The 138965-nt window shown below is 49.2% G+C and overlaps 5 protein-coding genes, 4 long non-coding RNA genes and 1 other non-coding gene across 24 annotated transcripts in view; 7 read left to right on the top strand and 3 right to left on the bottom strand.

Moving 5' to 3' along the window:
- Positions 1-6626, top strand: part of LOC110741176 — a 9365-nt gene extending 2739 nt beyond the window's left edge. Inside the window, exons 1-2 of the long non-coding RNA XR_002516949.2 lie at positions 1-3044; positions 5942-6626. The exon at positions 1-3044 is cut by the window's left edge and continues 2739 nt beyond it. This is a non-coding gene — a long non-coding RNA (uncharacterized LOC110741176). The remainder of the gene's footprint in view (positions 3045-5941) is intronic.
- Positions 6627-24561: 17935 nt separating this feature from the next.
- SLAMF9 (SLAM family member 9) lies at positions 24562-34715 on the top strand. Of its 3 annotated transcripts, none has more exons than XM_017955360.3 (4): positions 24562-25317; positions 32574-32915; positions 33670-33942; positions 34341-34715. In XM_017955360.3, exons 1-4 carry the CDS (start codon positions 25236-25238, stop codon positions 34544-34546), a joined length of 903 nt encoding a protein of 300 aa, XP_017810849.2. In that variant the 5' UTR covers positions 24562-25235; the 3' UTR covers positions 34547-34715.
- Positions 34716-40735: 6020 nt separating this feature from the next.
- Positions 40736-59808, top strand: IGSF9 (immunoglobulin superfamily member 9). 4 transcript variants are annotated; one of them, XM_009184561.3, is made up of 22 exons: positions 40736-41289; positions 43242-43473; positions 43719-43907; positions 49012-49164; positions 49948-50108; positions 50346-50463; positions 52032-52173; positions 52280-52425; positions 52520-52662; positions 54205-54345; positions 54722-54799; positions 54934-55050; positions 55259-55409; positions 55601-55724; positions 55992-56167; positions 56419-56669; positions 56861-56945; positions 57038-57214; positions 57477-57519; positions 57850-58710; positions 58972-59099; positions 59334-59808. In XM_009184561.3, exons 2-22 carry the CDS (start codon positions 43416-43418, stop codon positions 59513-59515), a joined length of 3624 nt encoding a protein of 1207 aa, XP_009182825.1. In that variant the 5' UTR covers positions 40736-41289; positions 43242-43415; the 3' UTR covers positions 59516-59808. The 4 variants fall into 4 exon arrangements, with proteins under 4 accessions (XP_009182825.1, XP_009182795.1, XP_003892943.1 ...); XM_009184531.3 differs by having other exon boundaries at positions 56789-56945; XM_003892894.4 differs by lacking the exon at positions 54722-54799.
- Positions 59809-61287: 1479 nt separating this feature from the next.
- Positions 61288-68698, top strand: TAGLN2 (transgelin 2). 6 transcript variants are annotated; one of them, XM_003892902.5, is made up of 5 exons: positions 61288-61414; positions 66293-66489; positions 66985-67159; positions 67444-67546; positions 67879-68698. In XM_003892902.5, the coding sequence occupies exons 2-5, from the start codon at positions 66310-66312 to the stop codon at positions 68018-68020; spliced, it is 600 nt and encodes a 199-aa protein (XP_003892951.1). In that variant the 5' UTR covers positions 61288-61414; positions 66293-66309; the 3' UTR covers positions 68021-68698. The 6 variants fall into 6 exon arrangements, with proteins under 6 accessions (XP_003892951.1, XP_031510249.1, XP_009182874.1 ...); XM_009184610.4 differs by lacking the exon at positions 61288-61414 and adding an exon at positions 62409-62426; XM_031654399.1 differs by lacking the exon at positions 61288-61414 and adding an exon at positions 63146-63450.
- On the bottom strand, positions 61461-63003 carry LOC103877115. Its single transcript, XR_636688.4, has 2 exons — positions 62932-63003; positions 61461-61710 (listed from the first exon to the last, which is right to left on the bottom strand). It is a non-coding gene; the product is annotated as an uncharacterized LOC103877115 (long non-coding RNA).
- A 12196-nt stretch (positions 68699-80894) lies between the features above and the next one.
- Positions 80895-86635, bottom strand: LOC108581909. The gene is made up of 2 exons (XR_002516945.1): positions 86110-86635; positions 80895-81415 (listed from the first exon to the last, which is right to left on the bottom strand). It is a non-coding gene; the product is annotated as an uncharacterized LOC108581909 (long non-coding RNA).
- A 66-nt stretch (positions 86636-86701) lies between these two features.
- Positions 86702-115260, top strand: CFAP45 (cilia and flagella associated protein 45). Of its 5 annotated transcripts, none has more exons than XM_021925601.1 (13): positions 86702-86803; positions 93348-93473; positions 96036-96178; positions 98134-98278; positions 98615-98785; positions 99157-99351; positions 99936-100114; positions 102089-102218; positions 106590-106736; positions 109798-109911; positions 110512-110705; positions 114450-114674; positions 115054-115260. In XM_021925601.1, the coding sequence occupies exons 1-13, from the start codon at positions 86801-86803 to the stop codon at positions 115130-115132; spliced, it is 1851 nt and encodes a 616-aa protein (XP_021781293.1). In that variant the 5' UTR covers positions 86702-86800; the 3' UTR covers positions 115133-115260. The 5 variants fall into 5 exon arrangements, with proteins under 5 accessions (XP_021781293.1, XP_003892945.2, XP_021781299.1 ...); XM_021925607.2 differs by lacking the exon at positions 86702-86803 and adding an exon at positions 87996-88126; XM_021925609.1 differs by lacking the exon at positions 86702-86803 and adding an exon at positions 88334-88533.
- Positions 93909-94765, bottom strand: LOC103877078. Its single transcript, XR_636640.4, has 2 exons — positions 94651-94765; positions 93909-94296 (listed from the first exon to the last, which is right to left on the bottom strand). It is a non-coding gene; the product is annotated as an uncharacterized LOC103877078 (long non-coding RNA).
- Positions 115261-123813: 8553 nt separating the features above from the next.
- Positions 123814-133311, top strand: VSIG8 (V-set and immunoglobulin domain containing 8). The gene is made up of 12 exons (XM_031666569.1): positions 123814-124019; positions 124491-124537; positions 126086-126159; positions 126250-126309; positions 126507-126539; positions 127668-127706; positions 128664-128888; positions 129334-129535; positions 129659-129880; positions 130967-131086; positions 131528-131726; positions 132621-133311. The coding sequence occupies exons 1-12, from the start codon at positions 123814-123816 to the stop codon at positions 132892-132894; spliced, it is 1701 nt and encodes a 566-aa protein (XP_031522429.1). The 3' UTR covers positions 132895-133311.
- A 2331-nt stretch (positions 133312-135642) lies between these two features.
- Positions 135643-135709, top strand: LOC116272384. Its single transcript, XR_004181090.1, has one exon. It is a non-coding gene; the product is annotated as a small nucleolar RNA SNORD64 (small nucleolar RNA).
- Positions 135710-138965: the final 3256 nt, after the last annotated feature.

Genomic DNA, 138965 nt, shown 5'->3' with positions numbered 1-138965 from the left:
ATTATACAATATTTATCCTTTTGTGTCTGGCTTTTTCACTTAGCATTAGGTCCTGAAGGTCCATCCATGTTGTACCATTTATCAGAATTTCCTTCCCTTTTAAGGCTGAATAATATTCAATTGTATGCATATACCACATCCTGTTTATCCATCTGTCAAAGGACACTGTGTTGTGTCTACCTTTTGGCTATTTTGAATAATACTGCTATGAACATGGGTGTACAAATATCTGTCTGTGTCTCTGATTTCAATTCTCCTGGGTATATACTCAATAATGAAATTGCGGGATCATATGGTAATTCTATTTTTAATTAGAAACACAGTTTTTAGTGGACATTGTGAAGACGATCAAGAGGTAGAGGCCGAGAGCCTGTGAAATGCACATCACCCAGCCTAGAGGCCTCTTAGGTAGAAATTGCACACTTGTCCCTGAGGGCAGCACCTGTTCTGCCTCTGCTGCATCTTCAGGTCTACAAAGTGAAAAATGGGCTGAGCCCACATCTCCTTTACTTCCAGGCACTGGGTGGTGAGCTCTACTCTCAAGAATAATGGCAGTGGCCAAAGTCCCTTTCAGTCTCCATAGACCCGGGCCTGTGGCTGAGATACCTGAGTAAGATTGTGGAGCCCTTGAAGCTTGCCTAGCTTTGTTACTGTTGCCATCCTTTGTCATCAGTATCACTGCAGTGATTGGCAGTGGAGCCTTTCATAAGGAAGCAGACCATGTGAGTGGTCTTTAGGGACTATCAGGAGAAGGGAGTTGGGAGTTTTCTTCTGGTTTAGAGCCACTCTTAGAGAGTGAATGGGCAGGGCCAGAGAAGGAAGGAAAGAAAGCAAGCTCAGTTCCTGATGGCTCCTGAGGCTCAACAGCTATAAATCCTGTGCATGGTCACCAGACAGAGTTAAATTTCCTATTCCAAAGAGGCACCCAAATGGTAGAAGTTCAAGCACCATGGCAAACTGTTGGGTAAACATTTCGGAGCAGATGGTAGGGATTAAAGGAATAGCCACCACGTGGAGTGTACAGGTGCCCACTGAGGCACTGTGTGGGGGCATGGTGCTCTGAACTCATCGGACATTTAAAAGAGAAAGGAGCGATTACTTCCTTCTGTCCTGGTGCAGGGGCCTGTGTTGTCTCTGAGGCCAACTGAATTCACTCTCTTGGTTTAGTTGTACCTGTCAGTCCAGAATTAACCGTGTGTTCAGGGATGTTCCCCAGTCAGCATTGTAGCAATTCAGAGCCCAGCGAGCAGATGAGTGACAGGGGTGACTATAAAGAAGTCAGTGTGTGACACCACTTTCCCTAAATGTGTAGGGCTTGCTTCTAGACTGTTCTATTCAGCAACGGGTCAGAGACTCAAAAGAGCACTGTCTGATAGAAATATAATGTGAACCACATACAGAATTTTAAAGTTTCTAGTAGCCACACTAAAAAAAAAAAGCAGGTGAAATTTAATTTTAATAATATATTTTATTTAATTGGATGTGTTAAAAATGTTATTTCAACAAATAATTAATATTAAGATTACTGAGCTATTTCACATTCTTTGTTTTGTACTCAGTATCTGAAATTTTGGTGTGTATTTTATATGTACAGCATACTTCAATTCGGAAAAGCCACACCTGTGTCAAATGGTCACATGTGGCTTGTGGCTACCATATTGGACAGTGCAGCTCTAAGAGATCCAAGGGTATAATAGCAAGCATTTACTGAACAATTACTATTACACGTATTGGATCATTTAATAACAAGCAATACACCAAGGCAGCTGCTATTTACTGAAGAATACAAGTGTATTCCTTGGTTTGTGGCCCTTTCCTCTGTCTTTAGGAAGCCAAAGCATAGTGTCTTCTGTCTCCAACTCTGCTTTCCTCTCTGCTTCTGTCATCATGGGGCTGCATCCTGCTTTTCTCTTAGTAGGACTCTTGTGATTACATCAAGCCTACTCTGATAATCCAGGATAATCTCCCAATCTCAAGATCTTTAATCACATCTACAAAGTCTCTTTTGCCATATAATAAAACATGGACAGGTTCCAGGGATTAGAATGTGGACATCTTGGGGGGCCATTATGCAGCTTGCACAGAGGGTGACTTTGTTTTTACAAGCACGTAAGGAAAACTCTGAGCTGAGACTGCAGTTTCTCTACCTCCTCCTTACATCATCTGTGTAACTTGGCTCCTGCTGCTCTAGAAGAGACCATCTCCCCTGCTCCATCATATCTGCAGCCCTGGCTGCTGCAGGGAGAGGCACTGCCTTTCTTCTCTGGGAGTTTTTCGTTCTTCTCCCACCCTGGCCCTTTGCTGCCATGCAGGACTCTGCTGGGAGTGATGTGGGTCTCTTTCCCTGAGAGAGCTGAAGATCTGCAAGGAGACCTTCTCCCTGCCTTTTGCTTTGCATTTTGAAGGGAGGGAGGAGACTAGCCAGAGCCATTGACCAGGGGAAGCACCCTTATCCTCTTAGAAGGGACCTTAGAGATCATCTAACCCCTCCACCCCATCCCTATCCTGTCACGAGGATTAATTGCTCTCTAAGTGCCTTGGCCCACGTTGACTTTCAACCTAAGCTTGACCTTGCAAGCAAGTTGTTTCCTTCCTAACAACAGTATTTCAAGTGAATTCATTAAAGCCTTTTAGTTGCAAGTAATAGAAACTAATTTAAATTAACTCAAGCGAAGAAAAAAAAATCCAAGGAATGGTCAGAAATCCACTTCTTGGGGGAATTTGATCTCTTGCTTTTCTTGGCAACTTAAGGACCCTTTTCCTAGGAAAGGGGGATTTTCCCTGTCCCCCTCTGACTTCCAGCACATAATCAGTGATTGTGACTCCAGTCCAGGGCCACTGAATACCCACCTATCATATATGTTGCATTCCACCCAACAGATGAAGAGGCACAGGTGGATGCCACTTCCATCTCTGGTGAACTGATGGAAGTACTGTGATGAACCCTCCACAGTAGAAGAAAAGAAAAAGGATGGAAGACACATATTGCTAATTGGCCTTAAACCTCCTCTGATGGGAACAGGAGGCAGAAGCTGGTCATGAGGGTGAGTTGATAAGAGAGGAGCCTAGCCAGGGTGCTAATGAATGGCCAAGATATTGGGATATAAGCTAGAAACTCTAATGTCATTATGTTTCTTTTTATTTTTCTTTTCTTTTTTTTTTGAGACGGAGTCTCACTCTGTCGCCAGGCTGGAGTGCAGTGGTGCAATCTCAGCTCACTGCAACCTCCACCTCCAGGGTTCAAGCGATTCTCCTGCCTCAGCCTCCCAAGTAGTTGGGGCTACAGGCACTTGCCACCATACCCGGCTAATTTTTGTATTTTCAGTAGAGACGTAGTTTTACCATGTTGTTCAGGATGGTCTCCATCTCTTGACCTCGTGATCCGCCCGCCTCGGCTTCCCAGAGTGCTGGGATTACAGGTGTGAGCCACCGCGCCCGGCCATGTTGTTATGTTTCATACACATGTGTGTGTATGCATAAGTACACATATAGACACACTTAACATTACACGATGTACATGCTAGTGTTGGAGATACAAAAATGACTTTATGCTTACCCTAAAGGGTTCCCTAAAAGACAAAGAATTGTGGGACAGTTTGATAAATGTCGTAAGAGATATTAGTAAGTGCTAAAAATAGCACAAAGAGAGGCATGATTTCCTCTGCTTGGGTGTGTCCAGGAAACCTTTACTGAGAAGGGAACATTTGCATGGATCTTAATAGGAATTCAAAGATCACTGGAAGAAGTGTGTGTGTGAGTGAGTGAAGGTGTGGCAGGAAGGGGTGATGGGAATGGAGAAAGATGTTCCAAAAAGGAGAAGTCATATGGCCACAGGCCTTGATGTGAAGTGGCACTGACATTTAGAAGAGTGTAGATAGTTCCATGTGGCTGTCAAGACGGGGCCTTGGGTAGGGAATAAGAGAGTGGACAGTTGAGCACAGGCTGAGTCTGGAGAGACATAAGCTTCTAATTTATCTTGTAAGTAAACAGACATCTTGGAAAGAATGGAAGCAGAGTGTGACAAGATGAGATCTGGACTTTAGAAGGAGGAGGACTCTAACAGTGTGGAGGATGAATTGAAGGAAGGACAACTAGGGGCAGCCAGATCTGTTAAGAGAAGGAGAGGCCAAGACAAGATTAGACCTGCAGAGGTGTCATGGGAAACACCACACCTGTGAAGGATGACGAGCTGGCAGCAGGAGTGGTCAGGAGGGACTTCAAACTGCAGTGCCGGTCAGACACCTGGGAAAGGAGAGCAGACTTGGAAGAGGATGATCCTCAAACTGCGGTGCAGCTCCAGGATGTCCCTGCCAGGCTTAGTGTCCCAGAATACAGCTCACTTCTTAGCAAGGCCTCACATCAGGCACAGTGGCCAGTTTCTAGCCCTGTTTCTGGCACTCTCTGTGCTCAGTCATTGGCCGGGAGCAGCCTGGGGCAGTGTGAACACCCAGCACATCCAAAATACAGCAGCAGGAGGCTGGAGGCTTCTTGCACCAGGTTCTCTTTAAGGGAGACCTGAGCACACTCCCTGCCAGCACAGAGATGCCTGCAGCAGCACAGTCTGCCCTAAGGCAGTCACGGAAGAATGGAAAGCAGATGGGAAAGAGGACCTAGCCTTGTTTGCCAGCACCCCCTGGTCTGGGAAGGCTGTTTCCCTTCTGGCTTGTGAGGTTGCTGCCCTTGCTCCTTTCTTGGTTGGGGCCAGAAGTTGTCCTCCGCTCTTTTTGAGGACATCACAGGCTTGGCAGATGCAGGAGTCAGCTCAGGCTACTGTAACACATGGCACAGACCAGGTGGCTTAAACAACAGAAATTAATTTCCTCATATATCTGGAGGCTGGAAGTCTAAACTCAAAGGTCAGCAGGATTGGTTTCTTCCGAGGCCTCCCTCCTTGGCTTGGAGACGGCTGTCTTCTCTTTGTGTCTCCACACAGTCTTCCCTCTATGTGCATCTGTGTCCTGGTTTCCTTTTCTTAAAAGAACACCAATCAGAATGGATTCGGGCCCACCCTAATGGCCTTATTTTAAATTGATTACCCCTTAAAATACCCTGTCTCCAAATATAATCACATTCCCAGATATGGGGGTCGGGGCTGCAACATAGGAATTTTGGGGGCACGATTCAGCCCATCACAGAAGGTAAGAGATGTGCTGCCTCCACTGCTCTCTCACACATGGAGAGCACTGGTCCCTTAGTGTAGGCAGGCTTCTCCTTCCTGTGAGTTCTGCTTCCACTGTGTGACACAAAGAAAGTCAGGTGGGTCCAAGAGACGCCAACATGCAGAGCGTGATGGAAGAGAGCGTGGAAAGCATTAGAGAGTGAACAGTAGGAAGGCTGGGCATGGTGGCTCACGCCTGTGATTCCAGCACTTTGGGAGGCTGAGGCGGGTGGATCATCTGAGGTTGGGAGTTCGAGACCAGCCTGACCAACATGGAGAAACCCCATCTCTACTAAAAATATAAAATTAGCCTGGTGTGGTGGCACATGCCTGTAATCCCAGCTACTCAGGAGGCTGAGGCAGGAGAATCACTTGAACCCGGGAGGCAGAGGTTGCGGTGAGCTGAGATCGCACCACTGCACTCCAGGCTGGGCAACAAGGTTGAAACTCCATCTCAAAATATAAAAAACAAACAAACAAAAAGTAGAGTGAACAGTAAGCATTAAGTAGGGCTGAACTCTGACATGAGGTGAAATTAAACCCGCTTTAGCCCTTGCTCCTCAGGGATCTCTGTTGCCCATCAGTGGAGGAAGTGGGTGGGCACTTGGGCAGGGAGGTTGGGTACCTTTCTACCACCAGTCACTTTCAGCCATGAGGTAAAGGAACGAAAGGTACACGGCTGGTGGAGGGCATCAGGGGATGTGGTGGAGGGGAAGAGGCTGGGAAGAGGGTTCTCAGGAGGATGGGCACCGAGCCAGATGAGAAGGCGAGTCCCCCCGACAGGAGCAGGTCCAAGGGCACAGTCCACCGTGGGGAGGTGCCTGCAGCCCAGAAGCCCCTCCTGGGAGTGTGTTCAGAATCATCGTTCTGTCGACTGGAGAGGGATGAACCCTCCACAGTAGAAGAAAAGGAAAAAGATGGAAGACACACGTTGCTGATTGGCCTTAAACTTCCTTTGCCTTGGTTTTGCTCAGAGCATCCCAATCTTCTCCCCCACCCTAATTTTCCTCGAACCCCCCGCTCCGATTCTGTGCTCCATCCAGACCTGACCACCCAAAGTTTCCTAAAACATCCTGTGATTTTCAGTCTCTGAGCCAGTTCCTTCATGTACAGTTAATTAATTTATGGCTGTCTCCAAATCCCTTCTCAATGCTATTGGTGAGACCTCCAACAGGATGGGCCATCTCCCTTCTTTGAACTCTCACAGCAACCTGACACTTTGCTTTGTGCCTCCATACATGTTTTGTCCTGCATGGCTAGACTGTCTGGGGACAGAACTGTTTTATGCAACTCTGTGGCCTCAGTTTTACTTAGCCACAGTGCCTTACATATAGTGGAATTGAATACATCTTGAGTTGAATTAAAGTAAAAAAAAAAAGATTGCCTTACATTATTTTCTCTAGGTCATTCATGGTAAAGAGTCCTATGAAGATCTCTTCCAGTCAATAAAATATTTTTTTGTCTATCATACTTTGACTTTTAACTATTGCCTTTTGAAGCTCAGATTGATTTAAAGCACTTGGCTTAGATGCTAAAGCTTGCACATTTGCCAACATGAGCTCATAGTTTCATCTAAGCCTGCTTACCTAAGGAGATTTACATTCTTTTTCTGAACATTTATAAACATCTTAGACCAGTTTCTAAACAGAGATATGATGTGATTTCTTCTTATTTTCCTACCAGTGTTTGCATATTAAAAGAACTTGGGGAATATAGTGGCAACCAAACAGACATCAGCAGAATTTCATGTGTGTTGGGGTGGTGTCCTAGAGAGAGGTGATTGAGAAGGGCTTTCCCAAAACAACTCAAACCGTACCACCTAGGTAGCCCTATGCTCCTCCTGCTTTGTAGCCATTATTATAACCTTTCCTTACCTACACCAATTTTGCAAGGTTTTCTGCTCATGCTAAGTGATCCATACATTCAGAAAACTGAACATCACCAAATAGAAGTTAAAATGAAACAATGCCCACAGCGTTGATGAGACACATTTAATAACATACGAAGCTAATTTAGTGCCTCATAAAGAATAAGGATAAATGGATCCCTATGCCCTCAGGCCAAAAACAATCTTTATTTTCACATAGTCGAATTAAGTATTTCTGGGGCCAGCGTAGGGGAAAGATGGTATGGAATGGGAGAATCCCTCTTTCCTGCAAGAGGAGAAAGCCAGGGACTGCTCTGTCTATATTTTTACAAGGAAATTCTTCCTTCGTTTCTAGTAACCAAACTCAGAAGCACTGATGTTGGGCTGGAACAAGGACTTTCTAGTGGGGAGGGCAGCTGGGCTGCATAGATTTGAGGTTCCATTTTTGAGGTTCACCTTGCCTTGGGGTCTGTCCTTGGTTACCACCACTGATGTCTACCGTGCTGGACTTTGGAGAACTTTGCTTCCACTTCAACACACTTTGGTACCTTCAGTCAAGTTTTTATTAAAGACTAGGGAAAACAAAAGGGAAATTTAAATAAGAAAAGAGTGCCAGGAATCTGTCTTATAAGATACAATTTATGCATCCTCATCTGTCTCCCTTCTTAGTTGCTGGCCTGTCTGGATGCCATCTTAGCATCTGTGACCCAGGTGGCTACATTTGTCCATCTACCTACCTTAAGGTAGAGCCAGGTCCTGGAGAGATTAGGAAATCTTCCTATGTGCCTAAGATTCACCTCATCAGATCTGGAGTCCTGTCTAAAGAGCCACCTTTTGCCTAACAACACCAAAGTCAAGGTCTCCTTTATGAAGTTCCCCACCCCTGCCCCCTCTCCCACCCCTAAGTCTTGTCCTGCCTGCTGCTTCTTGGAGGAAGAGGTGGTTGTCACTGAGGTCTCACCTGGCCCTTTTGTCTTGTTCCTTCTGAAGTGGGGAGGGTATGACATGGGCTTACTCTGTGGAGACCCTAAAGCCAGGATGGCCAGGACGCAGCGCAGAAATGTTCCTGTGGAACTTAATAGGAACTATGACCTGGTGAGGTGGGGCAGTGGTGGGGGCTGGCGGTTTTCAAATCTATGTAGGAAGAGGGAGGACGAAAGGCCACAGATCCTTCTGTACACACCAGTCCCACTTCTAACCACTCTTTCTGTCAGAAGGTCCTTATTATCCAGTCTCACCCCCTCCCTTTTCCCCATGGCAGGTCCCTGTGATGGAAAGTTTGGCGAGCCTTTGATCTCATGTTCCTGCATGTCTCCATGAGTACACCTGTGTTCATGTCCCATTCTGACCACTCGGGCTGTTTGGACATGTCTGTCTGAGGGGACAGCTGTCTGGCTGAGGTGTAGATGGCTGGCTCCATCTTCCTGAGCTCTGGTTTCTGTGCCTGTCTGCACAGGGCTGTGCTCTGGATCTAGGCGAGAAAACCTCAGGGTCCTTTCCCTTCCCAGTTCCTGGTGGCAAACATCTATGCCTGGTCACCTTCCACTTTTCTTTGGTCATTTTCTTCCATTTACACAAGGCTTCTCTACCAAGTGAAGTCCTAGCCCTACCAGCAGTAGCTGAAGGATGCTGTCACTGGCCCTATAGGGAGCTAATCCTGCAGGGACATGACTAATCTTTTCTATAACTGGGGAGATGGTGTGGGAGGAGGGTAAAAAAGAGACAAGAATCAACTTCTAGCAGAAAACTCTTCTTTTTCTCCCGAAGTAAAGACTACATCTGCTAACCTCACGTCTTCCAGTACTACCTGGGAACTCAGACTGGGAACAAGGACGTCAGCTCAGCCATTCTTTGTCTCTCTCTCTCTAATCTTCTGCCTTCAACAAAAATGCAGGACTAGAGAAAGCAAAAAGGAAACGTAGAAAAGAGTGCCAGGAATCTGTCTTCTAAGATACGGTTTATCCTTCCTCATCTGCCTTTCTTCTTAATTCCTGACCTGTCTGGATGTCATCTTAGCATCTGTGACCCAGGTGGCTACACTTGTCCATCTACCTACCTTAAGGTAGAGCCAGGCTCTGGTGAGATTAGGAAATCTTACCGGTCACATTGTTCAACTTTTCACCTACTCTTCCCCTAGCTACAATCTCCTTTCTCTTTCTTTTCTCTTTTCTTTTCCCTCCCTCCCTTCCTTCCTTCCTTCCTTCCTTCCTTCCTTCCTTCCTTCCTTCCTTCCTTCCTTCCTTCCTTCCTTCCTTTTCTTTCTTTCTTTCTTTCGAGATGGGGGTCTCAATATGTTGCCCAGGCTGGACTCAAACTCCTGGGCTCAAGGAATCCGAGTAGTTAGGACTACAGCTGTGCACTACTGTGCTGGGCTCTGGATTCTTGATACTGTCTTCTACTCTTTACCTCCTCCCACCATCCCCACTGTATACTGAGAAACCCAGTTCCTTAGAATCTTCAGTTTCAAGGAATGGATCCATTCTCAGGTAACCTCAAGAAAGAGAGGTTTATTAAAAGCTATATGGGGAAATAAAGAAGATTGGAATATTTTATTTAATCTAGCATTTTAATTGAAACATATATATGAATATGGTAAAAACATTAAATTTTTTAAAAAAGAACAAAGCAGCGCATTGTAAAAATTGTTTCTAACTCACCCCAACCCATGAGTTGGTTACCCAGTCTTCCCTTACATTCTAAACATTTTATATGCATATGCAAGCATACATATGTGTGTGAATATGTATGCGTGTTTCTTTTTATATACAAATGGAGGTGCACTGTACACATGGTTTCACACGTTGCTTTTAGTGTTTTCACTAACACTTTATCTTGGGCTCATTCCATATAGGTATTTATGGATCTACCTTGTTCTTTCTCATGGCTACATTATATTTCATTATATGGCTGGACCGTAATTTATTTCACAAATTCCTTATTAATAAACATCTTAGTTGTTTTTAACCCTTGTGCTATTTTAAGCCATATATATTATATAGATATTCTTTATATATAAAAAGCAAAAGGGTAAAACAACTTACACACACACACACACACACACACACACACTACAATCTATACTCCTTCCTTGAGTTCTGGAGTGCTCCATCCACACAGCTGGCTTCAAGCACCACCAAATGTAAATGACTCCCAAGTCTCTATCTCCAGCCCAGAACGGACCCTGAAGTTACATATAGGCTCTGAACTGAGGGATATCTCCACCTGGCCATGCCAAAAACATCTCATTTGAAGATGGACACATTTTAACTTACATTTTCCTACAGATCAGTGTCTTGTCCTCAATTTCCTATTATCCTGAATTCCTCCCTCTCCTTTGCCCCTCGCCCCCCATCAAATCTTCAAGTCTGTATCATCAAGTCTTATAGATCCTACCTCCTTAATGTCACTCGGATCTATGCCCTCCTTTCCATCTCACTGCCATTGTTTCAGCTGACACCTCTCTCTCGCCCAGGCAATTGCAATAGGCTCACTGTCTTTTTCTCACCCCGTTCTGATCATTCTTTACTTGGCAGCCATCAGATCTCGAATGCAAGTTTGATTCAATTACTCCCAATTTCAAATCCCTCCTTTCCTTTCCAACTGCTCTGGTATAGTTTGAGTTCATCTGATTACTACCTCCCCAGGCTTACTTCTTAGCATACCCTCTTCACAGTCTATCTCTCCACGCATGCCACACTCCACCAGTTCCCAGACTACTCCTGGCTGTGTCCTTGCTCACGTGGCTACATCTTGAAACAGCCTCTTCCTACATCTCCCTTATACTGAATACTTATCTTTCAAGATGAAGGTCAAGGCGACCTCACCTCTTTGGGTGTCCTCCCCAGGTAGAACTAAGCAGTTTCTCTCTCTGCCCCCTCTGTCACACTTGTAACACTTTGTCTCTTTTCTTGCCTTCTACACTGTGAACCAGCATATTACACACACACACACACACACACACACACACAGACACTGAAGGCCTGGCATGTAGAGGTGCTCAATAAATGATTGATGAATGAATAAGTCAATGAATGAATAACAAATAAATTCTGCTTCTCTGCCTTCCATTGAATCGGTACCTTTGTTAAAGAGATGAGAACTGACATACATCTGAGTATTGAGACTCCCAGGGAGTTATCTATGTTACTGCTTGGGGAAGGAGTTCAGACCACACTTGGAAACCCAAGTGCTCTGTGGTTGGTGGTAATAGAGAAACCAGGTTTGAGCACCCGGGCCTGTGCTCAGGGACCTTGTGAGACTCATAAGTTCCAGGAGTGATAGAAGGTGCCTATAGTCCAGGAAGAGGCTGATTACACCTGTGTTCTTCTTGCTCATGATGGGAATGAGAAGGGAACTCTTCCATGAATCCCATTTCTGCATCTTTTGTCATGATCCTCAGGCCTGACTCTCAGCCATGGCTTTTGGCTCTTGAGGCTACCTGACCTGTGGGAGATTCCACACCTGGGGAGAGACCCTTGTCCTGCCCAGTCAGGGCAGAGAACTTAAGTTCAGGATGAGAACAGAGGGCCCTGCATAGTTGGGGTGGAAACTGAAACCCCTGCTGGGGATTGGTATTGGTGTGGGGCATCAATGGAGTCCGGACCTCTGGGAGCCTTTAAGGAGGAAGGTAGGAGCGAGCCAGATCAGGCTCCTTCAATCCCTGGATTCTCACAGGTCTGGACCTGGAGCTGTCACTGGAGGTGGGGACTGTTGAGTCAACCTAGACTGAGGCAGCATGTGAAGTGTGAAGAAATTGGAATTTGTTCAGGAGGAATAAGATAGCTATATAATTGGGATGATTCCAACTGGAACCAAACATGTCGATGGGGAGGAAAACCCAACATATGGTAGGATCAGGGAGAGAGAAAAAGGGAGAAGAAAAGGGAAAGGATAGAGGCACATGGGAAGAGAAAAGGAAGGAAAGAAGAAGGAAAGGGAGGAGAGGGAGGAAAGGAAGTCCAGGTCCTGCCCTTCTCTGTTCAGCATGAAGGACTGGAGACAGTGGCACTGCACTGGTGCCATCCAAGGGCCTCCATCCCCAGCAGAGGCCTTAGACTGGGGGACAGAGGGAGAGAAGTGACCGATGGGACCTGCAGCTCCAGGGCTGCCCTGTTCCTTTGTCTTGCAACCTGTCTATACCTCCAAGCCTGGCCAAATCTTGTGTTTGAAGGAGATGCCCTGACTCTGCAATGTCAGGGGTGGAAGAATACACCACTGTCTCAGGTGAAGTTCTACAGAGATGGAAAATTCCCTCATTTCTCTAAGGAAAAACCAGATTCTGTCCATGGGAGCAGCAACAGTGCAGAGCTGTGGCCAGTACAGCTGCACTGGGCAGGTGATGTATATTCCACAGATATTCACACTAACTTCAGAGACTGCCATGGTTCAAGTCCGAGGTGAGTCACCAGCTTGGGAGTTTGTGGGGCAGGAGGTGCCTCTCAGGGGTCCCATCTCTAGAGGTCAGTAGCTCTCTGGACAGGACCCCTGTCTCTGGCTGACCTTCATGCTGGGCCAATGTGTGGGGCCCCGAAGTTTCCCAAGATGTTGTCTCAATACCCCCCTCTCCCCACCGTGGGGCACATATGGAGCCAGGGGAAGGAGTGGGGAGATTCCTGGAACGGGGACACTGGGAAGAGCCTGGATCAGTCCAGGTTCACCCTTCCCCTCTGTGGACTAGAGGACCTCAAAGGACCCCTCTGCCTCTGACTTCCAAGATTCCAGAAGGGTCTGGCTGTGTGGGAGTCACTTTCAGAGCTTGTGGGTAAGGACAAGAGGACAGGTCCTGGGGATCAAGCTGCCTCCCATCGGCATCCCCAGGCTGCAGCCCGGGATGAGTAGAAGCTCAGGCCTCAGCCTTCTGGGGCTTCATCATCCGGGACTCACCTCCTGATCCTTGGGCCTGCATCTCCCCAGAGCTGTTCCCACCTCCTGTGCTGAGTGCCGCCCCCTCTCCTGAGCCCCGAGAAGGTAGCCTGGTGACCCTGAGATGTCAGGCAAAGCTGCACCCCCTGAGGTCAGCCTCAAGGCTCCTCTTCTCTTTCCACAAGGATGGCCATACCTTGCAGGACAGGGGCCCTCACCCAGAACTCTGCATCCCAGGAGTCGAAGAGGGATACTCTGGACTTTACTGGTGTGAGATGGCCCCCGAGGGTGGCCAGGTCCAGAAGCAGAGCCCCCAGCTGGAGGTCAGAGTGCAGGGTAAATGTGTGAGGGAGTGGCGACGCCCCCAAGGGTCTGGGCATCAGGCAGTGGGACCTCCTGGGAGGAGAGGAGTTGTGGGAAGGGTCCCCAGAAGAGGAAGGAGCCAGGGTCCTGGGTGGTCAGGCTGAGCTTCCCACCCCATGTGCGTCCCAGCTCCTGTGTCCCGTCCTGTGCTCACCCTGCACCACGGGTCTGCTGACCCTGCTGTGGGAGACATGGTGCAGCTCCTCTGTGAGGCCCAGAGGGGCTCCCCTCCAATCCTGTACTTGTTCTACCTCAATGGAGAGATCTTGGGGATCTCTCCTGGGAATCACTCGGCTCCCCATGGTGGAGCTCTTTCCCCCTTGTTTCCAGTGAAGTCAGAGCAGGATGCTGGGATCCCGTCCTGCAAGGCTGAGAACAGCATCTCCAGAGAGAGGAGTGAGCCCAAAAGCTCTCCCTTGTTGATGCATCTTGTCTTCTAACTGGGCTCTGAGCCCCGGGGCCTAGGATAATGGTTCAGTCATCACTGCACCTTCAGCAGCCTGGCATGGAGTGAGGGGAGCTTGGAGGAGGCAAATGTGTGGAGGGAGAGGAATCTCAAGCGTTAGGAAAACAAGGGCAACAGGGCCCAAGCAGTGAGATGTGTCTCCTTTTCACAACCACAGAAGTTGTGGATCCTTCCAGAGAACTGGTTTCCTGTGGTCTCAACAATGCTGAGCCTTCTAGCTCTTGGCCTAAGACACAGGCAACTTTCCTGCAGTGAGGGTGTAGGGTGTGTGTGAGGGGTGGGGCGGGGGCCAGACCTAGAGGCACATATAGGGCATGAACAGAGAAGTGGAAGGAGCTAGAGTCCCGTGTGCATGTGGGCCTGGGAGGCCTGCAGGAGCCCAGAATCCTCAGCTTGGCCCTCATGACTCTCCAAGCCCTCTAGGCACCCTCCCCCCAGAGTTGTCTGTTGGGGTGAGCCATTGACATGGGTCTGTGTGCTGTTCTGCAGAGGGAGCTCCGTGGCCTTACAGACAAGTTTTTTTTTTTTTTGGTGGTGGTGGGAGGGGGGCAATCACAGGCCTCTGAGTTCCCCAGGACTCCTCAGAGTGCCAGGGGAGAAACAATAGCTGTTTTGTCCAGGTGCAGCCTGAAGATTCATGAAAGTCACTCTAAGGGCCTGGGTGTCAACTGTGACGCTGACCCTGTGTCCTTCCCAAATGGTCCTGCAAAGCTGCCAGGACTCCCACTTTCTACTGCACGTCCTAATCTTCTATGCCTGGGAATCTTACCCAATAAATAGAGGTGACAAAATGAGTCCAAGTCAGCCTCAATCTGCGTCAGCATCTCTGCACCTTCCTTGGTCTCAGAAGACACTATGTGATATCTCTCCTCACCTCACTCAGAGTTGGGTGGCACCCTTAAACCCCTTCTTCAACCCAGGGTACCAACTCATAAAGGGGCTCAATGGTTATGAGGACAGAGGGTCCCTGCTGGAATCCTTCACCCTGGACTTCTCCCCGAGGGATCTTGTTCTCCAGCAGTCATTGTCAGTGCAGGGCAGGATTGAGGAGTCTGGCCATCCTGGACTGATTTGGTTTGATTGGTTGGTTTGTTCCTTCCTTCCTTCTCGTTGCCTTGTTCTAAAGATGAATTTTCGTTGCCTAGCGAAGAATCAGCCTTTCCCAAAGACAGGTCTAGCGTTTGCCCTCCACTATGAGGTGCGATCTCTAGGCCCTGGAATGCCATGCCTGATAAAAGTGTCTTTGTTTGTCTAGGGGCCTTGGCCATCAGACAGTTCAACAGTGTGATTTATGATGAGGGATTTATGCCAAGTACTATCATTTCTACCTCCAGAGGGACTGGAGACCAAAGGTGTCAGCTTGACCTTTGGAAGGGCCAGTGACTGACAGTCAGCCATGTGGGCAGCGTGTGATTTAGTCCTAGTAAAAACTCTGAGGCTTGGGCGAGATTTCCTGGTTGGAAATATTGTGTGTGTATTGTTACACACTGATGCCAGAAGAGTACCCTGTCCTAACCCCATGGGAAAGGACATACTTAGTACTTCCCTGGACTCTGTGCGCTTCTTTCCTAGGCTGAGTTTAATATGTGTCCTTTCCCTACAATAAGACATAACCATGAATATAACAGCTTTCATTGTATTCTGTGACTATTTCTAGCAAATTACTAAAACTGAGGGTAGTTTTTGGAACTCCTTGAACTTTCAGGTGGTATCAGAAGTGAGGGCAGTCCTGTGTAGATTGTATTCTTTCTGACTGTATACTTGGCTAAACTCTCATGCACGTCTTAGAAAATGTACACACTGTCGCAAGATAAAATGCTAGTTAGGAAGATGAGGTTAGAAGAAAGTAGGGTAGGAAAATAAGTTGCAGCAAGGAACAAGCTCAGTATCCAAACTATGCTTGAGTGTTCTATCCATGACTATGGGAGGGCTACAAATGCAGCTTTCTGCTTTCCAGCAGCAACTCCAAGAGGACAGTAAAATCTACTGTAAAATCACAGGGCTGCTCAGAGAGATGGCCCTGCTGTTCCTACCACTGGGAGGCATTTTTTTCTCAAGAAAACACTGTGCGATGATAATGAACAGCATCTTTAGCCTTATCTTTTCCATAGCCCCACTGAATATTCCTGCTTTATAACACTCTTTGACACAGACCATGGCCATTGATTGCAACAAAGCATTTCAGGGGAGCAAGTCTGCACCGTCCCCATAGGAGGTGGCTTGGGTTTTATCTTTCTTTTTTTTTCTTTTTCTTTTTTTTTTCTGAGATGGAATCTCGCTCTGTCGCCCAGGCTGGAGTGCAGTGGTACAATCTTGGCTCCCGGCAAGCTCCGCCTCCTGGGTTCACGCCATTCTTCTGCCTCAGCCTCCTGAGTAGCTGGGACTACAGACACCCGCCACTATGCCTGGCTAATTTTTTGTATTTTTAGTAGACACGGGGTTTCACTGGGTTAGCCAGGATGGTCTCGATCTCCTGACCTCGTGATCCATCTGCCTCGGCCTCCCAAAGTGCTAGGATTACAGGCATGAGCCACCGCGCCTGGCCAGGTTTTATCTTTCTAATAATTCAGCTAAACCTGGGTTAGTGATTCTCAATGGAGGCAGAAAGCCCAATTTTGAGGACCTCTGCCAGAGTGAGCTATGATTACATTTAGGAGCATATGGCATGCTTTTGTGGTTTTAAGGCTATACAAAAAGGTGATAAACAGTATTTAATTAATTAATTAATTAATTAATTTATTTATTGAGAAGTGTCTTGCTCTGTCACCCATATTGGAGTGCAGAGGTGCTATCACGGCTCACTGCAGTCTCCACTCCCCCTTCACCCCTGGGCTCAAGCAATCCTCCCACCTCAGCCTCCTGAGTAGCTGGGACTACAGAAGTGCACCACTGCACCACCATGCCCAGCTAACTTTGTATTTTTGGTAGAGACGGTGTTTTGCCATGTTACCCAGGTGAGTCTTGAACTCCTGGGCTCAAGTGATCTGCCTGCCTCGGGCTCCCAAAGTTCTGGGATTACAGGCATGAGCCACCGCGCCCGGCTAATAAACACTATTTTAAAGGATTTTGAGTGGGGTGTGGGAGTGTGTTTTTAAGGAAAATATTCCTCTCCCCGTCCAGGAAATATTTTCATAAGCCCAATATGTAACTAGGTGAAAATCCAGGTATTCTAGTTGAAATGGAGATGAAAGTCCAGGAATTACACCTGGCAATGCTGCCCCATTGTTTTGCCCATCTGCAATCCCCGAGCAGAGGTGCTCCCTAGAACCCTTAAGGTTCCAAGGCATTGCCCTGGGATTTAAGCAAAGTGCTGAGATGGGATACTCCCTCCAGCTTCTACAAGAATAGTTGTTTTTGTTTTTTTTTTTTTAATCATATTGAGTTTCTTGTAATATTTCCATTGAGGAAAGGTTGCATGGATTTTTTTATTTTTAAGTTCAGCAGCCACTGTTCTAGAGGAAGGACTTAGCTGCATAGCCTTTGGGTAATACCTCATCAGGTGAGCTTGGGAAAGTAAAGAGTTAGGGACTATACCCCTTACCCCTTCTCCATCCCCCTGTGCTATCCACAGTCAGCAAAATTGGCTATCCCTAGTGCTAGAAATTGTCCATCATAGAAAACTTCTCTCCACCTCTTCTTCCTCCATCCAGAGAGCAGTTGTAGTGGTTGCTTCTTAACCCTCCACTTCTCCTTCTGTTTCCCATTTCCTCTTCTAGTAGTTTGAGGGGGAATCCCCAAGCCCTTCCCTACCTCTTCTTCTTCTTTCTTTTTTTTTTTTCTTTTTTTTGAGATGGAGTCTCACTTTGTCACTCAGGCTGGAGTCCAGTGGTACGATCTCAGCTCACTGCAACCTCTGCCTCCTGGGTTCAAGTGATTCTCCTGCCTCAGCCTCCCGAGTACAGGTGCCTGCCACCACATCCGGCTGATTTTTGTTTTTTTTTAGTAGAAACGAGGTTTCACCATGTTGGCCAGGCTGGTCTCGAACTCCTGACCTCAGGTGATCCACCTGCCTTGGCCTCCCAAAGTATTGAGGTTACAGGCGTGAGCCACCGTGCCCGGCCCTTCCCTACTTCTTAACCATTTCCATAGGCTAGAAGAAAATGTCTCCATTGTTGGTGTGCTGCTACCAGGCTTCTTTCCTCTCAGACATAGGAAATCCTGCCTCATAATCCAATGACTCAAACTCTGAGCCACCTTCAATGTTCCAAGGTCAGAATCCCAGACAGTCCGTCTCTCCCCTACAAAGAAGGATTTGACCAAGAGAGAAGAGTACCATGGGTGCCACAAAACCATTGTAAGTGGCAAGGTATTTGGGGAACTTGACAGGGAAGAGAGAAGATTTTGCATGTGATAATGGAAAATATTTAATGGGAAGGAGAGGAGTGAGTAACCCTGAGAAAAGGGAAAATGAGATTGCCTTCTGAGTCTCAAAGTGCTAAGTAAACACTTGGTACATCAGAGATGAGGCATGCATATTATCCCTAAAGAATTACAAAAATGAGATGGGGTGGTGTGAACAGCTCTCAAAAGAGTAAGTATAAGAGAATGTACCTCAACACAATAAAATCCATCTATGACAAGCCCACAGCTAATATTATACTCAATGGAGAAAAGTTGAAAGCTTTTCTTCAAATATCAGAAACGCAACAAGGATGTCCACTTTCACTACTCCTTTTCAATGTAGTTCTCGAAGTCCTAGCCAGAGCAATTATTCAAGAGAGAGAAATAAAAGCCATCTTAATAGGAAAGGAAGAAGTGAAATTGTCTTCATTTGCTGATGAAATGATCTTATATATATTTAAAAAACCCTAAAAATCAAAAACCCTTAGAACTGATTTAAAAAATTCCATAAAGTTGCAGGATACAAAATCAACATACACAAATTAGTAGCATTTCTGTATGCTAATAACAGGCTATCCAAAAAGAAAATTAAGAATGATCCCATTTACAATAGCAACAAAAGATAAAATAAAATAGTGAGATGTAAATTTAACTAAGGAGGTGAAAGACTTATATACTGAAAACTAGAAAACACTAATGAAAGAAATGGATGAAAACACACATAAACGGCAAAATATTCCATGTTCATGGATTGGAAAAGTTAATACTGTTATAATGTTCATATTAACCCCAAACAATCTACAGATTCAATGCAATCTCTATAAAATTCCAGTGTCATTCTAAACAGAAATAGAAAAAAAATCCTTAAATTCGTAGGGAATGACAAAAACCACAAATGGCCAAAGCAATTTTGAGCAAAAATAATAAAGCTGGAGACATCACACGACCTGACTGTAAAGTATATTATAAGGCAGTTGTAATCAAAACAACATAGTAGTGGCATAAAAACAGATCCACCAACCAATGGAACAGAAATAAACCAATGCATTTATAGTTGACTGATTTTTGACAAAGGTTCCAAAAGCCTACAATGAGGAAAGGACAATCTATTCAATAAATGGTGCAGGAAAACTGGTTATCCACATGCAGAAGAATGAAATTAGATCTTTATCTTACAGCATGCATAAAAATCAACTCAAGGGAGGGATAGCATTAGGAGAAATAACTAATGTAAATGGCAAGTTGATGGGTGCAGCAAACCAACATGGCACATGTATACCTATGTAACAAACCTGCACATTGTGCACATGTACCCTAGAACTTAAAGTATAATAATAATAATAATAATAATAATAATAATAAAAACCCCTCAAAATGGGAAAGACTTTAATGTAAGACTTGGCACTGTAAAACTACTAGAAGAAAGCATAAGGGGAAACCCTCATTACATTGGTCTGGACAAGAATTCTTTGGATTTGACTCTGACAGCTCAGGTAACAAAAGCAAAAATAAACAAATGAGATTGCATAAAACTAAACAGTTTATGCATAGCAAAACAAAAACAACAAAATGAAGAGACCCACAGAATGGGAAAAATATTTTCAAACTATACATCTGATAAGGAGTTAAAATCCAAAATATATAAGGAATCCAAACAACTCATTAGCAAGAAAACAAGTAACTTGATTAAAAAATGGGCAAATGACTTGAACAGATATTTCTCAAAGGAAGACATACAAATGGCTAACAGGTTCATTAAAAAATGCTCAGCATCACTAATCACTAAGTAAATGCAAATTAAAACCACAATGAGGTATCACCTCACACCTGTTAGACTGGCTTTTATCACAATGATAAAAGATAACATGTGTTGTTAAAGACACAGAAAAAAGGGAACACTTGTACACTGTTAGTAAGAATGTAAATTAGTACGGCCGTTATGGAAAACAGTATGGAGGTTCCTCAAAAAACTAAAAATGTAACTTCCATATGATCCAACTATCCCACTTCTGAGAATATATCCAAAGGAATTAAAATGACTGTGTTGAGGGGTATCCCTTTAACATGAACTCCCATGTTTATTGTAGCATTATGTACAATAGCTAAGATGTGGACTCAATCTAAATGTCCATCAGTGTATAAACAGATAAAGAAAATGAGGTGTATACACACAATGGAATACTAATCAGCCTTTAAAAAGAATGAAATTCTGTCATTTTGGACAACACAAATGACTCTAGAGGATACTATGCTAAGTGAAATAAGCCAGGCACAGAAAGATAAATACTACATGATCTCATTTAGATGTGGAATATAACAAAAGTTGAATTCCTAGAAGAATAATGGTTCCCAGAGGCAGTGGGCAGAGGAGGTGTGAAGGAATGGGGAATTACTGGTCCGAGGGTACAAAGTTTCAGCTAAATAAGAAGAATAAGTTTTGAGATCTACTGCACAGCAGGATGACTGTAATCAATAATAATATGTTGTATATTTCAAAATAACTAAGAGAGTAATTTCAAATATATCACCACAAAAATGTCAAGGAAGTGAAGTGATGGATATGTTAACTAGCTTGATTTAATCACTGAATTGTAGACATATATCAAAACATCACATTGTACTACATAAATGTAATATAATTATGATTTGTTAATTAAGCATAATTTATATCTTTTTAAAAAGAAACATTGTAATGTGGGGGCAAGGAAAGTGAATAGCTCTGGAAAAGGAGGAAATGAGATTGCCTTCTGAGTTCCAAAATATTAGGACAATACTTAGTGGATCAAAGATGAGGTATGCAAATTATCCCGAACGAACTAAATAATCAAACGAAGGTATGTACCTTATTAGAAAAATGAGATGGGTGGTGTGGACACATTGCAAAAGGAGAGTCACAGAAGTACACACCCTGACAGTGCCTATTCAAGTTCTGTCTAGGGACCCTGTCAGCCAGACGCAGTATCCAGGCAACCTCACAGAAGGAGCCTCACTGGAGATGGACATCATAGATTGTCATCAGAGTGTTGAATCTTAGCTCATCTCCTTTCCTCTAGCACCATGTTCCCTAGGCAGCCTTCTGTTGACAACTCCCCATACTGACTGTGTACAGGGAGGGAATGTCAGGGTGATGGAACAACAACTGGCCTATTTGATCAGAACACTCTGACCAAAGAAGGCTGCTTGTCCCTATCCCTTGGTGTTCCTTTATCCTGCCTTGTTTTTCCTCACGGTACTTTATCGCCTGATGTTACAGATCTGTTTGTTGTGTGTTGCTTACCCTCCCCCAACCTTGACTCTGACGATAATGTAAGCTTCAAGTTTTCCTGTTCACTGCTGTGTCCCACACCTAGAACACTGCCTGGCATTTAATTGAAGCTTGATAATAATTGTAGGATGAATGGCTAATTTTATATGTCAGTTTGATGACATCTCTGACAAAATGAGGCAGCATTCCAGATTCTGATCAACTCTGGGACATCGATGAGTTAGAGTTTGAGCCTGTATTGTGAAAAGTGCTGAACTGACTAAGAAAAATGGCATCATGGGCAGACTTGTCTGGGTGGCCCATGGCTTCCCTCAAGCCACTCCCCTCTGTTTCCTTTGTGCTGTCTTCGTGTGCCTCCAGTCTCAAATACAAATTAATAACAGCAAAGGAATACAAATACAAATCACTGATGACATCAGCAATAATAATAACACTGAGGGCTCTCTATATGCCAGGCATAGTTTTGTTACTTCTCAAATTAGTTTAATCAAGTAAAATCCTGCCAACAAGACACCAGGAGTTTTGGCCCCAGGTTTGCCGTTAAACTGTGACCTTGAGGAAGTCTCTCCACCGCTCCGAACCTCTGGTTTTTGTTTGTTGTTTGTTTGCTTTTTAGTTTTTAATTTGTGAAATAAAGCGTTGAACAAGATCCATAGATTCTAAACTTTTTTCTTTTAGCAACAGCACCCTATTTTCAAACAAGTTCTTCATCAGAACTCCCTACGTGAAAAGATAAAAAGCACCCTGTCTGTGGTTGAAGCTCCCTGGCCTTGCACCTGCTTCCCTGCGGCAATCCTTGAGACAGCTCCTCAGAAAGCCCAGGAGAACAGATTAAAAGCTCCCGGAGCCCCTCTCATGTTCTCCAAAGGCCAGACCAAGAATGAAGCAGAGCGTTGTTTCATGGCTCTACTCAGGGGGAAAGAAACCCTTTGTGATTGGAAACAAGATATCACTGGCTGGGGAACTTCCTCTCTGCTCCAACAGAACAGAAGAGTAGGTGAAGTGTAGGGATTCCCAAACTTTAGCTTAGAGTAGCATCACCCGGGGACCTTGATAAGCAGGTGGATTCACAGGCCACACTCTGCTTTCCCCCATCGTGACTCAGTGAGTCCGAATCAGCGTTTTTGTTTGTTTTTTGAGACAGAATCTTGCACCGTCACCCAGGCTGGAGTGCAGTGGTGCGATCTCTGCTCACTGCAACCTCTGCCTCCTGGGTTTGAGTGATTCTCCTGCCTCAGCCTCGCGAGTAGCTGGGATTACGGGCACTTGCCACCATGCCCGGCTAATTTTTTGTATATTTAGTAGAGACAGGGTTTCACTATGTTGGCCAGGTTGGTCTTGAACTCCTGACCTCGTGATCTGCCCTCCTTGGCCTCCCAAAGTGCTGGGATTACAGGCGTGAGCCACCACGCCTGGCCTGAGTAAGCATTTTAACTAGCTCTCAGCTTGATTGTGATGCAGGTGGTATGAAACCTACATCTTGAGAGCAATAAGCATCAGGGAGTCACAGGACATGCAATTGAGAAGAACAGGAGCCTAGTCCATTTTAGGAAAGAAGGGCAGACATATTGTACTTAAGAGGTAAGTTGAGGGAAGGGTATGTGTGTGCATGAACCAATCTGAGATATGTGAAGCCTGAGAGACAAGGAATGGGTTGCCCTTGCAGTGTGGTTAAGGGGATCAGCCTGGCGTGTTCCATCTCTGCATATGTAACAGGCTGATCTGGGGAAAGGGCAGCTGGCATGGAAAACACCAAGCTGGGTTGTACCTCCCAACAGCAATGCTTGCAGTCTCTTTAGACTATGGGCTGATTGGTGCCGCCAGCTAACATTCTTGAATAAAACCTATTCACGTGTCTTATGTTAGAGACTTCCTGTGTATTCTCTTCAATAATCACAGACCCTGGCCAATTACCAAGGGGCCCCAGGTCTTCCTAATGCCAAAGCCCACTGTCTTTATGCTTAACCAACCTTCAGTAATAACCATGACTCACATTCATTGAGCCCTTACCATGAGCCAACTCCACACCGAACGCTTTCTGCCATTAGTTCATCCGATTTTCACAACCACCCTGTAAAGCGAGTATTGTGAGTATCCCATCCTGCAGACAAAGGAACCCAAGTAGTTTGGTTCCAGAGGCATGTTCTTCCACACTGCCCACCCACCATCTCCTTCTAAATCTTTAGGGCAATTTGTTGACTGAAAAAGGTAAGGGCAACCTTGAACTCTTAAAGTTTAGCTGTTTTGGTGTGATTCCTTTAGTAAGATTTTGCTTCTGCTCTAGGGTAACCATAACTTATCTTCCAAACTAGAGCACTTTCTGAGAGTGAAAGGGGGCACTATTAATAATTAGGGCAGGATAACAGGCTTACATGAGGACCTTCTTAAGAAACCTTAACGCACAGTTACGTCACCTGCTTCAAACTGTGTCCATTCTCTTGAAATGCCTGCCTTTCACGTAAACCTTCAGTTTTAGCAGATAACTTTGACTCCATTTCAGAGAAAATCAAAACCACTGTGCAGGCCTTCCCTTAACTGCTTGTCACATACGAACCTATCTGCATCTCTGCCCATTTTCTTCTCATTATAGCCGAGGCCCATCTTGTAATCCAAGGTCAGTTCCTTTCCCTGGGCTCTGAATCTCAGCTCCCTCCTGTCTTCTGGGTGTGTGTGGGGTGGTGTGGGGTCAGGGAGAGGCCTTGCTCCATTATCATCACCTTTTCCCCAAATCTTCAACCCCTCCCCCTACTGGTTCTGCTCGTCAGCATTTAAATATGTTCAAATCTCCACTGCCTGCCTCAGCCTTCCAAAGTACTGGGATTATAGGCGTGAGCCACTGCGCCCAGCCAAAGGTAAACTTCTTGAGTGCATAACTTATAAACTCAGCAGGTCTATACACCCCCGGTGAGCTGCCTGCAGTCCATCTTTGTAGCCTCATTTCCACGCTTAAAACGAAATCATTGGCAATAAAACTATCCCTGTACCCCATGTTTTCCCTTTGCCTCCCATCCTCTATTTCCCCTTGCCGTCAAAGGTAAATTTTCTTTTTTTTTGAGATGGAGTCTTGCTCCGTCACCCAGTCTGGGGTACAGTGACGCTATCTTGGCTCACTGCAACCTCTACCTCCTGGGTTCAAGCAATTCTCCTGCCTCAGCCTCCCAAGTACCTGGGATTACAGGCATGCGCCACCACGCTCGGCTAATTTTTGTATTCTTAGTAGAGACAGGGGTTTCACCATGTTGGCTGGGCTGGTCTCGAACTCTTGACCTCGTGATCTGTCCACCTTGGCCTCCCAAAGTGCTGGGATTATAGGCGTGAGCCGCCGCGCCTGGCCAAAGTAAACTTCTTGAGTGCATAACTTATAAACTGAGCAGGTCTATACACCCCCAGTGAGCTGCCTGCATCCATCTTTGTAGCCTCATCTCCACTCTTCTCTGCTTCTCTTCTCCGCCCTGCCTGTGTGGGCTTCTCTCTGTGCTTCAGTGTGCCCAGCTGTGTCCCCCACCCCAAGGATCCTGCACAGGCTGCTCCCTCTGCGAGGAACATTCTTTTCTCCTCTGTTTCACAATGACTCCTTTGGGTGCACTTCAACACTTTGCAGACTCTTACAGTTCTCTCCATCCACCTTCATGGTTCAATTGAATAATCACCTTTTAAACACTGACACTTAAAAAAGAAAAAGAAAAGAAAGGAAAAAGAAACCATATATCAAGTGCACAGGCCAGCCTCAGAACAGAAGGATAGAAGACACATGCAGATCTCAACACGTGTTGCCTCGGGTGGGAGGTGATTTATTTGGAACTTACTTGTTAATGGCTCCTCCAGTACCATGGCTCTGCCCTGTGGGTCCCCAGCTTTCCAGATCCAAAGAGAAGCTGAGGAGAAAGTTTGAGCAAAGGTTTGGCCTTTTATTATGTTTTCTCCATTCTCTCCACCACAGCAGGACCAGCTTTTCACTGCAACCTCTTTCCCAAGGCTGTTACATCAGAATTGGGGTGAGTGTCTGATTTCTCATGGGCTTAATTGCTCCCAAAGATCCAGGAAGAAGAGAGAGTCTAAACATTGCTGGTGCAACTACTTTATTATATGTAATAATGTCATAGTTTGGTCTCTCTCCAAAGCACACCCTTAGATAAAAACTTGGGTGGAGGAAGTCTTTCTGAGAGATAATCCAAGAAGAAAGAATGAGGAAAATGCGACAAGGAAGGGAGGAAAGCCAAAAAAAAAAAAAAAAAAAGGTGTGTTAATAGTTGATTACTGTTGTGGACAACTGGGACCCAATCCCTCTGAGGAACCAGGAAGAACACGCCTCAGAATTGCTCGTGGAATAGGGCAGGGAGGCTGGAACATTTATCCACATTTACCCATCAACGTGACACTCCCTTAGCTGGACCCACCAAACCTGCATACTTCCCAGTTGCTGGGTTGGGTGGCCTTCTACTGTCATATGGAAAGCCTGGAAGCAGCCAGGGGCGGTGACTCATGTCTGTAATCCCAGCACTTTGGGAGGCTGAGGCGAGTGGATCACGAGGTCAGGAATTCAAGACCAGCCTGGCCAACATGGTGAAACTCCATCTCTACAAAAATATAAAAATTGGCCAGGTGTAGTGGCACGTGCCTGTAATCCCAGCTACTCAGGAGGCTGAGGTGGAAGAATCGCTTGAACCCGGAAGGTGGAGGTTGCAGTGAACCGAGATGGTGCCACTGTACTGAAGCCTTGGCAACAGATCGACTCTGTCTCAAAAAAAAAAAAAAAAAAAAGATAATCAGAGAAAGCCTGGAAGCAGAAAAACAGACTGCCCAGATGCAAACTTCATGGGGCACTCCATCATGAAACTGTCCACACAGCAGTGTAGAAGTCAGGTGGGTAAACAGGTTGTGCTACAGGGAACCCTAAGTGTCTGCTACAAGCAAGATGTTAGAATGGATCTCTTCCTGCCTTAGTTATGCTGACAGTGTGATGGATATCAGGAGATCAAAGGCAATGTGAGGGAGATCTGCCCTTGAGGAATATACAATGGGAGTTGAGAATTGGTGTCACTGCCTTTGGAACCCCCTCATGTATGGATGGAGGGCTGAGAAAGGGAGATAGAGAAAGAGACTTCTTTGGAAAGAACTTTACTGTGAGTCCACACCTCTTCCCCAAGGTATACTGTGATGTTACCTCTGACCACAAGCCAAGTAAAGGAGACTTCAAGGGGAGGGCTTAGGGAGCTTTGGAATGCGGCCCTGCAGGTGAGAGTCAGAGGCCACAGGCACCTATGACAAGTCTGGGAGAGTTAAAACTGGTAATGCGCTCCCACCAGGGAGCCAGGAGTATGGTGCCATGTTGTAGATCCTAGGATCTGTCGGGCCAAGGAATGTTTGTGATGGGTAGCTAAGGGCCACCCATGAGACACAGCCTGCTTGATTGTCCTGGGTGCTATACGATAGGGGCATTTGGACAGGCCTCTGGGGAGGAGGAGATGAGATGTGTGGCCAGATGTCCAGGGGCTGAGGAAGGAGTTGCAAAGGACCACCCAGAATAGAGAGGCATTCACCCTGGTCAGGGGTAAGAGAGAGGGAACCAGCAAAAGTTAACCAGCAAAACTGCCCTTAACAGAAAATAGTTCATCTTTGAGGCCCACAGAGTGCAAAGCCACTCAGCGAGGTAAGAAGTGTTTTAACACCTCCCCACCCTCCCCATCCTCTTGGAGTGGGGAAACTTGAGTGGGGGGAGGATAGTTGAGGGGGAGCACTGGTGAGGAGAACAGACTGGGAGAGGCAAGCTGAGCATAGTAGAGAGCAGAGACTGCTCCCTCCCCAGCTGCCGGCCTCTAGCCTGGAAGACCTAAGCCAGGATAAGGGAGATTATTTGATAATAAGGTAAGTTTGGAATTTTGCATATTACATGGGACAGGAAGTACTCATTTCTAAACCGAGACCAGTACTCATTTCTGGACTGAGACCTCAGCCAGCGTTCTCATCTGAGGCAGAGAAGACTACCCCACCGAATAAGACTAAAAGAGCAATGAGAGAAAAAAAATTGAAGTTCTATTTGAATCACAATCCATGAGCAAGAATGAAAATTACACTTGGCCAGGCACTGTGGCTCACACCTATAATCGCAGCACTTTGGGTAGCTGAGGTGGGAGGATCCATCCCTTGAGGCCAGGAGACCAGCCCGGGCAACATAGCCACATCCCATCTCTACAAAAAAAAAAAAAAAGACATTAAAAAACTTAGCTGGGTATGGTGGTTACCTATAGTCCCAGCTAGCTGGGAGGCTGAGATGGGAAGATCACTTGGGCCCAGGAGGTTGAGGCTGCAGTGAGCCATGATTGCACCACTGCACTCCAGCCTGGGTGACAGAGTAAGACCCTGTCACTTAAAAAAAAAAAGGTAAAGAGATGAAAATTAGACTTGACAATCATGCTCTCAGAACTGACTTTCTCTGCACTGGACTTGGAGAGCTCAGTGGGGTGGAAATTATTTCCCTCTCCTCAGTAGGCATCATGGACTGTTTATGCCTACTTATGATGACAGGTTTAATAAATCTGAACAGTTACCTTCTGGCTATCAGCATACTCACTGTAGCAGCCTCGGCTCCCCCTTCAAGAGTAAATACAGTTTTGGCTGCAAGAAGTGCAGTTAACCGACAGGCTCTAGCTGCAGCACCTCTGGGATCTACGCTCTTCCTGGCAGCCCCAGCCCTTGGCTGTGTACAGCAAGGGTCCTGGCACCAGGACATTCTTGCACAGCTAGAGTCCCAGTGCCTGGACATGCCTGCCCACCACGAGCCTTCTCTAACGGGCAGTCAGTGCCAGAGCTCCCTGCTAAGTCAGCTGAGACTGTGAGACATGCATCAACGTCTGAAGCCCTTCTGGCTCCACTCTGCTTACTTCACCATTTATCTTTTCCAGGCCTTTCCCCACATCAAAACTCTTTTGCTCCATCGGGCGCGGTGGCTCACGCCTATAACCCCAGCACTTTGGGAGGCTGAGGCGGGTGGACTATGAGGTCAGGAGATAGAGACCCTCCTGGCTAACACGGTGAAGCCCCGTCTCTACTAAAAATGCAAATAATTAGCCGGGCGTGGTGCTGGGCGCCTGTAGTCCCAGCTACTTGGGAGGCTGAGGCAGGAGAATGGCCTGAACCCGGGAGGCAGAGCTTGCAGTGAGCTGAGATGGTGCCACTGCACGCTAGCCTGGGCGACAGAGCGAGACTCCGTCTCAAAAAACAAACAAACAAAACAAACAAACAAAAACCTCTTTTGCTCCGAACTCCAGCTTCTGCTTCGCAGAGAATCTAACTGATATTCTCATCCTTTAAGCTTTGAGCATTATACTCATGACCCTGTTTTCTTTTCTTTCCTTGCTTTTATTTTTATTTCTATTTTTTAATTCACAAAAATTTATACCTATTTATGGTGTACAACATGTTGTTTTAAAATATGAATACATTGTGAAATGGCTAAATCGAGCTAATTAACATAAGTGTTGTCTTACACCACTATCTTTTTTTGTGGTGAGAACACTGAAAATCTACTCTCTTAGCAATTTTTTTTTAGACGGAGTCTCTCTCTGTCACCAGGCTGGAGTGCGGTGGTGCGATCTCGGCTCACTGCACCCTCCGCCTCCCGGGTTCAAGTAATTATCCTGCCTCAGCCTCCCCAGTAGCTGGGACTACAGGTGCATGCCACCACGCCCAGTTAATTTTGGTATTTTTAGTAGGAGCAGGGTTTCACCATGTTGGCCAGGATGGTGTCGATCTCTTGACCTCGTGATCTGCCTGCCTTGGCCTCCCAAAGTGTGGGGATTACAGGTGTGAGCCACCGCACCTGGCCTGTCTTAGCAGTTTTTAAGAATACGATACATTGCTATTAACTATAGTCACCATATGGTATAATAGATCTCTTGAACTTATTCCTCTTATCTGATTGACTTTTGAAATCTTTCGACCAACATTTCTCCAATCCCCACCCCGCCACAGCTTCTAATGGTAACCACCATTCTACTTTCTACTTGTAGTTCAACTTTTTTATAGATTCCACATGTAAGTGAACTTATGTGGTATTTGTCTTTCTGTGTCTGGCTTATTTCACTAAACATAATGTCCTCCAGTTTCATCCATGTTGTAAATAGTAGCATTTCCTTCTTTTTGTTGTTGTTTTGTTTGTTTGGGTTTTGTTTTGCTCCCTCTCAAAACAAACACCCCCTACTCAGGTTTCCTCACTCCAGGAGGATGGGGAGGTGTCAAAACTCTTCTTACCTAGCTGAGTGGCTTTGCATTCTGTGGGCCTGGAGGATGGCTAGGATGCACTAAGGGCAGTTTTGCTGGTCAAGTTTCACTGGTTCCCTCTCTCTTATCCCTGGCTGGGAATGGAGGCATCTCTATTCTGGGTGGTCTCTGCTGGAGTACAGTGGCATGATCATAACTCACTGCACCCTCAAACTCCCGGGCTCAACAATCCTCCCACCTCAGCCTCAAAAATAGCAAGGACTACAGGCATGCATCACCATGCCCTGATAATGTTTAAAAAAATTTTTGTAGACGTGGGATCTTTCTGTGTTGCCTAGGCTGGTCTAAAATTCCTGGCCTCAAGGAATCTTCCTGCCCTCGCCTCCCAAAGCACTAGGATTATAGGCATGAGCCCCCTTGCCCAGCCTCCTTCTTTGTTTAAGGATGGATGGTATTCCATTGTGTATATATCTACAATTTCTTTACACATTCATCCATTGATAGACAGGTTGATTCCATATGTTGGCTGTAGTGAACAGTGCTGCAATAAGTGTGGAGTGCAGATACCTCATTAACATACTGATTTCATTTCCTTTGGATATAAACCCAATAGTGGGATTGCTGGATCTAATTTTATTTGTTAAACAGGTGTATTACATAAAAAGTTTTATACTCAGACTGAAATCTGGTTCACCTTTAAGAAAAAATTATAATCCCTCAGGTTTTATACTCATAAATTGAACTTCATGAACTACTCACTTCATTATCTTCTTCACTAAGCAGATTCTACCAATCTTTGAAAAACTGAGGTCTCATCTTAAATATCTCTCCTCGATAGCTTTTCCCCAGCCCTCCTGACTCCAACTTTGCCAAATCTCCTTGTTATAGACTCTTTCAATTATTCATTTGATAAGACTCATCAAACTTGTAGTTACTTGTCCAGTGTCAATTGTTAGCATATGAGCTCCACGAAGTCACAATCTAAAATTGTTGGTCACTGTTAATTTCCCAGCACTTAAGACAGTGTATGGACCATAGAAGCTACTCAATAGACATTTAACAGATTTCTGACTTTGCTAACCTAAAATTATGAAATGTTGGCACAAGACCAAAACTGAATACATCTTCCTCTATTGATCCCTTGGTCTTGAGACACCACTCTTACTTCCTCATCACAGCACGGACTCATAAAATTGATTATTAGAAGAAACTTAAAGATTATCCAGCCTGAGATGCCAGAGATGTTGCAGATAATCCAAGCAAGTGATTGTCCTCTTAGCTTGAATACTAGGACAGAAGCTGCTTTCTAAGGCAACCCATTGCATTCAGAACAGCTTTGACTGTCAGGAAGCTCTTTAGTAACCTGATCCTCTGCAGTCTCTTCCTGAATCTGATTTCATGTAGGTTTGATCAACATCGTATTCTCACAAAATAATTTAAAGTCTTTTCATAATATAACAACATAGATGAACTCTCTGTCCAAACTACTTGTTTTTTTCTTTTCCTTTTTTTTGTTTTTGAGACAGAGTCTTGCTCTGTCACCCAGGCTGGAGTGCAGTGGCACAATCTCAGCTCACTGCAACCTCTGCCTCCTGGGTTCAAATGATTCTTTTGCCTCAGCCTCCTGAGTAGCTGGAATACAGGCACACACCACCATGCCCAGCTAATTTTTGTATTTTTAGTAGAGACGGGGTTTCATCATGTTGGCCAGGCTGGTCTCAAACTCCTGACCTCAGGCGATCTGACTGCCTCAGCCTCCCAAAGTGCTACGATTACAAATGTGAGCCACTGTGCCCAGCCAAACTGCTTTCTTAAAGAGGATCGAATCAAATGTTTTTCCACTGCTAATAGCCTCTCAGGTGGGAACATAACTAGCTTTAAATAAAAAGGCTTCATCAGTCATCCATTGTAAAGCTATCAATTGAGTGTAGACACATATCTAATATGGGGCCAGCAATAGTGGAAATATTGTGTGGAAATATTGTAGTGGAAATATTCCACTACAAATAGTGGAAATATCTAATATGGGGCCAGCAATAGTGGAAATAGAGGAAATGAAAGATGAAATCTGTCTGGGGAGATATAGATGTTTATAAGACCAAATGATCACAGCAACATAGGAACTACCCAGAGAGAGCTAGGGCAGAGTATTCTGGGAGCCAAATAACAGGATAGGGAATGTTCTAAGAGTTCAGGGCATGCAGTGAGTTCAGGGCATGCAGTATGTGTGGATACCCGCGGCGTGTAGGAAGTCTTGAAAGACTTCATTTAGGAAGTGGGATTTGGGCTGAGTTTGGTGGATGGCATCATGAGTCAGTGAGTAAACTGTCTTGACAATCAGGATCTGAGAGAGAACTAAGAGAGCCACGATAGGTAGGGAGGGGCTTAGTGAGGACAGAGGAAGTCAGAGGGCTGTAGTCAGGGGAAAAATCATTTCCCTTTTCTCAGGACCATTAGTCAGGCTCTCTGTCTCTAGGAGCCTCCTAATGCAGTCTTCTGCACAGTCCTGGGGACTGACCGACTGAGTTACACCTCTGGGGCTGCTGACATGTGTGCCTTTACTTGGCTGCTCCTTCTCTTGCTGCTCCAGGAGGGTGAGTGAGGCTGCCAGCTCCTGCCCAGGAATGTCCCCTTCCACCTCTGTTCTCCTGCCCCTCTGGGTCTGGGCCAGCAAGACCCTTCCTTAGGGGTTGAATGTGTCGGCTCTTCCTTAGTTATAAGGAACAGAGTGTGTGGCTTCAGGGCAGGACCGAGAGACACCTGGGGATATGGAAGAAAGAGCAATCTCAAGACGGCAAAAGAGAAGGTAAAACTTGGAGGGTGAAGGGACAGATGGAAGCAAACTCCTGTTAGGTGCTTAACTCAGGGACAAGGCGAATCTAGAGCCAGAAGCAGCAGCTGGAGAACAGGATTTCGTGTGAGAGTCATAGAAGCTGCCCAGCTGAGATTACGCTACAACTCCACTGCCAGGTTCAGCAGCCCAGAGACACCAGCTGGGCCGTTTGCTTCTCTTTTCTTCCTGTATATGCAGCCAAAGGAGACTCTGGAGATGGTGTGGATCCCGAGGAAGTGGTTGCGGTCCTTCACGAGTCCATCAGCCTCCCCCTGGAAATACCGCCGAAGGAAGAGGTTGAGAATATCATCTGGTCCTCCCACAAAAGTCTTGCCACTGTGGTGCCAGGGAAAGAGGGACATCCAGCTACCATCATGGTGATCAATCCACACTACCAGGGCCGAGTGAGCTTCCTGGACCCCAGCTATTCCCTGCATATCAGCAATCTGAGCTGGGAGGATTCAGGGCTTTACCAAGCTCAAGTCAACCTGAGAACATCCCAGACCTCTACCATGCAGCAGTACAATCTACGTGTCTACCGTGAGTTTAGGCTGGGAACCATAAAGCTGCTTTTTGGGGGGCTCTTCTGAGCTTCTCACACCATGGAGTCTCAGGACTCGGGGTTATAGTTTGAGGTTAGAACTAGAGGCAGACTGTCCTCAATCTAGATACTGGGTTTGAGTGTGCCCAATCCACCTGTTGTATCTGAACCGCAGCAACAGGTGGAGTGACGTGGAGCAAGGAGGCTGTCCGATGCAGTGGCAGGGATCAGGGGCTTCATGTACAGACCCTGTAGAGGGCTTTTCTCTTCCAATGAAATTGTATCCTGGGGATGAACACCACCTACATTCTTGAGCCTTTTATTTCCCTGTGTGATGAGGGCTACTAATGAGTATCTTCTCTCTGCTTGAACCCAAATTTCTTCTTAGTGCCTGTCACACTGCATCTACCTTGAAGCTTGAAGAGACACTGATTAAAATGAGGGTGATAATATTTTATGTGATCAAGGAGACAGAATGGGGTTTGGAGGAAGATAGAGTACAAAAGTAAGAGAGAGAAGACATAAAGGGGAGGTGGAAGATGCCAAAGGCAGCTCTGTCTACCTTGACAGTTGCCTTGGGGACCTTGGAACCACAGGTTTTTACAGTGGTTGGGTTTGTTTGTTGTTGCCTATTTGTTGTTTAGATGAAGGGGCTGTCAAGGGGTCGCATTAGTACCCCAGGTTTGAGGAGCTTAGGAAAACACACCCAACCCCTGATTATTTAGAGGGTCTTTGTGTTTCCCCTTCATCTAGGACGGCTGTCAGAGCCCCAAATCACTGTGAACTTTGAGATCTCTGGGGAAGGTGCCTGCAATATGTCCCTGGTGTGCTCTGTGGAGAAGGCAGGCATGGACGTGACCTACAGCTGGCTCTCCTCGGGGGATAGCGCTTATACATCCCATGAAGGCCCTGTCCTCAGCACATCCTGGAGGCCAGAGGACAATGCCCTCTCCTACACCTGCAGAGCCAGCAACCCCGTCAGCAATGTCAGTTCTCACCCCATCCCTGCGGGGTCCTTCTGTGCAGGTACCAGAACCCCTGAGACACCCACTGAGCTCATGAAAGACAGTGCCTAGAGGCACCATCTCCCTCCCCGAGCTCTTCCCAAGAGAGCCCAGCGAACCCAGAAGCTAACCCCCTCCCATGGAGGCTTGACAGCTGGATTGGAGAGGAGACCCTCCCTTTTTCTAGTGCCCCCAACTTCCAAAGGCCTTTTCTTTTCTCTTGCTTGGCTTCAGAATGATTCCTAGATCTCAGTTCCTGAGCTTCTGTGCATAGAATATATTTCCAGAGACACTTGCAAGGGGACATCAACTGACTGTGAACCTGAGACCCCTGCATGGAATTTGGGTAGGAGTCTGCCCCCTAACGTTAACCCCAGCCCTACCTCTGATGGGCCCCTTTCCTTCCTTCTTCCATCCCAGATCCTAACTATGCTTCTGAGAAGCCTTCAACAGCCTTCTGCCTCCTGGCCAAGGGATTGCTCGTCCTCTTGCTCTTGGTAATTCTGGCCACGGTGCTCTGGGTCATCCGAGTCCAGAAAAGACGCGAAATGCCAAGGATGAAGAAACTCAAGAGAAACAGAATGAAATTGAGGAAGAAGGCAAAGCCTGCCTCCAGCCCTGCCTGACTGCTCCTTGGGAACCCCAGTCCTGAGCTTGGTTTCTTCCCAGCACCCAGAGAATCCTTCCTCAGCTCTCTTCTTTCCAGGGGAAGGAGGTGCTCAGGGGTGGGTATCCAGAGAGCCATACTTCTGAGGGAAGACTGGCTGGCAATAAAGTCAAATTAAGTGACCACAACTCTGCAGGAGCTGTATTGGGTCCTTCTGTCCTCACTGGGTGGCTCTGGCAAAACCCACTCTGCTGTCTTTCCCCCAACTCCCAGTGCCTTCCCCCAAGTCCACGTGCTTTTTCAGGCCCTCCTTTGGGGAGAGAAGTGGGTCTAAAAGGCCCCTCACAGGGAAGTTTTGGTATGCTGTCACTCACCACCTATCCCATTTTCCACCAACATGCTTGCCATTTATGCATTAAATAAGAAAAGTAAGAGATTTCTTTGAACCTAACTGAACCTGTGACTTGAGAATTTCAGGCATTTTGAATCCTGCATAAAAGCGGCTTTATTCCTGTTAAGATTCTTCTGCTCCCTTACCCTACTCTCATCCTGGCGACACATTTGCTTAACAACTCCATCTATCCCAGATTGGTCTAGAAGCTGTCCTAAACAGGGAGGTAGGAAGGACCTTGTTCAGACCTACCCAGGGTGTGAGTTGAGCCCACAACCTCTCCATCATTTCCCTGATGCCAGTTGCTCTGGGCCTCTGGCGCCTACCCCATAGGGATGCTGGATTATTAGTGAGATCGTGGAACCTTGACTTCTGCTTGTGATTAGTATTACTGTCCTGCCTGTGTCCCTGCCTATAGATCTCCATGTCTTAGGCCTTCTCTTTGGAGTCTTGTCCTGGGTTAATGCCCACCCCCCACTCCCTGGCAAAGGCCCTTAAGTTTATGTTCTTGCTGTTTCCCTAGACCAATGATCAGCCTCCCAGGCCTAATGTGTCCCTGCCCAAGTCTCCATTATTCCCTCCAAATCAGATCTTGTGGATATTACTTATGCAGCTGCCATGGGGCAGAGGGTTAGGGGGGAGCGGGGACTGGGGAGAGAATTAGAAAACACCCAATTGACAGGAGAGGTGTACTCAGTGGGTGAAGTGCAGGAAGTGATGAAGGCTGTGATGTATGGCGGGGAGCCTAGGTGACATTTTGGAGCTCTGAGCTTTGATCTGCCACTTGCCTCTGGCCTGTGACCCTGTGTTCAGCAAACTTCCATTGAGCCACAGCCCCTTTCTCCAAGAGGTGCACACTGGAAGAGAGAAGCAGGCAGAGAGGCAGCTTGGAGCTCCCACAGAGACAGAGTTAGGCAAGTGCCTTGGTGCCACAGAGACGGGGTGGGTTGGGGGCCCTGGGGAGTTTCAGAAGAGGCATCTGAAGGGTGGGGAGAGGACTGCGTGGCAGGAGGCATGCCTGACATTGCTGTGGGTCTCTTCCTCTTTGTTTTTGAGGGGGAGGATGCTGATCTCCAAAGTGTCTTCCAAAAAAGGAACAAGAAGTCTGTGCAGGGGTCAGTGGAATACATTCAACTGGGCAACCAATGAGACCAAGGATACCTTCCTTTTAGGAAAGTAGGACACATGGGCTGGCACAAGACCACCCAGGAGGAGGGCCTTGAGAGTGGCATGGGGCAGGGCCGGAAGCCAAGAGTAGGGGTCTCCCTAGGTATTTGTGCAGGAGATGGAGCCCCTTGGGGCTTGGGAAGGAGGTAGTAAGGTTGGGAAACCAGCCCCAAGAGCTCTTAGTGCTGGTAAACTGGTCCCCTCTACTTTCTGAGGGCCTGAGCCCTTGTCCCTCTGGAAGGCAGTCCCTGCTTGAGGCTGGTTCTCTGGGCATCCCTTAGGCCCTGAGCAGTCTTGCTTCCAAAAAAGGCCGGCAGCCCCCAATCCCTTCGATTCCTTTTATATCTTCCCTAGGAGGCACCGCTGCAGGGCTGGGGACTGACTGGAAAGGCTACTTTGAGTCCATCTTGCACACAAAGGGGCAGCTCATTTCTCATATCATTGCAGGGCTGAATTAATAGAAAGTAAACAAAAGGATGAATAAATAAAGGAATGAACGTATGACAGGCCCAGGGATTTCCCTGGAAGTTGGCAAAGTTCCTTCTTCTCACAGCCAATCTCTGAGCAGAGAAGGGTTGAGGCCTCAAAAGAGGCCGAGCTTCTGGAAGAGGAAGGATGTGATCTTAAAGAAAGTTGAATATAAACTCAGAGAGGCACAGGCCTCTACCTCTGCAATATGCCAGGAACTTGGCAAGCACTGGGGAGGCAGAAGAGACACCTCTGCCTTCAAGGAATGTTTTGTGGAGTGTGTATAATAACAAGGTGGGAAAAGGGCTAGGGGGAAGGTGAGGGCATGGTGGGAAGAGTCAGGGAAGGCGTCCTGGAGGGAACAGATCAACAGAAATTTGACCTGTGATCAGCAGTAAGTCTGGGGAAAGGCGAAAAGGGCATTCTAGCCAGACAGAAGCTAAGTGTTAAGACACTGATATGTGAAAGAGCACAGTAGTTCTAAGGCCTGCAAAGCCATGCACACTGCGATAAAGGGATAGGTGAGAAACCAGGCTGGAAAGGTAAGCAGGGCCTTTCTGAAGGGGGTATTCAAAGACAAACAGGACAATATCCACACCCTTGTGGGGCTTAGTGTTTCACTGGGGCAGAAGACAGGCACACAAAAAGTTAAATGACAATACATGAGAAACCACACTTCTTTACTGATCTGGTAATAAGACTGCTGCTTACAGGCATGTGGTCAACAGAGTCCCTGGAATTGACAACGTTTTCTTTCTTTTTTAACTCAGACATAATTTAATATATACCTGATTCACAACATCCATATTATTGATTACTCAAGATACCCTTTCCATTCTAGAATATGGGATAGTTATGTGGTGCTTAATTGGTACAAGCAATGTTAACACATCAAATGTGGTCACTACTAAAAGTCCACGTGTTCCACCTTTCAGGGTCCATTTGATATCAAGTAATTCTCTGCTTATCTAAAGACCATGAGAAACTTGCTGATTGGGAACACCTGTGCTTAACGGTGCCAAGCAGACATCTCTGAGGTCACACCATACCCTTTGCGCAGGGCTGTGGAGCAGCTCAGGTCCTTTCTTCCCAAGGCCTGCTGAAATATCAGGTATACACCAGGAAGACAGAAGCAATAGGAGAGATAGATACAGATATAGAAATATGAGATGGGATTTATTAGGGGAATTGGCTTACATGATGGTGGAGGCCAAGTCCTAGGACATGCACACTGAAGGCCCTGGGATGGCAAAAGTGTGACTCAGTCCAAGTCCAAAAGCCTCACAGCCAGGGAGGCCGGTGGTATAAACTCACAGTCCCAAGTCTGGAGAGCCTGGAGTTTTGATGTTCAAAAGCAAGAGGAGGAGAATACCCCAGCTCTGAGAGAGAGAGAGAGAGAGAGAGAGAGGAAGAAGAAAGAAGAAGAACAAGAAGGAAAAGGAGGAGGAGGAGGAGAAGAAGAAGAAGGAGGAGGAGGAGGAGGAGGAGAGAAGAAGAAGAAGGAGGGAGGAGGAAGAAGAAGGAAGAAGGAGGAGGAGGAAGAAGAAGGAAGAAGGAGAAGGAGAAGGAGAAGAGGAAGAGGAGGAGGAGGAGGAAGAAGAGGAGGAGGAGGGAGGAGGAGGAGGAGGAGGAGGAAGAAGAAGAAGAAGAAGAAGAAGAAGAAGAAGAAGAAGAAGAAGGAGGGAGGGAGGAGGAGGAGGAGGAGGAGGAGGGAGGAGGAAGAAGAAGAAGAAAGAAGAAGAAGAAGAAGAAGAAGAAGGCAGCAGTGAAAGGGCGTGGGCGGGCGGTGGTCAGCGGTGGCGTCCGCGGCAGCAGAAGAGGAGGGAAAAAGGAAAGAAGAAAGAAGAAAGAAGGAGAAGGAGAAAAAGGAGGAAGAGGAAGAGGAAGAGGAGGAGGAGGAGGAGGAGGAGAGGGAGAGAGATAATATTTTCTGATGTCCTTGTCAGCAATTTGAAAACATGGGGGCTGGCCGGGCACGGTGGCTCACGCCTGTGATCCCAGCACTTTGGGAGGCCGAGGCAGGTGGATCACGAGGTCAGGAGATCGAGACCATCCTGGCTAACACGGTGAAACCCCGTCTCTACTAAAAACACAAAAAAATGCCAGGCGAGGTGGCGGGTGCCTGTAGTCCCAGCTACTCAGGAGGCTGAGGCAGGAGAATGGCGTAAATCCGGGAGGCGGAGCTTGCAGTGAGCTGAGATCCAGCCACTGCACTCCAGCCTGGGCAACAGAGCAGACTCCGTCTCAAAAAAAAAAAGAAAAAAAAAAAAAGAAAAAAAGAAAAAAAAGAAAAAGAAAATTTGGGGGCTGCCTGATACTTAGGTTAGGTGGAATCCTCGTTGGTTGAATATGCTTTCCCAGAGAGTAATGACTATGAATGAAGGACAACCTAGAGGAGAATCTTTTGTTTTGAACCTTAGGGACTATTTTTTAAATCAGTTTTCACTCCTGGCACAGTGAGGGAACAAGTTATAGGACTAGGTTCCTTTTCTTACCAAAAAATCTCCAATATATATATAAATCAGAAAAAAAATGGCAATAACAATAAAACTCACAAAATAAGTTTCCAGGAAAGAAAAGGCCATATCATAAACTTTTAAAACTTGAAAACCATTTTAAATGTCATTTAACAAAAAGTTATTTTAAAGTCCAAAGGAGATTAGTTTATCCTCAAGAAACCACTGGAGACAGCAGTTCAGATCAGAGGTGTGGCCAATTCTAACACGGGGGAGGGAGATCCTTCCCAATGATTGGTAAGGATCCAAAGACTAAAAAACACTTGACTCCGCCGGGTGCAGTGGCTCACACCTGTAATCCCAGCACTCTGGGAGGGCCGAGGCGGGTGGATCACGAGGTCAGGTGTTCAATACCAGCCTGGCCAAGATGGTGAAACCCCATCTCTACTAAAAATACAGAAATTAGCCAGGCAAGGTGGCGGGTGCCTGTAATCACATCTACTTGGGAGGCTGAAGCAGGAGAATCGCTTGAACCCGGGAGGTGGAGGTTGCAGTGAGCTGAGATCGTGCCACTGCACTCCTGAGGTGTGAGTTTTTGAGGCAGAGCGAGACTCTGCCTCAAAAACAAACAAACAAACAAAACCACTTCGCTCTTTGACCATTTCTTCTAGCCTTGCTTCCATGCTGCATTCGTTAACATGTTTCCATTATAGTTTTATCAATAGATCAGTGTATTACATTGAAAAGCATTGTTGAAAAGCTGCTACTTTGGGAGTATTTGTGGGAGGGATGGTGGAAGAGACTGGCCCACTGCTCCTGCCTCTTCCATCTCAGTCACCCAAAAGCACTAAAACCTTTACACCTGGAAGAACTGTCCAGCAGGCAGAGCTTACTAAGGATAGAATGGGTACCACAGTAGTGCTGAGCTTCCTGGACTAGGATGTAATCAGATAGGGGCTTGGATGACTACATGGAGAAATGATGTGCCAGGGATTCTGGGGCCAAGCAGTGCTTAGGCCCATCCCGGAGGGTCTCTCATGATGTTACAGCAATGATTCTGTGAGTCTGATGCATGGTGCACCCGGTTTGAGTCTCAGTACTTCAGATTGGGATGAGATCAGCATGTTACTTTCAAGGAAGGCTTCCAAGGGAGCCAACTGAATGGCAAGGACCTGGACAGGCAATGATTGCTTAAACCAACCCTGCATCCCTACAGCATCACCAAGCTGAGGAGGTGGACTCTCTGAGGGGCAAGATATGCAAGATATCTTTGTGTCTGAGGGTGATGTCTCCTAGGGAGTGGGTTTGATGAAGTTTGGGTTGGGTCTCAATCCAGCTCTGCCATATCTTAGATGGGAAAGCCTGGGCCAAGTTACTTCAGCTCCCTGAGCCTCAGTTTTCTTATTAGTCAACGGGAGCTCTACTTACTTCGCAGGGTTTCTGTGAAGTTTACACAGGAGTTATAAAGCATCTAGTCCAGGATCTGGCACCCTGCAGTGGTCCAGTAAGTGATCTTTTATTTCATTCCTCCCTTTCAATCTCCTGTGTCAGGATATCTGTCGTTTCTCCCCTCTGGGCCTGTTTCTCTGGGTCGTTGGTGCCGGAGCTGCCTCGGGAGCTGACTTGGCAACCCCACGCTCAGAGCAGACTTCCCCAGCTGCACACGGTGGGAGGCGCCTGGGCAAGATTTGGGAGCTCGCCAATGCAGACAGGTATTTCCAGTCCTGCTAGAGAAGCAATGGGTGGAGGTGGAAATGGGGATGGGGGAGGAGATCGGATGAGCCCGGAACCTGGGTGGATCCCCTGGGAGGAGGGCGGGGAGTCATGCTCCCCGCCTGGTGCTCCTGCCCCCAGGCTCAGATTTCAACCCTTGCTGCCGCCTCTGTGGCGCGCCCGTTCAGGGAGCAGAGAGGGTCGCCGAAAGAAGGACGGCAAGGGGCCAGCTCCCGCAGCCCTGGAGCGCTGGCCGGAGCCGGCGGCCCCTGTTGCTGGCGGCGGGAAGCGACCCACCGGCCTTTCCACGCTTGGCTGTGCAGAGGTCCACGAGGGGGCGACCTGAGCCCACGTGCCGCCGAACCCTTCCCTCCTGAAACTACAACTCCCAGGCCGCTCAGGGGTCCCGCCCGCCTCAACGCGCCTCTGGCGGCTCCAATTGGCCGCCGCGGGAGGGGGATTGGCGGTCTCCAGGGCGACGCGAGGCGCTCGGGGCATCCGAGGCGGGGAGGCGGGTCCGCCCCCTATTGTGTAGCGGCGAGAGTGGAGCAGAGCGGTGCGGAGCAGGTGAGGGAGGGGGCGTACTGGGGGTATAGAAGTGGGGGTGCTGGCGGGGGCATGGAGAGTAGTGCGAAGTTATGGGGGACAGGAGAAAGCGGGGAGTTCTAGAGAGAAGTGGAATTCGTTGGGGGAGCAGAACTAGGGGAGTTCTGGGGAGTGAAGTGGAATTCTTGGCGGGTGGGTGGGGGTTCCCGGAGAACTGCAGGAGTTCTGGAGGCAATGTGGGGGAGTTCTTGGTGGGTTCTAAGAGAAAGGAGGAGTTCCAGGGGACCGTAGAATGCGAGGGAGAAAGGAATTGTTGGGGGTGGGGTATCAGAATTGTATTGTGAGCTGAGGCAGGAGAATCCCAGGGAGGAGAATTCTCGGCAGCAGAAGATGGGGAGAAGTGGCTGGGGGGCGGGGAGACCAGAAGGGAGTTCCTTGTAGCGCAGGGGGCCTGCTGCAATTGGAGATCTGGTGCGAGAAGCTGGAATTGTGGGGGGACTGTGCATAGTAGCGATAACTGGAAAGGGAATAATGGGAGGATGAGGGAGTGGTGTGTGAGGAGACTAGAAGGGTGAGGAAATAGTGGAGGCCGGGGAAGTTGGAAAGATATTAGGAGACTCAGAGGAATTCTAGGGATACCTAGTTACTCGGGGTCTTGGAAAACAGCCAGGAGAGAACTAGGGGGTTCCTATATACTTGGAAAAAGGTTTTTCAGGGAAGTATGGGAGAGCTGCCTGGAGGCAGTGGGAAACAGGGGGCTTTGTTGCTAGTGAATTGCCAGAAGTTAGACGGTACAGGATCATTATGTAGAGGAAAGGATCAGACTCTGTGGAGGATGTCTTATAGTCTATCCTGAACTTTGTGGCCAAGGGTGGGTTGGAGGCCTCAGAGCAGAGTCCACTTGGCTGCGCCGGGCCCTGGCATGGACCCTCTGGCTCTCTGAGACTGCCCTAGGATCTGTGGGGCTGTCAGGAGCTCCTACCCTCCATGCCCCAGGGCTCATTTTGTACACTTCAGGGACTCACAGGCTTTTTTTTGGACCATGCCTGGGGTTGGGGAAGAGAGAGCCTGACAAACCTCGCCACCCTGAAGATATTGGAGGGGAGTGAGTGGGAGGGATTTGGGTGAGGTCCTTCGGTGGTGGTGCCTGGCAGTGGGAGGGCTGCTTGGCAGTATCATGAGGAAGTTGTGCCAGCTGCCAGCCCCAGGACCTGTCCAGACCTGGAGGATGCTGCCTGGGCCCCCCATACCGGCAGGTGGGGGAGGCAGCTCCTCCTCTCCCAAGTGCCTCACTCATTGCCAAAGCAGTGTAGGGAGACTGAATGGAGAAAGGCCTTGGGTCCCCAGCTTCCAGAGTTTTTCATAGAAGCCGGGGAAATAGGACAAGGGATTGTATGGGGGTGTCCTGGGGACCACTTTCTGAGGGTTAAGGGCCCTGGATTTGCCCTTGACTGGTTCTCTGCCTCTGAACAGAGATCCTCAGGGCCCTTATTTGTCACAGTGAGGTGAAGGTGACAGCACTGGTTCCATCTTGCTGCTATACGTTGTAAGCATCAAGAGTAAGGAAAGAAGCAAGAGAACGCTGGGCCATGAAAGTCTTGATCTACCATACTTCCTTCAAAAATCTTTTTCCAAGTATATAAGGAACCCCAGTTCTCTTCTGGCTTAGTTTTTCAAGACTCAGAAAGCAGGCGTCCCCAGAATCCTTCCGCATTTCCTAAGACCTTCCCAGCTCTCCCAACCTCCCCTATTTCCTCACCTTTCTGGTCTCTGCATTCAGCACTCACCATTCTCCCAGTACTCCTACTCCTGCTCTTACTCCTCAGGGCTTCAAGATTCCCCCCTTCCCCCTACCCCCCACTTACTTACGCTCCTCCCTCCTTTTTCTTCCCAGTGCCTTTCTCTAATGGTGGGGTTTCTTCTGGGCTCCAGTATTGGCCAACTCTGCATGTTGCCTTGCACTTTGCATTTAGATCTGGTGGTTCTCCGGAGAGCAGCTTCCTCGGGTGTTACATGAGCCAAGCCCTCACTGTACAGATGAGTGAGAGCTGAAACCTGTTCCTTGAGCTGATCAGAAGGACATCCCTTGGCCCCTCCATCTGGGCCCCTGTGGATAGGAGGGGCTGGGCGAGCAGGCCAGCTGGGCTATGGTGTGGTGCCTCGGCCTGGCCGTCCTCAGCCTGGTTATCAGCCAGGGGGCTGACGGTAAGCTCGACTCCTGGGCTCAAGAACACCCTGTTAGCCTTGGGGTGGGTATGGGGGTGTTCCTCAAGGGTTCCTCTTTGAGCATGTGAGGGCAGGGGAGGAATAGGGCTGGTTCTGGAGAAGCTGAACTGGGGGTTTCTCCAGTCACCCAAAGTCCTAAGGTGCCTACAGAGATACTGATGGCACCTCCCCTCCCAGCACTGACCGTGGCCCCCCGTTGTGCCCTCATGCCACCCATCATGCAGGTCGAGGGAAGCCTGAGGTGGTATCGGTGGTGGGCCGGGCTGGGGAGAGTGTGGTGCTGGGCTGTGACCTGCTGCCCCCGGCCGGCCGGCCCCCCCTGCATGTCATCGAGTGGCTGCGCTTTGGATTCCTGCTTCCCATCTTCATCCAGTTCGGCCTCTACTCTCCCAGAATTGACCCTGATTACGTGGGTAAGAGTTCTCCTCAGGTGGGAGGTAGGCAGGTATCAGCAAGAAAGGTGGACTGGGTAGAGTTGGGCAAGGCCTCCTGTGAACTGCTCTGTCCCTGCCCTGATCTCATCTCCAGCCCTGCTGCCTTAACTCTGCTTAACAAGCATGGTTGTGCTCCCAAGCAGTGTTAATTCATTGAAAGATTCATTCATTTACACACACACACACACTCACACTCACTATTATAGCTGTGCTATTTAGGACTCCACGTGGTCTGTTCCAGAGGAGATCCTGTAGCCCTATTCCAAGTATCCATTCTAATTTTGTAACTGCTTTTTCTAGATCTCATCATGAAACCTCCCAGACTTCATCCTGATCTGTAGTCTCCCCATTTGGCCCTACCTTGGTCCTGGCTCTACTACCTGCTCACTCCTCTGCCCTCTCCCCCTTCCCCATCACCTTAAATGCTAGCTCAGGGATTCAAGTCTTCTAGGGAATGGGCTGATGGGGCAGCAGGATGGGTGCGGCTGTGACCTCTCTGCTTTTCCAGGGGCACTCAGCCTGCTCCTGAGTAGAGAAGCACAGGTGTACGGAGAGGGTGGCTGGGGAGGGCCCAGGTTCCCCAAAGGTCAGTGACTGAATGGGGCTGGCCTGGGTTGCTGCTTTAGGTGGCACCTGTTGGGACTTAAAATCGTGTGTAGCCTCCCTGGGCGCCTTCTGCTGCACCCCAGCTGGCTCCCTAGAATGGCTACAATGGCTCTGCTTCCTCCTAATCCGGATGGAGCCTTAATCTAAGCGGTTTAGTGCCAGGTCTCAGAGGGCAGTGTGCAGGAGGCCCTGAGGACGGGTCTGGGCTAGGGCTGAGAGAGAGTCTTGTTGCCTCCTCTTCAGAGAGGGGAGACCCAGGAAAGGCCACCTGGGAGGATTTTGATGGGGAGACCCCCACCTTTTCCCTCTTTAGTTTGAATCTTGAGGGAAACCCTGGGATTGGCTGAGCCTTGCCACAGGGCGGGCTGAGCGGAGAGGGGAGGAAGTGCAGGCAGGTGATGCAGAAGGGAAGTTTATTTTCAAACTGGGGGCAGTTATTGGCAAACAGCCTGGTGGGAGTGTATGTGTCTACACAAGCCCTGTGGGAATGGATGAAAGCGGGCCCCAATTAGCACCAGTGGAGAAAAAACGGCTGTACCCACCAGCCCTCCCTCCCTGCCTCCGCCTGCCCGGGCCTGGGAGGGGTCTTGGGCTGCCGGGCTGAGGCTGGACAGATTCAAAATGTTGCCTGACTGAGGGCAAGGCAAGGGGAGGCGGAAGAGAGAGGGGCTTTTCCTGGGACTCCACCAGGGAGACTTGAAGCTCTTCCTTCTCTCCAGCTTGTGTCCTGCCTTGAGGTCCCTCAGGCCTGAAGCCACTGGATGGTTAGCAACTTTGTCTACCTGTGGGTCTTCCTTCTGTCTGTGCTGTTGCTTGAGTTGCAGGGGCTGTGAGCAGTAGCCTCTGGGACTTACTCTCTACTCCTATCCTTTGTTCACACCCCTACCTCAGTCTGGAGCTCTTGGTCGGGCCCTCTGGCCGAGGGAGTTGAGACCTGAGGGAGACCCCTGAGCCCACTAACCCTTTTACTGCCTCACAGTGTGGAAGGGGCCTCTCAGCCTTTGTGTAGGGGACTCAGAACTGCAGTTGCTAAGCAACAGAAGGTAGAGGTTGCTAAGGACAATGCTCTTCTGTCATAAACCCTCTGGGCAGTGAAGGGGAGATGGGCCAGGGACTGTTGTGGGGCTGGTGGTCTAGAATGTGTGCGGAACCCTGACAGAGACTGTTGGAGGATTAGGGACCACACAGAAGGGAAGGTTTCCCATCTTTGAGGACTCTAGAAGCATCTAGCAGAGGGGACTGGATTTATCAACGAGTGCCATGGAGTGAAAGCAATACAAAACAAGCTAGGACTAAAGAGTAGGATTCAGTTAGCTGCCGTGTGTAAAGTGTCCCGGCCTGTGCCCGTACAGTGCCTATGTGGTGTGAACCCATGACCAGGCCTCCGGAAGGAAGGTTAGGCTTAGTCGACACCAGCTTTCCTAAGGTGGATCTTAGACCAACTCACCAAAATGGCGGGATGGACTTTTGTGCTGTATTTCTTGGGATTTTCAAGATGCCCCACATAGCAGAAGGGACGTGCATTTTTTTCTCTGCCCTGAGTTGTTTGATAAAAATCAGTGACCTCATTCTCCACTTAGAACTCCCCTGCTTGCTCTAGTCACCTCCCCTCACCACCTTTTATTCTTAACCCTCTGCCCAGTCACAGCTTCCCAGAAGCCTTCCTTACTCCTCTTGCTTCATAGTGCAATGTCTGGGTGCAGTTAGCACCATTTTTTGAACTTCTTTGTGAATGTGTGGACATGAACTTGCCCATTTAGGTGACTGTGGGTTCCCTGCCTTCTGAGAGCTCAAGAGAGCAGAGACTGTGTCTCCTGTTTTCTTCACACTCCTGCATACGGGAAGATCTGAAGTCAACAGGCTTTAGCCCTGCAGGTGGAGGGAGGCCTCCAGGAGGTGGGCCCAGGACTCAAGAGGACTCAGGGCTGCCCTGCCGGAGATCTTCCTGTTCTTCTGTAACACTACAGGTCTAGCAGTCCAACTGTCAGAAAAGCTAGGACACGCAGTATGCTTCTTTGGATATTCTCAGTAACATTTGCACTGTTACCCATTGGCTACCAGCATCTCCCAAGTGAGAATATACCGATTACACCCAGTGCCCTGAACAGCACTTTGTCCTAACACCCGTGTCCATGGAAAGCATGCTGCGTCTGGAGAAAGAAGCCTGGCTTTGTCACTTACTAGCCATGTGATTTTGGAAAGAAACTTAACATTTTAATTCCTTAAGCTACAATAGAATTCTTGGGAGGATTAAATATGGTGACAACGCCTAATATTACATGGCCCGTATTCCACACTCAATCTTCCTTCCCTCTTCTTCCTTCTTTGTGGAGCTAGAAGATCACAATAATGAAAAGTGTCATGTGGGACATAGAAGAGGTTGCAGTCTGGGGTCTGCAGGGTTCAGCAGCCAGGCAGATTAGCCTTCTTGAGGAATCCTGACAGTAGGTAGAAGGGTATGATTATGTTAAATATTTACCCGCTAGGCCTAGTCTTATCTCCCGGGTGGGGATTTCAACACCTAGCCCTTTAAGCAGGTCCACCCATCCTAGAGAATCCACACCCTGGAACTCATTCTAAGTACAAAAAGACTGTTGCCTAAGATCACAAAGCCTGCCTCAACTTGATCCTTCTTTTCTCTTCTTTCTGAAATAGATCACTCTAGAGGTAGAATGGAAGCAAATTGCAGGGGCTGAGCACATTCACAGCTTCGGAATTTCTAGTATTAGGAAGAGCTGGGGTGGACGCTATGCAAAGGGACTTGGAGCAATATTTGCATACAACATAAGATTAAGAAAATGCAGCCAGGCACAGTGACTCACAGCTTAATCCCAGCACTTTGGGAGGCTGAGGCAGGAGGATCCCTTAAGGCCAAGAGTTTGAAACTAGCCTGGGCAACATAGCAAGACCCCTGTCTTCAAAAGTTAAACAATTAGCCAGGCATGGTGACACTTGCCTGTAAACAAGCTACTTGAGAGGCTGAGGCAGAAGGATCACTTGAGCCCAGGAGTTCGAGGCTGCAGTGAGCTACAATCAAACCACTGCCCTCCAGCCTGGGCAACAGAGTGAGACCCTGTCTCTAAAAAAAAAAAAAGAAAGTTCCATTTGTTCACAGCGGAGGTCAAGGTGGGGATGAGCAATGTGATGTAGAGGGGAGGAGGCTGGAGGCAGGGAGACCTGCAAGTAGGCTGTTGGAGAAACCCAGGTGAGACACGCCACACGTGTAAAGGTGAGGACAGCAGAGAAGGGGAAATGTTTAGGAGGTAGGATTTGAAAAACCTAATGAGCAAGTAGTCATGGGAGGTAACTGAGGAATCTAGGAGATGCCAGGTTCCTGATAAGGTAACTTGGTGTGTGGTGGTGCTGTTCACTGATGCAGGGAGAGAAAAGGAAGATGATGTGTGATCAGTTTAGGGCCAGGGCCAGGACTTGAGTGCAGCTTTCTGATTTCTAGACCTCATTTATTTGTTCAACAACTTTTATTTGAGCATCCAGTGATACCAGGCACCAAGCTACATGCCTTCCCTACGTTATTTCTCTCCTCCACCCCACCTTAATTTTGTTTCTCTTCTTTTTACAGATGAGGTAAGAGAGGTTAAGTAACTTGCCCAAAAGAGTACACAGTCGAGCTGGACTCATGCCTAGGTCTATCTGGCTCCCAAGTGTGTGCCTGTATCACGAGGCTACACTGCCAGGGACCCATGAAGCCGTTTGGGGTGCACAATTGCATCCAGGGAGGGTGCTGAGGGCTTGGGTAGGCACCCTCGGTCTGAGCCTGGCAGTGTGGTGTGGATGCTGACTAAGAGCGGGGTTGAGGTGTCTGGTTGTGCTGTGGTTGTGTGGCTTTGTGGAACTGTATGTGGTCAGCCTGCTGGGGCCTGAGTGCCCCGGGGCATGGAAAGGATGGGGCGAGGAGGCTGCTGACTTTGCTGCTTGCTGGGCTGGACTCTGGCCACCCTAAGGCGCTTAGGCTGCTGATAATAGCCCTGAGGGATTAGGGGCTTTGGCAGGCGGGGTCTGGGTTCCCCTGCTAGGGCCTCAAACACTGCTGAGGTTTTCAGGGAAACAATGCTCTATCAGGAGTACTCCCAGGAGCTCACACCTTCCCCTACAAAAAAAGCCCAGATCCTGTAAGAGTCCAGAGGAGACTACGTGCTGGCTCTTCACCTCCTTCCCCAACAGTCCTGGACGCCGAGTGCAGTTCAGGGGGAAGGTTTTGTCCACCTGCTCTCCCCTTGGTTTCTCTTTGTGTAGACAGGGTCCCAGCTGTTGAACGGCAAGAGCGGTCAGAGGGGCTGAATGGAGGGACCTGTCCTGAATGACCCCAACCCCATCTGCATCTCTGTGGACCTCACACTCTCAGAGTAATTGGGAGAGACTGAGCCTGTTCTGACCTCTAAGAATTACCAGTGTGACCAGGGGATTGGGGCTTCCATGGGGTTCCTTCAGCACCCTTGATTCAGGGCTCCTCCCCCAGGACGAGTCCGGCTGCAGAAGGGGGCCTCTCTCCAGATTGAGGGTCTCCGGGTGGAAGACCAGGGCTGGTACGAGTGCCGCGTGTTCTTCCTGGACCAGCACATCCCTGAAGACGATTTTGCTAACGGCTCCTGGGTGCATCTGACAGTCAATTGTATGAGGCTGCGGGGCAGGTGGTGGAGAAGGACAGGGAGGAGGAGGATGGGGACCTCTGGCTGGTGGGAGAAAGGGGAAGAGAGAGTTCTATTTCTATCCCACAAACAACTCCGATGCCCCACCCTTCCTAAGAGTCCTTGTTTGCTCACTTAGTAGTTGCATCTCACCCCTCCCCCATACTCCTGCCCTTTTCAGTTCTTCAAATATAAATCCAATCAGTCTTCTAGGCTCTGTGTCAGGAACTCCCTCTTTCTCTTCCCTCCTGCTTCCCTGGCCAGGGAAGTGGGTGGGAGAGAGGGGGCTCTTGGGCCCTGAGTGAAACACAGCTTACATACACATAGCACTTTGTGTTTTCAAAATACCTTTTCACCCAGGCCCTTATTATTTCTGTCTCACTCCTAAGTAGGAAGGAGGTCATAATCATTCCCACTGCATAGGTGAGGCTGGGTCATGCCACTGATTAGTGGCAGAGCAGAGTCTAGGACCCAGCCCTCCTCACTCCCAGAACAGTGCTCCTCCCGAGGGGACGTGGCTCTCCCCGCCGGCTCTGGACATCTAGCCTGGGTTCAACCCCAGGCCAGTGTGTGGGGGTGGGTTGATAGAATCCTCACTTGGCCCGGGTGCAGCAGACAGGGTGGCCCCGGGCTGAGCATTCCTTTGAGGCGGGGCTGGTGGGTGGGCAGGGCAGCAGGCTGGAGCCCTGAGTCATCTCCCTGGCCCTCAGACACTGCTCTTTGCGCTGACAGCCCCTCTGGGGCCCCGATGCCTGTCTCCCTTGCAGCGCCCCCTCAATTCCAGGAGACACCTCCTGCTGTGTTGGAAGTGCAGGAACTGGAGCCTGTGACCCTGCGTTGTGTGGCCCGTGGCAGCCCCCTGCCTCGTGTGACGTGGAAGCTCCGAGGAAAGGACCTTGGCCAGGGCCAAGGCCAGGGCCAGGTGCAAGTGAGTCCTGGGGATGGATAGAATGAGCCATATAGAGTGTGAAGGGACGGTGGGGGCCTGGCAGTGGGGCCAGAGGACAGAGGAGGCAAAGGCCAGGCTGGAAGATGGGCCAGGAGAGGGGGTTGGCATTGTTTGCCCCGAGCCTGGGGTGCTGCCTCCCTCTGCTGGCCAGCCTCAGAAGTGCAGGATCTGAGGCTGGCAGGGGAAAGGACTCTTCCTCACCCACTCCTTCCCTAGGTGCAGAACGGGACACTGCGGATCCGCCGGGTAGAGCGAGGCAGCTCTGGGGTCTACACCTGCCAAGCCTCCAGCACTGAGGGCAGCGCCACCCACGCCACCCAGCTGCTAGTGCTAGGTGCTCTCTGGCGGGAGGGCTGGGCTCCAGGGTTACCTATGCAAGGGGGCTGTGACCTATGGCTGAATTGGTTCACAGCAAGATAGGAAGATCTGTGCCTGACGGCAGGGCCCGTGGAAGCTGAGGGGGCTCCCAATGCAGGCTGTCGCTCTGAAACCAGCACCTTAATTTTAAAAGGCTCGGTAAGCAGACAAAGTGATCTTAGTGCCTAGTAGTGTGTTATAGTGGAAAGGACATGGGTGCTTGTGTTAGGCTGTGAATCGGCTAACTCCTTGAGTCTCAGTTTCTTCATCTTTATAGAGAGACTCATGTCTACCTCTCAGGTCTGTTACAAGAATTTACTTAGGTCCAGCTGAGCCCAGTCACAGGCACATGGAATTCCTGGCCAAGATCCTTCCTTTAGAAGGGAAACTGAGAAGTAGAAGGCCTGGACTGTGCCTTCATAGAGCCTATTATCTTTGTGGGGAAGTGGGACTAATTGGGGAAACAGGGAAGTGTTGCTGTCCGTGGTACTGTAAGAAAGGCAGTGCCGGGTAATGGTTAAAGTGTCGTCTGTGGCATAAGGAAGCCTAATGGGAATGTTGCCCCTCCTGCTGTCCTTGGGCAATCACCTCACAATCTCTCTGCCTCTGAGCCTTCATTTCTTCATCCATAAAATGGAGACAATTCCCACCGCCAAGCTTTTGGTCAGGATTAAATGAGGTCGTGCAGGTAAAGTGCTTAGCACTCAGTGTCCCGCATGCAGTCAGTGCTCTGTTGTGTCAGCTCGCATCATGACCTCTTCTTACTGACTGCTCATGCGGTACCGGCCCAGAGAGGGGAAGAAGTAGTGGAACTGTAGTAGCAGAGGTGCTTTTGCAGGAGGTATGTGGTGTGGCCAGGCCCTTGGGAGGGACATTCCAGACCGGGGGTGCAGGGAGCAAAGGCATGGAGATGGGGGACAGTCAGCTGCCCACACTGACCTGAAAGAGTTCATGAGGGCTGACATGGAAAGATGGCTGGCCAGGCAGGGAGGGTTTGGATCTCAGGGGTCCACACGGCTGGGTTTGAGCTTAGTGTAGTAGGAGCCAGGTGCTGTTGCACGTTCCTGAGCAGAAGTGTTCTGTGGCTCAAGGGGCTGTTTCTCTATGAATGGCGATTAGAGTGGCAGCCACAGGGGAGCCTGGAGTCAGGGGCTGCTGCAGCATCTTGAGGTGAGGTATTGGGCACCTGGGTTAGGGTCAGAGACAGAGAAGTAATTCAAGAGGTGACAAGTAGGGATACAAATGGTAAATGAGCAGAGTTAAACTGACTCCCCCAAACACACACACCATTCCTAGGCAGTGGAACCGCATGAATGGGGTTGCTCTTGATGGAACAGAGAGAATTTGGAAAGAGGAATGGGTCTCAGGGAGAGGATGAATTCTTGTTACATACAGGGGGAAGCTTCTGTTTCCGTTCCCCAAAGCCCGGTAACAACGAGCCCTAGGATTCCAGAGGGCAGAGCTGGGAAGGATTGCAGAGGTGACCTCAGGGTTCTGGGAAGACTGTGGGCTGAGGCCACCTTCCTCCCCTTGTGCACCCCACAGGACCCCCAGTCATCGTGGTGCCCCCCAAGAACTGCACAGTCAATGCTTCCCAGGATGTTTCCTTGGCCTGCCACGCTGAGGCATACCCTGCTAATCTCACCTACAGCTGGTTCCAGGACAACACCAATGTCTTCCACATTAGGTGGGGTCACCCTCATTAGGAGGGTGGAGGTGGGGAATTCACAGTCTCTGAAGAGCCACTTGGCTGGGCAAGGCCTGGACCCCTCCTCACACATGCCACATTGCAGCCGCCTGCAGTCCCGGGTGCGGATTCTGGTGGACGGGAGCCTGCGGCTGCAGGCCACCCAGCCTGATGATGCCGGCTGCTACACCTGTGTGCCCAGCAATGGCCTCCTGCATCCACCCTCAGCCTCTGCCTACCTCACTGTGCTCTGTAAGCTCCTGACCCCAGCTTCTCCCACAGCCTGCTCCCTTCCCCTGGGCCAGGCCAAGCCCCTCTCCCCCAACTTGCCACTACTTTCCCCCAGACCCAGCCCAGGTGACAGCTATGCCTCCTGAGACGCCCCTGCCCATAGGCATGCCGGGGGTGATCCGCTGCCCGGTTCGTGCCAACCCCCCACTGCTCTTTGTCAGCTGGACCAAGGATGGAAAGGCCCTGCAGCTGGACAAGGTACAGGCTTGGGGCAGTACAGCTTGGTGTTATTCTGCTCAGGACAGCAGGGTGGAGTTAGCTCAGTTTAATTCAATTCTGTGACTGGGGACACATCTTTTGTGAATTTAATTTGTGTTATGAGACATTTTGCATAGGAGACTACTTAAAACCCCTGAGGAAAAACTTCCATGGTTTAAGGTGGTGGTTTTGTGTCTTCTTTGGGGAAAGAAGAGAGATGATCTCTGGGGAAAATGATGGCAAAGAGTCAAGAAGCAGAACTGAAGGTTCTTTCGTGTGATGATTGGGGAATTGTGTGTCCCGGGGAACACACACTTCTTACCAGGTGCTGTGTGGGATACTGGGTTGGGGGCAGGGGCAAGGAGGCATCCATCCTTCAAGTGGGCACTGCCTGGGCAGAGGACAGCAACACAGTCTGGAAGGCCATGGATGGAGCTCATGCCTTTCTTTTAGGGTGGTTGAGGCTAGACCAGCAACAGATTCTGGGACTCTGGTGATGGGCCTCAAAGAGGAGACAGTCATTCCCTTGCAGAAACCAGGGTCAAGAGGCAGGAAGTAGTATAGTGCGTTTATGGAATCATGTGTTATGGAATCATGGATCATCCAATTGGGTGGAAGCTGGAGTGCCTGTAGGGACATGAACGGTGCAGAGAAAGCTGGAAAGACAGGTTGGCATCAAAAGGCAGAACTGTGAATGCCAGGTTACCATTGCCTCATTCCAAGGCAATTGGGATCTTTTGTCTGCAGAGACTATACATTTTTTGAGGCCTAGTATTGCCATCTTTTCATCGTAGTGTACCTGGGGCTTCTACAACAATAGTACTCAGTATATCTTTGTTGACTGTTTAAGAAAAAAGTCTGCAGGCAGTTGGAGCTGCTGGAGTTTGTTGAGCATTGGTGTGATAGCATCAGAGCTGTGATCAGGGATTGAGCTTATCCAGTGGAATGTAGCAGGAGATACTGGACATAGGAAGAGGGGTTCTGAAGCTGCTGAAATGGCCAGGTGAGAGTTGTGGAGTCTGATTTAGAGAGGACGACATGAAGATGAATGGGCTCATGCCCCGACAAAAGGGACCTCTCAGGATGACTGGCTTAGGATTTCGCTGGGGGAGTGAGGGAACGTGCGGAGGCAGACTTCAGCAAGGAGGACGGTGGGCCCTTTAATAGAGAAATAGGAGCTGGTGTGGGGTGGAAGACGTTGAACTTCGTTGTGGAGTGCTGGGAAGGGAGCCAGGTGAAGTCCCAGCAGGCAGGAAGCCCCATGTAGCCCAACTCCAGGGGTGGCCATTCACAGTGTGTTTTCTGTGAGTGTTACCCCCTGGAGTTGTGCAGTCACAGCCTCACACTATTGGGAGGGGTCCCTCTGTAGGCAGGAGAGAAAGGAAGCGCTGGAAGTCGGAGAGGGGTCAGGCCTAGACATGGAGCTGCTGGAGTCCTCTGCATAGCTGTGGGTTTCTCGTCCTGCCCCCTCTCTTGTACTGCCATCCCGGGCTTGTCTCTGCTGAGCTCCTCTCTCTAGCTGTCATCTCCTCTTCCTTCCAGTTCCCTGGCTGGTCCCAGGGCACAGAAGGCTCATTGATCATCGCCCTGGGGAACGAGGATGCCCTGGGAGAATACTCCTGCACCCCCTACAACAGTCTTGGTACAGCCGGGCCCTCCCCTGTGACCCGCGTGCTGCTCAAGGTTAGGCCGGGGGTGGGCGAGGGCCTGTGGTGACAGTGAGTCAGATGGCTGGAGATGGCGCTAAGGCCAGGCTGATGGGGGTGGGGCGGGGCAGACACATGGGGAGGGGTTTCCAAGTCTGTTTCCCATGGTGGCCACGGCAGCAGCTGCCTGATGCCATCCCAGAGGTTTCTGCAGAGGTGGTGCTTGGGAGGTGGGACATCAGTCACACACATCCAAAAGTAAGATATCCTGTCCACCCCAACTCTCACTAACCTTGACCGTGCTGCCTCCCTCTCTGGGGCTTTGGGAGGAAGAATGTTCTGCAGAAGTTTGTACATCACTGAGAGTCCTGCCTAAGCCTGCCAGCCCTTACTATGCCACCATTTCCCTCCAGCCCCTACCCACTGGGGAACAGACACAGAGCCACAGAAGAATTGAGAGATGGAGAGAGAATGAGGTGGAGACAGGCTTGGTGAGTGTTTAGCTAGGGGGAGTGAGAGAGAGTGAGGTGAGACATGGCATGACAGGAACACAGAGAGGGGGAGTAGCCAACCTTAGATGGTGATGTAAGAGAGGGCCCCTCCCAATGCCAGACCTGGCTTGCAGGCTCCCCCGGCTTTTATAGAGCGGCCCAAGGAAGAATATTTCCAAGAAGTAGGGCGGGAGCTGCTCATCCCCTGCTCCGCCCAAGGGGACCCTCCTCCTGTTGTCTCTTGGGCCAAGGTAAGGCTCCTGAGCCCGCTCTGCCTGTACCCGTGCCCACTTCACCCCTGCCTCTTGTGCCCCAGCCATTTTGTGGGAGGGAGGGTATGGGAAGGAGAGGGGTGTCAGAGGCAGGGTGGGGAGGAACTGGAGCTGCCTGGAGAGATGAGGGGCGCCCTTGGTGAGGGGTGGCTGCGTGTGTCCTCAGGGCTCACCAGTGGTTCTGTAGGTGGGCCGGGGGCTGCAAGGCCAGGCCCAGGTGGACAGCAACAGCAGTCTCATCCTGCGACCATTGACCAAGGAGGCCCACGGGCACTGGGAATGCAGTGCCAGCAATGCTGTGGCCCGAGTGGCTGCCTCCACCAACGTCTACGTGCTGGGTTAGTGGCTGGAGAGATGGCCAGGGGCTGGGAGAAATTACATGGGAATCGTTTTTGGAGGCCCAGAAAGGGGATCATGGGTGTGGGACCCCTGGGATGATGATGGGTGAAGGGCACTGGCCTTGGGGCCCCTGCTACTCTTTACACTCCCTCAGGCCCTGACCACCATTCCTCCATTCCCCCCTGCCCAGGCACTAGCCCTCATGTTGTCACCAATGTGTCCGTGGTGCCTTTGCCTAAGGGTGCCAATGTCTCCTGGGAGCCTGGCTTTGATGGTGGCTATCTGCAGAGATTCAGTGTCTGGTACACGCCACTGTGAGTGACCTGCTCCTGCCATTTCTCTGCGCCAATCTTGCCTCCTTTCCTCTCCTCCTTGAACCTATCTGGCCTTCTGCCCTGTCTTCTGTCCCTCTGTCCTTCACCAGTCCTGGCTCTGCTTCCCTGTTTCCAGATTCTGAGTTCAGGGCCAAGGTCCTGAGACCTTGGATGGTTGAGCAGAGAGGAGTTGGTTAGATCTCTGGACCCCAGATCTTCTGGTCTACCTAGCTAACGAGGTACCCCCCGTGTCCTCATGTCTCCCAGGGCCAAGCGTCCTGACCGAATGCACCATGACTGGGTGTCCTTGGCAGTGCCTGTGGGGGCTGCTCACCTCCTAGTGCCAGGGCTGCAGCCCCACACCCAGTACCAGTTCAGCGTGCTGGCTCAGAACAAGCTGGGGAGTGGTCCCTTCAGCGAAATCGTCTTGTCTGCTCCTGAAGGTGAGAGGCTTGTAGTCCCAGAACAGCAGAGACAAGGATGGGGAAGGGCTGCTAGGAAAGTTAGGATATGGGAGGTTCTGGGTGGGAAGGGGCAGAGGTGCTGGCCAGCTTAGGGTCCAGAGGGGTGTGTGGAAGATGATTTGAGCTTGTCTTCAGGGGCTCTGGGAGAAGAGTTGGGCACTGGGGTCGTGGAAGGCCAGGGGAGGGGCGCTGGGAATCCTTGCTCTGACCTGCCTTTCTGTCCCCTGCAGGGCTTCCTACCACGCCAGCTGCACCCAGGCTTCCTCCAACAGAGATATCCCCTCCCCTGTCCCCTCCACGGGGTCTGGTGGCAGTGAGGACACCCCGGGGGGTACTCCTGCATTGGGATCCCCCAGAGCTGGTCCCTAAGAGACTGGATGGCTACGTCTTGGAAGGACGGCAAGGCTCCCAGGGCTGGGAGGTGCTGGACCCAGCTGTGGCAGGCACAGAAACAGAGCTGCTGGTACCAGGCCTCATCAAGGTATGTGCGAGAGGCAATACAGGGAGCAGCCTCCTCCATTCCCCAAACCCTATCTTCTCATCTTGATTTGAGCTCTTCATCTCCGCATCCTACCTCACCCTTCCGTCCCACCTGCACAGTCTTTCCGCGCACCGCTGGGATGGGCGGTGCTGGGCCCTGACCTCCCTCCTGGCACTCCATCCCCATCGCAGGATGTTCTCTATGAGTTCCGCCTCGTGGCCTTCGCAGGCAGCTACGTCAGCGACCCCAGCAACACGGCCAACGTCTCCACTTCTGGTGAGCACCTGGCGTGAGGGAGGAGCCCCAGGGCTTGCGGGTAGTGGGGGGGCTCCGAGTCCACTGACCCTCCCTCGTGGCCCCCTGCCTAGGTCTGGAGGTCTACCCTTCGCGCACGCAGCTGCCGGGTCTCCTGCCCCAGCCTGTGTTGGCCGGCGTGGTGGGGGGGGTCTGCTTCCTAGGCGTGGCCGTCCTCGTGAGCATTCTGGCCGCCTGCCTCATGAACCGGCGCAGGGCTGCCCGCCGCCGCCGCAAGCGCCTCCGCCAAGGTAAGCCCCTCCACCCTCAGCCCTCCTCCTGCGCACTTGGGCCTAGCGCACCGAAAGGCCCCGCCCCTCCTTAAGCCCCTCCTACCTGGGGGGAAATCCTCGCTCCTGTGTGATCCAGGTGCATTCTCTTAGTCCTGCATCTGGTCCTGCCTACGCTTTTCCCACCCGGATGGGGTTGGGCGTCTGGTGTTGGGTGAGAGAGTCTGCGCCTGGAGGGCCTGGTTTTTTGCCTGTGTCACCTATTATTCTCGTGCCCTTCCAGATCCACCTCTTATCTTCTCTCCGACCGGGACATCAGCTGCACCGTAAGTGCCTCCACCTCCTTGGCTTTCTTCTGCTTTTCCATTGTACATGCCAGTATCCTCTGCTTCCTTTTTTGCATCTTTACTAGGGGGATGTTAGGGGTGGGAGAGGAACAAAAGTGGGAGAGGGTAAGAAGGGGTGTGCAGTGGCCCCAGCCTGAGGCCGGTCCAGTATGGCCTGTGCCTTCCCTCCACCCCTTCCACCTTGTTGGTCCTTTCCTCGCTTGTTCTCCCTAGCTCTGCTCTGTTCACCAAACCTCTCAAGGCCTGACGCTGGCTCCTGGGAGGGGGACCTGCCCCTACCACAGACCCTGATCTCCTGTCCTTCCCCAGCTCTGCTCTGGGCTCAGGCAGTCCTGACAGCGTGGCGAAGCTGAAGCTCCAGGGTTCCCCAGTTCCCAGCCTGCGCCAAAGTCTGCTCTGGGGGGATCCTGCCGGAACTCCCAGCCCCCACCCAGATCCTCCGCCTAGCCGGGGACCCTTACCCCTGGAGCCCATTTGCCGGGGCCCAGATGGGCGCTTTGTGATGGGGCCCACTGTGGCGGCCCCCCAGGAAAGGTCAGGCCCGGAGCAGGCAGAACCTCGGACTCCAGCCCAGTGTCTCGCCCGGTCCTTTGACTGTAGCAGCAGCAGCCCCAGTGGGGCACCCCAGCCCCTCTGCATTGAAGACATCAGCCCTGTGGCGCCCCCTCCAGCAGCTCCACCCAGTCCCTTGCCAGGTCCTGGACCCCTACTCCAGTACCTGAGCCTGCCCTTCTTCCGAGAGATGAATGTGGATGGGGACTGGCCCCCTCTTGAGGAGCCCAGCCCTGCTGCACCCCCAGATTACATGGATACCCGGCGCTGCCCCACCTCATCTTTCCTTCGTCCTCCAGACACCCCTCCTGTGTCCCCCAGGGAATCAATTCCTGGGGCTGTGGTAGGGGCTGGGGCCACTGCAGAACCCCCTTACACAGCCCTGGCTGACTGGACACTGAGGGAGCGGCTGCTGCCAGGCCTTCTCCCTGCTGCCCCTCGAGGCAGCCTCACCAGCCAGAGCAGCGGGCGAGGCAGCGCTTCGTTCCTGCGGCCCCCCTCCACAGCCCCCTCTGCTGGAGGCAGCTACCTCAGCCCTGCTCCAGGAGACACCAGCAGCTGGGCCAGTGGCCCTGAGAGATGGCCCCGAAGGGAGCATGTGGTGACAGTCAGCAAGAGGTGAGAGCAGTCCCTGCCCATCCCTACCTCTGCCTCAGTCCTGCCACAGACCTCACCCCTCTCCCAATACCCTGCGCCTTCTCTGCTCCACTCCCACCCTGGGAATGGGAAACCTTGTCTCCTTTTAGAAACTTTTGCTGAGGTCCAGGGATTTTTCAGGGGAAACCCATGGCCTAATGTGAGTTTGTGATCCCTGAATTCAGACTTTTCTGAACAGCTTCTATTCCTCCACCCACACCATATGTTTGTCTTTTTTTATAGGAGGAACACATCTGTGGACGAGAACTATGAGTGGGACTCAGAATTCCCTGGGGACGTGGAATTGCTGGAGACGTTGCACCTGGGCTTGGCCAGCTCCCGGCTCAGACCTGAAGCTGAGCCAGAGCTAGGTGTGTGAGCCCCAGGGAAAGGCAGGCATCTCGGCCATGCTGTCCCACATCCCCCCTGCCACCTTAGGACCCATCTATTCCCAGTCAGACCCTGCCTCCCAGGCTCCTCTGCTCTAGACTGTGCCTTGCCCCCTTGGGCCATCTGTACTGGAAGGGCCTAACGAGCTTCACATCTGAACTCTTCACTCAGTGAACCTCAGGGCTTCTTCTCATTGTCCTGCCCGCCTCTTGCAGGTGTGAAGACTCCAGAGGAGGGCTGCCTCCTGAACACTGCCCATGTTACTGGCCCTGAGGCCCGCTGTGCTGCCCTTCGGGAGGAATTCCTGGCCTTCCGCCGCCGCCGAGATGCTACTAGGGCTCGGCTACCAGCCTATCGACAGCCAGTCCCTCACCCAGAACAGGCCACTCTGCTGTGAACACCCCTAATGTGAGGCTGGGAAAAGGCATATGGACCTGCAAAGGAGGCCCCCAACCAGACAGACCTAGCTTCAACCTAGGACACTGCCCCTGCCTGCCCCTTTGGTGCCCAGACCCTGATAGTGGATAGTGGTCCTGGGTCACCTTGGTATGGAATGTATGTGCTGACCCCCTAGGTGAGTCTGGGGATTGGAACAGGGATCTTAGGTCTGCCCCCCCCCCCCCCCGTGTGTGTGTGTGTGTGTGTGTGTGTGTGTGAAGTTTTTTACAGGTGAATAAAGTTTGAAAGATGTTTCTGTGTGTTGTCAGTCTTTGAGAGAGTGCCAGGAGAATCCCTGGACCCTTAAAGAAGAGGAGAATCTTATTGAATGAATGGAGGTGCATTCAGCATTCATTCAAGAAGCATTTATTGAGTGCTTACTGAGGCCAGCTACTAAAGGCCAGCCATTGAAGTAGATACTGAGAAAATAAGGTTCTTGAAGACATGCCTTTGCCCTTGAGTTCTTTCTAGTCAGTGAGGCAGACAAGTAAAGAAATAGTTGCCATATGATGTGATAAGTTCTGTGATAAAGCTATGTGTTGGTTATTGTGGTAGCACAAAGGAAGATGTTGCATTCAAGGCCACAAACATTTAGTGAATGCTAATATCGTGTTCCGGGGCAAATGCCACATATTGGAGGGGAGTCCTCAGGACCCTCACAGATGGTGGTAATAATAATAGTAGTATTCACTATGTGCCAGGCACTGCTCTAAGCCCTATAGGTGGACTGTGTAGTTCTCTACAATTCTAGGAATTAGGTAGTACTATTAGCTCTGTTTTATAGACCAGGGAACTGAAGCATAGAATGCTTTAGTAATGTGCACAACAGTCACACAGCAGGTAAAGGTGGGGAGCCAGTCAAGGAAGGGAAACTATCCTAGGCAGAGGAATAGCCTTTGTAAAGGCACAGAAGAGTGAGAACGCTTGACAATCAGTGGGACTGGAATATAGGGCTGTGTAGGACTTGGGGAGGGAACAGAGAATAGAAAGGTGGGACGGGACTGGATATTGACATCCTGGAATCTCAGGTTCAAGGGAGGACTCTAACATGTGTGAAGAACTCCACCCAGGGTGACTCTGTTCAACTGAAGCCTGAAAGGGTGGGGGGCTTTCTCTCTATCCCTGAACTGTGCCATCCTCCACCCTCAGAGACAAAAGAACCCTGGCCAGCCTCCTCCCGCTGAGGGCTCCCTCTGTGATCCCTCCAGGATTTAGGAAGAGATACCAGGTCATAGAAAAGGAGATGAAAGGCAGGGAGAAGTCAGATCTGAACCCTGGGTCCCAACACCGAACACGCCCCTAGGGCCCTGGGCAAAGAGTGACCTCACTGTTAGTCCCTGCCCAGGCTTGAAGTAAGAGATGAGCAAGATCACGTGGGGGTGCTGTCCCGGCCTGTAAGTCCCAGTCCTGTCACACACTAGTCAGCTGGGGTCGGGGAAAGGCCTTCCTGTGCCTCCATTTACCTTGCCAGCCTCTAAACTAGGAGGCTTCTTCCCACCTAAACACGCCCACAGTCTTCAGCTAACTTTCTAGGCAGCAAGTTTCCAACTGCGGCACAACTCTACGGGCTCCCGGTGGAGGCTGAGGTTCTCACGGGTGGAGACCACTGCAGCTGCCTTCGTAGGTCCAGACTCCCCGAACCTTTAACCCTTGCTCTGGTCAACTGAACCTCTGTCTCAAGCAATCCTCCCGCCTTCTGCGCTGCGGCGCCTTTAAACCTTCTTGGCCCTTGCCCCGCCCCGGGTCCGCCCCGTCTGAGGCGGGACCCTCCTGAAAACCCCCGGCTGGGCAGGGCGCACCACTTGCAGCTGCAGCCCTTGCCTTGAGTGAGTGCGCCGCTCCCCAGCCCGCTTGAACGGTGAGCAGGTCGCAGGGACGGGGGTCGGAGGGATGTGCGTGGTCTGTAGAAACCAAGAAGCCAGCGCTTTTGACTTGTTCCAGCGAGCTCGGGGATCAAGGGCTGGCACCAGGCAAGGGTCCGGTGACTACTTTACCCCGCCCCGTGCTGTCAGATCCTGTCCCCAAGCCCTGACCCGACATTGTTGGACGATGAGGTCAGGCGAGGTTAGTCCATGCATAGACAGGGCGTCCGTCCGTCCGGAGCACGGACTCAGGGACTGAGCTCCACCCGCGGGCTCCATCGCCGAGTCCTCACTGGGGCGAGGGGAAAAAAGGGCGTCGGACATTAGCTGGCTGGCCCCGAGTGACCCCGGGTCGTGGCGCCGGCCCTGGGCCAGCTCGTACTCCTGGGCTTTCCCGCGCGACCCTTCACTTCCTGGTTCCAGGAGCACGTGTGGGCACTGCGTGCCCTCTGAGTCCCCGAGGCCGCTCTTTTCATTCCTGTTCCTGCTAGCTTGCTATTCTGGGGACTCGAGGTCACGAGCTGGGGCTAGAGGACTCCGCATGGGTCGCACAGTGACCTTCTGTGAAGCTCCAGTCATCTCTATGACGGTCCCCCGACCTCGGGGGTCTGGGTGCTGCAGCCCTGACTGCGCCCCGGGGTGCCCTGTCTGTGTGAGGTTGTGGGGGTGGTGGTGGCTGCTTTTACCCCATCCCGAGCGCCGCTGCCCCCACCGGGTGCCCCCTGCTGCTGGGAAACCCGGTGGTGGCCGCGGGCGGGCGGGCGGGCTGCCCAGACCACTGCGTCACCCCAGCGGCGGGAGGGCGGTGGGTGACTCATCTGCTCTAACGGCCCAGGGTGTGGTCGTGGGGGTGGGGGGGGGGGCGGCGGCTGGGAGGCTGGACCTGCAGGACCGGAAGTGGACTGCCGCCTCCCCCACCCCCGCGCCCTGGGCCTCTTGGGGCTACCTGGAGCCGGTGTCTTGGGAGTTCTGTGAGCAGTTGGTATCTGTGGGGCAGAGAGAAACGGGGTGAGAGTGGGGATGGAGTGTGGGATCCGATGTAGAAGACCTGCGGCTGGGACGGGGGTCCCCCAGTGTTCTCTTTGACTCCAAAGCACCAGACAGCGATAGCTCTCTATCTCCAGCCCCCTCCCAGTTTCTCCTCCCTACTGCAAGGGGCAGACCTAAAACTGCAGAGGAGGCCAAGGCAGGGCGGGTCCAGTAGGACCCTACCATTCCAGAACCAACAAATAGGTTTTGTCCAACCGCAACTCCCTCCCTCACCCCAAGGCCTCTGCCCCTGACCCCCACCCCGGGATTGGCCCCAATCCTTTCTTCATTCCATCACTTCTCCCTCCAGAATTTTCAGCTGTGGGTTCTCTAGCTCAGAACACTTTCCCTTCCCAGGGAATTTCTTCTCCTGAACGACTACTTCCTGAGTCCGCTTCTTCACCCCAACACGGGTAATTTCCTATCTTCCCCCCACATGCTGTTCATCCCCACTATAGCTGCCTCCTGGAGGAATCCCTTGCACCTGGTTACACCCGAGCACTGCTGGGACGATCCCACTTCTCCCGTGCTCACAGCCTCCTCACCTCAAAGTCTGTGTTGAGAGGGTGTTTCTGCCGGGAGCCCCCACCCAGCCTCCAACACTGTTTGGTATACAGAAGCCATGGCAACGGCCCCCACCTCATCCCCTCCTCCCACGCAAGCTTTGGAGCTTCCTGTTTGTGTAGCCTCAGCTTTCTCTTCTGCTCCTGACTCTCGGTGGTGAGGGGCTGCCCTACGGTGGTTCCCTTAATTGTGGGCCGCCCCCCATCCTTGCTGCTGCTTGTGGCACCTCGCTCTGTCAGCTGGTGCCCTCATTGTGCTGCTCTTTGAGAACAGTCCCTGCCCCAAATCTGAGTTGGGAAGTTCTCCTGTGTCCCATCTGCCCGGTGGATGGAGAGTCCCTTTGTCTTCCCAGTTAAACACCCTAGCCAAGAACCCTGAAGTCCTCCCCGCCCCCACCCATGTCCGCCTTTTCTTTGGCTTTGGCTTTGGCTTTGGTGAGGTAAGCTTCCAGCCTAGGGTCTGGGTGGGGCCGAGTGCCTGGCGTGGCCCCTCCCGTTTCCCGCCTATTGTATGTAACTCCAGGGTGAGGGTGAGCGTAGTTCTCACAGCTGGAGTAGCGCTAGGGTTTAGGTTGCTCGCTGCCAGCCTATCCCCCAGGTTGTTCAGCTATCACTTTCCTTTGGGGTCCCCAGCTCTGGGGGTCCCCCACACCTGTCTTCCACCTGGGCATATCTCTTCTCACCCTGGTAGGCAACTTGCTTACTGTTTTCTTTATGGGAGGGCAGGGGCAGGTCCCCTGGGTGTCCCTAGGGTGGGCCTTCCCAGCTCCAGCAGCCGCAGCCCATCAGCTCCTGCCTGCCTGTGGGGTTGGGGAGGGGAAACAGCTGCTGGCCAGGCCTGGCCTGGTTGGAACTGCCCCTTCTCAGGACTCCGCCCTATGGCTCTGGCACCTCAGAGCTTGAGGGCAATGGCCCCAGAGTGGAGCAGATACACTGCAGCTGGAGGCTGCTACCCTGTCAGCTGTGTCCAGGCCCCAGAGTTGGGCGGTGGAGGGGGTTCCTCAGCATCCACTTTCCACCCAGTGGTGGGTCTGGGAGGCCAAGTTTGTCCTGCCTTGGGGGTTGGGGGGCACTGGAAGGGTCTGGCTTCAGGCCATTCTCTCTGCTCTTAACCCCAGTGTCTAGGTTAATCATTCTCCTGCCTTTTCTTTACCTGTGCCATGGTGATCCCCGGGCCTCAGGGAGAGGTTCCAGGAGAGAGGTCTGGAACTGGGCTGTGGAAAGGGGGCTTACTGGTGGTACTAGCTCTTAGCCCCTTCCTCCTCCTGCCTGTCTTCCAGCCATTCCCCTGTGCATCAGAGGTTAGAGGTTTCTGTGGCGGAGTGGCCGCTGGGGAGGGCGGGAATGCTTGTCTTGCTTTCTCCTCAGAACTCAGCCACTCCACCCCTCCTGCCTTCCCCCAGCTGATGGTGTGTGTGCCTGGTGCTGTGGGTCCGGGCCCAGACTGACATTTATCTGGCCCAGCTTTCGGGCTGGGGGAAGTGGAGGGGGCGGGTTGCTCTTAATGAGGTTTAAAAATAACTGATTTAGGGGAGGATCTGCCGGAAATGGGCAGCTTGATAAGCAGCCATGTTGGAGTCAGGACGGGAGGGACTGGCCTGAGACACAGCCTCTGCAGCTAAGAGGGGTTGAGGGTTTGAGGCAGGCTGGTCCCCTTGTCTTTCGCAGAGTCCTGAGGCCCACTGAGCGGGAGTGGTGGGATTGTTTAACCTGGATGTGTGGGAGAGGGGGAGCCAGAGTGACTCCATCCCTGAAGGCCAACCTGGCCTGGAGCCAGATGTGGTTAGAAGGGGTGGCTCTCTTTCCTCCCCTTGAACACAGATGCCTGCCCTGGGGGTCCCCTTTCGTGAGCAGCCTGACAGCTAGCTCTGTTTCGGAGAAGAGAGAAAAGCCAAACCAGGGTGGGGGTGGGACAGAAAATGGGGACCGTTCTCGGTTCTTGGCTCCCCTTGGCATCCGTAGCATGCCCGGGTCTTGCTCAGCCTCTGAGTGTCAGACCCAGGTGGTGACTGTTGGTTGGGAACACACTGCCACAGTGAGGTTGGCCAACTCAGGCCATTGGTCGGGAAACCACCCAGTTCTTGCTAATCAAGGTCCTCCAAGGAAGTTAAAGAAACCCACCTGTGTATTTCCCCGTCTTGCCTTCTCTTCCCAGGTTTCCCCAAAAATATCACCCAGAGCTCCTGTATTAGTTTCCTATTTCTGCTGTAACAAATTGCTACAAGCTTAGTGATTTAAAGCAACACAAATACAGCATCTTACAGTTCTACAGACTTCAACAGGGGTCTCACTGGCTAAAATGCAGGTGTTGGCAGGGCTGTGTTCCTTCTGGGGGTCTTGGGGCGAATCCATTTCCTTCCCTTTTCTGGCTTCTGGAGGCCACCTGCATTGCTTGGTTCATGGCCCTGTGTGACTCCAACTTCTGCTTCCATTTTTTGTTGTTGTTACTTCTCCCACTCTGACTCACCTGTCTCCCACTTTCAGTTAGTAAGGACCCTTGTGATTACACTGGGCTCATCTGGATGATCCAGGATAATCTCTCCATCTCGAGATCTTAGTCACATCCACGAAGTCCCTTTTTGTCATACGAGGTAACAGATCCACAGGTTCTGGGAATTACGACATGGACAACTTTTGGGGGGCTATGGTTCTGCCTATCATAGCTCCTAGAAGGGAAAGTAGAATTTGTTTTTATTGTCTGGTTTCTCGTAGGAAATTCATTTTGCTTGCTGAAATCCCTAAGGACCTATTCAGGCCTATCTCTTCCAGAAAGCCTTCCTGGGCGGCTTCTGCCCATCTGCTTCTTGTAGCTGCTACAACATGTGATCTGAACTGTGCACTTCAGTATTTGTGTACAATCTTTACCTGTTCATATGTACTCACTGTGTCTCCCTGATGGCACTGTGGGCACTTGAGGACCAAGGGCTTCTATCTCTTTCACAATCCCTAGCACAAATAGTAGGTGCTCAGTTAAAATCCAGTGGTTTGCACCAACCTAGATGGTTTAAAAAAAAAAAAAAAAGGCAAAGAAAACCCAGAGGTTGAGGGAGGGTAGATCCAGCCAGTTTTCCAAGCTGTTCCACATTCCTCCTCCTCTCCCCAAATCATTCTCTTTCCCAGGGCTATAAAGAGCAGGGTTGCGTTTGTTAACAGTTCTGGGCCTCATCCTTGGGGCTCACCCTGGGGGGAAATGGTGTGTATCCCTGCAGGCAGAATTCCTGAATTCCCCACTCTTCAGGCTGCAAGGTGTTGACCAAAGGCCTGGGTGTGTCCTCTCTCTAGCACCACCACGCACTGGAATGGCTAACAGGGGACCTGCATATGGCCTGAGCCGGGAGGTGCAGCAGAAGATTGAGAAACAGTATGATGCAGATCTGGAGCAGATCCTGATCCAGTGGATCACCACCCAGTGCCGAAAGGATGTGGGCCGGCCCCAGCCTGGACGCGAGAACTTCCAGAACTGGCTCAAGGATGGCACGGTGAGAGCCGGGCCCCACTGGCTTGGAAGTGCAGGGAGAGCAGGACTAGGTCCAGTGGACTGGGGATTGTTTAACCTGAAGAGGGGAAGACTGAGGGCACACATGTCCCAGCCTCTTCCTCAGCCTGAAGATCTTTGTCAAGGATGTGAGAGGGCCCATGCTTCCCTCCCTTCCCGTGGAGTGGAGGGTAAGGGTGAATGTGTCTCCTAGGCAGTGGAAGGCTGAGGTGACACTGAGGAAGAAAATATCTCTAAGGAAAGAACTGTGGGAGGGTGTATTAGCAAGGAAAGACTAAACACTGGCTTTTCACTCTGGGCTCGGAGGCAGGAGGCTGGCAAGAAGGACTGTGAGGCTTACTCTAGTGAAAGAGTCCAAGCTGTCTTCGGGCAAGACACGAGACTCTCTGGTTCATTGTCTCTGGTTCTGAGCGTGGTGCATGCTAAGCTGCCATAGGTAGGCGTATTCTCACCTTTCCACCTCTGCTGTCTCATCCAGGTGCTATGTGAGCTCATTAATGCACTGTACCCCGAGGGGCAGGCCCCGGTAAAGAAGATCCAGGCCTCCACCATGGCCTTCAAGCAGATGGAGCAGATCTCTCAGTTCCTGCAAGCAGCTGAGCGCTATGGCATTAACACCACTGACATCTTCCAAACTGTGGACCTCTGGGAAGGTGGGACAGGGCCAGGGGCTGGTTCCTGTCATCCAGGAGGCCAGAGATTGGGCTGGGCCCTCTTGACCGGGGAGAAGGGACTATTTTCTGGCTCCCTGAAGAGAAAGAGGGGTGTGTTTGTGTTCCATGGAACACTTGGTCATATTGGGGGCTGGATTGGAGAAGGGTATGGAAATGAAGAGTAAAAGTGATTAGGAAGCCAGGCCTGCTGACTTAGCAATAGAGGTGGAATCCTGGCATCTAGAACACTGTGGAGGCTGACATATTCCCATTCTCCTTCCCAGGAAAGAACATGGCCTGTGTGCAGCGGACGCTGATGAATCTGGGTGGGCTGGCAGTAGCGCGGGATGATGGACTCTTCTCTGGGGATCCCAATTGGTTCCCTAAGTAAGTATTGCTGGGACAGCTGCAGGGTCCAGCAGGTGCATCGTTTCTGCCCACTCCTGTCCCTGGGAAATAACTAATCTCAGTAGCAGCTGGCCCTTTACAAAGCACTTTCAGAAAATTCCTCATCTCACTTAATCCTCACAACACCCTCTGGGATGGCAAGTGACTGTCCCTTTGGAAACATGAGGAAGTGGCTTCAGAGAGCTTATGGCTCTCGAGGGCAGAGCTGGCACCAGCCCTTGAGCCAACAGCAAAGCCTGTGTTCTGTCCAGGGAAGGGATTTACTAGGGCAGCCTGTGATCTCCTCTAACCACCACTCCCTTACCACCCAGGAAATCCAAGGAGAATCCTCGGAACTTTTCGGACAACCAGCTGCAAGAGGGCAAGAACGTGATCGGGTTACAGATGGGCACCAACCGCGGGGCATCTCAGGCAGGCATGACTGGCTACGGGATGCCACGCCAGATCCTCTGATCCCACCCCAGGCCTTGCCCCTGCCCTCCCACGAATGGTTAATATATATGTAGATATATATTTTAGCAGTGACATTCCTAGAGAGCCCCTGAGCTCTCAAGCTCCCTTCTGTCAGGGTAGGGGGTTCAGCCTGTCCTGTCACCTCTGAGGTGCCTGTTGGCAGCCTCTCCCCTGTGCTTACTAATACATTCCCTTCCCCGTACCCATCAAAACTGGACCAACTGGCCTCCTCTTTTCCCCTGGGACCAAAATTTCGGGCCCTTAGTCCCTGACTGCCAGGCCTCTCCTCTTTCCCCCTGGCCTGTTCTGTCTCTGAACTCTGTGCCCTCCGTTCATTCCATGGCTGGAAGTCAGTGATGCTGCCTCTGCCATCTGATGCTGGACTGGCCTTGCTTCTACAAGTATGCTTCTCCCACAGCTGTGGCTGCAGGAACTTAATTTATAGGGAGGAGCCTGTGGCAGCTGCTGCCTCGGCCACAGCTGCACTGACTGTGCTCACCACACATCTGGGGCAGCCTTCCCTGGCAGGGGCCCTCGTGGCTTCTCATTTTCCATTCCCTTCACTGTGGCTAAGGGGTGGGGTGAGGGGACGGAGAGGGAGGGCTGCCTACCATGGTCTGGGGCTTGAGGAAGATGAGTTTGTTGATTTAAATAAAGAATTTGTCATTTTTGAATGGACTCTGGCTGTGTCTGGGGCCACTGTGCCACTGTGGGGAAGGGAGGAATACTGGGAAAAATGCAGTGAGTGATGCAGGAAGGAGGGCAGAGGTGAGAGGTTGCAGTGGTAACTCCTGTCTTCAGTTTCCTCCCCATCCTCATTCTCACTTGGTTTAGGGGAGGGGAGGTTGGAATTGAGAGGGGACAGGACCTCACAGCTGAATGCAGACTGCGTAGGCAGTGTCCACAAGGAGGTAAGGCCCTTTCTAGTCCATGGAATTGCGTAATCCTGCCTGCTGCCTTTGGCTGGGTCTGCCTCTACAGCCGGAACAGCTTCTCAGTCACTAGGAGGGTGGGGCTGGCTGCTGGCACAGCCATGAGTCCTGGCAAGTGAAGCTGTCTCCAGGTGAGAGGCCCCTCAGACAGGCTTGGGGCGAGGTGGTCTGTGTTGGAGTTGGCCAGACCCATGTAGGGGCTGAGGGTAGGGGTTGCAGTGGTGAGGAAAGGTGGAAAGCTGGGGAATGAGCAGGAGTGAGTTGGTGGTGGTGGCTGGAGGGAAGAAGCCTTGTTGATTGATCCTAAGCACCTGTGAACTAAGTGCCCGGGAGAGACTAGCAGCAGAACTTCCTTTCTAGGTGGGTGGCCTTGGGCCATGATAATCAGTTTTGGGTCAGGTTGTCTCCAGCACCTATCCTTGACTGAGGCATGAGTGTTCTACCCATAGTTTCTTTTTTTCTTTTCGTTCTTTTTTTTGAGACACAGAGTTCCTGGCCTTTGGTTTTCACTCCAGGTCGGATGCAGTGGCATGATCGCTTCTTGTCGCCCCAGGCTGGAGTGTGTAATGGCGCAATTCCTGGCTCACTGCAACCTCTCCGCCTCTCCTGTTCAAGCTTATTCTCCTGCCTCAGCCTCCTGAGTGGGGGCAGATTACAGGCATGCCACCACTGGCTTACCTTTTGTATTTTTAGTAGAGACAGGGTTTCTCCATGTTGGTCAGGCTGGTCTTGAACTCCTGTCTCTCAGGGTGATCCGCCTGCCTCGGCCTCCCAAAGTGCTGGGCTTACAGGTGTGAGCCACCGTGCCTGGCTATTTTTTGTATTTTTAATAGAGATGGGGTTTCACCATGTTGGCCAGGCTGGTCTTGAACCCCTGACTTCAAGCCATCTGCCTGACCTCATGGCTCTGCCTTGCCAACACCGCAGCCTCCCAAAGTGCTGGGAGCCCCACCCATAGTTTCTAACCACTAGGTGTTACCTTTACCCCAAGGCTTCCCAATCAGACCCTGTGTCTCCCCGGGGGGAATTTGAGGGACGCTGGACCAGTCTGACATTAGGTTCCAGCACCATCAGCCTCACCCAGGGGCCTGGCCTTCCTTGCCCCCTCCCCTTTTCTACTTGAGGGTATCTGTCTCCCTAGGAGGAGAAAGCCACAGCCCGGTACCTGAGGGAAACAGGTTTGTAACCAGAGCTTTTGTTCTCTCCCCTTTTGTTACCCTGCTTCTCTGAGGCTCCCTCTTCCAAGAAGCACCCACTAGGGGACAGGCCCCATGCCAATGCTTCATAGCCATGGCTATCAGCCTTATCCCCACACCACACTTAGCCTTGCCACCTAGAGAGGCCTTGCCAGCCTCTCTCATACCTCGGGAGAGACTATTTGCTTGCTTGCTGCATTCCCACAGGCTATGGCACAGATAAGATAGGCTGCAGCCTATGGGCAAAATTCCCAGGGGATTAGATCCTTTATCTCCCATTCAGGAAGGCTTTGTGGAATGTTAGTGAGGGAGAGTGATGTCATTGCAGAGAAAACATTGAATTCGCTATTTATACTAAAACAACAAGCCGTTTGCCACCTTCCCTGGTTTAACTATTTATAGCTATAAATTATTGGCCACACGCCTTGCAACTCTGAGAAATGCCTTTTGTTTGTCACAGTGCCAGCACTGAGAACCACTGCCTTCTCCCAGAAGATTCTCACAAACGCCCAGGAGGTGGATATTACTGTAATGTGTTCCCCATTTTGTCCTTAGATGAGGATACTGGTCTCAGAAGGGCCAAGGAACACAAAGCAATTAAGGGAGAAGCAGGGATTTGCATCCAATCAACCCGGCTTCGAATCTGGCTGAGCCTGTGCACTTGTAGGCTCAGCAAGAAGCGAAGCTGTCAAGGGACTACGGGACAGAGGTGGTGGTGGGTGGCAGGGCGGTGCTCCTCATCTGTAAGCTGAAGATGGTAATTCCTCCCTCATGAAGTTGCCGTGAGGCTTAGATGAGCGCTGGAAAGCAACTTGCATGGGGAATGCTAGCACATAGTGCCAGGAAATGGAAGTGTGGGGAATAAAAGGTAGAATATTTGTGTGTGGACCCTGGGCTGAGAGGGAGCTGATGTCCAGCAGTTTCACGCCCTTCACCACTGTCCTGTTGAACACGGGCAAAGATGCTTTGAGTAGCCCTATCCCCACTACCTGGAACAGCTTATTTTCAAGGGTGACACCAACTCTATTTGAGAGGTGCTCAGTCATTGGGCTCACCTTTCTTCTGGCTGCACCCACCACCACCCAAGCCTTGTAAGGAATCTTAGTGTCCCCTTAATCCATCTAACTGCAGAGTCAGTTGCTTCCTTGTGGAGCTGGCCTCCACTGGCATCGCAACATTTTCCAGCTTGTTCGTCTGTCTGCTTTTTAGCATTTTGTCTCACCTGAGGTTACAATTTCATCCCTAACTTGGCTTCTCTCATCTCTGACCCCACTTCGGGCCCCTGAGCCCAGACTAGGCACCAGCCTGTGTATGATTCTGCCTTTTCTTGCCATCTCCTAACACCTTATTCTGTGTGGCTCTCTACAGTGGTGTCTCTCTCTCTTTTTTTTTCTTATATTTTTCTTCCTTTTATTATTATTATTATTATTATTATTATTATTATTATAATACTTTAAGTTCTAGGGTACCTGTGCACAACGTGCAGGTTTGTTACATATGTATACATGTGCCATGTTGGTTTGCTGCACCCACCAACTCGTCATTTACATTAGGTGTTTCTCCTAACGCTATCCCTCCCCCAGCCCCCAACCCCCTCAACAGGCCCCGGTATGTGATCTTTCCCTCCCTGTGTCCATGTGTTCTCATTGTTCAACTCTTTCTTTCTTTCTTTTTTTTTTTATTTTAATTCTGGGATACATGTGCTGAACATGCAGGTATACGTGTGCCATGGTGGTTTGCTGCACCTATCAACCCATTACCTAGGTTTTAAGCCCCGCATACATTAACTATTTGTCCTGATGCTCTCCCTCCCCTCACCGCAGCCTTTCCCTGACCACAGGCCCTGGTGTGTGTTGTTCTCCTCCCTGTGTCTATGTGTTTTCATTGTTCAACTCCCTACAGAGGTGTCTCCTAACACTCTGCACTTGCAGGGCTGCTCCTGCTGCCTGGAACAATCTCCTTCCAGGTCCCACCCTCACTTGCTCCTTTATCTCCTTCAGGTTTTTGTTCAGACATAATCTTGCCTGATCACCTCATTTAAAACTGCACACTTCACTCTCAGCCTGGACCCCATGCTCCATTCCTGCTTTCTTTTATCACCACCTGACACCCAATATATTTTACTTATTTATTTTCTGTCCCCACCCATAGAATGTACACTACACAAAGGCAGGCTTTTGTTGGTTTTGCTCATGTAGAATAGTGGTTGGCATGTTGTAGGTGCTGGATAAATATTTGCTGAATGAATGAGTGAGCATGACACCACCCTTATGCTCCTCAGCCCCCTGGCTTGGCAACACAGTGCCCAGCCAGCCCAAGGGCCTAGCAACCCAGCCTGTCATCAGATCTGAGATACAGCCCAGCTCATCTGTCCACTTCCAATGCTTCCGGATTATTCACTTACAAAAAATAAACACCCAAGAAGCTGCATTTCCTACAGACAGAGGAGAGGAGGTTGCAGGGTGGATTGCATGCTCTGGACGAATGGAAGGTGATTTGAGGATTTGGGGGAAAAAGAACGAACGGGAGGAGGGCAGGAGAAGAGGCAGGAGCCAGCTTCGATTCATTTGCTCCTTGCCTTCAGACTGGAAGTGGAAAATCACTGTGGAGGTGGAGGGAAAGTCGGCTTGGCCCATGGTGGCCAATGGAAAGGAGAGCTGGGAAGGGAGGCATAGAAGAGGAGGAAGAGGGGGAGAAGGAAGAAGGTTTCAGATGCTCCACCCAGTTTGGCTCACCTGTGGGTAACAAGCATAGCTCTCTGCAGCCTATTCATATGCGTGTGAGTGTGCATTCAGGTGTGTGAGAATTGGCAGGGCTAGGGTTGGGGACCGGGGGGGTGGGGTGCGGTGCAGGTGGGAGGAGATGAATCTGTGACTGTGTGGAGGCTGCCTGTGAGTATGTGTTTACCAAGGATTGGGGATAATGGGTGCAGAGAGGTGTTTGTCCTGCGTGCGTAGGCATCTGTGTGTTTGTACATGGCTCTGTGGAGAACAATATGTCCCATTCCTGCCTCAACAGCTGAAGGAGGCCTTTGAGAGTTTGGCAGAAGGCCCAAGGAGCAGTGGAACGAGCAAAGAGCTGGATGATAGGACCCCAGGGAGAGAACCATAAAGGGCCTGGGATTAAATTTGTTGAAGAAAAGGCTAAAAGGGTGAATTAATAACTGTCTTCTTGCAAAGAAATGGGTTTTAGTCCCAGTGGCCAGGGAGGTTGATTAGACGAAAACGCACCAAAGATGCATCTAGAGAAATTTAGATTAGACAAGGAAAAATGATTCTCTTGACTCTGAAGGTTACTAGCCTTTGGAATCTCTTAAGGGTCGGGAGGAATGTCTTCAATAATAGGACAAATCGCATCTTCTTGCAGAGAAAAATGGGCAGTTCTGCCGGGGAATGGTCATATACACACTCATTTTTTTCATTCATATATTCATTCATTTAACAATTATTGAGGTCCTACTTTATGTCAGACTTTATGGAGGATGTGGATTATTAATACGTGATCTCTTTGCTCAAAGAGTGCATAGTTCTGTAGGGGAGATACAACACAGATAGAAGCCATAATATTTATTTATTTTTTGAGACAGAGTCTCGCTCTGTTGGCCAGGCTGGAGTACAGTGGTGTGATCTCAGCTCACTGCAACCTCCGTCTCCTGGGCTCAAGCAATTCTCCTGCTTCAGCCTCCCCAGTGGCTGGGATTACAGGCGTGAGCCACCACGCCCAGCTAATTTTTGTATTTTTAGTTGAGACGGGGTTTCACCGTGTTGGCCAGGCTGGTCTCAGACTCCTGACCTCAAGTGATCCACCCACCTCGGCCTCTCAAAGCGCTGGGATTACAGGTGTGAGCCACAGCACTGGCCAGAAGCCACAATAATTCAGAAAACCTGTGACATGTGCCTTTGAAGAAATGCAAATAGGGCTTTGTGGGAGGACTACTGCCTACCTCTCAATGCTCTGGATGAATTCCTGGATGGTGACTGGTAGTGATGTCATGGGGTGCTGAGGCCGCATACCTCAGGGATCATCTCCCCTGATCAACCCAGGGGAGTGGGAGAGCCGGTTGGCGGGACTGCTCTGGAAAAAGGAGCAGTCCCTGGCTTTGTAGTCACAAGTCAAGTTTCAGTGTGGGATGAGGGGCTATTTCTTTCCTGCCTGGGGTGGGGAAGGGCAAAAAGGCCTGAGTCAGGGTGAGAACCAGGGATTGGGTAAGGACAGATCAACATCACTGGAACTGGGGGTAGGTCTGAAGGGGTCATATAAACACCTCCTCAGACACTGGGACTGTCAACTGTCAACTGTTTCACATCACTGTTGGCAGGACCTGAACTTTTTCTTTTTCTCTTTATCTTGAGACGGAGTCTTGCTCCGTCGCCCAGGTTGGAGTTCAGTGGTGCGATCTCGGCTCACTGCAACCTCTGCCTCCCGGGTTCAAGCAATTCTCCCTGCCTCAGCCTCCCGAGTAGCTGGGAGTACAGGTGCCTGCCACCCTGCCTGGCTAATTTTTGTATTTTTAGTAGAGAAGGGGTTTCACCATGTTGGCCAGGCTGGTCTCGAACTCCTGACCTCAGGTGATCCACCTGCCTCAGCCTCCCAAAGTGCTGGGATTACAGGCACGGGCCACCGCCCCTGGCCTCTCTCCCATTTTATAGGTGAGGAAACGGAAGCTAAGAGAATAAAAGTAACTTGTTGAACCCAGCTAGTAGAAAAACAGATTTAAACTTCTGACCACTGAAGCCCAAGCCATTGCTCACCCAGTCATGGGGCTCCCCTGTGAGGTGGCTGACCCTGGGGAAGGGTTCAGCCTGCAACAGGCTTGAGCTGCGGTTTCTCTGTGAGTGGAGGCCCAGGGCCACAGTGGAGGAAGGAAGAGGTCAGGTTTGGGAAGAGGTGCAGGAAGTTCAGTTCTGCAGCCGCCACTCCTCTGAGGCAAGCGAGGATCTGGCAGCTTTAGATGAGAACTAATGGAGAGTACCTGAGATCCAGCCCCTGGATCCTACAACTTGAGGTTTCTGTCCCCAAGTCTCCCTGATCTTTCTGGACCCTCCTCAGACAGCCAACTTTTATCTCCAGCAATAAAAGCTACCACAATGGTCAGGACAATACAACTCTCATTGCACTTTCAAGGCATTAGCATATCTGTTAATTCCAGAGAGGCTTGTCTCCTCTTGGTAGGGCTTTAGCAGTTTTACACTGTTTAGAGAGAAGAGAAGAACTAAGCCTAGAGACTGTAAGTAATTTGCCCAGGGTCCCAATGTTCTCGGGAGTAGAAAGCATGTCTTATGTATCTTTGTGTGGCTCACAGGCCTCAGAACAGATAGTGTCAGGCCCAGAAGGAGCTCCGTCCAAGTTCATTGTATTGAATTGGTTCTGTATGCACTAGAATCCGGGTCTCTGGACTCCTGGTCACTCACTTGTTGAAAATACCCAAAGTCAAGTGTACCCCTGGAGATGAGTTTGGCTGTAGACTACAGTGGACACAGGGTGGTGGGATACCCCAGTTCCTATCCTGTATTTTCTCCTAACCCTGCTACAAGGAATCTGAACTTCTTAAAACTTGTTCTGTTCTCTAAGTGACTGCCAGCATTGGACTCTTAAAACTTGTTCTGTTCTCAGACTGCCAGCATTGGACTCTCCTGGTGTGTTGGTTAGAAATGCAGGTTCCATGACATGGTCTGGTCATAGAGACACAGGCCCAGTGGTCACTGAAGGATGTGGTCTCTGCATGGGCAAGACTGTGACTATCTTAATACCCTGCTGGGCCTCCACATGCTGCCTGGTAGAGTAGGCTTTCCACAAATAAATGTGTTAAATGAATGGAAAAAGAAAAAAAAAAGAAATGCAGATTCCAGTTAGACTTATGAGACCTATGGACTGAGAATCTGTGGCAGAGGTAGCGGAGGTGGTATCTTGAATTTGCATTTAAACAGGCTTCCCCCATAATCCTTAGGCAGCAGTGACCTAGGAGATTCGGGTGAGAAGTTTCTCCAGCAAGAAAGTTGGTCCTGGCGTTGAGGCCCTGAACAAGAGTTGGCCCTACCCCCCACCCTGCACTGTTTGGTGACTGTGGCTAGGTTGCCAGGGGAACCAGGCTGTGTAACTTCCTGGCTTTGGCGGTTTTCCCCTCCTTGGCCTTATCTCAGCATCCGCCACCCAGTCCAGGGCCTGTGCTGGTCACGTAGGAGGGGAAGCTTGTGCCAGGCGTGCAGAGGCGTGTCTAGGATACCAGGACAAGGCTGGCCCAAGGACCTGGGGCGGGCAAGAGGGTGGAGATGTGGTTTTCAAGAAGGCAGGGAGGCTGCAGATTTGTTCATGTCTTTCTCTTTGGTCTGGGAGATATCCACACTGTGGGAATGTGGGGAAGGGGGTTGGTCAGAGCCTGGGGCTCTGTCTGTCATTACTCTGGCATTTCTACTCCTCATTCATGGCCTAATTCCCCCTCCCTGGGAGTAGGGGCACCAGTAATACTGCGGCGTGGCCTGTGTCCCCTTTTCTCCTCCTTCCTCCTTCTGCTCTCTAGACTTAGGGCCTCTAGCAGCAAGCTCCCCTCAGTACTCCTCACTACCACCCTCACCCTAACATCTCTGCCGCAGCTTCATTCACCCCTACTCATTCTCCTTGGTTCCAAACTTCTTCCTGTTCTTCAGAGTCTCTCCCCTCTCCATGCCCCGTGCTGGGTCTCTCAGAAGGTAGCAGGAAGCCCTGACAGTCTTTAAGAATGGAAAAGAGAAAAAGTTTTGAAGAAAGAGGGAAGGCAGGAAATAGTTGAATAAAATAATTCATGCATTTAAGTATTTGCTTATGTTTTAAGCCATACTTTGAAGCAGTTTCGAGAATTCAAGTGTTCCAGGAAGAAGGAGAATAATGGAAATAGTGAAATAGCCTCTCAGGCCTCTGTGCAACTTGGAGGATTTATGATCTGATTCCTGATGGTGTTTATATTACATTAAGAACAAATACCCCCCAACCCCCCCCGCCCCACCATATTCCCATGCTCTGGGGGAAAGAAGTGCAAAGAAAACAGCCAGACACTGTGCAGATTGATTTATCCAGAATGGTCTTATCTTCATGGTATCTCTCTTTGGGGCTATGACCCTATCTCACAGATAAGGAAACAAGGCCCAGGTGGTTCAGCAAGTTACCCAAGGTCTCTCAGCTTCAAGTGGCTGAGCCAGGGTTGAAAACCTGCTAATCTGTTTCCAAAATTAGTCACCACTTCTCTTCTTCCCTTTGCTCCCCCGGGGAACACAAATCAGGGAGACTTCTTCTAGAATATCCTAGACGGCATTATTGACTAGGAACCAGGCCAGAAGAAATGATGCTGTACTGAGGACCGAATGGACATTGCAGAATTTCTTTATGGAGAGGTGGGCACCCCTAAAATGGGAGCAGAGGCTATATAGGGCAATGCGGACAGTTCCAAAGGAATGGGGGGACCCCTATCCTGGAGAATTCCCAGTAGTTAGCAAAGGAGTTCAAAGGAAATGAGAAATAGACCATCATTAACACAAGCTGTGTGCACTTACAAAGACTCTTCTACAGGAATGTGGAAACCCCATGTCTCATTCCAAATCTATGGTCCTGCTATCCGCATCCCAGTTTCTTCGCCTTCTTCTTTCACATCCAGCTTCAGCATCTCTGATCCCTGCACTGGGAGGTGCAGTTTCCTAAATGCGGTTCAGAGAAAGGGGACACGGAAGAGAGGAGGAGAAGGCAGGGGACAGGAGGGGACAGGAAGGACAGAGCAAGAATCACGGAACCAGTCTCCTTTCTCATTGTTCTTAGGAGGCATGCTAGAGTAAGAGGCTAGTCTTTTCATTGTAACCAAACGGCCGTGCTGGACCTTGTCTCCCAGACTCCTCTCATTTAAATATGCTTATTCATCAGAGGGCCAAAATTCCTATCCCTCCTACCTCCGCAGTGCGGGGAGCACCTCAGGGCCAGCAGGTGACCAGCACCCAGTTCCAGTGGCCGTAAGATAGAGGTGCCAGGACCAAGTCCAGCCCAAGATTGCTGGGCTCTGCTCCTGGCTCCTCCGCACCCAGTTCCTCTCTTGGCTCCGAGATCCTGGCCCCTGGCTGAAAATCAAGCTTTATTCTGAGACTTCTCTGGGAGTAGGAAGGGTCAGGGAGCCTAACGTGGGGTTAGGGTTGGGCAGAGAATCTGGACCTGCCCTCTTTCTCAGGCATCTTTAGCCTCTAAACTTTCCCCATTGTTCTTAGTCCTTGGCTTTCTGGGCAGCGAGAACGGGTTGAAATGGGATTGAGAACTAGGAGGAGAGTGAAATGAGATCTCGGGGGAAGGAAAGGGACTCTAAAGATGCACAAGTAGAAATGGGAGAAAGAAAAGCTGGAAAACAACGAGGAGAAGAGTGAGTGGAGCTTGGACTAGGTTGGGAGGTGAGAGTAAGGACACCCCTGCTCCCCACCCCCAGCAGCACCAGATATGGCTGCAGTTTTGAGCCAAGTTTTCCTGAGAAGGGGAAGGTTGCCTCCCCGCTTATCAGGGTGGACCTTGGTTTTGTCAGGTATGAAGCTTATACAATTTCGAAAGCTCCATTTGTGAAAAACAACACAAAATTATTAAGATTAATTACAGAAGTAAACATTTGTTTTGAATAATAAATTCGCAACAAATTACAAATTTTAAAAAACCTGGCAAATACTATAAACATCATAAGATTTAGAAAAGTAACACAGGATTTGTATGAATTAACTGCTTGAAGCAACTCTAAAATACAGTAGTTTTATCCTTACACTTTTGCCTGCATATACTTTGTCTCTTCATATGACAACAATGTTATATTATTTCCTACAGAGAGAAGAGAAGACAGTTCAGTCTTTTCTCTGGCATTGTGAGTGTGGGAAAAACACTCAAAGTGCTTTTCCTTATTTTCTCACTCAACAACAACAATCAAGGCAGAGAGAAGACTTCTGTGATCAAATGTGGGGATTTTCTCCCCACCAACAAACAAGCAGTTGATTCTGCAGCAGATACCAGCTCGAATGCAATTCATGCTATCTACCTGGAGATAGTGTCAGATCCTAAAGGTTGGGGACTCAGCCTCCAAAACTGCTCCTTGCTTCACACAGCAGTCACGAATCTGGGTATCCGGAACTTCTGACTGACCAGCTTCAAGTTGGGGTTCCCACAACCCCCTCTCTGGGTTCAATTCATTTGCTGGAGCAGCTCAGAGAACTCAGGGCGACATTTATGTTCACTGGTTTAATATAAAGGATATTGTGAAGGATACAGATAAAGAGATGTGGAGGGTGAGATATGGAGGAAGGAGTGTGGAGTTTTCATGCCCTCTCCAGCCCCCTCCAACCTGGTGTTCAGGTTCAGCTGAACACCTGAACCTCCAGCTGTTCAGCCATCTGGAAGCTCCTGAACCCTATCCTCTTGGGCCTTTTATGGAGACTTCATTGGATAGGCATGACTGAAGCATGGACATTGTGTAGAAATGCGATTGGAACAAAGGAATTAATCTAATACTAACAGACTGACTGGGGAAAAGCTGGCAGGACCTGTCTGTTCAGATTTCTCCTGGCCTTTCTGTGTAGCATTCCTTCATTCAGGCATGGGGCAGGACTCTCTGGAATGAGGGTCTTGTGGCCCACAACCAGATTAGAGTGGTACCTTGGGCAGATGAAAGGAGATCAGAAGAAGATCAAAGAGAGAGAGAGATTCTGTTTCCTGAGGCCTGTTTCTGAGGCCTAGAGCACCCCAACATTGTAACAAAAGACTATCTATGGGAGTTATGAGCCAGGAATGGTGGATAAAAATATTATATATTTAGATGATTGATAGATAAATGATAAATATCACAGGCATGGATTGATCAACACTTCTATTACAGATTAGAATGTTTCACTTCACAGTTTTTTAAAAATCATGTCAATTTTTATGATAGCTGTCAATTTGGGAAAATTTGTATTAAATTTTTTATATGAGTTGTGTGATTTCAGGCCATTGTTCAGTAATTAATCCTAAGTGTTCTCTTTTTTTTTTGAGATAGGGTCACACTTTGTCACCCAAGCTTGAGTGCAGTGGCATGATCTCGGCTCACTGCAGCCTCGAACTCCTGGGTTCAAGGGATCCTTCTGCCTCAGCCCACAAGTAGCTGGGACTATAGTCATGCGCCACCATGCCCGGCTCCTAAATGTTCTTTGAAATTGGTGGCACTCATTAACCAGTTTATGATAGGTCCTCATTTTAGTGTACTAATGTGAATTTTACACAATCTCCACCAATGTCAATGTTTTATGTCAAATCAACAAGACATTTAGTATTTTCCCAATGTATTCATGGAATTTCCTTTTTCTTATTGGATTACAAATAATCCAAATGCCTATTTATTTTATTAAAAATTTGTCTACCTTTTTTTTTTTTTTTTTTTTTTTGAGACGGAGTCTCGCTCTCTCGCCCAGGCTGGAGTGCAGTGGTGCGATTGCCACTCACCGCAAGCTTTGCCTCCTGGGTTCACGCAATTCTCCTGCCTCAGCCTCCCGTCCTCTCTCTATATATATTTTTTAATAGGGGTGGATAGGCTTCAATTTCATCTAATAATATAAAGAAAAAAAAAGTAAAAGAAAAAATAGAGATGGAGTCTCGCTATGTTGCCCAGGCTGTTCTTGCGCTTCTGTGCTCAAGCCGTCCCCCTACCTCAGCTTCTCAAAGTGCTGGGATTACAGGCGTGAGCCACTGTGCCCGGCCTGCGTATTCCTGTTATTGAATGATAGGCAGATCTCATTTTATAGCACTGTGCTTTATTGCGCTTCACAGACATTGTGGTTTTTACGAAATAAAAGTTTGTGACAACACTGTTTGAGCAAGTCTATTGGCACCATTTTTCTAACAGCATGTGCTCACTTCATGTCTCTGTGTCACATTTTGGTAATTCTTGCAATATTCCAAACTTTTTCGTTATTATTATATCTATTATGGTGATCTGTGGTCAGTGATTTTTGATACTACTGTTGTAATTGTCCTGGGGTACCACCAAACAGCGCCTGTATAAAACGCCAAGTTGAATCAATAAATGTGTGTATTCGACACAACAATATTGAAATTAGGCTAGTTAATAACCCTACAATGGCCTCTAAGCATTTAAATGAAAGGAAGAGTTGCTGTCTCTCACTTTAAATCCAAGGCTGATCCAGGTGAGGAGGCACGCCTATAGTACCAGCTCCTCAAGAGCTGAGGCAGGAGGATGGCTTGAGCCCTGGAGTCGGAGTCCAGCCTGGGCTATGTAGCAAGATCCCGTCTCTCTATGAAAAAAAAAAAAAAAAAATCAAAAGCTGGAAATGATTAAGCTCAGCAAGGAAGGCACATCAAAAACCAAGATAATCTGAAAGCTAGGCCTCTCGTGCCACTTAGCCAAGTTGCAAATACAAAAGAAATGTTCTTGAAGGAAATTAAAAGTGCTATTCCAGTGAACACATGAACGATAAGCAAAAGAAACAGCCTTATTCCTGATATGGAGAAAGTTTTAGTGCTCTGGATAGAAGACCAAACCAGCCACAACACTCCCTTAAGTCCACCTAGTTGGGCCGGGCCCGGTGGCTCACGCCTGTAATCCTAGCACTTTGGGAGGCTGAGGCAGGTGGATCACGAGGTCAGGAGATTGAGACCATCCTGGCTAACACGGTGAAACCCTGTCTCTACTAAAAATACAAAAAAATTAGCCAGGCGCGGTGGCGGGCGCCTGTAGTCCCACTATTCGGGAGGCTGAGGCAGGAGAATGGTGTGAACCTGGGAGGCAGAGCTTACAGTGAGCTGAGATCACACCACTGCATTCCAACCTGGGCAACACAGCAAGACTCTGTCTCAAAAAAAAAAAAAAAAAAAAAAAAAAGAAAGAAAGAAAAAGAAAAAAGAAGTTCACCTACTCAAGAGCAAGGCCCTAACTCTCTTCAGTTCTATGAAGGGTGAGAGAGGTGAGGAAGAAAAAAAGTTTGAAGTTAGCTGAGGTTGGTTCATGAGGTTTAAGAAAAGAGGTTATCTCCATAACATACAAGTGCAAGGTGAAGCAGCAAGTGCTGATGCAGAACCTGAAGCAAGTTATCCAGAAGATCTAGCTAAGACAATTGATGAAGGTGGCTACACTTACAGATTTTGAATGTAGATGAAACAGCCTTCTACGGACGAAGATACCATCTAAGACTTTCATGACTAGAGAGAAGTCAATGCTTCAAAACTTCAAAGGGATGGCTGACTTTCTTGTTAGGGGTTAACACAGTTGGTTCCTTTATTTTTTTATTTTTGTTTTTTTTTTGAGAAAAGGTCTCACTGTGTCACACAGGCTGGAGTGCAGCGGCACAATCTCAGCTCACTGCAACTTCCACCTCCTGGGTTCAAGTGATTCTCGTGCCTCGAGTAGCTGGGATTACAGGCACATGTCACTATGCCCAGATCTTTTTTTTTTTTTTTTTTTTTTTGCATTTTTAGTAGAGATAGGTTTTACCATGTTGGCCAGGCTGGTCTCAAAGTCCTGACTTCAAATGATCTGCCCACCTCAGCCTCCCAAAGTGTTGGGATTACAGGCATGAGCCCCCACACCCTGCCAGCTGGTTTCTTTAAGTTGAGAGCAATGCTTACTTATCATTCCAAAAATCCTAAGGCCCTTCAGAATTATACTAAATTGGCTCTGCCTGTGCTCTATCAACAGACCAACAAAGCCGGGATGACAGCACATTTGTTTACAACGTGATTTACTGAATATTTTAAGCCCACTATTGAGACCTACTGCCCAGAAAAAAAGATTCCTTTCAGAATATTACTGCTCATTGACAATACATCTAGTCATCCAAGGACTCTGATGGAGATGTAGTAGAAGAGCAATATTGTTTTCATTTCTGCTAACACAATATCCATTTTGTAGCCTATGGATCAAGATGTAATTTCCAGTTTCAAGTCTTATTATTTAAGAAATACATTTTGTAAGGCTATAACTGCCATAGAAAATGATTTTTTTTTTTTTTTCTGATGCATCTGGGCAAAGTAAAATGAAAACCTTCTGAAAAAGATTCGCTATTTTAGATGCCATTAAGAACATTTATGATTCATGAGAAAAGATCAAAACATTGAGATTAACAGGAGTTTGATGGAAGGTGATTCCAACTCTCATGGATGACTTTGAGGGGTTCAGGACTTCAGTGCAAGAAGTAATACCAGACATGGTGGAAATAGCAAGAGAGCTAGAATCAGAAATGGAATCTGAAGATGTGACCAAATTGCTGCAATCTCGTGATGAAACTGGAATGGTGAGGAGTTGTTTCTTAGGGGGTAGAATATACTCCTATTCCATTGATGATGGAGCTTTAAAACAACAAACAAACAGAAAAGAGTTTACTCATGGTGAAGACACTGTAATCATTATTGAAATGACAAAAAAAGAATTTAGAATATTCCATAAACTTAGATGATACAGCAGCTGCAGGGCTTGAGAGGATTGATGCCAAGTTTGAAAGAAGTTCTACTGTGGGTAAAATGCTATGAAACAGCATTACATCCTACAGAGAAATCTTTCATGAAAGAGTCAGCCGGGTGCGGTGGCTCACGCTTGTAATCCCAACACTCTGGGAAGCCCAGGCGGGCGGATCACCTGAGGTAGGGAGTTTGAGACCAGCCTGACCAACATGGAGAAACCCTGTCTCTACTAAAAATACAAAATTAGCCGGGTATGGTGCTGCATGCCTCGAATCCCAGTTACTCGGGAGGCCTAGGCAGGAAAATCGCTTGAATCCGGGAGGTGGAGGTTGTGGTGAGCGGAGGTCGCGCCATTGCACTCCAGCCTGGGCAACAAGAGCGAAACTCTGTCCTAAAAACAAACAAGCAAACAAACAAACACAAAATTAACTGGGTGTGGTGGCGCATGTAATCCCAGCTACTCTGGAGGCTGAGGCAGAAGAATATCTTGAACCCGGGAGGCAGAGGTTGCAGTGAGCTGAGATCACGTCATTGCACTTCAGCTTGGGCAACAAGAGTGAAACTCCATTTGAAAAAAAAAAAAAGAAACGAAGAGCCAACTGATGTGGCAAACTTCACTGTTGTCTCATTGTAAGAAATTGCTGCAGCCACCTCTGCCTTCAGCAAGTGCTACCCTCATCAGTTAGCAGCCATTAACACGAGGCAAGACCCTCCACCCACAAAAAGATGATGACTGTCGCTGAAGTCTCAGATGATTGTTAGCACTTTTTAGCAATGAAGTGTATTTAAATTAAAGTCTGCACATTTTTTTTAGACATAATGCTATTGCACACCTGATAGACTACAGTATAGTGCAAATGTAACTTTCATATGCACTGGGAAACCAAATAATTTGTGTTGCTCACACTGTATTGTGATATTAGTTTTATTGCAGTGCTCTGAAGCCTGATCTGCAATATCTCCAAGGTATGCCTGTAGACACATTGCCAGGGGTTCTTCTCTGAGCCTTGACATGTGCTTACGTAAATGACAGGCCTGAAGCTTAAGCATTGTTAGCTTTGAGATAAATTTTTATTATATTTTATTTACTTTATTTTTCAAGACAGAGTCTCACTCTGTCACCCAGCTGGGTGCATTGGCACGATCATGGCTCAGAGCAGCCTCAACCTCCTAGGCTCAAGTGACCCTCCTAGTGCAGCCTCCCAAGTAGCTGGGACCACCCGCATGTACCACTATGCCTGGCTAATTTTTGATTTTTTGTAGTGATGAGATCTCCCTATGTTGCCCAGGGTGTTCTCAAACTCCTGGATGCAAGCAATCCTTCTGCCTTAGGCTCCCAAAGTATTGGAATTATAGGCGTGTAATTGCCTGCTGGGAGGCAAGTCCCTTACACTGCACTCTGTCATTCCCTCCTTCCTGCCTCAACATTTTTTTGTTTTTCCTCGAGACAGAGTCTTGCATTGTTGCCTGGGCTGGAGTGATCTTGGCTCACTGCAATCTTTCCCTCCTGGGTTCAAACCATTCTTCTGCCTCAGCCTCCTGAGTAGCTGGGATTACAGGTGCCCGCCACCACCCCTGGCCAATTTTTTGTATTTTTAGTAGAGACGGGGTTTCACTATGTTGGCCAGGCTGGTCTCCAACTCCTACCTCGTGATCTGCCCACCTCGGCCTCCCAAAGTGCTGGGATTACGGGCATGAGCTACCGTGCCCAGCCCTTTCTGCCTCAACTTTGCACCTTTTCTTCAGCGAGTCACCCTGGGCTAAGATACAGACTTTCAGTTTGGACAATTATTTTTCTTGGCCTCAGTTTCCTCTTTGGTTACAGGGATAGTAACTACGTCATGCAGATGTGCCTGGGAGAATGGGGTGAAAAGAATACAGGAAGCACCTTGTCCACAGTGGGCCGGTTACTTGTTTTTCCTTCTTTCTGAGCTGCAGGGAAGGGGGTTCTAATGCCAAGGCGTAGTAAGGAAGGTTCCCAGGAACAGAACAACCCCCTCTCTCAGTCCCAAGCCTCCCATGGACTGTGCTCCTTGTCTTCAGGCCTTCCCTTCTCCCTCTGATTAAGCCTTCAACACTTGGTGGGACTCTGCGCAGGGACACAATTTCGTACTCTTGATCCCAAAGGAGATAAAGGCTGGGAAATCTAGGGAAGGAATGTGAAGCCTGTTGGAAAAAGTCCTTTTAAAAGCAGCAAGAAGTGACCTTGTCTCCCTTCTTCCATTCCCTTGGGGCTTGTGAACAGCCTTCAGTATGCAAGTTGGAGTAAGAGCTTCAGAAAGACTGGCTGTGAGGGTTTAGAGAGAGGTTTGAGAAAGCAGCTCAGAGACTCACAGAGTCACACCAAGAGCTTAGCTAATCAGCACCGGAGGAAGACAAATGTCCTTGGTCTGGTGGGACAGCTTTGTGAGGCTTGGAGCACGCAGCCTACCGAGGTGAGTTCAGTGCCAGCCCTGCAAGCTGGGAGGTAGAGAGGCCAAATCAAATTGGAAAAATGACAAAACCCCTATATACTTTCTAGAACAGTACATACCAGCTAGGAAGTAGTACCCCAAGGTCAGTTCCTTAGCTTTTGACTTATTCTAATGTAGGGCCTCCATTTTTAATAAACTCTCGAGGTGATTCTTAGCCGGAGATTTGAGGCCCGCAATTTAAGAAACTGCTTCTGAGACTGCAGAGACATCCTCAGGGCTGGAAGTTCTTTCTTGACCCGACCAGACTCTCTTCTGCTGTGAAACTAGTTTGGTCTGATCCTGCTGGCTTCTCTGCAGATTACACTCATCAGGGGTTGGCTTAGCGCCTCCTGGGCAGTGGGGCAAGGGGAATCATAGTAACCTAGGTGAAGTCCCTGGGGAAAACTGTGACCGTGGGCCAGGCTCTTCGGGCCGCTGACAGTTAGAACTCCCTCGGTCCATGGTAAGCTCTTTAAGTTCGGGTTCTGACCTAAAAGTTTGGCCAAAGCCAAAGTGCAGAGCAGGGCACACCAGGGCGAGTCAATCCTTCAGAGCCGCTGTTGGGCTGGAGCGCGGGGCTGCAACGGTTGGAGCGACCGGCTCCGGTTCCTACGCCACCAGCACAAGGCAACTGCCCACTGGAGGTGGGAGGGGCGGGGCTTGAGCCGAGGAACGCGGGCTAGTGGTTGCCACGGTAACGCGTCAACACCAAGGCCTTGGAGGCGCCCGGGCGGCGACAGAGGTCCGGAGTCAGGGCGTGTGGCTGAGGACATGGTGAGGGAGAACCTCAGATGGGGTCTCTTGTGTCCTGAATTGTGTGGGGGCTCTGAGTGGGGAAAGTGGGGGCCTAGGGGAGGGCAGAGTTGGGTCTAAGGGTCGGGAAGGCCCAGGAGTAAGGAGAACACCTCTAGAAGAAGCAAGGGAGATCATGAGGTGGGGTCAGAAGGGGAATTAGGGATAGCGTCGATAGTGATTGGAAATGTGGAGCGCGCTGAGCGGAGCAGTTGGAGAGAAAGGGATGTCCCAACCCTCTCCCCCATGCCATCAGACCGGAGCCTCAGTGGACCAAAGATTGTGGATGTGGTGTGGGATAAAACACTGGTGAGGAGGCCAGATAATGGGTAGTGGTACCTGTTTTGCCACTAACTAGCAAGGTGACTGTGGATAAGTCATCTAATGTGCCCGAGCCTCAGGTTTTTCTCCTGTTAGCAGGGCTTCCTGTCCCTCAGTAGATAGTCAATAAATATTTGGCAGTGAATGAATGAATGAATGAATGAATGAATAAATGGTGAGTGAGTGAGGAGTGTCTCAGGTTTGCAAGGCCCGGGAGAGAGACTGGGACAGGCCTGTCAGCCTGGGTTTCACTGGAATGGGGAGGACTGTCAGGGTCCTGAAGGTTGAGAAGGCCAGCAAGGCCTGGGAGGAACCATGAAGGGGATGCCTAGGCTTCAGTGTGTTGGTCCCAGAGGGGAGGAGAAGGGCAGAGGATAAGTGTTGGAGTCTTGGGTTATTGGAACTGACCTAGAATGTCTGGGGCACAACAGGTGGCAAAGGTTGAAACTTGGGTATACTTGTGGACAAACTTCAGGCCCAGAGGCTGCATTGCTTTTCTGGGGCTCAGTGGACTTCAGAAGAGTTTTGTTAATTATTAAATAAGCCTTCAACAAAGAGCAGTTCCTGACTTTCGAGGACTCCCTGCAGTGTTGTAATTGGGGTGGGGGGGATCCCTTTTCACTTATGTATTCTATTTGATTCAGTGTCCCATCTTCTCTCAGCACCTTACAAACCCAGTAGCGTATGTATGTATGTGAGCACCTACTGTCATGCCTGGTGTCTAAGGGCATATGGTAAATGTTAGTTCCCCTTTTGTCCTCTTTTAAAAATTTCGTATTTCCAAGCTCTCACAGGTCATAAGTTGCACCTGGGCAAGACTCGTGGACTTCAGAGCACCCAGATCGGGGATTCCCCATCCAGGAGCCACTCAGGGCAGGAGTTTGACTCACTGACTGAGCCCCTTTGAAATTCCTGGGACAGGACTGGGCATATGGACACTTTTGAGAAGCAGTGGGTCTAAGTTAGTGATCTCTGGTAGGCCAGGTATGTGTGTTTGTGTACATATGGTGCTACTCAATAGGTTTGGAGAATATTTAAAGGTGTGAGAAGAGACAGTAGGGGTAGTGAGGCTCACAATTAGGCAGACTTCCAGAACTCTTATAAAAATAATGATTAAAATCCTCCAGAAGGAGAGATGGGGACCTCAGTACTGACTAGGATGTTATCTTCTGGTGGCATCCTACAGATGGCCAACTTGGTCCCACTTGAAGAAAGAGGATAATTACGTGGATCACTCAGAGTAAAAGGCAAGGGGTCTGGTTCATGGGAATCTCCCTTACTTGATAACTAAAGTCTTCAGAAAGGGAAGTAGAACCAGGCCAAGAGTTTGAAGCCTGAATTTGCCAGCCTGCGGTGACTCTGTGCAAAAAAAGAACTAGATCTCAGAATGGGTAAGACATTTAGGAAAAGACATATCTTTCCTGAACATATCAACTCGTTCAGTTGATGGGTGTTGAAGTTACATCAGGGAAACTCCATACTGACCTATTCTAGCCCCATTCCAGCTTTGTCTTGCTGGATTTGAGTGAAACATTCTGGATCCTGGAATATATAATGCTATTTTTTTTTTAAGGGTTGTACTCTCTTGCTTTCAGAGTTGGGGCACCAGGCCCATTGCTATGCTTTGTTTTCAAATAAAAAATAGTTTTTTTTTTTCTGGTCATAAAAATAGCTGTCTACTCATTGTAGGAAATTATTCAATAAAGAAACATTTAAGATGGTAAAGCTTACCTGACATACTGTTAAACATTTTTTTGAACATGCTTTCAGTAATACATTCTGGGCACATACCTGCCATTCAAACATCTTTACAAGAATACTTCTACATTTGTTTTTCTTTTTGAGATGGAGTCGCTTAGGCTGGAGGGCAGTGGCGCGATCTTGGCTCACTGCAACCTCTGCCTCCCGGGTTCAAGCGATTCTCCTGCCTCAGCCTCCCAAGTAGCTGGGATTTCAGCCTCCCGAGTAGCTGGGATTACAGGCACGTGCCACTATGCCTGGCTAATTTTTGTATTTTTTTGTAGAGATGGGGGCTTCACTGTGTTGGACAGGCTGGTCTCGAACTCCTGACCTCAGGTGATCCACCCACCTTGGCCTCCCAAAGTACTGGGATTACAGGCATGAGCCACCATGCCTGGCCAAGAATACTTATATTTCTTTTTCTTTCTTTATTATTATTATTTTTTTGAGATAATGTCTTGCTCTGTCACCCAGGCTGGAGTGCAGTAGCTCAACCTTGGCTCACTGCAACCTCTGCCTCCCGGGATCAAGCTATCCTTCCGCCTCAGCCTCCCAAGTAGCTGGGACTATAGGTATACGCCACCACGCCTGGCTAATTTTCATACTTTTTATAGAGATGGGGTTTTGCCATGTTGCCCAGGCTGGTCTTGAACTCCTGAGTTCATTCGATCCACCCGCCTTGTCTTCCCCAAATGCTGAGATTATAGGTATGAGCCATGGCACCCAGCCTTATGTGTTTCTTACAGTCTGTTTTCTTTACAACTTAACATGTTATGGAGCTCATCCTGTATCAATGTCTGCAAATCAAAATCATTATTTGTTTGATCAGCAAATCTTTCTGCATCAGAGTCTCTCATAGAGCTCCTAGCTGTGGCTGAATTCTTGTGCTCCAGGAGTTGGAAGGCTTATGAAGAGAGGGGGAGTCAGCTGAGTCACCAAGACGAAAATATCAAAGCAGGGCTGGCATCTTTATCTGTCCCCAGTCCTCATTTTCCCCAGACCCCCTGCCTTCTCAGCTGCCTTCCCTTCAAGAGCTGTCTCCCCACAAGCAGGACTGGATATGCTTCTCCTTATGCACAGTTCAGCTTCTTGGCAATATTTATTTGGTCATGCAAAGAAGAAAACCAGCCCGTCACCTCCTAAAAGAACTTCTTCACTATTGCCTCTGGCCCAGAGGGATCCAACTTTACGTTTATGCTTGGTTCTCCATTTTTTTCTCGTATGTTTACACAGTGACCTCTGTAATCCTTGTTACCCTTGGCAAAACTGTTTATTCTAACCCTGGTGTAAGGCTGTGGCTTCAAAGTCAGCATTTTCCAAATGAGGTTTTCTCAACCACCCAACCCTAGAGTTCAGAGCTTCCCTCTGTCCTGCTCAGTGGCCACTTTTCTGTGGTCATCTGTTTTTCTTCCTCTGTTCTGGCTCAGGCAGTCCTTGCTGTGACTTCCTCTTGACATGGGTACCAAGGGCATAGGAAACAGGAGATGCAGCCTCAGCCCTGGAGGAACCTGCAGTCTGGCGGACACTTCAGCACAAGGGAAAACCTGTTGGAGTCCTTGAAAAGAGACAGGAAAACAAATGGAAAACAATAATACTTTCCATCTGTATTCCAAAGCCCTTTCACATACGTTATTATCCACAGTGGAGACCACATACGTGATCTGGAAAACATGGAATGGCGGAGTGACTTGGAGTCAGGCAGGCATATTCCAGAAAAGTATCCATCTCAATCTGGTCTGCAGTCCTGTCCTTGAGAGGTCATCTTTCTTCATCAAATGCACGTTGCTATATTGTTCCTAGTATGTGCCAGGCACTGCGCCTTTTCCCTTAATTACATGCAAAACTCATGATCCAAAGCCTTCCACCTTTTCCAGTTATTCCAAATGCTTAGCCTCAATCCCACCTACTGAAGTTTCTATTCATTTCCTCTTATTCTATTTTTGGTGGAAAGGGGAGCTGTAGCTCACCACCTACCATATAATAACCCTTTAGAGGCTGTCATTAGGCATCCTTGGGGCTGCTATTTTTACCTTTTAATAAATCCAAGCTTCTCTGCTCTACTGTATTGGGGCTGGCTGAGGCTGTAGAGGGAGACTCCCTGTGTAAGCCTTTTGCTGGCTGTGCCAGGCAGTGAGGGAAATGCACATATAGCAGTGTTCAATGTACAGCACAGAGACAGCTGGAAAATAATTGTCCCATTGAGTGTGAAAACCTGATACAGGTGTAACAGGCACTGGGATGTCTGGTTGGCAATGACAGATCAGAGAGAGCTTTCAGAACACTGTCCAGGGCTTAGTGACCTGGAATGCATGGTATATTTCCCTGTCTACCCTGTTCCCTTGACAGCTGCTGATTCCCAGTCTTGGGAATGTGTCTGGCCCATTCCTTCAAGGTAACCCAGTTTAGAGAGATGTGGGGCATATGGGCTCCTCCAAAGTGAGGTTTGAGTCAGCTTTATCATAAGCCTGGAGTCATCCAGTAGTCCTTGTAGATACTACCTTTTCAAGATAGACGTCTACTCTTGGGACTGAGCTGAAGCTGCCTGTCCTTTGGGAATGGAGGTTGTGTTGATCAGATTCTTAGTTACAAGCGACAGAACCAGAATTCCAATTTAAGTAAAAGAGAATGTGTTAAGAGGGTTTTGGAGAGCTCAAAAATAGGAACAAAGGAAGGTTCTGCAGCTGGAATCAAGACCACAATCAAAACGAATTGATCTGGCAAGGACCCTGATGCACTGTTGTATCCCCAAAACTTCCAACTCTGTACATAGGGTGCTGCTGCTGGCATCATTATCAGTGTTGTCCAGACACTGGGTCTGACTGCCAGTTCTGTTTGGGTCAGAAAGGTTTTCCTTGTTCTGCCTTTTGGTTCACTAGTTCCCTAGTCATTGTCAGTCCAGGGCCATCTCACTGGGTAAGCCTAGGTCCCTTGGGCAGGCTGAGAAGGTGAATATTTGATGTTTTCAGCTTCTGTAGTTGGAGATGAGCACTATCTCCCACAACTCATTAGATGGGGAATTTGCCAAAATAGGAAGTTAGTAGGGGGCTAAAAAATGACTAAGGCACACTAAAAGGGTCTTGGGAGAGAAACAGCCAAATAGTGGATATTATGAACTGGTTTGCTTGATTGTAGCTAGTAATCATTTATCATTACCACTGCCTCAAGTTTATTGGGCATCAGCCACATGCCAAGCAGTGGGTGAGGCGCTTTTCCATCCTTTATATCCTGTGCTCCCACCATAACCTTGTAAGATTGTGGAGATACGAAGGAGGTCAAACAGTGGTATCATTTGTGAGAAAGACTTGAAGCACAAGCTGAAAAGACTGGAGGCAAAGGGGACACTGTGCATGTCTGGAGAGGCAAGTCCAAATTGCCCCACGAGAGGTTGTTCTCTTGGGAAACTGGTACTAGTCTGATAATGAGAAACTGTTGCTTCTCTCCTCCTGCCATTCCTGCTTCTTTTATCTTTACTTCCATCCTATGTGGCCGACTTGGCCTTCAGCTTTGGGGACTATAGAATTGCTTTTTAAAAAACCGCAAAAAACAAAACAGTTTTGTTTTTAATTGACACATAATGATTGTACACATTTATGGGGTACAGTGTGATGTTTTGATACATGTATGTACATTGTATAATGATCAAATCAGGGTAATTAGCATATCCATTACCTAAAACACTTGTCATTTCTTTGCGGTGAGAACACTCAAAATTCTCTCTTCTAGATAGTTTGAAATATACCATATAAATAATATACATTATTGTACACATGTATATTAATATATATTATTGTATACATGTATATTAATATACATTTATATGTAGTAATGTATATTATATACATGTATATTAATATACATTTATATATAGTTATATATTATTATATACATGTATACTAATATACATTTATATATAGTAATATACATTATTAACTCTAGTCATTCTATTGTGCTATCAAATACTAGATCTTACCATCTCATTTAATCTTATAACATTTATATTTCTCAAAATCCTCTCCTCTAGATATTGTGTATCTCTTTTGAGATATACAGTACATTATTATCAACTATAGTGGCCTTTCTGTGCAATAGAGCACCAGAACTTATTCCTCCTATCTAACTGTAACTGTGCACTCATTGATCAACCTCTCCCCATGCCCCTCCCCTTCCTCTCTTCAGCCTCTGGTAACCACCATTCTACTCTCTACTTCTATGAGATCAACTGTTTTACAGAAATGCTCCTTTGTGCAGAGCTCTCTTTTTGCAGAGACCCCCCTGCTCTGTGGGGATGCCCTCCATCTGTTACTCTTTGTCCCCTACGGTTCAGAGTTTACACAGCCGCTTTCCCTAACTGTTTCTTTTTCACATGCCCACCCACTCCCCCAGCATGGGCTGGTGAATTGTTGACTGCTCAGGGCCTGGATGCCACTCAGTACTGATGACCCAAACTTTCTGCCTCTTCCTGCAGCCACTAAGCACAGCTGGCATCCTGAGCTCCTCGTCTGCCGCTTCCAACAGGTCAAGGAATAAGGCTCGCTATCGGACCAAAGCCGTGAGCTCTGAGGTGGATGAGAGCCTCTTTGGAGATATCAAGGTAATCTTCAACAAGTCCTTTCAAGTCAATGCCACCTGCAGGCAGAAGCCCAAAAATGTAGCTCAGGGCAAAGCTTCTGCTGAGTAACCTTGCTCTCATAGGTAGCTCTCAGACTGAAGACAAAGGGGAATTCTGAGACCTGAGTTGCAGAGCTTTGGGATCTAGTGGGGCCTATTTCAACAGGGACACCCGGCTTCTTCCACCCCAGAGTCTCTCATGTCTTCACAGTGTTTAAAATGTGTTGTAATGTCAAAAGGGAGGCTCAGCTGCAGAGAGTGCAATAGTTGCAGTTGAGCTCCATGATGGAACCGCTGGAGGGCTGATGGGCTAAGCTTGCAGACAAGAGCAACATCTTCCCCCTCCATCCAAGGATAATAGCATCAGAGTACAACACAAAACCATCCTCCTTTCCCAGTTGCTCAACTAAAACAATTATTTAGCTTTGGGAAATGAGCAGGTCTTTATTTGCAAGTGTTGTCTAGACCAAGAGGTTGACAACTCCTTTAGTCTGGATAAAGAGAGCTAGATAATAGAGCTTTGACTGATTTTGGTACACATGGAGTTTAGTAGGTGAGAAGGAAGAGAGGGAAGGAGAAAAAGAGAATGAGACATGGAGAGAAGGGCAGTGAGAGTTTAAGAGAAGGGGAAAAGGGAAAGAGAGACACCAATAGTGATCTGAATCCCTCTGCCAGTGGGGAAGGTGGGGAGAGGAGAGTTGGTGTTGCTCTTCAACATCTTCATTGTGAATTGAAGAGGACTCTCCAGAGGGATCAAGATAGGCTTCTTAATCCATTTAGAAGACTCTCACTCTGCAGCAGTTTTCCTGTTGGTAAGGGAAAGGATCAACAGATGCATTTATTTATTTATTTATTTTAAAGACAGGGTTTCACTCCTGTCACCCAGGCTGCAGTGCAATGGTACAATCTTGGCTCACTGCCACCTCCGCTTCCCAGGCTCAAGTGATTCTCCTGCCTCAGCCTCCCAAGTAGTTGGGACTACAGGTGCACACCACCATGCCTGGCTGATTTTTGTATTTTTTGTAAGGACAGGGTTTCATCGTGTTCCCCACACTGGTCTTGAACTCCTAAGCTCAAGCAATCTGCCTGCCTTGACCTCCCAAAGTGCTGGCATTACAGGTGTGAGTCACCCCACCTGGCCGAAATGCAATTTCACTTACAGACATTTGTGTTGTTGTTGCTGTTGTTGTGGGTACATGTGGAGTTTTCTAGTCAAAGCAAAGAGAGATTTGGAATTGGCTGAGTTCTCCAGGAGCAGTCACGCTGGCTGGCAAAAGGTGGTTATCAGAAAAATGCTTGTCCCTTGCCCAGTTTCTTTGGCCTCATTGGTGGGTAAGAGTTCAGGAAGTCTCTCAACAGGCAGTAGAGGGCAGAAGTGGCCTGTGGCATGACTGAGTTGTGCCCACGTGAAAGCAGAGATGGGCACCAGGTGGCAGTAGCACACAGGGGACAGTGAGTGCAAAGTGAGGTAGGACAAGTGGGGCCACCCCCTGCCTCTGGTCAGGATCACAGTGGCTGCATTAATGACACATCCTTTCCTGTGTTTAGACATTTTCTGAAACAGGTGATTTCATTTTCTTGTTATCTAACTCCTTCAGGTTGGAGAATTTTGAAAAACAAAAACAAAACAAAAAAAACACAGTCTGTGTTCTTGCTGAATTCTAACTCACTGACCTCAGCACCAACTCAATGAGCTGGTAGAGAACTACCCATAGATCTTAAGGGTAGGCCTCTGCAGGTCATTTAGCGATTTCTATCTCCCTCAGTATGGCTTTTTGCGGGGGTTAAAGTAATTTAATTGTAAGAAAGAATTTAACATGACCAAGGTCAAAGACTGTAAGAGTCTGTAACAAATTATATTGCTTCAAACCCACTGTGTGGTCCTAGAGAGATAATTATTTCTTCTTTCGTAAAGGAAAATCTTTCATGGAGAGAGGAAAACCTAGAGACCAGAAATTTGCTTTCATTCCTGATGACTTTAGACTAGGTATAGACACACACTAGTGACCGCCACTCTTTACTATCCCTACCGTTCTGCAAGGAATATCTGTGCAAGAACAAGAGACTTGTTCTCTGAAAAACTGGTCAGGACCCAGCACGGTGGCTCACGCCTGTAATCCCAGCACTTTGGGAGGCCCAGGTGGGCGGATCACCTGAGGTCAGGAGATTGAGACCAGCCTGGCCAACATGGAGAAACCCCATCTCTTCTAAAAACACAAAAATTAGCCAGGTGTGGTAGTGGTTGTCTGTAATCCCAGCTACTCGGGAGACTGAGGCAGGAGAATTGCTTGAACTCGGGAGGCAGTGGTTGTAGTGAGCCAAGATTGTGCCACTACACTCTAGCCTGAGTGACAGAGCAAGACTCCATCTCAAAAGAAAAAAAGAAAAGAAAAAAGAAAAGAAAAGAAAAGAAAAGCTGGTCAGTACAGAACACATCCAGCCATGCTCAGATATAGGGCATCACACTGCTCTATCCTTGAAGTTAGGACTGACCAGCAGGAAGTGGGGGTGACAAGCTTCTAAGCTATTCTTTCTGAACTCATAGTCCCCAGCCCAGGGCCAGAGTGACAGCCCCATTGTGCTGCTCCGAGATAAGCATACCCTTCAAAAAACTCTCACTGCTTTGGGCTTGGATCGAAAGCCAGAGACCATCCAGCTCATCACCCGGGACATGGTCCGAGAGCTCATGTGAGTACACAGTCCCCTGTCCTTCTTTGCCCAGTCCCTATCTTTTTGCTAAGGATCTTTGCAAGGAGATGGATAAACCCACCTGGTTTCATTCTGTCCGTCCAATCCCCACTTCTTTCCTATTCATTTTCCCCTTTTTGTTTGATAGTTCTTTCTTTCTTCTCCATCCTGGCCTCTCTTGTTTCTCCCATTGTATCTATTATTGCCACTGTCCTTTATTCTCAGCTTCATTCTCCTTCCTTACTTCTGGCTGGCTGTGTGAGCTAAGGGACTGGTAGAGGGGAGGTGCTTAGTGAGTCCTCTCTAAGTCCCCATTAGTGCCCTCCCTAAAGAGAAGTGATCCAGATGAGTCACTTCCTTTCGGCTGCATTAAGAATCTGAAGCAAAGAGAAACTGACCAGATGCCTCATTAGACCCCTGGCTTCCTCCCAGACTCTAAGGCCGTAAGAGGAAATTCAGAGGGGCTCCTTGGTTTCCTTTGGGATTAGCTCAGCCCCGCTTCCTGACTAGAGCTGCCCCCAGGCTTGAGCCCCTCCTGTGGGGCTTAGGCCTAGCTCAACCATGTGCCATGAGCCAACACTGCTCGGTGGTTTAGCTCTTGTGTTAGTGCTTCACCCTTTACAACCGTTCTCCCTGCCCTGGCTCCACCCACTAAAAACCCTAATTCCCAGAAAATGCTACCTGTGTCACAGCTGGGGAAGCACATCTGGGACACACCCCGGGAGCTGTGTTGGACTGTGGTCCCTTACTGACCGTGTCTGGTCAGCCCTGGCATCAAGTGGCCAGATGTGGCTAGAGCCCTGCAGCCACTCCTGGAGCTGGAGGAAGGGCTCCTTCTTGGAGCCATCTGATCCTGAAAACACGTCAGAGGACAAGTGGCTGGTTATTTTTCAGGGCTGCTGAAAGTAGTATGAACTGCTGTCTTAGATTCAGATCACTGCTGGTCACTCCAGATCCTAGGCTGTTTAGGGCCACACTGCTTCGTGAAACACAAGATCTTGGCTAAGCTGCAAATCCACTCACTCATTCTGTCCATCTCCTGGACCACCCTCCCCCAACACACACACACTAGTTTTATTAGATGAGGTTTCACTTCCTGTCTCAGACCATCTGTCTTATTGGCATGTACCTGCCTCACCCAGAAGCAGCTTTCTTCCCACCTCCCCAACTACTCCCTCCCCCATCTTTAATGTATGTCATTTGCTTGTAATCATTATAATTAGCGATTGGTTTGTTGAATGCGTTGGATAGCTAGAAAGGAGAGGTCTATAGACGTCTCTGGCTATTGTTGATCATAGATTTTAATTAATATTTAGGGTTCAAAGCTTCTCTCTAGGCTGGATAGGCAGGGAAGCTTAGGTTTCTAACTAGCATCTACATCAACCTTGTCTGGCGTCCTCTTGCCCTTTTTATGTCATCCTTGAGGAATAATCTGTTTTTAAAGTTTAATTCAACAGCTTTGTTTTGAATTCTCACTCTGTGGCAAGCGCTATGCCAGAGACTAGGCTACCAATGTGGTTAAGACAGAGTTTGTATCCTGAAGGAGCTCGTAAAGGAAACAGAGCCTGCATGATTGGCTGTGATACAGGCAGTAAGAACAGAGTGCAGTGGGGGCTCAGAGGAGGAGGTGATCTATTGGGTCTTGGTGGGTGGGGGGGCAGAGTGGGCACATGTGGACATGATGGGGGGTGGGTCTCAGCTGCACAGAGAAGGTAACATATGAGTTGGACCTTATAGAAAAAGGACTTAAAATGTCTCTTTTTAGCCTGCAGTGCTACCTGACTCCCACCTTGGAACCTCTACTCCCCATGGACCCATGGCACACTTGCCGTCTCTTCTGCCACTGGAGAAGTCCACTGGCATGATGGGGAGAGGGGAAGAGAGCAGAGAAGCCTAAAGTGTGGTGCCGAGAACTTTCCCTCTCACCTCCCTAAATCTGTTCATTCTTGTGTCAGTGTTCCCACAGAGGATCCCTCCGGGGAATCCCTAATCATCAGCCCTGAGGAGTTTCAGCGAGTCAAATGGGCATCCCATGCCCTGACCAGAGAAGAACTTGAGGCCAGGGACCAGGCCTTCAAGAAGGAGAAGGAAGCCATCATGGTAGTTAACCTCCCGAAGCCTTTGCCTCTGCAGATGGGTGGCAGAATCAAAATGTACTGAGGAACTCTCATTAGGGGTCCCTGAAATGAGGCACAAATTACGTACTTAAGAAATATTGCAGAAAGGAGACCAAAGAGCAACACCTGAGATGAGAGGTGGGAGCAACTGGGGCCAAGGGGAGGGCTGAGAATGAAGCCAGGCTGTGGAACTTCTTGGTTCTGATGTCATCACTGGCCAAGGCAAAATTGTACTGGGTCACCTGTGATAGCCAGGCTAGCACCCAGGGCACAGAGCGCATGAAATAATCCCGCACTGAGCCAGACTGGTCTCCCTTAGGATGCAGTGATGACACGAAAGAAGATCATGAAACAGAAGGAGATGGTGTGGAACAACAACAAGAAGCTCAGTGACCTGGAGGAGGTAGCCAAGGAACGGGCCCAGAACCTCCTGCAGAGAGCCAACAAGCTGCAGATGGAGCAGGAGGAGGAGCTCAAGGACATGAGCAAGGTGGGCTCTTCATCTCTCCCTTCCCTCTGAGTGCTCACTGCCATCCTGCCTCCCTCCTCTTATTCCCACACTGGACAAGGTCAGGGACTGGTGGGGGTGTGGGCAGGGGAGGGGCAGCAGGAGAGCTGCACCTGCTGTGGTAGTTGCAGTGATCACAGTGAGGACTGGCTCTGCCACCTGCTTGCTGTGTGATCTTGGGCAAGTCACTTGCCCTCCCTGAGCCTCACTTTCTTCATTTGTAACTTGAGGGTGGTAAAACTGCTTTGTGGAATCATTGGCAGGATGAAATAAGCTAATAGATGGGAGAGGCTTTGTGGGCTGTGGATTGGTAAATTAAATGTGAAGTGTTACTTTTATTTTCATCCTGTTAGTTCAGTTCTGGCCACGTATGGTGGTCGAGGCAATTGGATGCTTTTGGAGTACCTAAAGCTCTTCCTTTGGCTGAAAGCATAAAGACCAGAGGCTCATTTGAATTCTGTTGTAACTCATTTGCACGTGGTTCATTTCCTTACCAAATGAAAAGTGCTGATTCCCCAATCCCTGCACCTCTGATTTCTGTCTCTCAGGTAAATCTTCTCTACATTTGCCTCCTTTAATTTTCTAGTTTTACTTTTGGGTTCTTATGGATGGGCCCATGGCTTTTCATCCCTTTTGTGTCATGTTGGGCTCTTCCAGCTTAAAAATCTTGTGGCCTGGCCTCTGCAAGAGTGTCTTAGCTCCCCTGAGGAGAACAAGGGGTCCAACCTGGAGTTCATGGGTCTCTAAGTGGAACAATGGACCTCTGAAGTTTTATAGAAATTTTGTGTGTATATCTGTAAGTGAATTTGATGGAGGAGAGGGCCTACTGCTTTCATCATATTTCCAAAGGGTGACCCATTACCACCAAAACCCTACGATGTAGCTCCCTGAAAGATGCTATTCCAGGCCCCTCCTTGCACAGACCATGGCACCTAGCGGGAGGCCGGTAAATCTTTGAGCTCAACTGTATTCAGGGGAAAGGTAAATATAAGAACATTCTTATTTCCCCGGACTTGTGAGCAGTCATGCACACCTCCGGCATGCTCAGCAGTATAGCATTGTGTTCCCATTTCTTCCCCTTAAACTTACACATCCCTAGGCCTAGTGCCACAGTTTAATCCCCACTCTCCAGATTATCCTCAATGCTAAGTGCCATGCCATTCGGGATGCCCAAATCCTGGAGAAGCAGCAGATCCAAAAAGAACTGGACACAGAGGAGAAGCGGTTGGATCAGATGATGGAAGTGGAGCGGCAGAAATCCATTCAAAGGCAGGAGGAACTGGACAGGAAGAGGAGGGAGGAACGAATTAGGTAAAGACATGGTTTTGGCATCTCCCTCTCTAAGCTATTTCCATGTATCTTTAGGTCCATGTAGCCTAGCAAAGAGGGAAAAAATGCAAAATGGTCATTATTGTCATCTACTTATCTTAAAACTTCACTAAGTGATACACAGAATCACAGAACCTTTTTTTTTTTTTTTTTTTTTTTTGAGATGGAGTCTCAGTCTGTCACCCAGGCTGGAGTGTAGTGGCATAATCTTGGCTCACTGTAATCTCCACCTCCTGGGTTCAAGCGATTCTTCTACTTCAGCCTCCCAAGTAGCTGGGATTACAGGCACGCACAACAACACCCGGCTAATTTTTGTATTTAGTAGAGATGGGGTTTCACCATGTTACCCAGGCTGATCTCAAACTTCTGACCTCAAGTGATCAGCCGGCCTCAGCCTCCCAAAGTGTTGGCATTACAGGCGTGAGCCTGGCCGGAATCACAGAACTTTTAAAAGCTTATTTCCCAAATCTTGGGAGACACTTCACAGTCTCGCTGCAATCTCGTTTCTTACCCCTACCTGCCATCTACTTTCTGCTTTTTCCCAGGCCCCCAACATGCCAGGCCATGTCACAAGTTCTTAATTTTTTGTTGTTTTCTCTTTTTTTGAATACCCTCCTCTCCTTTTCCTCCTGCAAAATGCTCTCTCCTTCCCTTTATACATAGCTTTGCTGTCACCTCCCTCATGTCACCAGGCAGGCTTAGTGGCTCCCTTCTCTCTGCCCATCACGCTGTGTTTATACTCCAGCACCCTACTCTTGTGCTCTTGTGCTGTGGCTCTCTGACCCTCCTAGATGCTACGCTCATTGGGGACAGGTCCTATCGTATCAATTTCTGTAGCTTCTGAGCCTAGTAGAGTGTTTGGCCTGTAATAGGTGCTTAATTCATGTTAGGATGAATCAATTCAGTCTCCCCTTCATTTTGTGCTGAAAAGGACAAGTCCCAGAGGAAATAAATTATAGAATAATAGTGTCCTAGATTTAGAACGCCAACCATTCAATACATGAATTACCTCTATAAATAATCCTTGTACCACACTGAATGGCAGTTTTATCTCCCCAGCTGTATCCTATTCTCTGGAACCATTCATCTCTGTACCTGGTATACTATACCTGGTACATTCACCTCTGTACTTCTGGTAGGTACCTGGTGTACTATAGTAGGTTCCCAGTAAAAGGTTATTTAGTGGCTAAGTGGCTGTCCATCTTCTGCATAAACAGCTCCAGTAAAGGAAAAATCTGTCTCATTAGGCAACAGTAATGATTTGAGCTGGTCCTTATATTGAGGCCAAACTTGTTTTCATGTAACCCTTTTACTCTTTACTCCGGTTTACTTCATCTGGAGTCATGAAGCCATTTGAGCACTCCATCTGAATGTGGCTCTCATACTCTTTTCCCTCGATCCTTATCCTAATCTGTGTCTTCTCCCATTCTTCCAGCCTTTACTCATGTGTCATGGGGTCTATGCTTCCAAGTTTGTTGACACCCCATTAACACATAGGGAATCACTGGCAACACTGCTTATAGACCCTGGGTTTTTTTTGTTGTTGTTGTTTTTTGTTTTTTGTTTGTTTGTTTGTTTGGCTTTTTACTATTCAGCTAGCTTCCTATGATTACTCTGGGAAGATTTGGGAGGTGGTAGGATTTCAGAAACTCTTTATATACTGGAAGGTAGAAAGTGTTTTATCAAGTGGGGTGCCCCTCTTGGGCAAACAAAGAAGGAGAATCTCAGGAAAAGTGAGCCCTGGAACCAGGAGCTCAGGAGAAAGGAGGCTAACCCTTGAGGTCCTTCCTGGGTGAAGGACTTTGGTCTGGGCTCATGAAGCATATCGATGTTTAAGGGGCACTTGTCAATTGTTTCTGTGACACCACCCACCTTGAGGGTTGTTTAGATGGAGGTTGGACTCTGAGAGACGTGGACCCTGGGTTTCTAAGACACTGTGGCACTGTTCTCTCCAAGAGGAAGGCGGCAAATTGTGGAACAGATGGAAAAGAACCAGGAGGAGCGATCACTGCTTGCTGAGCAGCGGGAGCAGGAGAAGGAGCAGATGCTGGAGTATATGGAACAGCTCCAAGAGGAAGATCTAAAGGTAACAGGCCAGACAGACAATGCCACGTTTCACCACCAGCAGCACCAAAACCCTTCAAGACTCTGGGGTTTCAGGGTGTTGAATGATTTTCTGCCAGGCACATGCCCATTTCACAACATCATCACCATCAACTTTTTATTGCCATGTTAAATATTTATTTCACCATGGTGTCATGCTGGGGGATGAGCAGTGATTTGGATAGATATTGTCCCTTCCTTCCAGGGACTTGGGGTCCAAGGCTGACAAATCATTGTGAATAGACACATAAAGGAAATATATGGCTGCATGCCTTGCACAAGTAAACAGGGATGTTTTATGGTCTTCCCTCAATCACCTAGGGATATTATATACTTTGTAGATGAACAGTAGCAATACCTGAGTTCCAGTCTCCCTGCTGTTACTTCACTCAAAGTACATAGCATCCCATTGTCATTAATTGTGCGGTGAAGCCAAACCTTTTCTTCCTGTTAGTCCAAATAAAATTAGTAGGCATATTTATTGCAAAAGAAATGATGACATACCTGCCCAAACTAAGAAGACTTAAAATGTCCTCTTCTATGTGCCTTTTCTGGGATGTAACAATGTATAAAACCCTCTAGCACAGTGAGGGACATGGCAGGCACTTGGATAATTTTTTTTTCCTCAATTTTTTATTTTGAAAATTTTGTACACACAGACAGAAAAGTTGAAAAAATTGTATCACACCCATAAACTCTTCACCTAGATTTAATGATTGTTAATCATTTACCTTAGTTGCTTGTTTCTTTCTAGGTGTGTGGGGGTGTGTGTGTGTGTGTGTATATATATATATATATATATATATTTATATTTATTTATTTTTTGAGACGGAGTCTTGCTCTGTCGCCCAGGCTGGAGTGCAGTGGCCGGATCTCCGCTCACTGCAAGCTCCGCCTCCCGGGTTTACGCCATTCTCCTACCTCAGCCTCCCCAGTAGCTGGGACTACAGGCGCCCGCCAACTCGCCCGGCTAGTTTTTTTGCATTTTTTAGTAGAGACGGGGTTTCACTGTGTTAGCCAGGATGGTCTCGATCTCCTGACCTTGTGATCTGCCCGTCTCGGCCTCCCAAAGTACTGGGATTACAGGCTTGAGCCACCGCGCCCGGCCTATGTGTATTTTTTTATTGTTAAACTATTTGAAAGTAAGTTGCAGATATCTTGACACTCTGCCACTAAACGCTTCAGCCTGCAGCTCCAAAGAACACGGACACTCTCTTACATGACAATACCATTATCACCTCCTCCATAAAAAACTTGAATTCAGTGATTCCATAATGTCATTTAATAGTTAATGCACATTTATATTCCCCAATTGTTCCAAATACGTTTTTCTGGCTTTCTTGTTTCCAAACTAGACGTTAATCAAGGTTTGCACATTGCAAACCTTGCAAATTGTGGAGTCTCTTTAGTTTGTTTTGATCTAGAAGAGTTCCCCCATTCATTCATTCATTCATTTCTTCATTCTTTTTTTTTTTTTTGAGACGGAGTCTCGCTCTGTCGCCCAGGCTGGAGTGCAGTGGCCGGATCTCAGCTCACTGCAAGCTCCGCCTCCCGGGTTCACGCCATTCTCCTGCCTCAGCCTCCCGAGTACTGGGACTACAGGCGCCCGCCACCTCACTCGGCTAGTTTTTTGTATTTTTTAGTAGAGACAGAGTTTCACTGGGTTAGCCAGGATGCGTCTCGATCTCCTGACCTCGTGATCTGCCCGTCTCGGCCTCCCAAAGTGCTGGGATTACAGGCTTGAGCCACCGCGCCCGGCCCTCTTCATTCATTTTTATAACACTGATATTTTGAAGCAGCTAGGCCAGTTGCCTTTAAGAATATCTCACATTCTGAATTTGTTTGATTGCCTCCTCATGGTGCCATTTAACTTGTGGAACACATATTCTTTTACAATTCTCTCCCTCCCCTGTGTTTATGAATTGTCAAGTTGTCATCAGCTAGTGCATTTGATGGTTGTGAGTGACAGGGGGACGTGAAGAGTCCTGCAGGTGGGCAGACTTGTAATTATGAAGCCTTCTCACCACACCTGCAGTGTGAGGAGCTACTAGAGAAGAGGAATGAAGATCACCTGAGTAGCTGGGGAAACCGAAGGGGCACACAGCCCTATGAACTGCACGAGAAGGAGAATAGCAGAGTGAAGACAATGAGAGACCTGCCCAAGTTACTCCATTTCCTGGCTCAGGGGAGAGAGAATGGGAAAGGGCCAAGAAGGAAAGTTATGGGGCAAATATGCAGGGTAATGGGCAAGAAGTGAGGGCGGGAAAATCCAACTAGATGTGGGGAGTGGGAATTGGTGGACTCACTGAGGAAGTTCTAGGAGTCCATGAGTCAGCACCATTACGTTGATGTTGTGTCATTATCCTTTTAATGTCCTTCCAACAGGCACTCCTTGAGTCTCCAGGAAGTATTATTGGGCAATTTTAGCGTAGAAACCTGTGCCTTCCCAGCTTTAGACCTACTGTATCATCTCATGGTGGTACTAAGGGCAACGTTTCCCACCTTGCTAGCAAACGGGAAAAGAGTGAAGGGAGTTTATCTGGGGTTGCTTTGGAAAGGCTTCAAAAGAAACAGGGAAAGTCCTTTGGTATCTTGGAAATGAAATGAACCAACAAAAACAACAATCCAAAAAGTAAATAAATAGGGAAAGAAGTAAATAAATACATAATTGCATGTATGTCATACATCAGAAATCAACAGCATCTTTAGCTTTGAGGGCCAGTGAGATTAAATGATGTCTGGGATACAAATAGCATGCGTAAAATCAGTGAGAAGCAGTTAGAAAGGAAAGGAAGAAGGGGAGAAGGGGGAAAGGGAGTGTGAGAGTTGGAGGAGCAGAAAGGGAAAAGTGGAGTGTGCAAAGAAATGAGTATGGTGAGAGAGAGGGAATGTCTGTGACTTATGCACCACATGGACCTCAGAGGCAGACAGTTGCCGTACCGCTCCGGTTCGGAAGGCTTCCTGAAGGAAGGAGCCCTGAACTGGGCAGTGAGCCAAGCTGGCAGAGAGCCAACTCTAGAGGAAGACACACAGGGAGAGTTACCTTGGTTGGACTTATCAGGGCAGCAGCTAGGCTGAGGAAGAGCTGGAAGGCCAGGGAGGGATTTAGTCTTTGGAGAAACGGAGGGAGCTGGAAATAGTGTGGGAGGTGGGGTGAGTTAATCAATAGAAGAACTTAAGGAGTCTGAGATTGATTGGAGGTGATTGAGGGGCCAGCTGTTCCCCTAATTCCAATGCACCTCTGCACCTGAGAATGTGCTTGGCTCAGAAGTGGTCTGATCATTGAGAGACATTGAAGGCTCAAGGCTGGGAAAGGCAGAGGGATCCTTCCTTAAAGAGGACCTTGTTCACATTAGTACTCTGATCTCCGTCAAATGTTTCTCTGCGTCTAATACCTTTTTTTTCTTTTCTTTCTCACGTGCCTCTCACTTTGGTCCTACCTTCCCTGCCTCATTTAGCAATGGGTTATCGAATATTTGCTATTTTCCTTGCATTGGGCTACATGTTTTTGGGGAAGAGAGGATGTGTGACACAAGGTCCCTTGTCCTGTAACTGGGGCAGAGCGAACACATATGAAATGAGTGGGGACCTGCAAGGCAGTGTATGATCACCTTACAAGAGGTGTGGCGCCACCTGAAGTGCAGAGGGAATTTAGAAATGGAGAGAGAACTGAAAGTTGAGGCAATCAAGCAAGATTTCCAGAGAAGGTTGATACTTTAATTTACACAGAACAGGTTTCAAAATTTTAGCTCTGGAGATTATAAGCTGTGTGGCCGGTGGGGAAGTCACTTCAATGCTGGGCCACACTTTCTTTATTGGAGCAAGAGAGATAATGAGGCCTACCTTTTAGGATTTTTGGACATATTTAGGTATTAGAGATAGTCTGTGTACAATGCTCAAGAAATAGAGAGTACTCAGTTAGGGCAATAGGTATTATTTCAGTCGTCACTATTGACTGGAGAGTGAAAGTTGGGTTTGAATGGGAGAGGGAAATTGAAGGCAGGAGGAAGCACCGTGAGCAAAGCCACAGGGGTGGGATTTAGCAAAACATGTGAGAGGCAATTCCATGGAACTTTAAGACCTTCTGCTTCCTGAAAATATAGAGATCAATAGCATCAGGGGCTGCCACAAAGTCAAGTTGGATGAAGACTGTAAAGAGGCCATTTGGTTGAAGAGGGCATTGATGACCCTTGGAAAAACAGCTTTAACAAAGGATAGTTGTGGACGCTAGACTGCAGGCAATGCATTTGTCCCCCGCCCCCACCCCCGCCATCTGCGTCTCTCTATCTCTGGATGCCAGTGGCTTCTCGTCTTACCTCTTTGTACTCTGAGGCTTTCTTTTTTTTGCGGGCAGGACATGGAACAAAGGCAGCAGCAAAAACTGAAGATGCAAGCTGAGATTAAGCGCATCAATGATGAAAACCAGAAACAGAAAGCAGAGCTGCTGGCTCAGGAGAAGCTGGCGGACCAGATGGTGATGGAGTTCACCAAGAAGAAGATGGTAGGGACTAGGTTTCTGGGACCTTTGGCTAGGAATGGAATGTCTGTCACAGGGAGAGGAGGGCCGAGAACTGAGGGAACTTCAGTGGAAGGCAGCCGCACCTTCGTTCTACGATACACATCCTTAGTTCAAGGGCCTGGCTTCTTTGTCTCTTCATCTTAGCCAGGCCACTTGTTTATTAACAGAGACAGCCTAGAAAGGACACCCACATTAGCTTTATCCTCATTAACACCTTTGATTAGAAGTTGGGATGAGGGCCATGTGCAGGCAGAAAAGAAAACTAAAACCATTGGTGAAAGTAGGTTTTTTGTGGATTTGTCACGACTTGCATAATTATACCCCCGGTAATCATGAGTCAGAGGTTACATAAATTTCTTGTGCAAATGCCTATATTGGGCATCCTGTATTGGGTGCTAGACTCAGAAAATAGTCTTCCCCTGTCTCCCACCAAAGAACCTATAAGACAGAGCAAATGCACAGTGGAGGAGAGAACCATACCAACAGACAGTTGCAGATGAATGTAGCTCATGAATGTGTCAGTTCATTCTGGGGCAAAGTTGAGTAATAAAATGATTGGGATCTATGGGGTTTGGAGAGTAGAAGGTGGCTTTTAAGAGTGGTTTAGATAAAGTGAACGTGGATTTATATAAAAAGAGGAGGAAGTACTCAAAGTGGCAGGAAAGTTATTAAATTCTTCATGTGTTGGTCTTGTCTGCCCTGCTAGTTTTGAAATTCCACGACAGAAGCACATTATACTTCTCTATGCTCCTCTATAGTAGTGATTTTTAAAGAAGGCCAAGGGGAGGGCATGAGTATAATTTGAATAGCATATTTGGTACACCTATATGTTCTGAATACAAACCACAGAAAATGAAGCTCAGCTAAGCTCACTTATTGGCTTTAGTATTCTTATTGGATGCTGGGGACACTCTATGCAAGCAATAGAGTGAGAATGCAGGGTTGGGGACATAGATGATTCCTACATAATAACAACCACATAACTATCATTTAGTGAGCACCTAGTCTGTGCATGGGCTCTGTGCTAACATGTGTTATCTCTTTTAATCTTTACAATAATCCTGTGAAATAGTCATTGATGATTCAAAATATACTGGATCCTTCAATATGTGTCCAGTCAGACTAGGCTGAAAATACCTAGAATAATGCTATACCATTGGAGCTCAACCACTATTTTCCCAAGTGGATGAAGGTGGGGATAATGAGCTAATTCTGTGTAGGAGTTAGTGCACATGTTTTCTGGCTGCAGCAGAGAGTTTGTAGTGGACATAATAAGAAATGAGGGTAGTGAGATGGAGAGCTAAGAGCAGTTGTTGGGGTGTCTTGGACCTTGAGTGGAACTGGAAGGGTGGAATGATAAGGAGTTGCCATGAATTTCTAAGCAAGAGAGGAGTATATCTTATCTTTATCATGGAAAGGTGTAGCTGGGAGAGGCGGGAGACTGGCCACAGGATCAGGCACTTGGGCATGTCCACAGTCCACCGTAAGTATCTACGTATATCACAAGCCCTTACCGACCTCATGGTGGTATTTATTCTTGCAGCCAGGGCTGCCCCTGCAGAGCTAAAAGCAGAGATTGGTTGTAGAAACACCCAGAGTTCCCTGTCCTGCTATCTAGGGCAGGGTGGACAGAGGAAGCAGCTTGGCAACAGCCCTGTACAACTTACAGGGACAACTCACTGGGCTTCACAGAAATCTGGTCAGGTAAAATGAGGGCCAAGGAAGGTTTTTTTTGTTTGTTTGTTTGTTTTTTTTTTTTAGATGGAGTCTTGCTCTGTCACTAGGCTGGAGTGCAGTGGCGCCATCTCCGCTCCCTGTAACCTCTGCTTCCCACTTCAAGTGATTCTCCTGCCTCAGTCTCTGGAGTAGCTGGGACTACAGACACGCGCCACCATGCTCAGCTAATTTTTGTATTTTTAGTAGAGACGCAGTTTCACCATGTTGGCCCCAACTGGTTTGATCTCTTTACCTCGTGATCTGCCTGCCTCAGCCTCCCAAAGTGCGAGGATTACAGGTGTGAGCCACCATGCTGGGCTGGGAGGATTCTTTATTAAGGTCACATTTCCCTCCAACCTGCACCATTCATCTTATGATTGCTTAAGGATGGCAGTTGGGAAGCTGGGCTTGGGAAGCTTTTAAGGATATGTGTGTTTTTTCAGAGAGGTGGAAAGGGAGCTAATTTTGATGGTTCATTCTTTAAGTATCTGGTAACCACTGTGGGACTGCCCAAAGCATGTTTGGCTCTTTGCCCAGGCACTAATGAGATAACTTCCACCTGCTGTACTTTACAAGACAGGCAAAGAACCACAGTTGTTTCTTGCCCCAGTAGCTTTGCAACTTGAAAATTGTCTATGACATAGTGGAAGGAGTGTGAAAGCCAGGGTTAGGGTACCTGTGTTCAAATCCTGTTAGGTAGTTTACTTCCTGTGCAATCTTGGGCAAGACCCTTGATCTTTCTGAGCATCAGTTTCCTCATCTATAATATCTGTCTCATGAAATGTTGTGAGGGCTCTCCAGGATAACACATAGGACAGTGTTTTGTAAACAATAAAGCATTTTATAAATGCTAATTGTTTTTATGTTCATGCATTGCTAAATTCATTTTACCTTATTTATTTATTTATTTATTTTGAGACAAGGTCTTGCTCTGTTGCCCAGGGGAATGCAGTAATACAAGCGTGATTCACTGCATCCTCGACTTCCTAGGTTCAAGCAATCCTCCTACCTCAGCTTCCCGAGTAGCTGGGACTATAGGCACATGCCACCATGCCTGGCTAATTTTTACATTTCTAATACAGACAGAGTTTTTCTCTGTGGCCTAGGCTGGTCTTGAACTCCTGGGCTCAAGCAGTCCTCCTGCCTCAGCCTCCCAAAGTGCTGGGATTATAGGCATGAGTCATGGTGTCTGGCCTCATTTTGTCCTATTTTAAAAGGAGTCAGGAAGTGGTAGGGGGGATATTGGAAAGTCTGTTGTAGGGATTTTGTTTCACTCTGCAAGACTGGGGCAATGGCAATTGTTCTACAAGGTCTTTCCTTCCGGCAGGCTCGAGAAGCAGAGTTTGAGGCTGAGCAGGAGAGAATCCGGAGGGAGAAAGAGAAGGAGATCGCCCGCCTGAGGGCCATGCAGGAGAAGGCCCAGGATTACCAGGCAGAACAGGTACCTGCTTAGTCTCGACTTCCCTCTACTTTTCCCATTCCCTTGCCTGTCCATCCCTTTGACAGCCTGTAGAATGGCCTCGAGGGTGGAGATGTGGAGGAAAGGATGCAAGTTACTTAGACTTCAGTAGTCTGAGAAGGAAAGGGTGGGTCTGCTCCCAAGGCCTGTGTCAGCAGGGATTGGGCAGTGCAGCATGTGCTTAAGGTTCAAGAGAAAGTTTTTCACTGCTCCATAAAGAAAAACTTTCAACCTTAACCAACCAATGAAATGTGTCACCAGGGGAAGCTGTGGTATCTCCATCATTACCAGTTTTTAAAATTAGAAGTGATTTCAAGACTGCCTGGAGATGTCTGAGGTACAGGGAAAGAACTGGGATGAGTGGGTTGGAAGGACAAGATGACCCCTCAGGTTATCTTCTAACCCAAAAGTTTGATGACAGGATTCCATTTATCCTTTCCTAGAATAACTAGCTGCCAGAGAAATTCATGGTGCTTTTCAAAGCAGACTGTCAGAGTCTGTAAGTAGGTGTCTTCTTAAAGGCACTTGGTCTGTACTTCCAGCTATATTGTGCCCTCACTGGTCCCCTGCCAATTTTCCCAGGATGCCTTGCGGGCCAAGCGCAACCAGGAGGTTGCAGACAGAGAGTGGCGCAGAAAGGAAAAGGAAAATGCGCAGAAGAAGATGGAAACAGAGGCCGAGCTGCGGAAAAGTCGGCTCGAACAGGTGGCTTTCAAGGAGCATGCTCTGGCTGTTCAGGTGCAACGGGATCGAGATGAGTTCGAGAGGATTCTTCGGTAGGAGGGGCCTGGGAACCTTGGATTCCTTTCCTTGTACTGTAGCGGAGATGGTCCATACTGGATAGAGAGAAGCTTTCTGGCATGTTAACAGATGCTCGTGCATCTTGTCTGGGTTGGTGGGATCATTATAACTAGATGGACGATTGAAACTTTTAAAAATCACTTGAGCCAAGAATTTTGTGATTAGAGAATTGGGAGATAGCACCTGGAATTGCTTAAGGAATTGGCGATGACTGGGATTATTTACCCTGGAGCAGTAAAAGTATAAATAAAGGTAAAAATCTGGTCCCTTCTGCTGCCCTCTGACTCATGTCCCCCTGCAAATTAGGGATGAAACTGCAAGAGGAGTGGTTTAGGAAAGATAGAGATAAGAACTTCAGACACTAAGGTTTGTGAGTCATTGGAGCAGGACTTTAAGGGAGCCTTTTGCCATTCATTTGACAAATATAAAGCACAGAAATGCAGGGCTCTGTGCTGGATGCCATGGAGGACATTAGAAATTAACAAGACACTGCTCTTGCCCATTCCACAGGAAAGGTATTAGAGATTTGTGTTTGGATGGACCGTACCTACATCAATCCATCTTTCTTCCTTGGTAGCTCTTTATCCTTTTACTTTTGTTTTCCCTTTTGGCTCAATGATAATTTCAACACATAAGTGGAAGCTAAATGTTCACATCTCTCACTGTTCTGCTCCCTCCCCCAAAGCAGTCAACAGTCACAGCTGCCATTGGTTTCCCTCTCTGCTCTATTTTCCACCAGTCAGATCTGCCACCCCCAGACCTGGTCCCTGGGAGTGTTCTCCTGGTCTAACTGGGAATGACTGTCTTTTTGCTCTGGTTCAGACCCTACAACATCAGGATATTTCAAAAGGAAACAAGCCAAGCAAAATATTTGAATTGAGGAGATACAAAATTACAGACATTATGCTCAGATAAGTAGAGATTAAACAGTATGGCATCACTTTCTTGGTTCATATGCTCTAGGTCCTTCCTCTTGGTAATGGGTAGTTAGTTGCATGCCAGACCAGGCTACCCAGACCGCTAGCTAAAGGCAGAGCAGGTCTTCAGGAACCTCTGTCCTTACCAGAGCCAGATTTTTGGCCTTTTATTGGACTGCAGGCCCCAGCATGTCCCCCCTGCTGTGATGCCCTTTGGGTCTGTAACTTTCTCTGCCCCCAGGGTTGTGCCATGGTCACTGGACACCTAGTAAAGAAAGTAGCTTCCTAAATGCCCCCAAAGATTCTGCTCTTGGGCTACAGACTGCCTTCCAGATGTCTCCCCTCTCCTCCTTGGCCTCTATGCCCTTGGACATCTGTGTTGCTGTTAACAGGCACTAATAAATATTAATGAAAAGAAATTTAAGTCCTACTTTTGCTACCGACCCATTTGTCTTTCCTTTGCATCATTTGCCTGGAGCATATGCACTAGCCAGTTATTAAAGCTAGACCAGCCTTTTTGGAGAAGTTCAACTTTACCTGTTGTTGTAGGTTAGTATCCAGGCCTAGTGTCTCCAGGGCCATGTGACCATCGTGGTGGATGTTTTCACTGAAAAGCTTCCCTGCCGCTGCCCAAATCCAACTTTCTCTGCTTCAGAAGCACGGCCTCCTGTATGGCCTATTTGTGGATTTTTTTTTTTTTTTGAGATGGAGTCTCGCTCTGTCGCCCAGGCTGGAGTGCAGTGGCACGATCTCGGCTCACTGCAACCTTCACCGCCCGGGTTCACACCATTCTCCTGCCTCAGCCTCCCGAGTAGCTGGGACGACAGGCCCCCACCACCACGCCCAGCTAATTTTTTGTATTTTTAGTACAAAAAATTGTACTAAAGAGACGGGGTTTCACCGTGTTAGCCAGGATGGTCTCGATCTCCTGGCCTCGTGATCCGCCCACCTTGGCCTCCGAAAGTGCTGGGATTACAAGCGTGAGCCACCGCGCCCAGCCTATATGTGGACTTTTGTTTCTGGACAGAGGGATGTCCATACTTCTCAGCCTGTTGACTAAGCAGAGATAGCTGACTTCCCCTACCAAGTGGTTTTTAGAAATGTCTGGGAGCTTTTGAAAAATATGATGACCAGGCTCCACTTCCTGGATTGTGATTTAAATGGTCTGGGATGAGGCCCATGCGTGAATATGTTTCAAAAGCTCCCAGGTGATTCAAAAACGTAGCTAGGCTCTGTGAGCACTGCCCTAACCCAATGGAACAACTAGGTTCGTCCTCACTTGGATTTTCAACTGCCTGGCACCACCGGGGCTCTCTAGTGACACATACAAGTCCCCCTTTTCCACACTTACCCCTTCACTCAGAAGAGGGTGAAACAATAGAAAACTGTTCTAAATACAGGAAAACAATGGCAAGGCAAAGAGGAGAGAGACTTCCTGCTATCAGAGATGTGTCTGGGCAGTCAGGATTTGGTGTCTAAATACAGGGGGCTGAGGAAGCCAGCAGTTCTCTTCAGGTAAACTGGGAGGTCTCTGTAGAAGCTGTAGAATTTTAGGAGATGTTTGCATGATGGAAAGAGTTGCTGGGAGTAGAGAGGATGCCGTGTGTGTGGTGGATCTTGGAAGAAAGCTAGAGGGAAATGAGGAAATGAAGCAGTGTTGTAGGTACCTTTTGTTGGGGTATCAGTGACTCTAGGGGAGGAGAGCAGGAGAGAAATCCTGCCTAAGATGATTTTACATTTCATTTTTAAATTATGTTGAGAACAAAATTAGATGTTAGCTTAAGAAGGCCTATAAATGCATTTTTTTTTCTGAGATGCGAATGCATTTCATTTGAGTGTTTTCTAAGCCTTTCCTGTTGCCATTAGTGATTTTCTCCCTGATGTCACGGTCCATGAAGTATTTTTGTGGAAGAGGTTTCTAAGGGAAATTTGGAGAGGTGGATCAGGAAGAGAACTGAGAGATATCAGGATGAGCTCCTTCCTTCTTCCACTAACCAGGGTGGAGTTAGCATGACACTTTACTGAATCTTTTACGTTTCCAAGCATCGAGGGAGGGAGGGAGGCAGGAAAGGAAGGAAGGAAGCAAGGAAGAAGGCAGGCAGGCAGGCAGGCAGGAAGGAAGGAAGGAAGGAAGGAAAGAGAGAGAAGAAATCTCAGGATATGCTGGAGAGGAGTTACGCATTGTTATCAGGGAGAAGTAGGAACAATAGCTCCCAGTGGGTGAAACCCTGGGTGTAAGACTGGCTACATAATTTTCGGGGCCCGGTGAAAATTGAGAATGTGTAGCTTGGGCAACATAATGAGACTTCATCTCTACAAATAATAAACAACAAATTAGCTGGGTGTGGTGGCACTCTCTTGTGGTCCCAGCTACTTGGGAGGCTGAGGTGGGAGAATCACTTGAGCCCAGGTGGTTGAGGCTGTGGTGAGCTATGATAGCACCACTGTGTTCCAGCCTGGGTGACAGAGCAAGAGAGTGTGGACTCCCTTGTTCAAAAATTTTTAAGAATTTCAAAACAGTGAAAGCAGAGCATCAAACCAAACTGGGGGCCTTTCTAAGCTTGCCCATGACATCCAGTCATGCGACCCTGGAGCTAGTTCTCGCTGGGTGGGAGAAGGGGGGATGCATGGGCAGCAGCTTCTGGGGCTGATCTTTGAGTTACCAAATGGGGCTGGAGCACAGAGGGCTGCGGTCTCTGAGGCATGTCTACTGGAGGAGCCCACCCAGGAGGCTCCCCCACCACTTTTCCTGGCCTGGGTCAGCTCAGCTGAGTTCATTGCATTCCTGTTTCCTTCCCCCAGGGCTCAGAGAGAACAGATTGAGAAGGAGCGGCTGGAGGAGGAGAAAAAGGCCACAGGGCGCTTACAGCATGCCAACGAGCTCCGGCGCCAGGTGCGAGAGAACCAGCAGAAGCAGGTGCAGAACCGGATTGCCACCTTTGAGGAGGGCCGGCGCCTCAAAGAGGAGGCCCAGAAACGCCGTGAGCGCATTGATGACATCAAGAGGAAAAAGCTTGAAGAGCTGAGGTGCGCTGTAATCTCCTCCTTCCCCAGATCCTCCTCCCTCCCCCAAAGAGATGGCACCACAGGCTGGAAAGCATGGGATTTGGTGGTGAAAGCCCATGGCAGAGATGCTCAGGGAGAGGCCCTTCTCCCCACCCAGGCCTCATCCCTCAGAAGGGGGCTCCAGCAGAAAGTCCTGGGATGGGGTCTTGCTGGCTCTCTGGGAACTCCTTGGCAGGATGCTAGAGCCTTGGCATGAATGTATGTTTCGGTGGTGGATTATGAGAGCAGTGTTGGGGGATGCAGTCCTCCAGGTTCTGTAAACCCCACCCAGAGCCTGCTTCCTCCCGCCTCCTGTCTGGTCCAGCACCTTTCCTTATACCTGCCTGCATTTCCCCGGCAGAGCCACTGGCCTTCCCGAGAAGTACTGCATTGAAGCTGAGCGCAAAGCTAACATCCTGCCAGCTACCTCTGTGAACTAAGGGGAGCCTTCGTGGCCTTCAGGATGCCTTCGGGGGACAGATTCTGCCCAGTTTCTGGGTGTCTGTAATTGCTGCTAACCTAGACATTTCATAGTTACAGATTAAATCTATTTGACTTCTCTAAGGAACAGCTTGGCTTTCTTGTGGGAATGTGGCTGCTACAGGGTACTGAAGTGGAGTAAAATAGGTTGTAGGGGACCCAAGTGTGGGTGGCGTGGTGCTGAGGGTAAGGGAATGGGAAGATGCTTCTATGATGGTTTCTCCTAAGCCAGGAGGTCCCTTTGTCCTGGTATCTCCTGGCCTTTTTGTGATTCCCTGGGATGTGAACCTTCAGCACAATCTTGTCTCTGCTCCACCCTGACGCCCAGTTCAGAAGCATTTCAGGGCATTGAGGCACAGCTACAGATGCATCTCAGGGAGGGGCTGGGGCAAGGCTTGGCCAGGTGGAGCTGGTGAAGGAGGCACCAGGGCCGGGTGAGGCAGGGCTCTTACTAGGATCACACCCATGACTCAGATCACATCTGTGGAGGGAGTGATGTTTGAACCTGGGGCTCACTGTGCCCGTCTCAGCTCTCTCCCACCAGAACCCTTTCAATTCCAGGCAATGCTGCAACACAGACACTGGCCCATCCCCTACTAGGGCACACCGAGAGCCCTGCACTCCCCACCCTGCCAGTCCAGTCCCCTCACCCGAACTCAGCCGCTCCTGTGGCTGGGCTCTCCTCAGTCGACCTCACTCCCATATGTGGGGCTCCCAAACAATTTTCATCTGTTTTTAACTTCTCTCACTTTGCCGCAAACTATACTTTCATCATTCATTCACTTATTCAGATACTTACTGAGTGCCTACTACATGCCAGGTACATTCCAGGCACTCACTGAGTACAACAGACCTCGCTGCCCCCTCAGAAGCCTCTCATTTATGTCAGTCTGCTCCTGTTTTCTCCCCTGAGCTGCCTCCACCAAATTTCTTGTACCTTTGGCATCATCTCTGCCTTTTTGGCCTCTCACCTGGTTGTCAGGTGCTCCTTTGGGGCTGGACTGCTAGCTTCTAGGGATGGAGCCATGTCCCTGTTTTTGTATGCCTAGGGGAAAGGGCTTTCCTCCAGCTGCTGTGATGATGAGGTACTTCTCTACCCCTGGGGATGGTTTCATCTCTCAAATCCAGAGCCCAGTCTTGCCTTCCTTGATGGGCCCTGCACCAGAGGGGTCAAGGAAGCTGCTGGGTGCGTCCTGGTGTTTACAACTCCAGGTTACGAGGGCCTCAGGCAAGAGTCCTATTTTCATGGGGCCCAGGGAGAGTCGGTAAGCTGTTTCCTGTGCTTCCTTTTCCTCTGGACAGCCACAGCTTCCCCAGGCGCCCTCTCCACCTTTCCCACCAGGAAAGATTGCTGCCCCGCCCCACCAACTGTTTGGGAAAGAGGTTTTCTCACCGTCCCTGCTTGGCACCCCTAACTGCAACCCTCCTTCCTAGAGAAGCTGAGGCCTTCCTCCCTAGGGATCTTGGGAAGATGTGGTACCCAGCCTCGGATGGGAGAGAAGACATGGCAATGCCGCTGAGGATTCTGGGACTTGTCTGCAGTTGGCACACTGGCAAAGGTTCTGAGCATCACCCGTTGCTTAGCTGATGCTGCAGGGACCAGGGAACAAGGTTTTGCCTAGTTCAGGAGATATTCTTTCCCAGGAAAGCCAGAAAGATCCTGGGTGCTTAGAGTTTGCTTAGTCTCACACCTAAGTCATCTATCTCAGAGCTGGAAAAAATGGGCCACTGTGGAGAAAGGATTGAGGAGAAAGGGGATTCCACACCCACTGCTAACTTCTGAGCCCACTTAGACAAAAATGGGCCAACACCACAGGTTGAAAGTAAGGCCAGCATTTGACCAGAGCTGCTGCTGGTGAAAATATAGGTCTTTGGGTCCTGGAAGATCCCAAAGCCTTACTAAAAGTGAGTGAGACTGTCTTGACTGGGCCTGGACACAGGGGCAGTTATAGGTTATGTAAATAAAGGCTGGCTTTGGAGAAGAGAGAATATAGCCGCTTCTGAGCAAGCGAAGATGGTTTGGGAGAGAATCTCAGGGCTTTGCCCCAGGGTTGACCCTTCCACTCTCATCAGGAGTTCTCCATCTTGGAATTGGCCCATGAAATGGAAGAGAGGTTCAGTTTCTTCTCTTGGGATTCCTAAGAAGTCACACCCAGGCTTTCATGGGCTCCAGAGCTAGTCTGAACCAGTAAGAAACTAGTTCTAAGATGCCTGACACTCTTGAGAGCTGGGCAGGCAGTTGGGATCTGAGGCCAGTCAACTACATCTGGGCAATCTTTTATAAACCCTCTACCACTCTCATTCAGGAATGGCAGTGGGGATAATTACAGAGAAATTTCCTGGCGTCAAGTGGGGGCTGGTGGGGTTAGGCTGCATGATAGTAGTGGCAGACCCAGCAGGACACTGTGTGAGCTTAGCCTGCAGAGTGAGGCTAGGGCCTGGAGACAAAGAGAAAATGGGCATTCTTTTGAGGACTCTAGTGGGTTCCTAGGTTCAGTCTTGCTACTAGAGGTTGGACCTTCAGTGGGGTGCTTTCTGCTGAGGAGGTTTCAGTTTTCTCCTTTTCATGCTCAAAGGGGTAGATGGTGAGCTCTGTGTACTCCCTAAGCCACTGAACCAACACAGGGCTGTGTGAGAGGCTGTAAGAGATAAGTAGGAAATGCAGTTTGCTGCATCGTCTTTGTTAACATAAAGCCTTTTTTCTTAATTGCCAACAGTATTATTGACATTGTTATATGGGCATCTGATCTTTTCACATCTACTTTTTACATTATTTTATGTATAAAGGTACATATTAACTTCCCGTGGACTTCCCAGCCCCCTGTCTTCTGCCTTGGGGGTCTTCCAGCCCTTATGATGTCAGACTGAACTAGTCCACTCTAGAGAATCCAGGGGTTGGGCTCCCTGCTGGGGCACTGAGTCAGATTTGCAGGCAGCTGCCTCCCAGGCATGTGCCTCCTGGCTCCTGGCTGGGCTCTATGTCCCACCCGCCCACATGTGCCTGTTGCCCACACCACATCCTGTTGTGGGTTGGAGGCGATCTCAGTACTTTCGTATCTGCTGCAGAAGCGGCTCTAGCTGGATGTGACTCAGCAGCTGCCCTGGTAGCTAAGCCATGCTGTCCCTTCCTCAGTGGGGTGCTGGGATGTCCTTTACTACCCCTGAAAGACTCAAGTCACAGCTGGACATGACTTGGTCTCAGTAAAAGCATTTGGATTAGGCTCAGATGAAAGGGGCTGAGAGAGTTCAAAGACAGACAGGGCTTTCAGGGTGAGGAAGAGTGACTGTGGTTTAGGTGATGGTGGAAGGAGACGCTGGAGCCTCAGACAAGAAGTCTGGATTTGTAGGCTGTGGAGACTCGGGGACAGTGAGCTCCTCACTCTGTTTCTCACTCTCTCTCCTCCTAACTGCTGCTCCTGCAAAGAGTGGGAGCCTGGTGGAGAACTGTGGAAGAGGCAGATGGCTCACTGCAGACCATAGGTCTCTTCCCCTCCTGGGCTGCTGCCTACGGCAACCTGCCTCCCCTACCAGACTCTGAGATATGTCAGGGGAAATCATGCCAAGGTTACCTGGAAGGTCCTCATTTCTGACACCATAGAGTTATTTTTGATTTGTCTGGCTTAAATAGCTCAGACCTTCCCTCGGTCCTGTCCCCCAAACCTGTCCCCTCCCAGTTGGGAAATTCTCCTTGAGGTGCAAGCTCCATGTTTCTTTTTGAATTATCACCCATGTCCTCTTAGGAAAGGGGTAGTCATCATCTCAATACTTTTTGATAACTTTGAGGCTGGACAAGAGTAGGGTTGAGATTTTGGAGGGTTTTCTCAGGAGACTCCCAGAAAGAAGAGTCAGAAGGGGGTGAATGGAAGTGGGGAGCAGAAGGGCGGGGCCTGGAAGAAACTGTCCAGAGCCAATGAGCTTTCCTGCATGGTCCCTGGAAAAGACTGTCCCTGTGTAGTGGAGATGGGCACCAAATCTTAGAATCTCAAAGCAGAAAGGGACCCCAAAGACCCTCTGATGCTTGAATATCCTTTGCAAACTCTAGTCAAGTGGTTGGACAATCTGAGCTTGTACATCCTGAGAGACAGGGCACTCACTACCTCAAAAGGCAACCCAAACCATCTCAGATAAGCCCTGATGCCCAGAAGGTTCTTAATATTGAGTCAATGTGTCTTCCTGTGTATCCAACGCGTGGACCGAGCTCTGCTCTTTGGGACCACACAAGGCAGGGCCAGACTCCTTTTACATGATATTTCTTCAGCTATCTCCTACCCTGGCTGCTATGCATCCTGACTCTGAGGGGAAATGCCTGTCATTCTAGAAACACAGGACTCTCCTGAGCATTTCAGGGAGAGGAGGAAACTGGGAGAATGGGGAATCTTCAAGTTTATCCCTTGGGCTGGGCCTGCTGCTCTCCTGCCAGGTAATACTTCCGCTGTCCCTGCAGCCCTAGCAGAGCTCTGTTGCCTCTGAGCCCCACCCCTGTGGCACCACCTTCCCTTTGACTCCTTCTATCCTAGTGTCTAGGCAACAGGAAACAAACACAGAGGGCAGAGCAAGGATTGGTCAGGACGAGCTTTGTGAGAAAGGCTCTGAACAAGACACACACCAGCTGCAGCTTCGTACTGACGCCTGCCAACTCCCACACACCTTCCTGGGCAACTGCCAGTGGAGCACGGCAGGCCTGGGGCCACCCTGCAGTTCCCCTCTGTGGATATGTATTTGAGGAATCCAGATGGCAAAATCAAAGGCAAGTTTTATTTCTACAAATTAAAAGGTCAAAGTCCCATTGGACCTGTGGATTAATTCATCACAAAGTTTCTTTCCCCATAAACAGACAGACTCATGGTTCAGGACAATCAATTTTAGTTGCTTAATCCACCTGAGGGCCTGGCTCTGATCCCTGTGAGGTGCTCTGGTGTTCTGGGTAGAAGGTCCCAAGGGGTTCTGTTCTCAAGGATCTTCCTTCCTCAGTTAAAAAATAATCATCAGCTATCACTCCTGGCTTTGCTCTTCTCAGGCCATGTCTAGCAGGGACCTGGCTTACTTACCAAGCCCAGAAATATTCCCCTGGCCACTTCTCTCCACCCCCTACTCCTTTCTCTGGCACGCTGTTGTTAGTTATCCTTCAGATCTCGGCTCAAACATCATTGCCACTAGGTCAGGGTCCTTGCACGTATTACTGCAGCTTACCACATTGCAGGCCAGGAGCTATTTCCCTATCAGATGGGATGCTCTGTAAGGATAGAGACTGAGTCTCCTTAATTGCCATTTCCCCAGGGCCTAGCATAAAGCCCAGCTGTTTGCTGAATGAATGAAGGTTCTGCAGGATGTGGTTGATCTTGGTGAGGTGTAGATACCTTTATCTGCAAAGTCTCTTCATTCCTCCTCAGATCTGTCATCAGGAAATCACATACCCTTTACAAGCGATTTCTTCTTGCCTCCACTCATTCTCTTGCTAACAGTTCAGTTGGTGGCATTCAATTGCCTCCCTTTGCTCTTGTGCTTTGTTGATGTAGTGACAGCTCTGGCCACTCCTTTAATTGATGAGGACTATGTGTGTGCTGCTTGCTCTTCTGAGTCTGTCAGCTTCAGGACATTGCTTGATGGGAGAGATGTGGGCATATCCAGGCTCCTCCTAGAATCCTACTTCTTTTGAAGTGTACCAGTCAGAACCGTTGAGGTTTGGGAAACCTAAGCAGGGGCTTGGGGCGTCCCTGTGTCACCTGTGTTCACAGCTCTTCCCTGCCAGCTTTGATCTGAGCCTTAGTCTCGAACCCAACCCACACCCTCAAACTTAACCCCACATGTCGATCTCATCCCTCTCTGTAACCAGAACTCGATATTGTCCCATCACCACCTATGCAACCTCTGAGCCCCCTGCCCTTCTCATGCAACCATGGCCTCACCTGGCAGACCTCCACCTCCAAATCGTCACTGAAAGCTGGGTGGACAGACAGCAGCTGCAAGGCTCCTTGGCTTCTCTGTGACTCTTTGCCTATCCATTGTCACTCACAGCTTCTGCTCCCAGAGTCTTGCCTCAGAGGTTTCCTCTGCAGGACAACTCCTCCCTGGGTGCTGCAGGGTGAGCCCTGCGCTACATGGGGACTTGAGAGGGGGCTGAGGAGCTTGCTGACTGTGTAGGGAGGCATTTAGAAAGAGTCAAATTGCAGTGCCAGCCAAGGCAGGGGTTGTGGGGAGCTTGATTGAGCCTGAGCCCAGGGAGTCTGGCGGCTAGTGAGAGGGGTTGGGGTGGGCAAGTCCAGGCAGGGAAGGGCAGGGTTTAGAGGGCTGGGGTGGAGTTGCTGTGAAAGGGACTTTGGAGGAAGAATAGGCTTTGGAGGAAGAGTAGGCAGCCCAAGCCCTCTGCCTGTCCTTCCCTGAAAGGTTCTGGGGCTGGGCTGCACTTCATACTGGAAGCAGTCTGTGGCCTTCTCTGAGACTTTGTCCAGCCTCTTCCTACCTCCTGTATCTCCCTGTTTACTCCTTTCTAGGCCCATCTTAGATTTTCTGTTATTGTCTTAGAATAGAAGCAAATACCAGTCAAACCAGGGCCATTCTTCCCTGGAGAGTCATGGATTTCTCAGGAAAAAGCAAGGGGCCCTTTCGGAAATTTGTGTTGGTTCCCAGCTCGTGGCCTGGGCGCTCTGCCTCCTCTGTCTCCCTCTGAGTCTCCGGAGGGGCCATTTAGACCATGTGTCTTTCTGTCTGTCTCTGTCCCAGTCTCTGTCTTTGCCCCTTAACTCATCACTATCTCTCCCAATCTCTTTCTTCTCTCTCTCTGGGGTCACAGGGGGAACCCCAGTAGTTTCCTCGACCAGACCTTCATAAAACTTGAAAAGGAAGTGGGTGGGGAAATGAGAGGTTTGGGGTGGAGACTGGCTGGGGAAAAATGAGAGGGAGGAGTTGGGATAGGGATCTTCCTAGGAGTGGGGCCCTCTTCCACTGCTGAGGATACGGCCCAGAGAGAAACACGGACTGCGAGCTGGTGTTCTCACAGAGGGAGGGGACTGTGGGGCTGCGACATATGCTTTGGAAACTATGCTGACATCCCAGTGCCTTCACCCCATCCACAGCCTCCCCACCACTGCCCTCCCCGAAAACCCTGCGGGGCTCAGGGTATAGGGCTAGAAGGCTGACAGCTTCTTTTACAGGACTCAAATTGCAAGGAGGTAGCAATTAAGCCTCAGAGAGTCAAGGGGGAACAACAATGGCACTCTGCCCTTTCAGGCTTTGAAAGATCCCCATGTGGTGCCCCGTAAAGTGGCTGTTCTAGGAGCATGTAGACCCTCAGTTTCTCCCAAGTCCCATCTCCTGAGGACTCCAAATCCAGACCACCCTTCCTCCCCACTCAGTAAGACTCCCTCTGATGGACCCCATCTTCTAGTTCGGTTTGGCGTCAGAGCCCCACTCATTGTCAATAGCTTCCCACGTCTCCTCCCCAAATGCTTTTCCTGAAGCTTGGCCAGGTGGTGAGCTTTAGTAGTGGAGCAGGACTTCAGGGCGTCCATTCTGTATGGGATTTAGTTGCCTCATACCCCTTAGATGGGCTTGTGTACGTTTGGCTTCCTCCTCCAAGTCTTGGGACCCTAATCAACATGTGCTACTAGTAGTCTCCCTGCACTAAGGGTTGAAAATTCTAGCCAAACCTGGATTTAGCAGATGGAGGCTGAAGTTTTTCTATATTAGAAATAAAACCTCATCTTTGATCCCTACCAACTCCCGCTGCTTACGTGTCTTTAAACCATGTTCCAATCCTAACCACAGCCTATTTCAACATGAATCTCAAACTCAGTTCTAACCCAATTATAACCCCAATCCTAAATAAATCTAAACCCAGCCTTTGATGTAGCCCTAACTGTATTCCCAGGCAGAGCTCTAAATGAAACTAAAACTCTATTTCTTATCGTAACACAACCCCAGCCATAAACCCGAGCCTCAATTCTAGTTGTATTTCTAACCTTAATCCCAAACTTAACTCTAATTCCAACCTCAAATCTGACCTCAACCTCATTCATAATTCAACTAACCCCAAACTTAACCCCAATTCTAACATTAGCCCACATCCAGAACCCAATTAAATCCCAAGCCTGCACTGTAGTTTAGTGGAACCACAACCTTACTGCTTTCTCCTCAATCTCTCTGTTCGTGGTCTCACCTGTTTTCCCTCCCACTCACCCTGACCTTCCATGGTTCTTGTTCGTGAGTGGGTCTAGTAATCCACAGGATCACCAAGACCATTTTTTGGACACTCTGGACTGACACCCTGGGTACCTGGGTATCCCAGCGTAGGCACCAGCCGCATTGGCTGAATCCCCATGTTTCTCAGGCCTCTGTTTCCCTATCTGTAAAATGGGGATAATGATCCCTGCTCTTCAAAGGGAGGAGGACAATCCCATAAACCTAAAAATAAATAAGGAAATGAAGATATTCATTGCGTACATCTGGTAGGTCTCAGAGTGCCCTGTTATTGTTGGGAGTTCAGGTGCAAGGGCTTGGAATGCAGAGACGCGTGGACTCCTTGTGTTTCCTTAATGTTCTGTCTTATTTTTCCTCAGAGGGGTGGGCCCTGGCAGCATCCCTGAGCCCCATAACTCTCCCTAACACTCTTCCTCCTCTGCCCTTTCTGTGCCCCATGGTAGGGATGGGGGCAGTCCCTGACTTCTTTGAGGGAGTCAAGCTATTGAATGGGATCACTCATGTCCTGACTCCTACCATGGAGTCCAGTGAGGCACAGGCCCATTCAGTCCCCCTCAGACAAGCCAACAAGGGCGGCCCTCCCCTTGCTCCCCATGCCTACCAGGACCCTCCCCACCCCAGCGCCAACCTACCCAGAACTGTGCTGGTTTAGTCAGCCCGATGACCAGTCCAGGTTGTGAGGGTCCTTGGTCTCAAGGACCCAGTTAATACTAGGATTGCATTAACCCTCAAGACCTGGCCACTCTTTCTGGGCAGAGAAGCCAAGACACCAAGCGATCCCTCAAGAAGTTCACTCAGAGGGGCTTAGCCATGCTCACAGAGACACCCTGGCACGGACATCCTGCCTCCCTCCCACAGATACATTGCTGAGGGGTGCACACGCCTACACTGGCACCCCCTTCCCCGGTCCTCTTGGCACTGTTCTCTCCAACACTCCCTCACTAGCTCATCAGTCACCTTACTCCTACCACACACCCTGAATCCCCCATAGCACCCCTGCTCCCAGGGGTCCCCTACACTTGGGGATGGCCTTGAGTCAGGTATGGGTGCGGAGGACATTTCCAGAGGGGACAGCTAGGAGGAGACTCTGTTCCTGCACATACCCCTTCTCTCCTCTTTCAGCTCAGGAGGCCTGACTCCATTTGAAAGGCCTGAAGCCTCGGGGGAAGGTGGGCTGGACATTCCTGGGGAACCCTATGCCCTGGGATCAGGATTAACTCTTCAGAGCCTGGCCACTCTTCCTCCCAAGCCTGGCTTCTCCTTCCTCTTCCCCACTTCCCCCAGGGAAGGAGGCAGCAAATGAGTGGTGAGGGGAGCCCTTGGAAGCTGTAAATGAGGTGACTGTTGTCACCCTGAGGATGTGGCCAGGAGGAAGTGAAGTTTAACAGGTGCCTAATTACAAGTCCCGCTGGCTATCCTGTGCCACTCTTAGGACAGGGAAGAGCTTGGGTGAGGACTCAGTAATGCCCAGCTAGGCCACCCTGTCACCCCGCTAATTAGGGTTCCTGGGACTCCTCCCCAAGGCGGGGACCAGGCCCCCTCCCTCCCATAGAAATAACTCCGGCTGCTCCCCAGCTGGGCACTCATTGCACCTTCCTGCCACCCTGGGCCGTGTCTGGGCCCTCAGCTCCCCCCCCCTCCACCCACCCCCTCACACCCACCACCACGACCCCACGGGATATCCAGCCCAGGAGGAGGAAACACCGAGTCTAGAAACATGGGAGTTGGAGGAGCATTCCACCTTCTACTCGTGTGCCTGAGCCCAGGTACGGGGCTGGGCAGGGGGCAGGGATAGCCAGCATGAAGCCAAGTGGACAGGAAAGGGGCAGTGAGGGCTCACAGCAGAGCCTGGGGCTGCCTGAGATGCCTGGCAGAGTGCCGTCCACCCTTGCCCTGCTGCAGCCGGGTGTGGGTATTGCCAGGGGACCTCTCCCCAGGAGACCCTGTGCCTGAGGTTCAGGGTGGGTGTCTGTGGTGTGGAGGTCTTTGAGTGGATCTTTATGTGTCCCCTGTTGGGCTCACACATGTGTGCAGGTGCCCTGCAAACTTGTGCTGTGAATAGGAGGAGAGGGATGGATTGCTCTGCAGGAGCTGGAGGTGGGGTAGGAGGGAGGTGAGCACGGGCATTGGGTGAGGGCTCAGGAGGAGCTTGGGAAGGATCAATTTTCATCAGACTGTGTGCTATTCCCAGCGCTACTCCTTCTCTCCTAAGGCCAGGGCCAAGGGGCAGGGGAGTCGCTTGCCTTGAAAGGGCAAGAGACTAAGTCTGGTGTAAGTCTGAGTGCTTGCTTCCATCATGGCCAGTGAGAGCTCAGGCCTGAGACCACAGCCCTGGGCACCCTGTGCTACGGGAGGGCCGTGCCCCACTCCAGGACGAGGCCTGAGGGTGGCGGGGATGGAAACTCCAGAGACTTCTTACCCCACCGGGACAGGTCCACAGGGCAGGGCTCAAGTTTGGACATTGTGGCTTCCTGCTCAGGTTGGGGCAAGTTCCACCAAGGGACATTCTATGCTGACGTGGCTGGAAATGGCTGAGTCCCTCCTGCGGTCTGGATTTGGGGTGAAGGGGCATGAAGGAGGAATGTGGGAAGACAGGGCGACATTTTCAGCCTTTGTGTGAGCGTGAATGTGTATGTGAGTGTGTGGGTGTGTGTGCCTGTGTGGGAATGAGGACATTTCTGGCAGGATAGCTGCAGCCCCTCTCTGTCTGGTGACAGCAGGGCTGGCAAAGTCCACTCGGAGGCTCCAGCTGTGCTGTGGGGACCTGGACTTCCCCCTGTATGGTGTGTCAGTGGGTGTGTGAGGACAACTCAACGCTGGCTGCATGAACACATCAATACCCTCAGCTGGAGCCGCCTTTTCTCCCCTCCCTTACCCCCAGAGGGAGGGTCAGGAGTTCTGGAAGCACCTTGAAGATTCAGAAAGAATTTACAAGCAGAGAGTAGGCACCACTATTGAGATGACACCCCATAAAGCATGGCCAGCTTTTGTGGGGGCAAAGAATCACCACTGTCCTCTTCCTTGGACAGTCCATTGTGATTCCTCCATTCCTGTCTCTCCACAAGTCTCCCATCCAGCTCTCTCTTCCACTTTGCCTTTCTTCCCTCTCTCCGGGCTCTCCTCTCTCATTCCCTATAGTACCTCCTTAGTGCTACAGCAAAAGGAATCAAGGTGAGACATTAGGAACAACCTCCCAAGGAGAGGGAGGGGTGAGAAAAGGCTGGAACCCTTGGGAGGAGGTTGAGAAGACTTCTAAGGAGATAGAAAAGCCGGGAGAGGCTCCCTGGCCTGGGACAATTGAAGAAGCTCTCAGCCTGGTGCAGGGTGGAGGTGCTTTTTCTTGCACTGTCGCTCCCTCCCAAGCCCCTCTCCCAGAATGCTTACCCTCCTGCCTGGCAGGCTCCTATGGCATGGAGAGAGTCCTTCCCTGCGTGGGTGCTTCCAGCGGTGCTTCTCCAGGGTGGAGCCTCTGCTCTCAGCCGAGTTCTGGTTCATCCCTGGCTTGCCTTGAGCCGCCTCAGGATCTGGCAGATGGCAGCCGGATCCTTATCTCAGGAATGAGCTGTTGTTCTCTTGGCCTGGAGCTGGTAGAGGCATCACCAGGTCCCGTTACAGGCCCAGCAGTCAGCCTGCCTGCTCTGGGTCACCTTGGAGTCTAGCTGGGTTAGGACAGAGCTGATGACCCAGCCAGTGTTCCTAGCGGGGAAGTTCGGGGATCCCTGAGGTGTTGAATGTGTCGAGAGGGCCCTTGCTGGCCTCTCTGGAGCCAGGCTAAGCCTTCCTGGCAGGGTTTCCATGGATATGTCTGGTCTTGAATGAACACACACAAGGACTATATGAACACACGGTGGGTGTGTCTTTTGAATTAATATGTTCTGCGTTTGTGTGCAGATTGTGTCTGTGTCTGTATGAATCTAATAGTGTCTGTGTGTGTAGGAAGATGGGGTCACATAGGCATGTATCTGCATTTTGAAGGCTTGTAACAGTGGGCCATGTATCAATTTGTTTGCCCGTGACGGTGTAATTGTGTGTGTGTACGTGTGAGATCTCTATGTGTAAATGTGGTCCTGAGCCACAGAATGACAGAACAGAATGACTGCTGAGATCTGGGGCTGTGACTCCAGAAGACATATTGACTCAAAAAAGAACGCAGACAGAGAGTGTGTGAGGCCTGGTGAGGGGCCTGCAGAGGCAGGGTTGCTGGAGACTGGGAGGTGGAGTGCAGAGTGTCCAGGGTGGGGCCCTGGCTACGCCCCTGCCCCCCCCCCCCCCCCCCCCCCCGGTCTTATCCTTCTCTAGGTCCAACCGGTTGGGGATAGGCCTGCCTGGGGCTTCAGGGTAGGGAGGGACAAGAGCTCAGTCCCGAGCTCCTGGGTCCTGGGATCCCAGCTCCTCACCCAGGATTGCCTGCCACTGACTCAGTGGCAGGAGGGGCCTCACTGGGAGCCAGCTTGTGGGGGCGGCTGCATGTGAGCCACACAATCACATAAGAGGAAACACACACAGTCCACAATGCTGTGTAGTCAAGAAAGACTCACAATGTCCTACAGATAGCTGTGGCCATAGTCCCAGGTGCACACCATCACTCACTATCACACATGAACACAGTCAGGCTCCTGGTCACAGCTGTCCACTGTCAGGCACAAGCACACACTGTCACTTTTAAGCACTTACATAGCCTCGCATGGTCACACATCACTGTACAAAACCACACAGAGGCATACAGCCACAGACACACACTGTCATACACAGATACACATAGACACACTTAGTCTTTGGCTTCTCAGGCTGAAGAGGAGTCGCAGAAGCCATTGTAACCACCCTGCTGCCTCTGGACACGAGGAGTTCACTCAGCCCAGACAGAGCCCAGATAGGTGACATTTAATCAGCCAGGCTCTTCCATCAGAGCATTTAACAACTCTGTGTGTACTCCATGCCTTCACACACACACAAACACATCCACACTATCATATAAATATATAATCAGACACGCTAGAAGGTCATGTACATGAATATCCTCATAGTATACATAAGCAGTCACAAATACTCATAAGCATACAATGTACATATGTGTACATATTCATATGTGCATATAATCATATATACATACAAGCATACATAACAGCTACATATATAACAGCTATATGTATAGCTGTTATATGCCTAAGACAATTCATGCATACACACATACACACCCACTAAGAGCAGCCCTCCTTTTTATGAAAGCACCCCTGACCTCTGGGTGCAGTGAACAGAGAATATGAAGGGAAGGGCTGACATTGACTCCTCCTGAAGCCCTGGTTCTGCTCCTACCACTCCATCTTCTCTGCCCTCCCCCTAGCACTGCTGTCTGCTGTGCGGATCAACGGGGATGGACAGGAGGTCCTGTACCTGGCAGAAGGTGATAATGTGAGGCTGGGCTGCCCCTACGTCCTGGACCCTGAGGACTATGGTCCCAATGGGCTGGACATCGAGTGGATGCAGGTCAACTCAGACCCCGCCCACCACCGAGAGAACGTGGTGAGTGCTGGGCACAGGGATCTCCTTCCTCTGTGCTTCATGATGTCTACCTGTTGGACAGCCAACATCCCAAGGGGAGAAGACTGCCTTTGAACCTCCCCCAAGGCCTCTCAGGGAATGAGGCAATGGGGATGAGAGCTCTGCAATTGTGAATTAAGCTAGCCAGTCAGTCTATGTCCTCCCATCCCATTCTAAAGGGAAGATAAGGTGTAGTCTCTGCCTTCAAAAAGTTCCCAGTCTGACCATATATTTTTCCAAGTGCTTGATCTCACCTGATCTCACCAGTTCTGTAAGAGGTCAGTGGCTCAGGCATCATTATTCTCATTTTTTTCAGCTGAGAAAACAGAGTCTCAGACAAGTTCAGTGAATTGCCCAAAGCAGCCAACCCACATGGCCCTCCTTGGCCCTGCCTGTTTCACCACCTGTTTTCCTCTTCTCTTCACAGTTCCTTAGTTATCAGGACAAAAGGATCAACCATGGCAACCTTCCCCATCTGCAGCAGAGGGTCCGCTTTGCAGCCTCAGACCCAAGCCAGTACGATGCCTCCATCAACCTCATGAACCTGCAGGTATCTGATACAGCCACCTATGAGTGCCGGGTGAAGAAGACCACCATGGCCACCCGGAAGGTCATTGTTACTGTCCAAGGTATGGCCAGACTCCTCTGAGCTCCTCTTTCCCTGGCTTCAGAGCCAAGGGCAGCTTGGCCACCTTGAGCCTGGCTCTGTCTCTTGGCTGGGCCCTAGCTTACCATTGTCTGCCTCCTTGCAGCACGACCTGCAGTGCCCATGTGCTGGACTGAGGGCCACATGACACATGGCAACGATGTGGTGCTGAAGTGCTATGCCAATGGGGGCTCCCAGCCCCTCTCCTACAAGTGGGCCAAGATCAGTGGGCACCATTACCCCTATCGAGCTGGGTCTTACACCTCCCAGCACAGCTACCACTCTGAGTTGTCCTACCAGGAGTCCTTCCACAGTTCCATAAACCAAGGTGAGAGGGCACTGGGCGAGGGTAGTGTGGGGATGAATGGAAGATCGGAGACTCTGGGATCTGTTGGGGTTTCCTTGGGTTATCAGTGCCATCAAATCCCCTGTGGGCGACCCTCCCTCTGGGCCTACCCCAGCAGCTGCTATTTTATTTTATTTTTTTTGGGACGGAGTTTCATTCTTGTTGCCCAAACTGGAGTGCAATGGTATGATCTTGGCTCACTCCAACCTCTGCCTCCCAGGTTCAAGTGATTCTTCTGCCTCAGCCTCCTGAGTAGCTGGGATTATGGGTGTGTGCCACCATAACCAGCTAATTTTTTTTTATTTTTAGTAGAAATGGGGTTTCACCATTTTAGCCAGGCTGGTCTCAAACTCCTGACCTCAGGTGATCCGTCCACCTCAGCCTCCCAAAGTGCTAGGATTACAGGTGTGAGCCACCATGCCTGGCCTAGCAGCTGCTATTGAGAGGAGATGATAAGGCAAATGTGGAGAGTCAGTCAAAAGTACTATGGTGAATTTGGAGGGAGCATGGTCTCAGACAGAGCTGGGCTTGAATCCTGGCTGGGACACTGACTGGTTCCAAGTCTAAGGCAAGTGGCTTACCCTCCCTGTGCCTTAATTTCTTCATATATGGAAAGGGAATACTAATATATACCTTTCATGGGCATGAAAGGATTAAATGGGGGAGGTGTGTAAAGCTCCCAGTACATAGAGAAGCTGACAATATTCAGTCAAAGAATAATAGAGCTAGGAGGAACCTTAGAGTTCCTCTTCCCCTGGCTTCCCCTGTCCTCACTGTACAAAGGAGACCAAGGCTCAGAGAGAGGATATATTTCCCTAAGGTCAGAGTGAATTAATGGTGTCTCTGTCTTGCTGCTGGGAGAGAGGTCCTTTCTTGCATCTCTTTCACAGCAGGGGAAAGGTGACTCACCTGGAGAGTGGAGTGTGTGTGTGTGTGTGTGTGTGTGTGGGCGTACACACATGCATAAGCCTTCCCTTCTTCCGGAGTGGGTGTCCCATCCCCCACCCCACAGGGACTGAGGTTGGGGTGTGAGCTCCGAGACCAGGTATTTCTGCACTTCACTTTCAGGCCTGAACAACGGGGACCTGGTGTTGAAGGATATCTCCAGAGCAGACGATGGGCTATATCAGTGCACAGTGGCCAACAACGTGGGCTACAGTGTTTGTGTGGTGGAGGTAAAGGTCTCAGGTAGGTTCAGCAGTCTAGAGGGCTAGGTGGTTGGGAGGGTTGAACTGGAGGAGGCTGGGCTCTGGTTTGGAGCCTCAGCTGCTTCTGCCTTTCCACTGCCATCCATTTGCCAATGGGGGCTCCCAGCCCCTCTCGTACAAGTGGGCCAAGGTCAGTGGGTACAATTACCCCTACTGAGTTGGGTCTTACCTCTCCCAGCACAGCTTTCACTCTGAGCTCTAGAGCCCAGAGCGGCTGGAAGCCCTGGGAGAAGCATTCTGACACAAGGGGTTAACTTGCATCTCCCCATATCTTCCCCACTGGGTGTCCCAGGGCTAAGAGTCCCCCTGGGTCCCTCTCCCTCTTTCCCACTAACCCCTGCCCTGGCACCTCCTGGTGCTGGTCCCTCAGGCTACTGCCAGGCTGTGAGAAAGCCTGACCTGCCTCCACTTCTCTCCACAGACTCCCGGCGTATAGGCGTGATCATCGCCGCCATCCTGGGCTCTCTGCTCGCGCTGGGCTGCCTGGCCGTAGGCATTTGGGGGCTCGTCTGCTGCTGCTGCGGGGGCTCCGGGGCTGGCGGCGCCCGCGGTGCCTTCGGCTACGGCAACGGCGGCGGGGTCGGCGGAGGGGCCTGCGGCGACTTGGCTAGTGAGATCAGGTAAAACCTGATGCATGCTGCATGCTGCTGTGCGGCAGGGAACCGGCGCCCTGCCCACCTCACTCCTGCCTGCCACCGGCCGGCTGGGCCCCCCACCCCAACCCTGCCCGCCATCGCCACGGAGTGCTGGGACTGCGGCATGTCGACCTGCCACCCAACGCATGGCTTTTCCCTCCCCTTCCCACCCTAGTCTTCACCTCTGCTCCCTGCCTTCCATTTCCGTCCTATCTACGCACCTGTCTGTCTTGTCTAGACTGTAAGCTCCTGGAGGGCAGGGCCTATGTTTTTTCACGTTTCCCCTGTACTGCGCCGGTGAGAACTCTGACATGATTATTTAAGATGAACTAATAATAAGAATAGTGCTAATAACTTATATTAGAAGCAAACTAGAAATAAAAATAGAACAAGTCTAGTAGTGCTAATGATTGCAATGCCTCGGGGATGGAGGGAAAGACGGAGAAGACTGAGGGGCAGGATGTGAGAAAGAGAGAGATTGCTCGTGCAAGGTCAGGGTTAGCTAAGGAAAGACGAAGAGGAAAAGCAGCTCCTTCTGGATCTCTATTTGAAGCGGTCGGCCGGCGAAACATCAGAAAGGGATTGGAGGGGCCTGGAGGGGGCTGCCTGCGGGGCTGTCCAGATACGCGTGGACAAGCCCTGTCTGGAGGATGGGGATGCTGGCCCCGGGACCGCTGCAGGGTCGCCGACCCAGGAAGGGGCACAAAGGAGAGTAGGTCGAGGCCGAGGGAGAGAGGAGGGCAGGTGGAGAGAGGCGAGGGCAGGTGGAGGGAGGCGCAGGAGACGAGAGGTTGCCAAGAGCCCTCGGCTCTGCCCAGGCCGTGCCCACGCCGCGCCGCGGAGCAGCCCGCTCACCCGCCCGCCTGTTGTTTTCCACAGAGAGGACGCCGTGGCGCCTGGGTGCAAGGCCAGCGGGCGCGGCAGCCGCGTCACCCACCTCCTGGGGTACCCGACGCAGAACGTCAGCCGCTCCCTGCGCCGCAAGTACGCGCCTCCGCCCTGCGGTGGCCCCGAGAACGTGGCCTTGGCGCCCTGCACCGCCGCCGCAGCCTGCGAAGCGGGCCCCTCCCCGGTCTACGTCAAGGTCAAGAGCGCGGAGCCGGCCGACTGCGCCGAGGGGCCGGTGCAGTGCAAGAACGGCCTCCTGGTGTGAGCGCACGCGCCGGGCCGGGCTGCGCCCCGGCTGGGCGGAGGGCGCGGGGCTCTCTGTCCGCAGCTGGGCTCTCTGTCCGCAGCCCCAGGCTGCCAGGCGGCTGAGGGTGAAGGTATTTCCCTAAGGAAATGCGTAGAGAGGCAGAGCTTCCTCCCTAAAAGTGGGAGGGGGCGGGCGAGGGCGGAGAAAGGCGATCCCCAGCCTTCTCCCCACCCCCGGGACCGAAGGTTCGGGGGAGAGGGAGGGAGGAGGCTGAGTGTCCTAGAGCGGCTGAGGCCGGAGGCCTGGAGTCCCCAGCCTAAGCAGAGGGCCCCGGGGGCCGGGTGGGTGGGGGTCTGCCTGGGCGAATTGTTCTGTGTGTGAGGTCTGAACTCTGAGGCAGCAGTCTTAGCACAATAAAGAAACATTGAGACGGGAGTCCGAAGTGGCTGTCCGCGTTCCACGGAGGTTGGGCGTGGGGTGGCTAGCCCTGCCCAGGGCCCGGGAGGGTTGCTTCTGTCGCTCCACCTCGACCCCGCCCCTCTCCTCCCTCCTGCTTAGATACCTGGCAGTCAGAGCTGGAAGGGGCCATCCAATGCTACTCCTTTCAACAACATACAAAGTGCAGGTAAACGGAAAACAAAGACAAAAAGAATTAGCTCAGAATCTCTATGACCGTTAAATAAACTATTTGAGGAACTGGCAAGGTGCAATACACTTGCTATTTCTAAATATTCAAAGTTTTACACATGTCAAGATTTTCTGTTGAGAATAATGTGCTCTGAAGGTCTAGGGAGTCTTTGTATGTTGTTGAAAGCTAAAAGGAAACTAGTCCTTGGATCACAGAAGGCACAGGCACCCGGTGAAACAGAAACAAGGACATGTGAAAATAAGACTACCACCTGTTATATTAAAAAACTAAGTGCCACAGTTGTAGGGTGCTGGGTGAAGTGCAGGAAGGAGGGGGAATAATATTTATATAGCGAATATTATGGAACTCGGATAGTATGATAAGTCCCTTCACCTAGATGCTGCTGGTGTTTTAGAACAATTATTTTTTTGTGGTTTTTTTTTTTTTTTTTCACTTGTCTACAGTTGGTCAACTTGTGCAGAGCCCATCCACAGGAGATGTTTGAGAAATACCAAGTGAATGAATGTGGCAGCATTACTTTATGCTAGCAAAAAAAAGTTTTTAGATATTTTACAGTTACTACCTTATAATAGAATATTCTGTGGTTACAATCTAGGCCTTTCTGAGATCCAGCTCCACACTCTTACACCCTGAAGTGGTCAGCCACTCCTAAATAGGGATTAATTGAGCTATTCAGTATTTACCAGCACTTGTTTTGTTAAACACCTTGTCGTGATATTTACAATGTATTTTGGGGGATGTTTTAGTCATTTTTGGTTCAAAAGTGGAAATCAATAAGCACTGTTTTTGTTAATAGGCATGAGACGTCCTCTCTTGTTTAGTGAGGTGGGGAGTGCTTAATCGAAGAGTAATGTTTGAGATAAAGTTCCAAGGATATATTTGCTAAGCAAACAGTAAGTAAAGTGGGCAATGTTATAGATGTTCCTTTGTTGATAAAGGTACCAGGTGGTCACACAGCAAGCAGGGGGATGCAGACAAGTAGACAAGCTCTACTAATCCTTCTTTGTTCGACATCATCTCTGTTGGGCATTGGAATCTACTTTCCTAATGCAATTCCCACTTGCTTATGATTTAAGAATTTCTAATATGGAATAGAAATGATTAATAGGAGAGGCTTGGCTGGATTAATTTCCTGTGCTGAGCAAGATTAAACTTAAAAAAACAGTTAGGTCCATCCTAAATGCCCAAGATTTAAGAAGGAACTTCATAGTTCAACTGGTATTTGATGAATGTGAATGATTTTGTATTTGATGAGCTCATGAGGACAACATAGTGATGCAGGGGAGTAGGTGTTTGTATATCTGAATTTTCTGGGCTGTCTGTTTCTCATTGTATATGTAATTTATTTGTATACCTATTTGTAGAGTTCATTTTAGTTAGATTATTTGTGCTTTGGTAGCAAAAATACATTTGAAAGGGTAAGTTCTTGAAGTCAGCAGTTTCATGTCTGCTATGAGACATGTATCAGGAAAAGTAGTGTGGGTTCTACTATTTCCATGCTAAAACTTGGATGGTGCTACCTTACCACTTTGGTCCCTTGTTTCAAGGATGTTAGAACTTAGCTTAGACCTCCCTCAGAATCCTTTTGGACTTTGGGCTTCATTTGTTTGGCCTGCCTTGATTTTATTTGGTCGTCCTTCTTGATTCTTTCATACTATTTGTTTACACTTAACTCTGGAATATTTTGGTGGTTGTTTTCAATGTACTCTAGGTCTTTAAATTGGTTTGTAATGAATTATTGAGGAGAATAGCAAGTTGTTGACATTATATCTGACTGTAGTAACATTAGAATATTTCCATTTCAATTCGTTGGGCAATTTGCTCGTGAAAATATAAGATGTTATATTTAGTTCTACCAAAACCAGGATCTCAATATTATTCTTCTGCCAGGTTGCTGTGTGTGTGTGTGTGTGTGTGTGTCTGTCTGTCTTTGATTTTTTTCCTTCATATTTCCCCCTTAATTTGGTGTCAGTCAATACTGTCACTGTTTCACACCCATTGTCACATAAAACCAGTCATCTCATTCTCCCAGGCCCCCGTCCTTGGGAAGGGATGTGCAGTCTGCAGGTATTAGTGATTTTACTTAGCTGCATGAATTGCTGGGAAAGGCCTTGGCTGGATTTATAATGATCTGTGTTTACTGAGCATGATGAAGTAAAGTTCAACATGATTACTCTGAAGTCTGACCAAAAAAAAAATCCTGCTCCTTCACCATACAGATAGGGAAACTGAGGCCCCTCAGGCTGGACTTTAAATCCCCAATTCTACTTTTTCATTTTATTCTAGAAGGTCAGATGAGAGGAAACAGAGCTCTGTCATGGATGACCTCTAAATGTTCCCTGACGGTTCTTAGCATCCTTCTTTCTCTTCCCCTCATTGATCTATTCCTGACTTCTTTTATCTCTTTCAGAGGTATGCCTTCTTTCTTAATAGCCAGGAAGGGTTTCAGAGTCATACTCTCTGGTGTAGAAAGACCTTCAAGGCCAGCTAGCCCAGCTCCCCCTTTTGGTGGGAAGGGGATTGGCATTTATTGAGCACCTATGAAGTGTTAGGTGCTTTTCGATTTTTTGTCTTATTTATTCCTTACTTTAGTCCTATGAGGTTGTGTATTATCCCCATTATACAGATGAATAAACTGAGCCTCAGAGGGATTAGGTATCTTGACCAAGGCAACAAAGATAATAAAGATAATTCAGGATTTGATCTAGGCATGTTTGGTTCCAGGACAGCAGGCTGTTTCTCTGGTATTTGAATTCCTTCTATAGCATTCCTGACAAAGGGTATTCAACCTCTTCTTGACAACCTCCAGTGGCAGCTCACTACCTTCCAAGGCAGGCCACTTGGCCTCTCACTGTCAATATTCAACAGAACATTTCTCTGGAACCCGGTTTTTGTCCCCATATAGCTTTTATCCCTTGATCCAAGTTCTACTCTTAGGGACCCCAGAGCATTGTATTTCTAATTCAGCTGCCTCTAGTGGACAAAGTGGTTGCACTCCATACAGGATGGCTGCAACAGGGACACAACTGGACACTTGTCTGGTCTAGTTGGTGGGAGGTGTTCAGAAGAGCACAGTACTTCAAGGGTTGCTTCGTTCTGCTTTCCTTTCCCCAGCTGCCTGCTTGTTGAGAGCCCAGCCTCTTTCTTCTCTCTTTGTCTCTTTTCTTTTGAGGAGAAGCTAGTCTTCCTCATTTTTCCTGCTCCTATTCTAGGGTCACAGGAGGTGTGGGGTGTGCATGGGCCTCGAAGTGTCTTTAGGAAGCCCCCAAACCCTTGTTAGTAACACATAACTAGGAAACCCTCAAGATGCCTTGGGTATTTGCAAAGGGGTGATGGCATTGCCAACTCTGCTTTTATAGAGCTTGCTGGGAGAGATGAGAGACAGTAATGAGGCAAAAGGAACTAGAGACAACTGTCCTGGGGGTGGGAAGGTGGGGAGTTCTTGGAAATGGGAAGGAAAGGATGTTAAATAAGGAGAAGAGCAGGGAACTCCAGGAACCATTCATCCCTTCATTTATTTGGTCATATTTATGAGCACCTATAAGATGACTTGTCATAGATGAAGAGATCTTCAGCAGGGCACTGTGCCTGGCATACTTTTGCCCTAAGGCAGGGGATGATATAGGACAATGTGGAGAGGGTGCTCCCAGTCTGAGGAGCTTCCAGCTCAGCTTCCTGCAAGGTGCTGAGGGACAGAGGCAGCCAGCTGGCTGTGCAGGTTGTTGAATGATATCATCTTCCCCATTCCAGGAGCAAGGAAGCTATGATCAGACTTAGCCTCCATTTAGGGGGTGGGACCAGTGAGGCTCTGGCAAGAAAGGCTCACTAAAAAGCAGCAAGAGAGATTTTAGAGAGACTCTGAGAACAACTTGCTGTTAGGGTGAGTCAACAGGGAAGGTAGAGAGTTCCTAAATCCAATGCTGAGATCACAGTACTTACTTACAGTAACTGTACTTGTGACTGTAAGTAAGTCACTGTACTTGTGACTGACAGTCACTGTACCTACCACCCCAGGAGAATAAGGGAGGGAAGTTTCTGTTTCACCAATTTTGCTTCAGGGACCCCTTGGTGTTTTTTGTTCATTTCTCCTGCATGAAAGCTTGTTCAGTGCTGGAAGAGAGCACTTGTGGTGACATATGTTCAACAGTGGCTTTGGGAGTAGGGTGTAGGGTGGGGTAGGGGCTGGGAAGCCCTGATTTATAGCCTTTGCTGATTTCCATGATGTCAATGCTTCCACTATGGCTGAATTCAAGCTACCAACACGATGTGACTGGCATGGAATTGGGAGAAATGTTTGGTAGCACATGATTGTATGATATTTCCATGATACAGATATAATGGAGGAAGTAAATAACTTTAAGAGCTTAGGTAATAGTGCACTGTAGTAAAGTCATCAGGAAGTGATGAATTTTGAGTACTTATCAACTTTGTTTTAATATCATTTAGTTATAAATGTATGTAATTTACTTTTTAATCATGGCTGCATTTAACAACTGGCTTGGAAAAGTTAGGTGGACCGTGTCACCCCAGGCAAGCAGAAGGCTGGGTACACAAGTGTTGCCTCAAGCATGGAAATCTCAAGTACATCTTGATTTTTCTCTATTTTTCTAGAGAGATGCAAACAGCACAAAGTTATGCTACTTCTATTAAATACTACCTAAATTGTCCTCATCCTACTTCCTAGTTCCACCTTTTCCATCTCTCCCCCACCTTGCTGGAGCTGAATTCTGGTTCCTCAGGTCACTGAAAAATTACTGAGAGAATTTATATCCCCTTGGTTCTGGGTTTCTCTTTCGGTAGCCATCAGAAACCTGCGTTGGCATCCAAAGAATTTGCATACATTTGTCTCCCAGGGCATCCAGCCATAGGAAATCTATTCAAGAAATGCTTGTGCGTCCTCATTGTCTCAGTTCCTTCTCTGACTCTCTCCCCAGGCTCTAGGAAGTCATCCTCTAGTCGTCTTCTCTTAAGCCCCTAATTCTCAAGACCATGAGTCATATGGAGTCCCAAGGAATTTTCTTCTGTGTGCTCCTCTTTGACTAACTATTACCACGCGTGCTGCTCAATTACATTTCACCTACTCTAGGCCCAGTCAAACTGTGGTGACTCTGGGGAGGGGTTAATAATAATAATAATTATTATTATTTTGCCTCACTGGAAACAAAGGAGTTTTGGGAATTACCCAATCATAATCCTTCCAGAGTTAGAAAAACTACTTCACTCCTATGGGTTTAGGTTGGGGCCTGCCTGGAGGCAGGGGACTGAATCTGTAGCCCTGTCCCCTAAGCTGCCCAGGGAGTCTCCTCATGGCTCGTTTCTCTGATTTGGTGGGAACCTGGGAAACCCCTGCTCTGGAGTTAACAGTTAACACTCTGGAGTTAACTCAACATTCATTCAGCCCATCTGGGGTAACAATTTTATTGATTCCTGGTGTATGGAA

This window comes from Papio anubis, chromosome 1 (assembly GCF_008728515.1).
Source record: "Papio anubis isolate 15944 chromosome 1, Panubis1.0, whole genome shotgun sequence".
Classification (NCBI taxonomy): domain Eukaryota; kingdom Metazoa; phylum Chordata; class Mammalia; order Primates; family Cercopithecidae; genus Papio; species Papio anubis.
This window is presented reverse-complemented; position numbering and strand designations above follow the sequence as displayed.

Coding starts and splice junctions, on each gene's coding strand:
- CFAP45 (XM_021925601.1), top strand. Junction 100,115..102,088: donor AGGAGGGAGGAACGAATTAG/GTAAAGACATGG, acceptor GTTCTCTCCAAG/AGGAAGGCGGCAAATTGTGG. Junction 109,912..110,511: donor AGGATTACCAGGCAGAACAG/GTACCTGCTTAG, acceptor CAATTTTCCCAG/GATGCCTTGCGGGCCAAGCG.
- TAGLN2 (XM_031654389.1), top strand. CDS start 61,960: ATGGGTCGCACAGTGACCTTCTGTGAAGCTCCAGTCATCTCTATGACG. Junction 62,427..62,804: donor GTGGGGCAGAGAGAAACGGG/GTGAGAGTGGGG, acceptor TTCCCTTCCCAG/GGAATTTCTTCTCCTGAACG.
- IGSF9 (XM_009184531.3), top strand. CDS start 43,416: ATGGTGTGGTGCCTCGGCCTGGCCGTCCTCAGCCTGGTTATCAGCCAG. Junction 52,174..52,279: donor ACCAATGTCTTCCACATTAG/GTGGGGTCACCC, acceptor GCCACATTGCAG/CCGCCTGCAGTCCCGGGTGC. Junction 59,100..59,333: donor TGAAGCTGAGCCAGAGCTAG/GTGTGTGAGCCC, acceptor CGCCTCTTGCAG/GTGTGAAGACTCCAGAGGAG.
- SLAMF9 (XM_009184618.4), top strand. CDS start 32,237: ATGTGTCGGCTCTTCCTTAGTTATAAGGAACAGAGTGTGTGGCTTCAG. Junction 32,349..32,573: donor TCAAGACGGCAAAAGAGAAG/GTAAAACTTGGA, acceptor CTGTATATGCAG/CCAAAGGAGACTCTGGAGAT. Junction 32,916..33,669: donor GTACAATCTACGTGTCTACC/GTGAGTTTAGGC, acceptor CCCTTCATCTAG/GACGGCTGTCAGAGCCCCAA.
- VSIG8 (XM_031666569.1), top strand. CDS start 123,814: ATGGGGGCAGTCCCTGACTTCTTTGAGGGAGTCAAGCTATTGAATGGG. Junction 126,310..126,506: donor AAAGAATTTACAAGCAGAGA/GTAGGCACCACT, acceptor CATTCCCTATAG/TACCTCCTTAGTGCTACAGC. Junction 129,536..129,658: donor GGTCATTGTTACTGTCCAAG/GTATGGCCAGAC, acceptor GCCTCCTTGCAG/CACGACCTGCAGTGCCCATG.